This window comes from Silurus meridionalis, chromosome 17 (genome assembly GCF_014805685.1).
Source record: "Silurus meridionalis isolate SWU-2019-XX chromosome 17, ASM1480568v1, whole genome shotgun sequence".
In the NCBI taxonomy this organism is placed as follows: Eukaryota; Metazoa; Chordata; class Actinopteri; order Siluriformes; family Siluridae; genus Silurus; species Silurus meridionalis.
Window position 1 is genome coordinate 16,822,142 of NC_060900.1, and position 118,353 is coordinate 16,940,494.

At 36.4% G+C, this 118,353-nt stretch overlaps 10 protein-coding genes and 1 long non-coding RNA gene across 18 annotated transcripts; 5 read left to right on the forward strand and 6 right to left on the reverse strand.

Annotated features, from left to right (window-relative positions):
- The first annotated feature begins 11,244 nt into the window (after positions 1-11,244).
- LOC124399997 (matrix metalloproteinase-9-like) lies at positions 11,245-15,354 on the forward strand. The gene is made up of 13 exons (XM_046871436.1): positions 11,245-11,466; positions 11,597-11,835; positions 11,952-12,100; positions 12,302-12,430; positions 12,616-12,789; positions 12,883-13,056; positions 13,172-13,345; positions 13,456-13,611; positions 13,692-13,911; positions 14,122-14,261; positions 14,352-14,502; positions 14,623-14,726; positions 14,882-15,354. Exons 1-13 carry the CDS (start codon positions 11,332-11,334, stop codon positions 14,986-14,988), a joined length of 2,052 nt encoding a protein of 683 aa, XP_046727392.1. The 5' UTR covers positions 11,245-11,331; the 3' UTR covers positions 14,989-15,354.
- Positions 15,355-16,656: 1,302 nt separating this feature from the next.
- LOC124400240 (zinc finger protein 335-like) lies at positions 16,657-31,906 on the forward strand. Of its 5 annotated transcripts, none has more exons than XM_046871927.1 (28): positions 16,657-16,963; positions 18,504-18,702; positions 18,816-19,086; positions 19,217-19,294; positions 19,400-20,068; positions 20,351-20,491; positions 20,618-20,779; positions 21,120-21,381; positions 21,512-21,689; positions 21,885-21,997; positions 22,157-22,175; positions 22,313-22,450; positions 23,021-23,097; positions 23,237-23,397; positions 23,967-24,184; positions 24,676-24,775; positions 24,877-24,965; positions 25,100-25,392; positions 25,534-25,672; positions 25,858-26,064; positions 26,183-26,325; positions 26,757-26,896; positions 26,980-27,080; positions 27,166-27,252; positions 29,847-29,930; positions 30,114-30,179; positions 30,301-30,406; positions 31,312-31,906. In XM_046871927.1, exons 2-28 carry the CDS (start codon positions 18,511-18,513, stop codon positions 31,431-31,433), a joined length of 4,356 nt encoding a protein of 1,451 aa, XP_046727883.1. In that variant the 5' UTR covers positions 16,657-16,963; positions 18,504-18,510; the 3' UTR covers positions 31,434-31,906. The 5 variants fall into 5 exon arrangements, with proteins under 5 accessions (XP_046727883.1, XP_046727886.1, XP_046727887.1 ...); XM_046871930.1 differs by having other exon boundaries at positions 27,166-27,243; XM_046871931.1 differs by having other exon boundaries at positions 22,334-22,450.
- Positions 31,907-32,154: 248 nt separating this feature from the next.
- LOC124400289 lies at positions 32,155-33,719 on the forward strand. 2 transcript variants are annotated; one of them, XM_046872009.1, is made up of 6 exons: positions 32,155-32,345; positions 32,424-32,729; positions 32,923-33,025; positions 33,130-33,239; positions 33,317-33,360; positions 33,521-33,719. In XM_046872009.1, the coding sequence occupies exons 2-6, from the start codon at positions 32,654-32,656 to the stop codon at positions 33,683-33,685; spliced, it is 498 nt and encodes a 165-aa protein (XP_046727965.1). In that variant the 5' UTR covers positions 32,155-32,345; positions 32,424-32,653; the 3' UTR covers positions 33,686-33,719. The 2 variants fall into 2 exon arrangements, with proteins under 2 accessions (XP_046727965.1, XP_046727964.1); XM_046872008.1 differs by having other exon boundaries at positions 32,155-32,337.
- Positions 33,720-34,729: 1,010 nt separating this feature from the next.
- Positions 34,730-37,483, reverse strand: LOC124400454 (pepsin A-like). Its single transcript, XM_046872305.1, has 9 exons — positions 37,423-37,483; positions 37,020-37,161; positions 36,745-36,862; positions 36,501-36,619; positions 36,062-36,261; positions 35,626-35,739; positions 35,279-35,423; positions 35,090-35,188; positions 34,730-34,955 (listed from the first exon to the last, which is right to left on the reverse strand). Exons 1-9 carry the CDS (start codon positions 37,473-37,475, stop codon positions 34,812-34,814), a joined length of 1,134 nt encoding a protein of 377 aa, XP_046728261.1. The 5' UTR covers positions 37,476-37,483; the 3' UTR covers positions 34,730-34,811.
- A 3,723-nt stretch (positions 37,484-41,206) lies between these two features.
- Positions 41,207-44,194, reverse strand: LOC124400455 (pepsin A-like). The gene is made up of 9 exons (XM_046872307.1): positions 44,120-44,194; positions 43,776-43,917; positions 43,568-43,685; positions 43,248-43,366; positions 42,697-42,896; positions 42,441-42,554; positions 41,942-42,086; positions 41,731-41,829; positions 41,207-41,545 (listed from the first exon to the last, which is right to left on the reverse strand). Exons 1-9 carry the CDS (start codon positions 44,170-44,172, stop codon positions 41,420-41,422), a joined length of 1,116 nt encoding a protein of 371 aa, XP_046728263.1. The 5' UTR covers positions 44,173-44,194; the 3' UTR covers positions 41,207-41,419.
- A 1,660-nt stretch (positions 44,195-45,854) lies between these two features.
- prok1 (prokineticin 1) lies at positions 45,855-48,210 on the reverse strand. The gene is made up of 3 exons (XM_046871955.1): positions 47,949-48,210; positions 47,223-47,348; positions 45,855-46,466 (listed from the first exon to the last, which is right to left on the reverse strand). The coding sequence occupies exons 1-3, from the start codon at positions 48,018-48,020 to the stop codon at positions 46,347-46,349; spliced, it is 318 nt and encodes a 105-aa protein (XP_046727911.1). The 5' UTR covers positions 48,021-48,210; the 3' UTR covers positions 45,855-46,346.
- A 5,702-nt stretch (positions 48,211-53,912) lies between these two features.
- On the forward strand, positions 53,913-57,809 carry lamtor5 (late endosomal/lysosomal adaptor, MAPK and MTOR activator 5). Its single transcript, XM_046870383.1, has 4 exons — positions 53,913-54,069; positions 54,210-54,271; positions 56,147-56,264; positions 57,455-57,809. Exons 1-4 carry the CDS (start codon positions 54,035-54,037, stop codon positions 57,513-57,515), a joined length of 276 nt encoding a protein of 91 aa, XP_046726339.1. The 5' UTR covers positions 53,913-54,034; the 3' UTR covers positions 57,516-57,809.
- A 3,891-nt stretch (positions 57,810-61,700) lies between these two features.
- Positions 61,701-83,110, forward strand: slc16a4 (solute carrier family 16 member 4). Of its 3 annotated transcripts, none has more exons than XM_046872114.1 (10): positions 61,704-61,968; positions 66,700-66,826; positions 72,172-72,301; positions 72,471-72,603; positions 72,899-73,042; positions 73,266-73,427; positions 73,577-74,158; positions 78,313-78,524; positions 80,901-80,994; positions 82,651-83,110. In XM_046872114.1, the coding sequence occupies exons 1-10, from the start codon at positions 61,887-61,889 to the stop codon at positions 82,854-82,856; spliced, it is 1,872 nt and encodes a 623-aa protein (XP_046728070.1). In that variant the 5' UTR covers positions 61,704-61,886; the 3' UTR covers positions 82,857-83,110. The 3 variants fall into 3 exon arrangements, with proteins under 3 accessions (XP_046728072.1, XP_046728070.1, XP_046728071.1); XM_046872115.1 differs by lacking the exon at positions 61,704-61,968 and adding an exon at positions 66,116-66,339; XM_046872116.1 differs by lacking the exon at positions 66,700-66,826 and having other exon boundaries at positions 61,701-61,968.
- Positions 83,111-84,646: 1,536 nt separating this feature from the next.
- On the reverse strand, positions 84,647-86,128 carry LOC124400349. Its single transcript, XR_006928369.1, has 2 exons — positions 85,053-86,128; positions 84,647-84,973 (listed from the first exon to the last, which is right to left on the reverse strand). It is a non-coding gene; the product is annotated as an uncharacterized LOC124400349 (long non-coding RNA).
- Positions 86,129-89,576: 3,448 nt separating this feature from the next.
- On the reverse strand, positions 89,577-94,518 carry rbm15 (RNA binding motif protein 15). The gene has a single exon (XM_046871395.1). It carries the CDS (start codon positions 94,350-94,352, stop codon positions 91,782-91,784), a length of 2,571 nt encoding a protein of 856 aa, XP_046727351.1. The 5' UTR covers positions 94,353-94,518; the 3' UTR covers positions 89,577-91,781.
- A 2,657-nt stretch (positions 94,519-97,175) lies between these two features.
- On the reverse strand, positions 97,176-103,238 carry alx3 (ALX homeobox 3). Its single transcript, XM_046871709.1, has 4 exons — positions 102,545-103,238; positions 98,334-98,611; positions 97,969-98,094; positions 97,176-97,677 (listed from the first exon to the last, which is right to left on the reverse strand). Exons 1-4 carry the CDS (start codon positions 102,855-102,857, stop codon positions 97,327-97,329), a joined length of 1,068 nt encoding a protein of 355 aa, XP_046727665.1. The 5' UTR covers positions 102,858-103,238; the 3' UTR covers positions 97,176-97,326.
- Between the last annotated feature and the right edge of the window lie 15,115 nt (positions 103,239-118,353).

Consider the following 118,353-nt stretch of genomic DNA (forward strand, 5'->3'; position numbering starts at 1 on the left):
ACCAATTTAACCAATTGTAGTATCTGGCTGCAACATAACAAAATTGTAAAAAGAAAAGTGAACGGGCCCTGAATGCTTTCCGAATACACTATACACAGGAAAAATGTTTAATTTGTCCAGTAAATTTTTTTCCCCTTAAAAAAAAGGTAGAGTGGGAGCAAAATTATAGAGTAACTGTGACTCCTCCCCAAACTGGTCTTCAAGTTTAATTTATCCGCCATTACTGTAAGTCACTGCGCTGCTGCTTGTGGGATTAGAAGAGAAGGTGCGCTTCTGTTAGATGGCAAAGTAAATACATTTTTAAAGTCTTGGTGTTTATTAGAATAATATTCGCCTCTGTTTTGAGGTCAGATCATTTTGCTACGCTTTTGCTAAACTATTTTCACTAAACTATTGAGCCGAGCAGCTAGAGTTGAGGTACTTAACTCGGCAAAGAGTTAAATTAACGTTAGCCTTAATTGGTATGCTGGAGGCCATTTTGATTTACATTAGCCCTATTTGGACGCTAATTGTTTCTCACGGGAACGTAAGGTATTTTTCAACATTTACCAGGGCTATTCTGTAATTTTATTGACATCTGAATCCAGAATGATGTATCCTTCCACACAAAAGCTAGTTATTGGGCTTTTGTTCACTGACTTACAGAAATATTTCTGCAAGGGTTAGTGTTAGGGGCTAGAATATACATGGGGAGCTTACACTGATTTTGCTGACACACCCCTCAGCAAATGCTCTTGCTGCGGAACACCATATGCTAACGTTTGTGCTTCGTTTCACTGTAATTTGCATGCATTTTTGTTATGTGCACTTTTATAATAACTAAACTCCTCCGATAATAAATCGCCATCTGAATGCATGTTCTTTTCTTCATCCGACAAGTAAATGCTATTGCCTTGTGTTTAACTTTGTCTTTATGGTTTTTTCAGGATGCAAACCAACAACGTTGTCAGAGTGAAGTTCAAAGAGAGCAAGAAATCATTTTTTTCTTCAAAACCTTGTACATATCAAACGTTTTTGGAATGTGGTAAGAGATAAACTGTAACATTGTTAATATCATTAAACCTTTTCCCTTTGAAGATCATTTTTTAATAGTATAATAATTAGTGTATGTTTGTATCTTATGGGGTATAAAAATTACTATTTTTGTTCCTTTGGCTTTGCTGGCCTTTTCCAATTTGCCAACAGTTTGTAATTCATTTATCAAGAAATGTTATCTTCCTACAATGGATTTTAATGTCTTTGATGATTCGAAGACAAAGGTTGATAAGGAAGCTTTTGAATATCTGCTGACACAACCAGAGATTGGTGTCCTAGAAATTGTAATTCCAGGCAAAGCATGTCTTGATATTTAATTGTCTGACATGCTTATCAAGTTTTGTCTTTATTCTTAGCAACATTTACCAACTTACCAAATTATTTGCATAGGCTAATATGTCTATTGGACTAATTGTCAGTAGCTGTACAGCATGCACTCAAAGTAGTACGAACAGATAATCATACAATTGATATGGTTTATATTTAAGATTATTTAAGCTCAAGCTCATTAGGAGACACTAAGGGAACGTTAGAGTCTGATGACACAGCAATGTTGATAAGAAGTCCTCCTAAAATAATCGAGCCGAGAAACGTCATCTTACCCAAGTAAGGATCACCAATCTTGGCTCTGAATTACATCTTTATAGGATGACTTAAATATTAAATATATTTGGAACTGTATATATTTGTCAGTTGTTAATTTCTCATCTCTCCCTGATATAACATTATTCCCTCCTGCAGATGATCGAATATATCCTAAAGAGCCGCTCTGGATGCGAGGAGCTTATAAACGAATGCGCTCGCACTAAAAGTCTTGACATGACAAGGTGAAAATCTTGGTAGCACATTTGACAAATTAACATGGGTTGGTTGTTCACACAGTACTTTCCAGATTGTTTATGTTTGTTTATGTTTGTGTTTGTGTGTAGAACAAGCCCTTCCTTACACTTGAAGGAACAATATGCAAAGGTATGGACTTCTATTTGGTGATGCAACCTATGCAAAGTTGTTGGAGAAGTGGTCTACCAACATAAATCCAAAGGTTATTGCAAAAAGACTTCATAACTCTTCATAATTCTTCTTCATCTTCTTTCATATTATCACTATCACTTCTTATTTATTATTTCAGTATTATTGTTTTTATTATGTTTTTTTCTTTTTTCACGATCACAAATGAATTAAGTGTAAGTGTCATATTTTTTAAAGAGGAGCTTGCAAAATAAAATTGTGAGATATGAGTATACAGTTTGGTGATGATTTTATTTTCAGACTGAAAAATAGGTTTTTCATTTTAGTGATTTTTGAAAGTAAAACATGAATGGTGTAATTCAGGGTACCTCTGGATAGAGTTAGTTCTTCTTTATAGTTCACTTATAATTGGTGATAAACAAATCTGGAGGGAAAGGAGATTGTTGCAAAGTAAATTTGAAGTTCCTCTGAACTGAGTTAAAAAGTAGCAGAGACAATTTATTGAAGCTCTAACTGAGTAAAAAAGTACAAGAGTTAATTTAAAAAAAGCACTAAATAGAGTCACAAATAACAAGAAAGAGTAAAATATTAACACTAAATTGAGCATAATTAACTCTTGAAAAATTACTATCAAAAGAGTAACTTTTACTCTTTTTAGAGAGGGGCTTAGCATAGATCTGGCATAGAGTAAAATTTTGTTCAATTTGAGTAAATTTTATTGTGGCAAATACTCTGTGTATTTATAATCTACTGCATATAAGCAAGCAGATGTCCAGGCTTTGATCCTTCAAGCTCCATCAAGCGACCACCAGTGCACAAGTCAGTGCATCTTCCAAATAATCTTTACCGTAGACTAGAGAAAACCTATACTCTCTCCTCCCATCTGGAGTTTTGACCATCGACCACAGACAATTGACCACCTACATTACAATAGAATACAGGCCACAAAAACTAAACTAGAATTAATATTTGTGACTGGTGTCAACTCCAAAATTTTAACCCTCATTTCACAAATAGATTAAGATATACTTCAAGTACTAACTTGTGGTTCCTGTTACTGACCATTCTCTCACTTTTGAGGGGACCTTCACCTTCATGTTGAATACTCAAATTAGTCTATGGATATCTTATGAACCTTGCTGGAGTCTCTTGTAAAGGATCTAATAGCAAATGCAACAATGAACATTATATTTCTTCATCATAGAAATCAGTATTATTCTACTGCATCCTAAGCCTATGAATGCTACCTAATGGCTTGTTTTTGCATAGCCTGATAAAACACATCATATGTAAAATCAGTGTCTTATTCTAAAAGCACCTACTTAGTCAAGCCAAAGGGTGAAAATATTGTTTTCCAAATACCTATATGGGACTCATGTGCCAACCACGATACCTCTGCACAAAGACACAGAGAAAGTACAACCTGCTTCAAATCCTCAGTAACTGGACAATTTAGTAGTCTCCATGTTCACATAAACCCAATATTCAGTAGGTAATATCCCTCAGTCATCACTCAGAAGAAAAACCTGCTGAACTACTGAGCAAGTTAGGATCACTATGTTGTGCTTTATTAAGAGCACTGTGGTTAACATATGACTTACATATGACTCTGTTTCTGTAGTCACAGATACAGCATCATTTTACTCACCACTGATATAATACATACATGGCTTTTTGCTGGGTAATTTCCCAGAAGGTTAGACAAAAGATGTGTTAAAAGTACTGTGACTAATTTGGATGCTGGAAACCGATTGTAGAAGGGAATGCTGAAATATTTTCTACCGAACACCCTTAAGCAAGGCAGGAGTTTTAAAGAGCTAATCTCAGGGAGTCTCAAAGCATATAAAGCATTAAAGATTGCACAGGCAAATGGTCCTCAATATGTTCACTCAAATTACCCCTTCTCCCATAGAGACTTTAGACACAAGCCTTATACAAGATAGTAGTTTCCCCATTAAAATCTGAAAAGGTCATCTCTGTCCAAATAAGCTGAAATGCATTATTAGTATTAGTATACTAATTAGTATAGTATTAGTATAAGAGCGAAGGAAGGTGCTCACAGGTGGACTATAATGTATGTAGGAGATGCAATGTGCTGAAAGTTAGAGCAAAAAAGGTGGAAATGGAAAGGTGTTGACAGATTGTTTAACAGGATTTTGGAAGGTGAGAGGATGCCTGACGAATGGAGAAGGAGTGTGCTGGTACCGATCTTTAGGAATAAGGGAGATGTGCAGACCTGCAGTAACTACAGGGGAATAAAGTTGATCAGTCACACCATGAATTTATGGGAAAGAGTAGTGGAAGCCAGGCTGAGAGAAGAGGTGACCATCTGTGAGCAACAGTATGGTTTCATGCTGAGGAAGGGCAATACGGATGCACTATTTGCTATGAGAATGTTGATAGGCAAGTATAGATAAAGTCAGAAGGAGTTGCATTGTGTGTTTGTGAATTTAGAGAAAGCATACGACAGGGTGCTGAGAGAGGATTTGTGGTATTGTATTAGGAAGTCAGGTGTGTCAGAGAAGTATGTGAGGGTGGTGCAGGACAGTGTGACAGCAGTCAAGTGTGCAGTAGGAACGACAGACTGGTTCAATAGGGAGGTTGCATTGCATCAAGGATTGGCTCTGAGCTCTTTCCTGTTTGTTTTGGTGATGGCCAGGTTGATGGACTAGGTCAGACAGGAGTCTCTGTAGACTATGATGTTTGCGGATGATATTGTGATTTGTGGTGAGAGTAGGGAACAGGTTGAGAATAGTTTGGAGAGGCGGAAGTACACATTGGAGAGACGGGGTGTATAAAAGTCAGTTGCAGGGAGAAGAGGTGGTGAAGATGGATGAGTGTAAGCACCTGGGGTCAACAGTGCAAAGTTATGGAAAGTGTGTTAGAGAAGTGAAGAAAACAGTGCAGGCAGGGTGGAGAAAAGTGGCAGGAGTGATTTGTGATAGAAGGGTATCTGCAAGAGTGAAAGGGAAAGTTTATAAGATGGTGGTAAGACCTGCTATGTTATATGGTTTAGAAACAATAGTACTTACAAAAAGACAGAAGGCAAAGCTAGAGGTGGCAGAGCTAAAGATGCTGATATTTTCTTCGGGAGTGACAAGGTCATTTTGTAGACAAAGGGAGAGGGGCCCAATTGAGATGGTTTGGACATGTGCACTAGAGTGACATTGAGGTATATCGGTAAAAGAATACTAAGGATGGAGCCGCCAAACAGAAGGAAGTCCAAAGAGAAGGAGAGAAGGTTTCCCTTAGGTTTAGCCACATGGCCCAAAGTTTTTGAGGTATATAAATTTACCATAAGATAAACATAAATAATAGAGAGTTTGAGGCCAATGGGACGCACTTTAACCCTGGCCCAAAGCTGAAAGGTAGCATTTTGGAAGACCTAGCCCAAAATACACAAAATATTCTAAAGACTACTAGTGTAAAGAGCTTTCAGCAGCTTTAACTAGGGCCCATCCTTGTTTGGGGAAACGGTTTCAAGAAAGGATTTTGGGGATGGAAGGTTCCGTTTTGGGGACAGAGGGTTGCGTTAGGAAGAGCATCCAGCCCAAAAACCAGTGCCAAATCAAACATGCGGATCATGAATACAGATGATCCGCTGTGGCGACCCCTAATGGGAGAAGCTGAAAGAAAGTTTATACCTATGCAGCAAAGCTGAATTTTCAGAATCATTATTTTAGTCTTCATGTCACTTGATCCTTCAGAAATCATTCTAATATGCTGATTTATGTTCAAAGTTGGAAATAGTTGTGCTGCTTAATATTTTCTGGACCTGTGAAAGTAAAAAAAGTAAAAGTGAAAAAACTAAAAGTAAAAAAAAACAGTGTTTATTCAAAGAAGAAATTTTGTGTTAAACTATACGCTACAAAAGTTTGTGGTCAGTCATTTTTTTCTGTCTTTCTTTTCTTTTCTTTTTTTCTTTTAGAAATTAAAGCAATAGTTCACCAAAAAATGAAAATTTTGTAATGAATTACTCGGCCTAAAGTCGCTCCAAATTCGTAACACCTTTGTTCATCTTTGGAACACAAATTAAGCATTTTTCTACCAATATATACCCCATGTCCCTCCTCTGCACATGTCTCTCAATTGGGCCTCTCTCATTTTGTCTCCAAAATGTCCTACATGCACTGCCCCTATAAATTATTATGCTTTTGCTTAAAGTAAAAAACTCATGACATCCCACTCCATATTTACAGGGTCAGATTTGAACATCTTGATTAATTACAACTAAATAGACTGAATACTTTTCCCACAAGAGTTGTTACTACATATTATTTTTCTAATTACAGTTTTCCCTAATTGATGTTCTATTCGTTTTTTTTGCATGTCAAATCAAGGAAAACGTTACGTTACTCAATTTAAAAAAAAAACAACACAGGGCTTAACCAAAGTGTTCTATATTTCCATTGATGATGCAGAACATGACATCGCAACCACAGTCATGGGGATTTACACAATCCGGAGAGGAGATTCTACAGGACCAGATGATGTATGAGTTTCTGTAAAATGTAGGTGTAGGAGTTTCTATAAAAAACTCAAAGTTGTACTTGAGGTTGTCAGGAAAACTTAAGTAAATGCCCCCGATGTTGTCAAAGATTTGAGCAACCTGGACTGTGTGATCTTGGCATTCGTCATGCTGTTCGGTCTCAATTATGCTCTTGACTTAAGTTTTCCTGACAAAAGTACACCTTTGAGGTTTTTACAGAAACTCATAATGAACATGGATGGATGGACACAAGTTGAATGCAAAGATCCAGCATCTTAAAATTAAGCTATTTGCGTGAGATTATTTTTGGGGACACACTATGTTGTGAATTGCTTTTGATTTTTACATCAACATAAATAAATTACCACTTGGCTTATGGATGGTTTATAATAGCTCTATTATACATTATTTTTGTACTATACTTTATAATACATTGCATACTGATGCCTTTATTCTTGATTTTTTTTTCTTTTTGGGGTCACAGTTAGAAGGATTTCTGCCTAATAATTTATTTTCCAGTTAAATGTTTAATTTGTTTAACAAGAATAAAGAATTTCTTTTCATGAACATATCAATTTCATTTAAACTATATTTGATCAAATTTAGTTGGCCCAACCCAATTACATTTCATTGCATGAATTTGTTTCTTATGAGTTGGGGCTACACATATTTATTGGATGGAAATCCTGCCCTTAATTAAATTGAATATCAATAATGTTTCTAGTGTATTGAGAAAGGGCATTAGCATTCTTCTTAATTTTTCCAGACTTAGGTATTTTTATTTCACAATTTAAACAAGAGAGCTGGGCCACCCAAAGCTGCTCTGTTGCTCCCAACTTTGTTGTAGTAAGTTGGCTTGAAGAATTTTTTTCAGTATAGACATTGCACTTATGACCTAAAAGGTATTCACACAACTTTTCTGTAACAGCCCACTTCAGTGCCAAAAACTGTAACTTCATTGAGCTAAAGTTAAGCATGTTACTTTCAGGTGGGCAAAGATCACAGCTAGAATAGGCTATTGGCCTGATCTTGCCCTCCTGCTCTTGTGATAACATTGCCACCAGCCCACAATCGCTAGCATTAGCTTCCAAAATGAAAGCCAAAGAAAAGTTGGCATAAGCCAAGATGGGAGCAGTAGTAAGTTTGGCCTTTAAGTCCTCAAAACTTTGTTCACAAGTTTCTGTCCCAACAACATCCAAGCTCTGACCAAACCCATTCTGGGACTTTATGCCAGACAACTCTACCCTTTTGTGGCTCACAGGGCCAGGTCCACCGTATGGCTAAGCTTTTGCATCTGGCCGCTCATGATGTCTCCCACATCCAGCACTCGCAGCAGGTTGGCTTGGTATGCCTGTAACACCGCCATGGTGTGCAGACATCCAGCGGCCTGACCTGCCGAGGCGTAAGCCTTCTCCACCAGCGCTGACTTAGTACGCAGAGGCTTGGTGGGTAGTGTCGGGATGCCACACCTAGGGAGAGATAGCCTGCTAGCATCTCTTCAACCCATAGCATGACTCCATAGCCATGATCCCTAAGCCCCATGACATTGGAGAACACCGCGTTTTTGGGGCTAAAGTGGTGGGCCAAGAAGGGACTTGGACACCTCGGTGTGCAGGTCAGGGAAAAAAGACCCCAATGTGGAGGCTCAGATGCCGGGAGCAAAAAAGCGGTCATCAAGCTTGTTGGATGAAGGAGATTTACGCTCATCGGCTGGGCAAGACATATCCAGCTTCTCCACGGCATGTGTCACAACCTCCAGGAGCTCCTCGCTTTCAGGTTCACAAGGAGCAACGCAGCTCGAGTTCCTGAAAGGGAACTCAAAAGCCTCAGTTTGGTGCTAAATAGAGTTAGAGGAAGTTAAAGAGAAACCAGACACTTCAATAGCCCTCACTTCCACTATTCCATTCAGCAAACTAACCACATCAACATTGTTCAGCTGTCCCAAATGGGTATGATGACAGAGCAAAACATCAACAGCGCCAACGTTAACAATAGGATCATACACTGTCCCTCTAGATATCAAATCAAAGAGGTAGATGCTAAACGTTCAACCGGAAGACCAGAAGCAATAGGCTAAAAAAGAGTTGACCCACCAGAGGAACAGGTTGCTACCACGAATTGTGTTACACCCCTTGGAATGCGCTGAGCCCTTTCCTCTGAAACGTTACAGAACCAGAAGCTTTAGTGACAACAGGCAATTCAAACAAGGCTGAGCTATGTTGACCAAAAAAAAAGCTTATAACATTTACTAATCACATTCATGCCAAGAACACCAGGAACACCTGCACCTCCAGGAGGATTCCTTATTAAAAATATGCTACAGCCAGGTATAATCCTTTCACAGAGAGAGAGACATCTAGCTCCAGGTATCCCAAGTAGGAAATGGCTAGACCATTAGCAGCCATAAGCTGAAGCCACTGACAGGACTGCAAACGGGTGTTCGAGGAAAAAGCTTTAGCAAACAGTGGACACCATAGACCCACTATTCAGCAATATCCACCAATAAGAACATCAACATGGGGACTATTAGAGATTCAATCAGTCATCCTGACCATGCTACCTGAAGCAGTGGGGCCAGTAAAAGCCCCATCCAAACTGTGACTCTGCGGTTTGGTGGGTACTACTTTTCCGACCCCTCTTGAGAATTAAAGGGCCTTACTGGAGGGTGAGAAGGTAGAGAGGAAGCTGCAGAGTGAGAACAAAGATAATGTGGGACACGTACACCATCACATTCCCTAGCAAAAATGACCAGGGTGCTGACACCACCTACAAATAACTGATCCATCATAAGTTTGTCTACTACGACTTTTAATGGCGCAGAAGTAAGGATATACTACTGGTTAATTTATTAAGTTGATCTTGTTGTTGCTTTAAAAGATCTTTAAGCTCCCCTAGATTAGACCTCTGAACACTGTATTGACTGTATAGGACTGTAGAAAGGACATTACTCATAATCTTACATTTCAAGACTATATATAATCACACTCTTGATATCACCCAAATGAGGATGGGTTCCACTTTTGAGTCTGGTTCCTCTCAAGGTTTCTTCCTCATAACATCTAAGGGAGTTTTTCCTTGCCAAATTCACCATGGCTTGTTTATCAGGGATACATACACATTGTTCACCATAACTGTTAAATTCTGTAAAGCTGCTTTGAGATATTTTCTGTTATGAAAGGGGCTATAGAAATAAACTTGACTTGACCTCTGAACACCATTGCTAGGAAAATGATTAGTAGATCATAAGTTGATGGAACAGAATTATTAGGCCCTCATACACTTTCAGGCATGTCATCCTATTCCTATCTAATGGTGTTCCCACTTACACCAAATAAAGTGGCCTTGGGATGACAGCAAACTAATTGCTTCAACTCTCTACAAAGAAAGCAATCTGAAATGTGTTCAACAAACTGATCACGTACCAATACCTCAGCATTTTACATTTCTGTAGGTGCAGCCCTCTTCGCCCTATCCATAAGGTGAATCAAAGCTAAGGAAAACTTATGGAGACTGTCTTACTCCTGCTGTTTCCTAGAAAGAAAAAAGGAAATACTGAAGACAAATGATGGGCTTGCAACCCATTCATTAATCCCCACACACGAACTGCCACAGAACATTGGACACTTCCTATCCTGGTGGACAAGAACAAGTCTCTCTTTATAGATACTGTGGTACCTTCAGCAGCCATAGTAGAAGACTATGAAGGCTATAGCAATGTCAGAAGAAAAGAGATGTGGCTTGTTCTTGGCAAAGGCGCTCATTATCAGCTCTCAATTACCGTATCTTGCAGCTGTTCCTCCTCCATAACTGCTGCACACAAAAAAGCAGGCGGTAACAGTGGTTTAATGACATCCCAATTTCAGTAATTAGTTCAGTGTAATTATGACCACTGCTAAAGATAAACTGATGAATCATGAATTTGTATCGTTCTGCATCAATTCCAACTTCCACATCTCAACATGTTGCAACATTCCTTAGAACAAAAACAGTAAAATGAGTAAAATGTGCCTGCATGGGAAATTTGTTCTCTGGAAAAATATTTAAATGTGGTCTAAAATTAAAACAAATATTACAGAATAATTTAATTATATGAATAATTGATTATTTAATAAATAATTATTTTACAAATACTGTACATAATGTTGCATTCACAGGGACCTTTAAGAATAAAATAAGTAATGACAGAGAAGTATTAGTTCACTCAATATAGGATGCTACTATAGTAACATCTAAGATGGTTGCTAATGTGTTGTAGTTTTGTAATTTATTTTAAATAACAGGCTGGACACCTTTGTGGCTCGTATTTAAAGATGCCTCAAACTGTTTCTTTTATTAGGTCCATTTGATGCCACAGGTCATTATTCATCAATATATTGAATAAATCTGATTAAAATATTCGTTATTATTGTGATTAAGAATGTGTTTACATAATAAATATGGAGCTATATTTAGAAGAATATATATATATATATATATATATATATATATATATATATATATATATATATATATATATATATATATATATATATATATATATATATATATATATATATATATATATATATATATATATATATATAAGAAAAGAAAAGGGAAATAAACACTATATGTTCTGTAGAGTGGGCGGTTGGTAGTTGAGTGGGCGGGTGGATGAAGCAAGCGTCAGAATGAGGATAAAGTTGAGTAATCTCTCATCTCTCATCAGGACTATAAATACTGGTTGTAGAACTTTAATAAAGAAGGAAGACTAAAGAAGACTCAACAGCTACAGAGACTTTAAGAGATTTCAGACAGCTGTGCTCAATTTTGCAAATCAGTGGCTGAAAGCTCTCACCATGAGAATAGGCATCTTAGCATTTATGGTTCTTGGCACCTGCACTTTAAGTGCATGGTGCCACCCAATTAAACCCAAGTTTGTGGTCTTCCCTGGGGATGTACTCAAAAACATGACAGACACAGATTTGGCTCAGGTGAGTTTTTTTTTTCTTCCTACTTTATATGAAGGTTTATACAAGTGTATAAAGCACATTGCTTGAGAAAATTACACATGTATTTAAGTGACTTGACTGATTGCCTTATGCTGTTTTTTTTTGTCTCCAGAGCTACCTGAAGCGATTTGGGTATATGGATATACTGAATAAGAGTGGACACCAGGGATTAGTGTCTACTTCCAAAGCTCTGAAGAGGCTGCAGAATCAGTTGGGTCTTAAAGAGACTGGCCATCTGGATCAATCCACAATCGAGGCCATGAAAAAGCCACGTTGTGGTGTTCCAGACGTCCGCAACTATCAGACATTTGAAGGAGACCTGAAGTGGGATCACAATGACGTTACATACAGGTAACTATGAAATATGTAAGCTCTAATCGATGTGAGGGACCGCTACAGTTAAAGGGATTTTGTGAAAAGCTACCAAGTGAAATACTAATTACAATTTCTAATAATATTTTTTATAGGATTCTGAACTACTCACCAGACTTAGACGCCTCTATTATTGACGATGCTTTTGCCCGAGCCTTCAGTGTGTGGAGTGATGTCACACCTCTAACTTTCACACGTCTCTATGATGGCACTGCTGACATTATGATCTCATTTGGGAAAAAGAGTGAGTTTTAATAATAAGATCAGACTTTTCTATTAGCTACCTAAGAAAAAGCACAAATACAGTCAATTCTCAGTTGTTTATGGTTTACAGTTGTTTCAGTACTTTACTAAATTGTCAATGCAGTCTTTACCATCATACAACTGTGCAACACAAAGGCCTAAAAAAAAGTGAAATAATTTAAACAGCATATATTTTTTTTAGATCATGGAGATCCCTACCCATTTGATGGGAAAGATGGCCTGCTGGCACATGCCTATCCACCTGGTGAAGAGATAAAGGGAGATGCTCACTTTGATGATGATGAATTCTGGACCCTTGGCAATGGACCAGGTGAATTTTTTTTAATTGCCACACGTGATCAATTTAATAGCAGTGATGTTGCAGAAATACTCAAAAATAGAAATAACTCCCTCTAGAGGACTGTTTATATACTAACTAAGCATACTCGATAAAAATTATCGGTGAGTCACAATTTCATGTAAGCATGAATGTGTTGGGGGTTTTTTTTCCTTTAGAAATCAAGACCTACTTTGGCAATGCAGAAGGTGCCATGTGTCATTTCCCTTTCCGGTTTAAAGGGAAGTCGTATTCCACTTGCACCACTGTAGGTCGCGATGATGGCCTGCCATGGTGTGCAACAACTGCTGATTATGGCAAAGATGGAAAATATGGTATCTGCCCTAGCGAGCGTAAGTTCTCCATCATCTATTACAAGACATAAGCTTCATTTCAGGGTATTTGAGATGATAACTTGCTGAGTTTTTTTCTCTCTTTCTTTACAGTTCTTTTTACATATGGAGGAAATGGAGATGGTGAAGAATGTGTCTTTCCATTTGTGTTTGAGGGGAAAACATATACCAGCTGTACCACTGAAGGACGTAACGATGGGTATCGTTGGTGCGCCACTACAGCCAGCTTTGACCAGGACAAGAAATATGGATTCTGTCCTAACAGAGGTAAGAGCCTGTAATGAACCATTTGGCATAGAGAATAGATATATTAGGTGTCAGATTTACTTAATGACATAAATGACAGCAAATTAAAGGTCTATGTATAAATTTGGGCCAACAGATACTGCTGTGATGGGTGGAAACTCTGAGGGGGAGCCATGTCACTTTCCTTTCAGGTTCCTGGGGAAAACCTACAGTTCCTGCACAAGTGTAGGCCGCAGTGATGGAAAACTGTGGTGTGCCACAACCAGCAGCTATGACAAGGATAATAAATGGGGCTTTTGCCCAGATAAGGGTAATTATCTTAGCTTTTAGCATTTTCATGCCAGTGTGCCTAATGATATGGATCTCATTGACGACAGTTAACACATATATATACAGCACATAATTCTGCTTCTTCTGCAGGTTACAGTCTGTTTCTGGTGGCAGCTCATGAGTTTGGACATGCCCTTGGTCTTGAACATTCCAACATCCAGGATGCTTTGATGTACCCAATGTACAAATATATAGCTGACTTTTCTCTACACCAGGATGACATTGAAGGCATCCAGTATCTCTATGGTATGCAGATGAGCCCAGTCATTAAATAATCATACAAATTTTGTGATGAACAAGACTGTTCCTGTCTTTTGCATTTGCAGGACCCAAAAATGGCCCAGAACCTACCCCACCCAAATCATCAACCACTACATCTACTCAAAAACCCAAATCCACTACAACACCACCAAAGACTACTTCTGCCAGTTTTACAATAACTTCATCTGTGTCTATGCCTGGAAAACCCTCAGTTGATCCTTGCGAGGTGGATAAATTTGATGCAATCACAGAGATCCAGGGAAAGCTTCATTTCTTTAAAGATGGGTAAGAACTGATAGCTGGAATGCAACAGTATGACCTAGGCCCTATTTTCACCCAGATTATGTAAAATTGATTTTATGGCCAAAATTTAAGTTGGAGCTGCTTGAGTAACGATGCAATCAATATGTTGATTCAAGTACTAAATCATTATGAGTATAGACCATAATTAAAATCGGTGGTAGCTGTGAAACTTTAGTTTTTCATTACTATTAGGTACTACTGGAAGTCCTCAAGTGGTGGCAACAAGCATCACCCAGTTTCTTTCAATGTCTCGAAGAGATGGCCTACCCTGCCAACTAAACTTGACACTGTTTTTGAGGATCCTCTTACTAAAAAGATTTACTTCTTTGCAGGTAAAACAAAAAAGAGATAACTTACTGGAATTGGTAATTTCCAGTTTATAATTTATTAGACTGACGTCTGATATTCTCCATTTGTTTCAGGCACTCGGTTTTGGATGTTTACTGGACAGAAAGTAATGGGACCACGCAGAATTGAGAAACTTGGCTTGCCTTTTAGCTTGAAGAAGGTTGAAGGAGCATTGCAAAGGGAAAAAGGCAAAGTGCTGCTTTTTAGTGGGGAGGATTATTGGAGGTGAATATATATCAAAAATACTCCCACTTAATAAAAAAAAAATAACATGCTTACAGTTTATATATACTATAAGATATTGAACAAATATCTACAGTTTTTGGTCTTTGCTAATTTTCTTAGGCTGGATCTAAAGGCTCAGAGGATAGATGAAGGATACCCCCGCCACACTGAAACTGACTTTGCTGGTGTCCCAATAGATGCTCACGATGTGTTCCTTTATAAGCGTAAGTTACATTGGTTGGCAATCAAATATTCAAAATATATTCACAACAATTTTAAATATCAAATTTCAATTAAGTTTAAAATTGTTCAAGAAGACACTATAGTCAGATTTCAAAGATTTAATAAAAAATACCACTATTTATTTGTTTCATTTCAGGACACTATTATTTCTGTCGAGATATCTTCTACTGGAGAATGACCACCAAACAAAAAGTTAATAAAGTTGGATATGTCTTTGAACTTCTAAATTGTCCCAATGTCTGAATAGTTTTTCATCGGACTGAAGTATTTTAAGAAAAGCACATCAGATGAAATGCAAATTTCATATGTGTTTTTAAAAAGAATTTACAGTGTTAATGAAAAGAAAGAAGTTTTCAAATAAGAATTGACAATTTTTATATATTTTATATATATTTAATTTTATATTACAAATATATACCCACAGCAAATGGTGAATTAATAAATATATTGTTTGTTAAAATACATGTTATCTTCTCTTTGTATTAAAGCTAAGTTTGCACAGTGAATGTTTATATCAATTGTCTGATTTATTATAAATAAAACCATTTTGTTAAATACATTATGAAATGCATTTAAAGTATGATTGTTTTTTCTTTTCTTTATCACTAATGTTAAATCAATCACAGATGTTAGCAAAAGAAATTGTTATAATTTTTTTTTTCTTTTGTCTTCTGGAAAATGCTACATTTCTTTTATAGAAATAAAGAAAACTAAATAATTTACACGGATCGGTTTTACACCCCCCTGCCTCCTGTATCATGTTGCCTTTTTGAAAATCAATGTTTGCACCTTTCGTAATAGATTACGAGCCAGTCGATGGTGACGATATGGATCTCAAAATGAGATCGAATATGATAATTTTCTTAAGAAGAATTAATGGTTTGACTGTTCAGGACAATCGAGGGATCGTAAAGCATAAAAAACAGTTGCCCATCTTAAAGGTAACAGCAAATAAGAATTAACTATCAAGTGTATGTGAACTTCTGAACTTCATGTAAACTCAGCTTTTGTCTTGTGTACCTGATGTTAAAAAAAAAATTTAAAAAAAGCTATGTGAAATAGCAGATGCATGGCAGCACTACTACTTTTTTAAAGAAATGTTTAAGTATCGCTCCTATTTATTTTAACTATTAACTATTTACAGATAAGTTACAAATTCTTCAAGTTTCCTAACACATTAAAAACCCCGTGGCTGTAATAGAAATATATATATATATATATATATATATATATATATATATATATATATATATATATATATATATATATATATACACAGTACAGACCAAAAGTTTGGACACACCTGCTCATTCAAAGAGTTTTCTTTATTTTCATGACTATGAAAATTGTAGAGTCACCCTGAAGGCATCAAAACTATGAATTAACACGTGGAATTATATACATAACAAAAAAGTGTGAAACAACTGAAAATATGTCATATTCTAGGTTCTTCAAAGTAGCCACCTTTTGCTTTGATTACTGCTTTGCACACTCTTGGCATTCTCTTGATGCCTACTTTGAAGAACCTACAATATCAATATAATTCCACGTGTTAATTCATAGTTTTGATGCCTTCAGTGTGACTCTACAATTTTCATAGTCATGAAAATAAAGAAAACTCTTTGAATGAGCAGGTGTGTCCAAACTTTTGGTCTGTACTGTATATATAATATATATAAACTTTTGGTCTGTACTGTATATATAATATATATAAACTTTTGGTCTGTACTGTATATATATATATATATATATATATATATATATATATATATATATATATATATATAATTGTGCACTTTGGTGTTAATGAAAATGTAAGTAAATGTGTACTTAAGGGGTCTTTACTGTTAAGTGACCCGTACAAATGGTTTAAGAGACTCTGCTCTATTCCAGTACATTGATAACTGAGGAAAAGTCAGAAACCATTTTGAAATCTGACAATAAGCTACTTTTTTTTTTCCAAAAAAATGGCAGCGCGCTATTATACTGCATATCTGTGCAATCGAAGTCTGAATGATATTTTCTTAAGTTTAATTTGAAATAAGGAGACACAGAGAGGAGCTTGAGCTCTCAGATAAATAGGATCCGGTCAGCTGGAACAGGAAGCGAGGAAATACTGATGGCGCCCGACTAGAAAGCGGTAGCGAGGATCGCGTCCATCGGCTTATTTATTTAAGAGCATCGGCGACTACGAACACAAAAAAGAAGCGCATTCATGGTAAGTAAAATGTCTGGCGTCCGAAGTTTGTCGCCGTGTTTACGCTTCGTTTTCATTCAGGGGGAGAATTCGGACGGTCTGTGTCGCATGTAGGCCCTCGAGGTCCCTGAGCAGCTTCTCACACTGCCTGAGTGGAAAAGAACGAGGCTCTAAAATGGCGCCGTGCTGCAGGCAAGACGAAGGGCAGCTTTTCCCCCCATTTAAAACCAGTACGCTGCAACGAGTGGGCGCAGTTTGGCCTGAATTGTACACCCTTATATGGTTTATGAATTAATAAAGCTATTCTTTTAAATCATATTAGGAGTTACTTATATTTTCCCTCACGTTTAGGAATGCTAAATACAAATATGGCCTTCTAGTCCTTGAATATTGAGTCGTTTTAGCTGAACGAAACGCTCTCCCTGTGTGTTGTGCTTCTGTCACTAATGCGAAGATGATATTGCGATTTAAATCACGTATCTGAGGGTTAACATATATTTTCGACATGGGATTAAATTAAAACGCAAAATGAAATAAACACGGATAAAGTGTTTGCGGTGCATAATCGTAGCCAGTTAGCATGAATTCATGATATACTGTGTGAAGGGGTTTGTGTTTGTTATGTTGGACTCTGGTAAAGTTGGACTCCATCAAGCAATTTAAAGCAGACAAACATACATTTATCCAGTCGTTCCTTGCTAGTTGATTTAGTAGTTTTAACTTCGTGTCCATACGAAGAGGGAAATCAGAGGGAAACGACAGTTTTCTTTTTTTCCTTCGAAAGTCCCCATAAGCAGAATTCAACCTTTTCTCACACGTTTTATTTTAATAAATGAAGGTTTCATTTGACCCTTTTCTCTCCTTTAGCTTTATCTGAGTTTAGGAATTGTTTAGAAATACTCCATATTTTAAATTCACATTATCTGGTATAGTTTTTAACTTAAAGAGCTTAAACTTAAACGAAAAATAACTATGTGAGGTCTCAATATTGCATTAGGTTATCCAATATATATTTTTGGTGGAACATGATTTCTGTGCATGTTTTCCCTGTGTCTATGGTTCGCTTCGACGGTTCTACGTGATAGTAAGCAGATTGGTTACTATAAACCATTTCTAGATGTGAATGTGTCTGCACACTGCCCTTTCATTGACTTCGGTGTCCCAATCCAGGGAATACATGGGCCTCTATTCAAGTGTTCCTGGGATATTACCACAGTGCATATCCTGGGATATACACTGTGACCCTGACCAAGATAAAATGTTTACTGTAGATGGAAGAAATTATATTTTTCCCCAATAAAAAAAATAAACAAAAAGAGTATTTAAATGTAGGTAAAAGTCACCAACCTATCAATCATTTAAACTTGTCATATACTCTGAATTATATTTTATAAGCTATTGCAAATACTAGATAAATCTTTACTAACCATCATTTGCTACTGATCCAGGTAGCTATGAAGCCGAAGCAATGCTCACAAAACCTACAGTTTCACACATACACATGATCTGTTATAGGCATAAGCTCATAGTCAGACACAACTACATGCAATTTCTCCTCCAGAGCAGAGATGGATTCAGAGGACATGGAAGTGGAGAGCAGCAGCGATGTGGGGCATTCAGGGATGGAGGAGCCATCCGAGAGTGGCATGGCAATGGAGTCCTCCGAAGCGATGTCTGCAGACAGTAGTGACACAGCCACACTGCCAGCCCTCGCACCTGAGTCTGACTGCCATGTTGGACAGAGTTCTGAGGGCCTTGTGGTAGGAAGAGTTGTCAGTTAATTCGAAAATGTATAGTGTTTAAGGTCATTTGGTTATATACATGAATAAATTTTTTGTGGTTTCTTATTCTCCCTGGTTTGTTGTTGTGATAGGTGTTTATCCCAGAGACAAGCTCCAGTACAGACGTACGTGGTGTTCATCTCCCAGACTCCTCCTCTGTCGCACAGTCCACCAGTGTCTCCAGCGTGTCCACAGTCACCCAGTCAGTGTTGGTGTCCGAGTCACCACAGGTCCTCGTGCACTCCAGTGCTGTATCTGAAGGAGGGATGATGGTGTCTGACTCAACAGCTTCCACCTCTTCCGACCTAGGCTCTGCTATTGACAAAATAATCGAGTCCACCATTGGGCCTGATATAATGAATGGTGGGAAAATACTTGTCTATCATATTATATTAACTGTTCACTAGAGCGCAATATTAAGCTTCTCTGTTTAAAACGAAAGCAAATATGTTTTCCAAGTTATTTCATGTTTTTTTATTTTTCTGTTCTACAGGTTGTATTGCAGTAACAAGTGCAGACGACGACAGTGCAGAGACCACTCAGTATCTGATTCTGCAAGGACCTGATGATGGTGAGCACATAAAAAAAAAAAAAAATCATTATAAGGCTCTGTTTAGCATTACCTGTTTTTTTTGTTAACCTCAACCTTTGTCAAAATATCATTTTCTCTCTGTAGGAGCTCCCATGGTAGCACAGATGTCTTCCTCTGCACTATGTAGCCGCCTTACTATTGACACCTTATCAGATGGGCCAACTTCCACCTGCTTAGATCAGGCCGACTTATCAGAGAGTCTGCAGCCAGACCAGCCAGGCCACTCAGACTACATTGAACATGAGGATGGCAGCAGCAGCAGCAGCAGCATTAGTCAGCCTGATCCAGATCAGACGGGTGATCCAGGTCAGTCCCAGTTTGAAGACTATGGTGTGGACGAGTCTGAGGAAGCGCTTAGAGGCTATGTTGCCGAGTGCAGCAATGCAGTTGAATGTAGCGACAGCAGCAGTGTGGATGATGGCACTGTGCGGCACTCCTTGGCTGACACAGCAGGCTCTCATCTACAAGAGCAGATGGAATGCAGTGATAGCCAAGCCGGGCCATACATCAGCAGCAGTGGTACTTACGCAACCCTTCCAGAGCCTGAGGCAGCACCCAGGGAGGACGATGGTGTTGTGGCGGAGTCTGGAGTGGCGGCAGGGCCAGGGGACAGGGCTCCTGACCTGGCTGAGCTTGAAGAAATGATGGAGGTGGTCATTGTGCAACAGTTTAAGTGCAAGATGTGTCCATATAAGAGTGTTTCTAAAGACACTCTCATCAATCATATGAGAGACCGGCACTTTAAACCTAAAGGTGAGGATACATTTTTTTTTTGCATTTACATTTTTACATTTGCATTTTTTTAAACTATATGGCTTCTTTGTTAAGCATGACACAAAGAACCGGTTTCCCTTTGTTGAAAAAAATTATGTTAAAATATGAAAAAAATCGAAGCATGATTTAGAAATTTGAACGGAATGCTGAAAGGGACGAAAAAAAAACATAAGAAGCGCATGGAAAGTTTGTTAGTTGAAATTACTCTCGGTTGCAATCGTTAAAATGTCTTTATAAGTTTTTGTAATGTTTGCCACAAAGGAAATCCTCCTAAAAAACGAGGACGTGGAAGACCAAGAAAATCTGAGACGCTGGCACAACAAGGGGGACAGATGAAGAAAGAGCTGCCAGAGGAAGATGAAGATGACATCGTAGATGCTGGTGCCATTGATGATCCTGAAGGTAAATTCTTTTTTTTTTCCCTTTCTTATTGATATTGTATGGGTGCAAAGCACTATATTTGGTTAAATGTATTTATCCTAAGTGATACCCCTCCCAACCCTCTCCACCCCACACACACACACACAGAGGACAGTGACTATAACCCAGCGAATGATCAGCTGAGAAGCAGGCCGACCACACACAGACCGTCATCTGCCTCTTGCTCTTCATCTTTCTCCTTTAACTCAAAGCGACCTCGCAGGATGGTGGGCCCGCCACGTAAATTTCTCTTCCCCCAAAGTTACACAGGTCAGTGACTAACAAACCAACATTACAAAACGGTAGTGATTTTGTGTGCTCCTCTGTATTACATGTATTATTTATTAGAACCAAAACTTTAAAAAGCTGTTTGTTAGTTGTTCATTATATAACAACATGTACATGTAAGAGCGTTTTCCTCATCATGGCCATGCACCATAGAAAAAGGCCCAATAAATAAGTGGATTCATTACATAAATTGCAAAACATTTTTTTTTTTTAAAGGGTCACATGTTAGAGACCATTGACTTAAGCTTAATATGTACTCCTTACTATCACATTTTTTTTAATGGGTTTTTGTAGTAAAAAAAAAACCGAATCTATTTTACAGCAACAGCAGCATCAGGACCTCAGACAAGCACTTCAATGGACTCCCAAGCTCCTGAAGAGGCCAGTTCCTCTGGGCTGGAGAATGGAGCTTCCTCTGTATCTAATGGTTGTGCTGTAGAGCAAGGTGTCAGCCAATCAGATTCAGAGAACAAAGATCCCTCATCAAATAATTGCCCTGATGATGATGAGTTTTTCCCACGGAAGCGGGGACGACCATCAAGGCGTTTTCTTCGCAAGAAATATAAAAAATATATTAACAGAAAGTAGGTTTCCTCTAATGTATCTTTCATTCATCATTTACCAAGTGTAAACGTGCATATACAGTTCATTCATCAGCCAGAACATGACATACTATCACTTGTGACAATGTTTTCATCATTTTTGTATGTTTAGCAAGTACTACAAATCCCTCAAGCCTCTGCTGAGACCTCACAACTGCTGGATCTGTGGGTCACGCTTTCTGTCTCAAGAGGATCTCCGATTTCATGTGGATTCACACGAGGGAAACGATCCAGAACGCTTTAAGTGCCAGCAGTGCAGTTACCGGTGTAAACGTTGGTCTTCACTTAAGGTAAGCTGGTAAAATTGTTTAGTCTTTTTTTTTTCTTTCTCTCAGCTAAATAAGAAAAGCTGAAAAGTACCTGTCAGGTATAGGTTAGGTATTGTTTCCTAAGGTAAAACTGAATGAGGTTATCTGACAGATTTTTAGCCTTCACAAAGAGCTGTAACTTGGTTATTTTACCATCGTTCTTTCCATGTATTGCAGGAGCATATGTTCAACCACCAAGGTACCAAACCTTTTAAGTGTGACGTCTGTGATTATTCAAGTGTCTACAAGAAGGACGTTGTCCGACATTCTGCAGTTCACAACAAAGAGAAGTAAGGTTTTCAAGTAACATTAAAATGCAGATGAACAGACAGTTGTGGTTTCAGAAGTATTATTGTAGTGTACTGATATCTGATTTAAAGATTTTAGTAATTATTTATTTGTTTTGAAATGATGATTATTATAACATGTCCTTTTTTTTCTCTGCACAGGAGTAAGAAGACAGGCCTGGTAAGAATGACCATTTGTTGAGTTGATATTTGCTGCTCAGTGTGAGATTTCATTATTATTTTATGTTCAAAGTACATACAATTATATATACATTTACATACATCTGAAGCCACTATTAGTTTTTAATACGATGGCAGTCTTTTGATGGTTCTCCCCAGACCCCAAAGGTGTCTGAGTTCCCCTGTCCAGTCTGCCATCGTGTTTACCCAATGCAGAAACGTCTCACACAGCACATGAAGACACACAGCTCAGAGAAACCGCACATGTGTGACAAGGTATAAACATAAGCAAAAATGTGTGACATTTAAATATTATCTTTGAGAGTACAAGAATTGGTGAGTGTGTGAGATCACTTTGGAGTGCACTAAGATATGTGTACTTCATTTCCCTTTGTGTAACAGAAAATGTACTTTGGGAAATTTTGGAAACTCTTATCTGATTAAAAATAAATGAGAGCTCTAAATGGGATTTGAGACCAAAAGAATAAATATGAGACAATGGACCAGAACCCATTTCATTTGCAAATTGGAAATTAGAACATTGCAGACCGTACCACTAGTAATAAAGTAAATAATTATAATTTGGTTGCACATGCCTTGCACAATCATCAAAAAATCTAGTAAAGGAAACAATTTAGAACAATGGTGTACATCCAATCCAGACTGCTGCAGAATGTAAACCTCTGCACTCACAGAAGTTTTTTACTTTAATTTGCCACTGGTCCATAGAACAACCTGGAAATGTAAGGAAATTACTAATGCAGCATTTTCATTTATATAAACTATGACGTGTCATCAACCTCGCAGTTTCTGACTGAAATTACGTTTATTCTGTGCACTTTGCAGTGTGGAAAATCTTTCAAGAAACGATATACTTTCAAAATGCATCTTCTCACACATATCCAAAACTGTGGAAACAGCTTGTAAGTAGCCATTCAAGTGTTTTTTTTTCTTTACTCCTGAATCTTCATACTTCAGACTGCAGTCTGCTTTAATCTGAAGCTTTTTATAATGTAAACTATAGTAAAATAAATATATTTTGTTGTGTGTTTTTAACATCAGGTTTAAATGCGAGTTTTGTGAAGTCACTTGTAACGATAAGAAGCAACTTTTAAACCACCAGCTGTCTCACACCAATGACAAACCTTTCAAATGTGACTACTGCAAGTACTCCACTAGCAAAGAGGACTTCCTGGTGTCTCACATTGCTATCAAACACACTGGTGAGTGAGATCTACACTGAATATTAATTAGGTATGGAAAGGGTAAACTGGACTCTGGAATTAGCCTTCTCTTTTTGTGGGCGAGTGTGAGGTACAAGATAAGAGATAAAAAAAAAACCTGTATACTGTCTTAACAGTGTGTGTTCTAGCCAACGAGTGATCTTATTTTTACGCGGTATTTGCATCCTTAGAATAGCAAACTGCATTGGTTGATCTAAATACTTCTATAAACTCATTTATACAGTAGAGAAGTAGTGAGCAATTCGAGCAGGAAGGAGGTTCTTTGAATTTAATGTTCAAATTTAGGAGTTCAGACACTTGTATTGAGTAGCAGTCAAATGCAGCGTGTTTCGCTTGCTAGCTAATTTCAGCACAAATAGTCTGTAGCCACTGTAATGCATATACGATAGCTCAAACTAAAATTATATTTAGAATTTTCAGTTTACCCAAAGCGTAGTTAATGAACCAAGATATCAGTCCACGATTGGTCTAAAGGTAAAATGTCTAACAATTAGTGATTTCTGGCAAAAATCTAAGGTCACATCTATTGATTTCTATGTGATCTGCAGGAGAGAAGCCATTCTGCTGTGACATGTGCCACTTCATGACCAAGCACAAGAAGAACCTGCGGTTACACATGCAGTGCCGTCACCCTGAGGCCTTTGAAAAGTGGTGTGAGTCCAATCCCGAAGAGCCAGAGAGGAGACGCAGGAAGCCCTTCTTCACACTGCAGCAGATAGAGGCTCTCAAACAACAGCACGAGAGCCAGACACTAGGGAGCACCATTGTGAGTCCCCAGATCAACTCTGAGTGGTTAAAGTAGAGAAATGGAGTCTGAGTACTCTGCTTGTTTTATTTAATATATTTTAATTTAACAAAATAAGTAAGTTTTGGTGGTGTGATGGTGGTGTTTGTGCTAACACTGTATTTAAGTGTTTTCTAATAAGAGCATGTCCTAAAGTGTTCTAGCTATACCACAGTTGGCAACACTAACAATGTTTTAATCTCTTTAAAAAACACTTCACCATATTAACAATAACACTATTTTGAAATCTGTTTGTGAGCATCTGCAATAAACAAATCCTGTATGGTGGTTCTATAAAAATGACTGACAGTCTAAAGTACTGTCTGGACTATTCTGATAATCAACATTTTATGACACTTTTACTGAACATTTTATTGAACTGCACTGTGCTATAATAATACAATAAAAAATATATATTTTCTAGTAGTATGTTTTTGAAGTATTCACCACTCTGCCTAATTATTGTTGCTCAGGTAACCGTAAATCCTTTAACCCTTCAAACCATGGAGGCAATGGGGAATGCATCAGTATCACAGGATGAACTGGGAAACACCACTATCATTTACGAACAAGGTCTAAATAGCACCTGCTGTTCCACAACTTTCATTACTCCATACTGTAAATGTACCATAATTGCATTGATGAGTCATTTTCTATTATTTTAAACATTGTAGGTCAGTCGTCAGATCTGTCTGCACAGAACGCACTGGACCTGCTCCTAAACATGAGCAATGCACGAGAGTTAGTTGGAAACTCTCTCCAGGTACCGCAATTTTGGAGTTTGATTTGTATTTTTCATTTTTAATGTAAAAAGTAATTACATGTTTTAGAATCTTTGAGAGATTCAAATAGGCCTTTACAGCTTCTTTGTTTCATTTTTATTCATTCTCTTTTCAGGTCGCGGTGCTGAAATCAGATGGCAAGACACTCGAGGCCGGCTCTTGGGTGGAAGCGGAGTCAGCAGGTCAAGACTCATCCCTGCAGCCACAGAATGTGGTGACCTATCACGTGTCAGAGAATGGGGAGACCCTCGTGCAGGAGGCGCTGACTCAGGAGGAAGCGCTGACTCAGGAGGAGGCAGCAGAAGGTGAACAGGAGTTTGCACAGATTGCCATCAGCGCCTACGAAACTGCCAGAGAATTTAGTGTTGTGGAACAGGCTTCTGAGGAGATTCACACTACTGCTTATAGGTATTAATGATTTTGCACTGCCAGCATCACCCACATTAAAGAAAGTCATTTATTCAATGTTATCACATAGTTGAAAATGACCCCTGTGTACATTATGACTTTTGATTATTTCTAAGCTTGTTTTTGTGTGTGTGGCTGCAGTGCAGAGGAGAGCTCAGCTGATGATCAAACCATGGAGGTAAACAACGAGTCGGTGTCTCTCTCAACACCATTGAAAGAACACAAAGAGAAGTTCTACCTGAGCTCCAGTTTGACTGATGGTGTGCTTCAGCAAGTGGAGGTAAGCATTACAGCTTGTTTGTGTTTTTTTTTTTTTTTTTTATATGTCTAAATGAAGGTTATTCTGCAAGCCTTAGTTGAAAAGTAAATGCAAGTACTATACTGATGTGTTTATGATATACTTTTATGAAGCATGTTTGTGCAGTCGGTGGTCTATGCCTAAATGTGCGCAATTCTCTTCTATAGCTGAGCAGTGAAGCCCCAGGCTCTCCATCCCAGAGTTCATCTTCCCAGCCCCAGCAGCTCAACACCAAACGCTTCTGCTGTCGGGTCTGCATGGAGACTTTTCACGGCCGCTCCGACATGGAAAACCACAAGAGGGCGCACCTGGACCCCAACACTTTCAAATGTCCAGACTGTGAATTCACCTCTACATCATGGCCAGAGGTTAAGGTAGACAGTGCTCTTAAACAACTTAAACTGAAACATTAATGTTTTTATAAGTGTAGAAGAGAACAAACAAGGTTGATCCTTTATTACCACAAACATAATAATTTTTTTTTATTTCTAGACTCATATGTCAATGCACGCCTACCTTCGTCCTCACAAATGCACCAATTGCAGCTTTGCCTCTAAAAACAAGAAGGACCTGCGACGCCATATGATGACACACACCAATGAGAAGCCTTTCTCGTGTGAAGTCTGTGGACAGAGGTGAGAAACAGGATCTTACTGTGACACAAAGTTGATTTTTTTTGTTAAGTAGATTTCCTCTGGGTTTTCTGTCTTTTTCTCTCCTACCAAACCCTGCTTCTGGATTATTTGTGTGTGTGATTTGTGATCTACAATAACCAGCTGTCCCATCCAAAGTGCATTTTTGTCTTACAATAATGCATTGCTGTTTCCAGAATAGGCTCCAGGCCCAAAGTGACTACTAAAGATAAATGAAATATATATAAAATAAATGACTAAAGGTTCATCCTTTTAAAGTTTTCCTCCTTACACAAGGAGCAATGTTTATCCAGGGACAGCTCAAAATTTCTTAAAACCATTACTTTGTCTGCTTATGACCTGAGCTATACCACTCTATAAGAAACTGCAAATACAAAAAAATTCTTAAAAACTTACGTGTGTGTTTGGCTCAGGTTTAACCGGAATGGCCATCTGAAGTTCCACATGGAGAGGCTGCACACGCAAGACCCTCCGCCTCGCAAGCCTAGATCTAGCAGCTCCCAACAGACTATTATAGTGAACAGTGATGAGGAGGCCTTGGCTACACTACAGAGTAAGTTCATATGATAAATCTGGTCATAGTCTTGTCATTAGGTTTATTTATTTATTTATTTTAAATATGTTTTTGTGTGAAAGCATTGCAGGCAGGTCAGACTGTGATTAGTCCAGAGCAGTTGCAGCAGGCCTTAGGACAGGAGCATATAATAGTGGCCCAGGAACAACCTCTCTCTGACCAGGTACTGGCCTATATTTATTACTAATCCACTCATGGTGTTTGTTATGGGAAGAAATATTCATTTTTATCAATTATTTTCTTGTCAGGAGGATGCTACATACATTCAGCAGATAACTACAGTTGATGGCCAGACAGTGCAACACTTAATGACAGCAGATAATCAGGTGACAGAGGTGACTTTTTTTCATTAATGTATATCGATACAGTTTATGATGTATCCTGTACCCCTGGGGGATTGCTACCAGACCTTATGAAAAGAATATGGACAATATTATTATATCAGGTCTTTGGCATACTTATCAAAAAAAGGTTTGTATTGTTATACAGCCCCCGATCTACAATTGGGATGCTGTGTAAAAAAGTAAATACAAACAAAAAGCAATGATTGCCGAATCTCAAAAGTCCATATTTTATTCACAGTAGAACATATAAGCAAACATATAAGATGCTTAAACAGTAATAATATTATTAATAATTCATTATCGTATTTTTCGGACTATAAGCCTCTATTTTTTTTCCCCACGTTTTGAACCGTGGCTTAAACAACGAAGCCGCTTATTTATGAAATTTTCCTGTGTTTTTCCCGGTTTCACAAACTTCAAGCCAAAAAACTAAACCCCATAACATTAGACCAATTAAATTTCTGATCGGAAATGAAAAAACGCACCTCACCTGTGTTCTGAGCTGCACGGCATCGGGAAAAAAAAGATTTTTTTTTTAAATGCACGACGATGGCAAAAGATAAACTCTCGAGAGAAATAGTTGTGAAAGGAAGGAGGAAGACAGTGAACAATGACTTTCTTGGTTGGCTACTGTTTAGATACAAGCCATTGTAATGCGTTGAGTCTGGGTGAAGGGAGAGCTCGCTAACTCCAGTTGCAACAGAAATCATATAAGCACAGACAGGTTTCCAAAACTCATGCTTTTTTATTTTTCTTGGCAACAGTGTTACGGGTTAGTTAAAGAAACTTCGGTCTTGCACACATGCAGTAATAGCGGAAAAATGCGGCGGCAGCCTATTCCCCAAATACCGCTATGCTCCTAAAGGAAGCGCAACATATTTCACCTTTTACATTGTGTAACAGACACTGTCTTTCATTAAAGCCTGTGTAAAGTTCATTAGTTTCAATGTAGACACTGCGGCTTATAGACAGGTGCGGCTTATTTATGTTCAAAATAAAAATCTTTGTCAAATTCAGTGGGTGCGGCTTATATATGGGTGCGCTTTATAGTCCGGAAATTACGGTATATGCTAAAGTTATTGGCCACAACACATCTCAAAAAAGTTAAGATGGGGCAGTGAAAGAATGGAAAAGAAAGTGTTGCAAAAATTTTCCTTTGGCTGTTTCTTTTTAGTATGTAATTATGTTAATTGGCAAAAGTTCACAGAAGTTAAGATGGGCAGGGTTTCACCAATCTGTGAAAAAAAATGTCTACAAATTGTGGAACAATATATTACCATTGAAATTGTGGAACATATCAAAAGATTCAGCGAATCTAGAGAAATCTCTGTAAGGGACAAGGGCCTCCGGTTGCGCCGCGTTAAAAACAGCCATGATTCTGTAATGGAAATTACTGCATAGGTACAAACACCTTCAGAAATAATTGTCTGTGAACACTTTTTCATCCACAAATGCAGGGTAAAACTCTACCATGCAAAGAAGAAGCCATATGTGAACATGATCCAGAAACACTGCTGTCTTCTCTGGGCCAAAGTGTAATTTAATGTCCTATATGTTCTTTTTTGGATTCCGTGGATTCCATATCCTCCACACTAAAGAGGAGAGGCACATTCCGTCTTGTTATCAGCGATCAGTTGAAAAACCTGTGTCTGTACAGGGTGCATTAGTGCTTATAGAGAAGGCAGCTTTCACATTTCGAAAGGCACCATCAATGCTGAAAGGTATATACAGGTTTTATAGCAACATATGCTTTCATCCAGACAAGGTCTTTTTTATGGAACACTTTGCATATTTTAGCAAGACATTGCTGGATCGTATAATGCATCTATCACAACAGTATGTCTTCGTAGTAGAAGAGTCCAGGTGCTAAACTGACCTTCCTGCAGTCCAGACCTTCCTCCAATTGATAACATTTGGCACATAATTATAAAAACAAAGAGAACCCAGGAATGTTGATTAGCTAAAATCCTGTATCAGACACGAATAGGACAACATTCCTCTCGTAAAACTACAACAACTGGTCACCTCATTTCCCGAATGTATACAGACTGTTCTTACCTTTTTTTTTTCCCCTTAAAATGATACAGTTCATTAGTTTAAACATTTTCTATGTTTTCTATGTTCTATTGTGAATAAAATCTGGGTTTATGAGATTTTTACATCATTGCATTCTGTTTTTATTAACATTTTTGAAACTAAAGTTTTTTATACCCAAGACATCATGAATGTCAGAAGACTGTATTAGGTAAAATGTCACTTAAAAATCATCATAAAACAGTGACTATTTTCATGAGCAGTGCCTTTTTATTCCCATGAAGGCCTTTTTTTTTTATCATGTGGGTGACGCATAATACTTAAAATAATCTCTGATTCAATGACTATTTAAAAAATGAGGAAATTGCCATTATTGGTAATGGGGAAAAAAAAAAGGAAAAGATTTAAACTGAATGGAAAATTGGAGAATATGGGAATCATGTTGTTTTTTAGGTGTATAACATATGTTGAATCTACACAATTTTTAAACATCATGTGTCTTAATGGCTGCTTTATGTAAGTAATATTATTCTCTTCTCTCTATCTTTCAGGTTCAATACATAATCTCACAAGACAGTGTTCAGCACTTGATCCCACAGGAATATGTCGTCGTATCCAATGGCAACCACATTCAGGTCAGCATGCATTTTATTATAGGTCTCAATACAACCATACCTTCAGTTATGCTCCTAAATCTGCTAAATTTATATACTGCAGTGACAATCAATGAAATGTGTAAAATAAATAAAATAATAAAAATAATAAAAAAGATTAGTTGTACTGGATTAGTTGTAAAAAATGTCTTTTTCATTCCTCAGATGGAGGATGGCCAGATTGCTCATATCCAGTATGAACATGATGGGACACTCCTACAGGAACAGCAGGTGTGAAACAAAATCAACATCGGCACACTTTTGTTACAGACTGTAATTGTAAATTTATGGTAAAGATTTAATGGAAGTATCTGTGCACCTCATGTGCTGTCTTGTAAATATGTGTAAGCAGATTGCTGTGACACACAATGGACAAATCCAGTACTTCCCTATCAGCACTGAGCAACAAATAGTGAGCCCTGAGGATCTGGAAGCTGCCGCCCACTCCGCTGTCACCGGTATGACCTTTTTCTACCTGCTTTCATTGTTTAAGTAAAATCATTTCAAATTCATGGGGGTAAATCCCTATGTTCGAACCAACACACTTTACTACTGCGCAGAGCAGATTCTGTAGGCTAATGTCAGAATGCCACTGAAAAGAATACTGATGAAAAATATTGAATTGTTATATCTTTGGACCCATGGACCTCCTATACCTGTACAATATCCATTATCACATTAGCACAGATTAAAAGTAAAAAACATGATCTTATTATGTTTTAAAATCTAAATATTAGACATAGTTAAATGGGTACAAAAATATTTTGCCTATTTACTATAGTCATAAAGCTTGAACTGAACACATGAAGACAACAGGACTCGGTATCAGTACAAATCCTCAGAGGAAACTTGTTTTTGAACTAATTTATATAATCAATTTTATATAATCAATAGATTATTCATTACATTTAATACAAATACTATTTGCATAGTTACTAAAACTGTACAGGGAACACACGTTTACAAATGATGAAGTAATAAAGAAAGTCACAGACCTGGATATTAAACTTTGTTTTTATTTCAGGTGCACACATGCACATTCCTTAAAAACAGAATCCTGCTCGCTACTTCAATAGCATAGAAATGTTTCGACACCACTGCCCTTTTTATTTGAAGGTATCAAGATTCAGTAGTATCTTATGTTAAAATCGACCTCTATTTAAAAACAATAAACTATTGCTTGGCTCCCAAGGAAATTGTAAATAAGACACTTTAAGACAAATAAGCCACTTTATAATCATTTCTACTTTTTTTTTTCTACAAAGAGGGAATATGAAATGGTACAGAATGTCATGAAAGTGGCTTTCTAAAAGCAGAACAGACCTGGTGGTGATTAAAATAAAGAGTGTCTTTCTGTTTCTAGCTGTAGCGGATGCAGCCATGGCCCAAGCTCAGACTGTGTACACAGAGGCCACACCTGAACAGCTGGAGCAGATGCAGCAGCAGGGCATCCAATATGATGTCATCACCTTTGCAGGGGAATAAAGACTTTTGCAGTGCCTTGGAGCACAACGTAACAACTTAGTTACTTTACATAAAGGAAAGGCAGTGTGCAAACCAATATTTTGTGGTTTTTGTATATTATGTAAAATACAATTATAGAAAGATACAGAATTACGAAAATACAATAGTGGAAACTAAAAGCAAATCATGGCATAATTATTTAAAATGATTTATCTTGCTGTGCGGTCACTATTCTGCTTTGTAAAAAAAAAACAAAAAAACATATGAAGTTAGGTATTTATGATTTGCTTGGTATGTGGAATAAGAGGATAATGACTACTGGTGGTACTGCATATGTACTTTGGAAGTCTGGTCTAGGTCTATGTTTCTCTTAAACAATGTTCTGAAATAGTAGCCTTTATTTCCTGTTTCAATTATGTTTTTTATGTATATTGTTTCCATTTAGGGTTTTTGCTTTGACATTAATAAAGCCAATACCACATAAATCAAATCTACTTTATTTGTATGAGTATCTATGAAATTGTTGCTATTCGTGTTTTTCTGACTTAATGTGCTAATGTTATTCTTATTGGTATGTTAGTTATGTGTCATTCTTCTTATATATAACAAGTTCTACAGGACTGCAGTTTTACAGTGTTTGCATTCTGAAAAGTTGGAAATAATTATGCAAGACTGTTTTTATAAGTGATTCTTCAATGCATAATACTATATAGGTCAAAGTGTGTTACCCAAGAGATTGCCAGAGGTTGAAAAATAGATTATGATGAAAGTGATTTTTTTTTTCTTCTCAAACCTATTCAACACCATAAATGCAGTTCCTCATTTCAGTGACTATGCAAAATCATCCTGGCTTTCTGAGGAAGCCTGTGAGAGTGTGGAGTTGACATGAAGCTTTTCTACTTTTTCCTGTTTTGTTTCACAATCGGTGAGAAGGTGCCTTTTGTTTTATTTTAAAAGAACAAATTTATTTACAAAAATCAAACCTGATGTCTACAATGTCTGCTTCTTTAGGTATAAATCCAACAGAAGGACAACTACATCAGGAGTCTGGAGGAATACTTTTAAGATTTGTGTTTCATCCAAATTACAATAACTATGAGAAATCCTGTTGTAAGTTCAGCAACCAAAGGTGCCTAGCATTTGTGACTAGCAAGGGGTTTGTTTCTAATGCTTACAAAGGAAGAATAGAAACCTATCAGTACTCTGGAATTTTTGATGTACAAATTTGGAATCTGCGTAAAATGGATGCTGGGATTTACAGCTGTTTTGTGGTCCAAACACCTGCCATCCACATGATTTTTCAAGTCGATATCACGGGTAAGGCGTTATTTACTTGATTTAAATCAGATGATCTGTGGCAATTTGTTGCATAGTTATTTAATAACTATTTCTTTCTAAGAAATTGGCTACAATAGGATGTTTGCAGTTAAAATGGAACAAAACATTTTGTATTTTGCGTTGAATGCTATAGAACTATTACCTTTGTTATTTTTCTTGCACAATGATGTAGAGAGTAAGCCTGTACTGAACCCAACACTAGCCTTGCCAAAATCCACTACCTCACCAGTCCGCTCAGCACACCAACTTTTAGAGAAACACCCGGAGGAATCTAGGTAAGCTCAAACACAACTTATTAATATTCATAGCATATGGATGTGTAAATCATGTGGCATCATTCAACTCTAGTTTTACTTTTCCGTTCTTGTTTGCCATTCAGCAACAAATGGAGCTCGAAATTCACACTGGGGGCCATTTCTTGTGTTGTGGTAATCATTCTCATTCTGTTCATCACACTGACTGTGTTCTACTACAAAAAGAAATCAAAAGGTAAAGATGAAGATCCAATCACTTTACAGATAGTCAGGAATTCGTATTTCTTAACACAGTGTTTTCTATGATTTCAGATAAATGTGGTTCAAACGTCCCTAGTTTACCCAACATCACACAAGTAAGACCTGACTCATCTAATTGACTCATCCTCACATGCCTAGGACAAATGCAGTGTATTTTAAACACCAGTATATATCACTCACATGACTACAAATTGTGAAACTTCATTATGGGTTATTTGTAAAAGTTCTGATTTTCCTGCCTTTGCCATTTTGCAGCACCCACCACAAGAGCTCGTCTACACCACAGTGGACTTCAAGTGCCATCACAAAACTTCTAACATATATGAGAACCTGAACATCCACAACTCAAGCTCTGATTCAGACAATGCAGTAAAAACACAGGACAGTGTAGAGTACGCTACAATATCAAGAGTTTTATGATCAGCGTAAAACATAATCAATACGTTTTAAAGTGGTTAATAAATATATTAAATATATTAACTAAATATATGAATATATAATAAACATATTATATTAATAAATATATTAACTAGAAAAATACTAGGAGGAAAAATAAATAATAATATATATATATATATATATATATATATATATATATATATATATATATATATATATATATATACACACAAGTGAATACTAGAAAAATACTAGGAGGAAAAATAAATAATAATATATATATATATATATATATATATATATATATATATATATATATATATATATATATATATATATATAAATATATATTTATTTATTTATAATTATTATTTATTTTTTCCTCCTAGTATTTTTCTAGTATTCACTTGTGTGTATGTGCGTTGCAATTTTTGCTTTTGCTCAAATTAAGTTTGATGATTTCTTAATATTTAATAAGTGCCCCCTTTTTTGCTCCAATAACGATCTAGTGACACCTGAATACATGCTTAAAGTTACAAATTTGCTTACAGTTGTTTAGGAAATTAGAAATAGTGCAGAATAGTGAATATTAAAATTATTAAATAATTTAATAAAATGTGCTTCCTTTGCTTAAAAAAAAATCTAATTCTAAAATCTGTTTAGTTCCAATTTTTGACAATCCCAGATTTTTTTTTTTTTATGTGGTCTCAGTCTTTTGTACCTTACTGTGTATGATCAATAAAGATAATATTATTCAAGAACAGGCACTTTTTTTCACTTTTAAACAAAGAAGGATAATAAACATGATAATGTGTCATGCTGGCAATTCAAGTAGCTAATCCAGTGTGGTAAAAAAGACATTTTTTCTCTCAGCTTCCTGCAAATTCATAATATGATATACTATACTGTACATCTTGACCTTAAAATGGACATTTTTTTACTCAATTCACCTGACCCTTATCTGCAGATGGATCCAGTTATTATCAATCTGCCTTGTCAATAAAATAATAAAGCAGTAACACAAACAGGTTGATTTGTAATGATAATATTTTTTATTTAATCGAGTATCACTTTAGTTAGGCTTTTGCATGTTTTCACATAAGACACACATACAGGTTTGTTATTGAATCCACAGTGTCGTTAGTTTTTAAGACAGTGAAGCCAGGCCAACAGTGTTATTTGCCCTGTTAAAGATGGTGTACCAATTTCTGATGAAAACATCACCCAAAATCCAGGAGAAGCTGCTTCCAAAGTCGCCACCTGAGAAACCTGTCATGCAGCCACTGTTGCCCTAGAAATAAAATAAAGTGGTTGAATTACTTATCTACATATTCATATATCTTTGTGTTCTGACTAAATTGGTAAAACACTTTTTGTACAGTTTCTCACACAGAGTATTTAAGTCAAAAAAAGAGGTGTACAGACCTGACTGACAAAGGAGGATGGAGGGAGGGAGAAGGCATAGCCATTCAAGGTGAAGGTAACTGAAGGCATGCTCTGGATACTGTTGCAGCTCACAACTGACTGCATTTAAAAAATGTAAATCGGTATTGTCAATAAATGCTGATTTTTTTTTTTTATTAGTTAGTATAGTTATACTGTACATCCACTCACATCTCCATATTGGTCTGTCTGGGCACCAAGATAGGCATTCAGGTTGCTAACATCACTGCTTGGTCCAATGATAAAGGAAGTTCCGGTATCGACAATAGCTTGACAACCACCATTACAAGCAACAACCTGTCCATTAATGGTAATGCTGCAAAAGACCAGTGCAACTTACTGATGATTTATTTTGTTGTGATTTAACAAAAGTTTTAATCAAAACCAAAATAAGCACAGGTAGTGTAGAGTAAAAATGAGAAGAACTGCACTGCCAAAGTACCAGACCTTGCAGGCTAAAGGACTTTATGGAAATATTATTTAAAATGAATCTAGGATTATAGCATGCTGCTATTTACCTGTCCATAGTGACCTGGTAGTAGCTCTCAGAGGAAAGAGGGATCCAGTAGATGCTGCCAGTGTAGTAGGAGGGGTCAATCTCTCCCAGTAACAACATGCTGCCCTGTTGCTCGCTACAATGTTGACACAGACCCAGTTCACGTTCTCAAAACAAACTTAGCCGTGCTTAAAACAACATAATTTTTTACAATTTGGTAGAAGTTTCAAAGAACTTTTCAAATGTTTTAAGGCTTTTACATTCACATTTACATTTGCGGCATTTAGCAGACGCCCTTGTCCAGAGCGACGTACAAAAGTTCTTTGAGTCTCTAGCACTGGTACGCTAGATTACTTAAGATAAATCAGACTACAACTTTTGATTTTTAACAAACAAACTTGGAAAGTGCTAATTTAGGAAGAGTTTTTTTTTTTTTTCAGGAAGAAGCTTTAGCATACTTGCTGCTTAGGTAGACTGAGAAGACGTCTTCGGCAACCAAGTTCTGACTCATCATGTTGTCAAAGACAGGAGTGGCACTATCAGAGGAAATGGCTTGGTAGGCCAGACCCATAATTCCATCCCATGTCATGGTCCCCATGAAGGGTGCTTCAGTCTCACTCAATCCAAAGATCTGATTTTGCACTGCTATTCCACCAACCTACAGCACAAAAGCTAAGGAGTCACTCACTGGTAACATAGCATTCTGTTATGGAGCATTGACTATAAGGAATTAGCCATTCTTGAAATGTTATTTAGTTTAATGTTCAGAAAGAGTTGAAAAGCAGGTAAAGAATGATAAACAATTCAATAAAAATTTCCGTATGATTTTTTTTTTTAAATGTTGTAAATAAATAAATAAATGTATAATATATATTAGAAAGAAACGGTTCTAACTACCGTCACAGTGTCATATCCCATGTAACCGGTCATGCTGCCTGTGCCATATTGAACAGAAATAGACTCATTGGTGCTCTGGAAAGTGCTGGACTGCTGTGGGTTGAACATATTGTGGCCCTCTAAAGAAAGAAAAAGGTGCAAGCTCTAGTTCTACACATTATGGACATGCATTTAATCTGACTCTATTAAGTAAGATGGATTTCATGAAGGGATTTTTAGATATTCTACAGTTTATAATACTCACGACAGGATTGGCTTGAACAATAGACAGATGGCACCCACAGATTAGACGAGCCAGTGTCCATAAGAATATTGAAGGACTGAGGAGGCGTTCCAATGCTGATCACACCATAGTAGCAAAGCTAAAAGGAACAAGAATAGAGGTATATCAAAGCATCTGTTTTTAGCGGATGTTGTATGAAATATATTTCATACGTAAAAGAAAAAGTATATTAATTTACAATATGCATATAAAATGTACTGTAAATCCTAATTAAAATGCGGGTCTGGTTAACATACATCAGCATCGTTGGTCATGGACTCCTGACCAGTCTGAACAAACTTAATCCAGGGGACATAAGGATTTTCCTTTCTGTATTCCTCCCATAGACCTTTCTCCTGCAGTCTCTGACGTGCAGTTTTGCCCTTGATCAGTGGCACCCTGTAACATAAATTATTATAAGATTAATCAGTTAAATATCAATTACTAAGCATAGTTAACAAAAGATAAGTGCTGCATTCATATATAATATCAATGCATGAGTAAAATGCATTATTGTCCTCATTAGTGACATATAAATGTAAAATTTAAGTGTCTTGTTATTTTAAATTATAGCACTAAATTCTGTCCTGACATTTATGTATAATACTTAATAAAAAAATACTAATACTAAATACTAATAAAAAAAAGGTCAAGTCTTACCGAATGCACTGTGAGAGTGCCACACACACACACAGGATCAGAAACTGTTTCATTTTTTCACTGAAGCCGGATGAAGTAAAACACAGAGAGAGCCCCAATGCTTTATATACAGCCTCTTTCCTTTACTTTTCCATATCAGACTGATAAAAGAATGATTAGGTGGGAATATCTTGGTGTATATCACTGGAAATGTTTTCATATGTGGGTTTTTTTTTTTCAGATTTTTTTTGGCTGTATCTTGAAACATCAAACCTTTTTTTCGTCAAGGTTACTGGCTCCTCTCCTAACTGTGGTAACTGAATACATAAAGATATAGATAAAAATAATGAAATATATCAAATGTTGATAACAGGTTTATATCTATATTTAGAAGCTATACAGCTAATAAAAATATTACAACAATTCAGAGGTATACATAAATACATTACCGTAACAATTGGTCTAGTAAAATGTGTTATATTTTAGATATTTATTACATACATGCTGATTATGTCAAAAAATTTGATTAATTAAACAATAAAGAATATTATATCTGCGTGTGGGGCAGTCGAGATATTAGATTCAAAATCTAATCTCTTTTAAACAATGATGTCTGGCCCAAAGTTTGTGTGATATTTTGTGTTATCGCAATTTTTTTCCATGCAAACACTGTGCCATGTTTGGATACCTGTGACTTTCTGTTCCAGACACAGATGAATTGTTTATAGTAATTCTGATAAGTAAGAGAATTATTCCATTGGAACTAAACTTAAAATATCCACCATCATTCCTTCAACTTCCAAAACTAAAGAAAATAATGATGTACACTTTTAATAGATACAAATTTATATAATAATTATAAACATAAAAAAATCGATTTGTTAATATGGGGAAAACCAAGAGAACTTATAGGCACTAAAAACAACGTTAGTGGGCCTTGGAGTCTATTCTACAAGCCTCTAAAAAAATGTAATAAACGGAAGAACACTTTTCTTCCGAAATATAATTCCCCAGTTATTAAAATATTGGTAGTGGAGAACGCTGTTTAACATGTCTGTCAAAAATGTCCTATAGGTGTTAATTTACTTAATTTTGATACTCATCACACCATTTAGTGAGCCCTGGTGCCCTGTGTATGATAGCATTATCATTTTGGAAGACAGTAAAATGAGTCCACTCACCTACCTGTCAAGAATATTGTAAAAGAAGCCTTGAATGACCATATGATACCCAAAACACACACACACATCTCTGTAGAACTCCACAATAAACATTTGCTTTCTATTTGTCTTTGTGATGAGAGGTTTATGTAATTCAGCCTGTAATATTATCTCTCTTCAATACAGTGTCACATGGAAACAACATTTCCCGCAGCTCCAGTACATCACATGCCTCAACATCACCCAGTGTGCAGTTTCACACTGAGGAGCAATAGAAGTACAGATCCCACTTCATGTGGAGTTTGGACATTGGACCTCCTTGAGTGTTTAAAGGCACTGGCATGGAGAAGCTGGTGTTGGATCTATGATGTTCGCAAATGTTGAGGTATTTATGAGTTGCTCGATAGCTCCTAGTTTTATAACCACAAATGATTGTAATAGACTGTAGAAAGAACATTACTCTGAATCTTATACTCCAGTGCTCATGTTAGTTCTCACTCTCCAGTGTTCTGTATTGTTTAAAGATTTATAATCACACTCTCGATGTCACCCAAATGAGGATGGGTTCCCCTTTTGAGTCTGGTTCCTCTCAAGGTTACTTCCTCATAACATCTAAGGGAGTTTTTCCTTGCCACAGTCGGGCATGGCTGCTCATCAGGGATAAATGCACACCATTCACCTTAACTTCTAAAATTCTTTAAAGCTGCTTTGAGACAATGTCTGTTTTGAAAAGCGCTATAGAAATAATCTTGACTTGACTTGACTTGACTTGACTTGACTTGACTTGACTAGTACATTTTTAACAAATCCCTCACAAAAGGTACACCAGAAAAATGGAACATACGTAACAAAGGTTGCATATGTGAACAAGGTCTGATCTTTGATAGATAAAATACATATAAAAAGCAGTGTGTTTCCAGTCCAAAGAAAATGTCTCTGTATGGTTTCATTCAAATTAAAAAGTAATTGCTTGAAATGCGAGTTAATCAATCCAAATGGGTTTGAAACATTTTTTTATTTTATTTCTGGTGATAAATAAGCACATACAGCTTTACTGTTTTTTGGGGACCTTTTAATAGCATTGGGGACCTTTTCAATAGCATAGAATAGAACAATTCAATAGCAATAGCTTTGTCCTGCTGTACAGTCTACATCTCTGTGGCTGCATCCATTCTGAAGGCTATATGCAGGTTATTTTCTTTTCTATTTTTCTGAACTTCTTGCTTACAACTTTTTTCCAGGTTTTGTATGGTTCGTTCATTCCTCCTGGCTGTCATCTGTGTCTCACTATGGGCTTGGGATTGAGTCCTTAAACAAATCTCTCATAGCAGTGTTTACAAGACATTTCTGCTACCCAATTTATCTTTTTAAAAACCACATTTTTCTTTATTTAGCCACATTTGCCACTGTTCCATGTGTGATGACAGAAAACACGTAATACTGTTTGTTTGTTTGTTTGATTTGGTTGCTTGGTGTAATCGAGAGCTGGGAAATGTTCCCACTCACTTGGTTAACAAATTACACAGACAGCGTACCTTTATAGTTTACATCTTGGAAGGGTGCAGCAAGTGTCCAATTGCAACACTAAAAAATTTGATAAAGCCCCAGTAATTATACAAACTTATTTTTATCCTTAACTCCAATTTTTTTTTTTTTGGAAAGTACAATTGGATTAGTGGTGTATTTAGAGGGTCATCGCAAATCAGGGTTGAAAACGAATACAGATAGAGAAGATGATGTGCAGGAGTTAGCTTCGATCGTACACCAATTAATATCTGAGAAATTACACCATATACATATATTTTCTGGATATTAGCTGCCCAGTAATAGAAATGAAAATTTGGAAGGGCAAGACCCCCATCCTGTTTAGTCCTTAAAGAATTAACCTTGTAATTCGTGGGGGTTTCCCAGCCCAGACATATGAGGATGTATTGGCATCCAATTTCCTAAAAAAAGATTTGGGGAGAAAAATGGGAACTGTCTGAAGCAGAAAAAGCATACGTGGTAGGATATTCATTCTAATTTAATCAATCCTGCCTACTAACTATAATGGAAGATTATTCCAATGTTGAAGATCAACTTTAATACGGTCCACTAATTTTGTACAATTTTCTTTATGCAATTACTTTTTATTTCTAATTTTATCCAATTTATGTCCTACGGACCAAGCAAACCTTCCCCAAAGCCCTCTGTGTGTGTATTTAGTCTGCCATGCATTATGCACAGCAAGGAAAGTCTACAAAGTGCATGGAACAAATAGAAACTCATAGGATTGTAGTCATGGAAATTATTATAAAATGTCATTTAGATTTATCTAATAAACTACATTTATTTGTATTTGAAATCATATAGCACTGTTTCACATTGTGTCTGTATGGGCAAATGCTTTGCGCATACTTTTAGTAACATGATTCAAACATGACTGTAAGTATATAAGTATATAAATATTTAGTACTTGAATAGTGTATTTGTTGTATTATGTATTGCCGTATTATAATGTTGTAAATTTGTATTATAATGTATACGTAATACATTTAGGTACATTTAATGTTCTGGATGTTTTATAATGAATTAAAAACAGACATGCACATTTTAACATATGTTCTTGGAATTCTGTATTTTATTTATTGTAGCATAGCCAAACATATTTTTTAAAATATTAACAGTTTTCTTACAGTCCTGTGTACATGCAAAAAAACACATGATCTACTTTGATTATATTTATAATTAAATGAAATACAGTGAAAGCCTATAAGCAATTAAACATTTCTATGCAACAATATATGCTTAACTGTTTTTACATTTCAAGTCTATTTGTCAATAAGTCAAACAGAAGTTGAAACATGACATGTTCTCTCTTAAGCAAGCCGAGCCAGACCAACACTGTTGGTCTGCCTATTAAAGATGGTGTAGTAGTTTCGGATGAAAACGTCACCCAGAATCCACAGGGAATCACCACTGCCACTCAAACCAACATTGCAATCCTAAAAGAGGGGGAAATTATATAGCAAATATGCCATGATTGGATTTGCATTCTTCTCGCATGTATTTTGGATCTGTGATTTATTTAATTCAATAAAATACTATTTCGAGTTAAAAAATTGTCCAACCATAACATTTAAAAAAATATGGATATGATTGCATGGAAGACAAGTTTGTCTAGGCTTACCTGTCGGACGTAGCTTGAAGCAGAAATAGTGAAGGTGTAGCCATTAAGAGTGAAAGTAATTGAAGGCATGTTTGGGATGTTGTTACAGTTCACAGAAGCCTAAAAGAAATGTGTGACAATGTTTCATTTTGTATATTGTAACGGTGTATTTACTCTTAAGGCAGAATTATACATTTGGCAAAGCTTTCATTACAATTAAACAGTAACTCACCTCTCCATATTGATCTACAGTGGCACCCACCCAGGAGTTAATATTGTTGATGTCTGCGGTTGGGCCAACGATAAAGGAAGTGCCAGTGTCAATAATAGCCTGGCATCCTCCAGAGCAGGCAACAACCTGACCATTGATAGTAACACTGCAAAGCATCAAAAACAACTGTTGTATGTGAAACACAAGGATAAGTGTAGGTTTAGAGATACTTATTTGCATTTGAATAGACTGCAACCTTTGTTATTAAGAAGGTGAAGTCTGTGCATTACTGCTCACTTAGTATTTATAATGTATAAATACAATAAAAGACAAACTGAATATTCTTGCAAGAAAAAGTTCTTAAAACAAGAACTTTAAGAAAATATTATTTATCCCAGCCACACCAGTAACTCTGACAAACCACACCACAGTGTAAATGCTGATATAAATAAATGATAGAATTTTGTAGACATTAAATGATTGGTCATGGTTCATTGATATGAATCTATAGCTTGCCCACCTCTCCATGGTGACCTGGTAATAGCTCTCAGAGGACAGAGGAATCCAGTAAATGTTTCCAGTGTAGTAGGAGGCATCAATCTCACCGAATAGGACCTCGCTGCCCTGTTGACTGCTGTAGGGTTTGGTTGAGGTAAACTGTCATTTTCAGACTTAAACTATAACAATGCAATGTTTTATGTCTGAAACTCAAACAACCCACATTACAAACCCTATTGCTTATTTAGTTGAAAAATTTGGAGACAAAAGAGACATACTTGCTGCTTAAGTAGACTGAGATCACATCCTGGGAGACTAAATTCTGACTCATCATGCTGTCAAAGACAGGAGTGGCCCCCTCAGCAGCAATGGATTGGTAGGCCAAACCCAGGATGCCATCTGCAGTCATGCTGGCCATGAAGGGAGCCTCAGACTCACTCAGTCCGAAGATCTGATTTTGCACTGCGATTCCACCAACCTTTAACACAAAAGCGTAGTAGTCATTCATTTATTTACAAGAGCTCATTCTGCTTATTAGTACCTAATATCTTTTCAACTACAGAAACTATCTGGATTTTAATTCATGTTAATGTCAAATGACAGTAAATACTTTATTTTAATGAATAACATTAGATTCAAAAGCATACACTAAGAAGGACAACTAATGCATTAAGTAACTGAATCTATGAAGTGCAAGGCTTAAACTTAGCATGGTTTAGTTGACAAAAAGTTGGATTCTTTTCCGTTTTCACCTCTGGACATGTCTTATGAACTGGCCTGTAAATAACTTCAGATCAATTAGATAAAATCAATAAGAGAGTCTGAATACCGTAACAGTGTCATAGCCCAAGTATCCGGTCATGCTGCCTGTGCCATACTGAATTGACAGAGCTTGGTTCCTGGTCTGGAAAGTGCTGGACTGTGTTGGGTTGAATTTATTGTGGTTCTCTAAGTGACAGAGATATCTGTTAGTGCTGTGAAAGTGCTGAGCTTACTGTGTGTTTGGTTATATAACCGAGTGTTCCAGTATTTCTATGAACTTATGGTTAAATAATTTGAGAATGTTTAGTACCTTTTACTTTTTGTTTTCCCTTTATTAAGCACCCATATGGCTTGTATTCATTGAGAGTCAACTCCAGTGATACTTACGGCAAGCCTGGCTTGAGCAATAGACAGAAGGCACCCACAGGTTGGCGGAGCCAGAATCAAAAATCACTTGGAAGGACTGAGGAGGAGTGCCAATGGAAATCACACCGTAATATGAGAGCTGAAATAGAGAGGAACAAGAATTGATGCACAACCTGAAAAGCCAGCATACTGCTCTTTGGACAAACTCTATATGTTTTGGTTAACTTACATCAGCATCATTGGTCATGGGCTCATTACCAATCTGTTGAAACTTGATCAATGGTTGGTAGGGATATAGCTTCCTGTACTCTTCCCACAGGCCTTGCTCTTGCAGTCTCTCACGTGCAGTCTTACCCTTAATTAGAGGCACCCTGACCGAACAGTTGCAGTGTTATTTCTAGTGCTCAAGATGTTTTCAACATTAATAACAAAACACAACTACCTTGTTACATAATACACAACAGGAATGAAAAGATATTTTAAATAACTAACTAAATAAATAACACTCATATCTATGTCTATTCCAGTAGCTACATCTGAAATGTTGTTTTAATCAAGATAGTTGGTGCTTACCTGATGCACTCTGCAAATGCCACTAAGGCACACAAGGCTACGATCAGCTTCATTGTCTTAATAGTGACTACAAGCTTTCACTCAAGCACATACTGCACATGCAGAGACTTCAGTCTTTATATACAGTCATATCATTTTTCTTATCATATACTTTTTATTTTATCAACCAGACGTTAAAACACATTCTGCCTAGAAAACCCCTTTGTCATTGACATAATTTCCTAGAAGTTTTTTATTATCTTATTATCTTGAATTTACAAACCTAACACCATACACTGATTTTTTTTTCCATGCTTTCTGAATATTCAAATATACATTCTTCTATCTATGTCTGATAAGTGTAATGAATGGTATCTAATGTTAATAATAGCACTTAAAGAATTTCCTAGGTCCATCATTCTAATATTATTATATTATTACAGATTTTTCATATTAAAAATGATCTTATTAAAAAAGAAAAATTATATATAAATATATAATAATATATAAATTATAAAATTGTGTGTGTGTGTGTGTGTGTGTGTGTGTGTGTGTGTGTGTGTGTGTGTGTGTGTGTGTGAATCATTTAAAATTGAGAAACTTAGATAAAATGAATTAATAAAAAATACAATTATTTAGTAATTGTTTAAGCAGGTTCAGTAGTACAAATAAAACATTTATAGATTTCAAACATAATGACAGCAAAATTATTCAACAAAAAAACCCACAACAGATGCCTGACTGTGAAGTTTTTCAGAATTATTTGTTTCATAATTTTATCATTGTTGTCACTAAGCAAGGACAATAATTTAAGAATAATATTATTAAGAATAATATTGATTAAATGGCAATTTAATTGAAAACAAATTATTTATGACCTATTGCCTATTTTCATTTCTTGTGAAAAGAAATAAAAAGAAATCATTTATTATGAGATACGTCATTGCTAAATAGTGAAGTTTAATACAATCCTTGCAGAAAAGGTTGAGCAGAAAATAAAAGAGCATATAGGGAGAAATTTATAGATTTTGCATTTATATCATCAATATTTTAATGTCTGTAAAGCTGCTTTCTGTCCTACAATCACTGTCTATTGTGTCTATTGTTAAAAGAACTACACAAGTAAAACTGAAGTAGTTGTATTGTAATTAAATCACCATACACAAACTGTCATTATATTTATACTTTATATAAATAAGAGAAACATATACTAATGTTATTTATTACATTTTAAACCCTTTCCACTGATTATATTGTTTATCTACTGCAAACATATAGAATGCCTACTGTTATGCCTCACTTGTGGTGGAGGACTTATCCAAAGTCAAATGGGACTTTATTATCTGCTAATCAAAATGAACTTAACTTCAAGGACAGAAAGAATTCACAGCAAAACAATTTGCAAATCCATTGTTTATTTCTATGAATACATAATTAATTTCTTGTTTTTAACCATCAGGAGTGTTTACTCTACGATTGGGCTGTTTTTCCCTTTCTGTGCTTTCTGGATATGTATATTGCTCTATTTATTAATAATGACATTATTGTATTGACAATTGTAAATACAATATATATACTGTATATATATTACATATAAATATTATTGTATTGACAATTATTAAATTATTATTGTCAATACAATAATGTATATATATATATATATATATATATATATATATATATATATATATATATATATATATATATATATATATATATTCAGTATGTATAATAGTTCCAGTGCAGTGAAAATCACATATTTACATATCAGTGAATTTGAAAGTAAAAAAGGACACAGAACCTTATAATTCCAAGGTTTAATTCTTAATTGAGTGCTTTGACAGGATACAAATATTTACAACAATATTTAGGTTAATCGAACATCTGGATTCACATTTCAGTCAGAAAGCATTTGAATAACACAGAGCACACTTTTTATTGAGAAATATATTTATTTGAAAATGTGCTCTGGGTGCTGTTTGTTATGCAAACTCAGACTGGGTTTCACTGCACATGGCTTCATTAGATGCCAGTGTAAACACTGTATGACATTGTGTTTCTCAAACACTTAAGGGTTTAAACTGCTATTTTGGAAAAATGATAAGAATGTTTTGTGCAAAGTGCATGAATGGGACAAACAAAAATCAGTGACTGTGGCACTTACTATTATCCTATCATTTCTAATTCTCAAGTACTCATTTCTCCTAGAGCACAGCCCTCTGTTTTTCTTTGTCTATAATATAGGCATTTAAAAATCTATACTTTTGTAATCTTTGGTACACCGATATCTGCTGTCAGCAAATCTGGTGCACACAAAGAGAGGCAGACAGGGGCAGGTGTGATGTTGCCTCTTTCCAGGGAATGGTACCTGTGAAGAGAGAAATGTATGCTATTAATGTTTTTTTTTTTAAATCCTAAGTATGATTTTCTCCTTACATGTCGGATATGTGATCACTCAAATATTCATGAATATATTCTCCTTACATGTATGATATTTGATCCAGCTGCTTGTATATAATAAATATAAGTCCAGTATAATATGCAATGATATTTTTCTTATTTAGATTAAAACAGATTACCAGTACATTGCTGTTGAAAAATATCTAGACAACCAGAATGCAAAGATTTTGATCTTAATTTATTTTATTTTATTTTATTTTAGTTTCTTTATTTCCTGTGTCTCTGATTCCCAGCTTAGCCACAACGGCAACACTGTCACTTGATCAATGTGGTGAACACAGTGCATGATGTATAACACAGATCTCTCTCGCAGCACCCAGTACCACTATCAGCTATGTTTGTCAGTAACTGCATTACAAGATGCCCTTTGAGCAAGCACTGCAAGTGGTAGTCCAATAACCCACAAACCAGATGGCTGAGAGTGAGATTTTTGGCTTGACATATCATATTTATCTTATCTTTTCATGTTATTACTATAATCCTTTACTCTGACACAGCAGCCTATTTAAGTCATGTATATCTTTTTTACTATATGACATACGCTGACAGGTTCCACAGACATATTCCTTTATATAATTGACACTATCCACCACAACAACCCATTAGATGTAGACATGTCATATGGATGTACAATGCAGCGCAGCAAGTAAAAAATAATATCTACCTTGTGGCTAAATGGATGACACTCGTCTCCCTCAAACCCCTCCGGTGTGCACATTCGTAGGCCCCTCAGCCACAGACTGACCGCACAGCACATCCCTATGCCGCACTGGACATCCCTATCACACGCCTGCCAGACACGAACACAAACACATGTGCACACACACACACACACACACATGCACGCACACACACACACACCGTTAGCATTTACTCATATTCACAGCCATGCAACTGCATTTTTTAGTCAATACTGTATACAATACAATAATATATAAATACAAAAATACTTGACTTTTTAGTAACATTTGCTTATTAGTTGCAAGGTTCTGCACCTCAATCTCACATACCTGGTTCTGGTCATGTATTTTTTAGCATGCAGTAGCTTTTCTACCCATCATGTTCTAATCAATCTTGGATTCGTAATGAAATCAGTTTTAAACATTAAGTCTTTATATTAAGGTTTTGTGTGTTTTATTTTTGTAATGAGATATTTTGTTAGTATTGTTTAGAATTACATTGGTAAAATTCAGCCAATAATTACTAATACACTTTTAAAGTTATTGAAAACATAAAAAAATTAAAGTTTTACTCTTAATCTCTTACATTCAAGAAATTAGTAAAATCTAAATAAAATCTAGAATTAGTTTATTTAAATGTATACTGTATACTGTAATGACATTTACTTTCTCTCAATCAGTACATTGATAAAAACTCTAGCTGTTCTTACCCCAGTGATTACAGCACATCTTCCGCCACTCAGAGACACAAGAAGCACTGAGAATAAGACGAGCAGGCTCATAGCAGCAACAGCAAGTTTTATAGCACCCTATACACACCCTATAGTTCTATCTACTCCTCACTGCACTTAAACAAGGTTTACAAAGCTTCGTCTGAGTATAGAGATGCTGAGGCTCCTGCCTTCACCGTGTCTTCTTTGCCTTCTTTCCTTTTTCCTTTTTTTCCTCAGCTTCTTTGCTCATAGATGCTCCAATAAGTTCTACAATGATATTCAGTCTTTCCTCTCTCTCTTTATTTCCCTTCACCATGGTGCAGCCCCCTCCCCTATCTTCGTAGGATTTTCGTCATCTTGCTCTATATGACGCTGACCGGTCGATGGCGATGCTATTTAGTAAATGATCCTTTAAAATATATATATATATATATATATATATATATATATATATATATATATATATATATATATATTGCAATACTTGTACTTGTACCTTTTTATTTTTTATGATATCAGCATAATTGACCTTAAATTCTTATTCATTGTGATGATCAATTGTGAATTATTTACTATGAGGAATAACTGTGAAATCAAATATTTCAACTACAATATGTCACCATTTCAACATTAAAAAACTATCTATATGTCTTATATGGGACAATGTAAATAAATTATCTAATGTTTATATTATCTGGGCATTAAAATGTATTACATGTGTCTAAGAGACCACCACGGATTTATACTATTAGTACCATGGGTTTTTTGTACAGTATGTGTTTTATTTTTAAGTAAACATTTCTTCGTACATCACATCAAATCTTTGGAGATGAGTCATCAAGTGGAGTGGGCTAGAAAAACTTTTTTTCCGTTTACATGATAGGATTCAGCTTGCAGGTAGATCACAACAAATTAATCATTTGTCACTGCTTTTGGGAATCATTAGCCTTCAGTGACACACTGATATGATTCATTTTGTCGTTCACTGACATTCTAAATTCGCACAACGAATTTCCATCAGGATAAGACAGTTAGTTCAGACACTTTCTTGACCACTGGCAGTTTTTTGTGTGGACTTATATGCTTTCTGGACAGTAAAAATAGAATTAAATCCAGATTAATCATGAGAAATCACTGTCTATCCATCATCTTTTTTAAAACAGGGCTACAGGGTTCATTGGCTTGACGTCTAACAGCTGCCATGCTAAATGTTTCAATCCATTTCTCAGCCAATTAGGGCCATGATGGGCAATTTGGGGGGTTGCGCTTAGGTCAGACTGTGCACTTTGATTTCTGACACTGAACTGACTTAGGTCATGTTATATGATTGCTATATGCTTTCTTGTGAACTTTGTTGTAAAGATTAGCAGCAAAATGCTTCATAGAGGACACTATTTATTTGACATATACAACATTTATTAAATACTACATCAGAGAGATAGACAGACAAAATGAAGACAGGCTCACCAATGCTCTATTTCTGCTTAGTGTCCTATGCATTGTAAACTGTGAATCAAATTTGTGTACAATTTACATTAAGATGCATTCAGCCGAGTCGTCTGTAAAGTGTTATATGTTTATAGTAACTAATTGTAAAATATTGGTACTTTGTTCTTACAATAATGTATTGCAATATACTAGTATGCCTGGTAACATGCTGTAATTGTAAAATAAAATATAATCTACTACATTAGCCTGACTTTTTTAGTCAGGATACAACTGCGCAGTTGAAGGTTAAGGGTCTTCCCCAAGGACCAAACCATGACAGCTTGGTAGTGCATGATCCTCTGATATGCACTGGTGGACATATTTAAAGAAGGATTTTGTTTTTTCTGTACTTAAGATGAGTATTTTCATTTGGAGAAGTTTTAACTTCACTTTGACTTAATGTGTAATATCTTTACACATTAAAACAGACTTTTTACTCCCCAACATTTCAGAAAACCCTAACCCTAGATGAAAAAATAAATTGGGTTAAATGAGAACCTGTCACAACACCTTACAATTGTAAACACAAGGATCTCACAATAGGTTCCACTGAGTAAGCGTACGTGTCTGGATTAAGAGAAAACTCTTTCCTTAAAGAGCGATAATGTGCAAGAGAATGAAACATTGTATAATTAATTTAAATAGGTCTCATATATCAGTATCTTTGTGGTTTGACAAAGGTTAAGCAGAATTGTACTTTTACTTTTACTTTTACTATATTTAAGCAGAGTATTTGTACTTTTACACAAGTACACGAATGGTACTGTATCCATCAATGTTAATAAAGCACAAAGACAATATGCTACCAATCTTCTTAATTAATTAGCACTGATTCATTCTCATCTATCAAAAAAATGTACTTTCATTTCAAAAAGGAATTGCAGTGCTCTACCTAAAGGAATCTTAATATAAACTCAAAGAGGAATGGTGTTTACCTGACATAGTGGATAATTAAATGGCACACAAATAATACAATCATTTTTAGATGTCAACACTAAGAGAGCCTTAAAACTACCTTTAATTATTAATTGGCAATTTGCCCAATAGTTTTAAAATAATAAAGTAGCCTTTTAGTGAAAAACAAGATAATATTAATATAAGTATGTTGTGGAGATTCTGCTGCAAGATTTAATCTTAGATGTTTAAACTTCCCAGACAGAGTAGGAACCTCCTTCATCACATTTAAATAGATAAGATAGTCAAATAAACATCCTAGCTCTTAAACACCCTTCTTCAATTCACTTCAAACTCTAACAATGGCAACTTAAAATGGTAAAGCAACTTTAAATACCCTGGGGTGGAGCAGAGTGCTTATGTTCATGAAGGCTGCATTTTCATCTCGCTGGCATTTTGAATTAGAGCTGGATAAATTAGGCCTATCTGCTGTGAGAGCGATATGTGTGAGGTATGACAGCCCTGAAGGTTGTGTGTGTCTGTTAAATACTGATTTAGGGCCAGTAGGCGCCTGAAAGTGCCATAGGTTAGTCAGCATGGCATCAAGGAACTGCAGTTAGGAAGATGTATGCCTCTGATCTACTGGCCACATAATTAAATTGCACAGTTTTGCCTGGTCAGCACAGCAGTCTGGCCCTTATCCTGCAGAACAGAGCAGATCACTGACACCGAGCTGGCTCCTTAGCTATAAACCAAAGTACAGTTCCGATGAGTGATGGAAACTTGCTTAAAATAAGTTTTTTATACCACCAATGTTTCAGTTGGAAACTTATCTGGAAACACCACTGCAAAAGACAATGAAACTTACAGTTAACCATATAATAATATAACAAACTTCATTAGCCAAGGTGCATGCTTAAGCTTAATGAGCAAAGACCATAGAAAACAAACATGATCATTTATTATTAACCTCCTTGTCTTTTTATTATTATTATTTAATGGATGGATGGATGGATGGATGGATGGATGGATGGATGGATGGATGGATGGATGGATGGATGGATGGATGGATAGATAGATAGATAGATAGATAGATAGATAGATAGATAGATAGATAGATAGATAGATAGATAGATAGATAGATAGATAGATAGATAGATAGATAGATAGATCGATCCCAGTTCACACCTTTAGCTAACTTGAGATATTTCGATGTCTCATAACAGATACCACTAAGGATTAGAGCTAGCTTGGTTTCTCAGAGACACTTGAAGCCAATAATAAGTATACAGTAATCCCCTGTTTATTTTTTATTTATTTAAAAAAAAAAAATGAAAACCATTTTTCTTGATTTTATAATTATTCATTATATTTTTTGTTCATAAGTTTTATTATTTTAACATAGAAATCCATAAAAACAATTCCCTATAAGGTTTTTGGTCTATCGTGCAATCCGCGAAAAAACAAATGCATTGCAGTTCCGCGATAAACAGGGGGCCCGAGATTTGAACAGTGGTAAAGCAGGGGATTACTGTATAACAACAATTTATAACACAATATACAAGTTATAAACTTTAAGCAGATGGTTTGAAGCTGTCCTCCACTCCCTCTCCAGCTGCTGGTTACACGAGTTGTAGAGGGAAGCAGGTTTATTGAGTTTACCACCAGTGTGTAAAGCCTGAATGAATTACATTTCCATGAGCAAAAGATCCAAACATCCAATCAAAGAATCACCACTGTTTTCCAACCAACTTCAGATCACCATTGTTTCCCACTGACCAATTACTGATCATATTTGTTTTTGTATGATCAATCACACATATCAATTTATTATAGCAATGTTCACCACTGCTTCCTAATGTCCAATCACTGATCACCTTGTATCTCAATGACCATTGTTTACCTTTGTTTATCCCACTCTGTTTGTTTTTTCGTTACAAGCACTATTTTTTATCTATGTTACATTAAAAAGTAATAAAATGGATTTTTTGTTTTATTATTCACTACATTACATATACAGCTTTTGCCCTTATCCAGAGTGACTTACAGTTATCTCATTTATACAACTGAGCAGTTGAGGATTAAGAGCCTTGAAGGGGTTTGCAAAATACCAGCAGTGATATCGGGATTTGAACTCACAACCTTCTGATTAGACAATCTGATCTGACAACGGTTCTTGAAATTGCTGTAGCCTTTCAAGCTAATTGAGCTTGCGAGAAATGTTCAATGAAGCCCACATACACCAGTGCACACTTACCCTGGGATAAATGGCACTTATGCTCTGTTAAATGCAAAGCTACAAATAGTTGTGGCAAAGTCAAGGTTCAAATTTGAATTATTCATCTATTTACATGATACTTCTTTTTGTTGCACCACTAATTATAAAACAAATCTAGTTAAAATACTTTTGAGAGCTCGTGTAGAAATAGGTCAGAATGCTCTTTCTTGATTTATGCATAAAGTATTTCTATTGTAAAGTGACATAACATTTAGTTGCATATAAAAATATACCAAGATCTCCAAAAGACTTGCTGTTAATTTGTGAGGTGAAAATTATTATTAATTATTAGAAATAAGAATTTGAGATCCACACTGGGTTTAACACTGTGCTTTATATGCTTTATATTAGATATGTTTGAATGTTGTCAGGCATATATGAGACAAAAGTAAAATCAACCTACAACTGTGGTCTTTTTAATATACTGTATAAAAGTACAGAATGTGGTTTGATAAAGAGCTCCCACAGGCTGTCAAGAATGATGTCAAAGGCATTCCTGTCTTTTGAGAGCTGCTGTGCCCCTAAAAGGATCCATTTATAAAACACAAACACAAAGGAGTTTGACCATGGTTTTGTCACTGAGCAGAATAACAAGCAGTACAGATTTTTGATAAGAACATATAGCCTTTTAAGAGTGCATGTTGAGAGGACCTGATCTTTTCATAGTGCTATAGTCAGTGACCAGGTGTCATCTGATAGACTATCCACATTCAGTTGCCAGTTCCCCAGGGGTCACACTGAAAATAGTGAATAAAACGTGAATTTAGTTCTTTTAAACAGTATTGGCTTAACGGTTGGGGCTCTGGCCAGGTGATTGAAAACTTGTCCCATTGGGCCCTTGAGCATGGCTCTTAGCCTTCATCAACTCAATATCCTCCATTATAAATCCTTTTGTATAATTGCTTCGGCTAAATAAGTTGGATAATAAAACCCCAAACGTTTTTTATTGCCTTCGAAACTTGGCACCCAAATGAATTAAATCCAAGAATAAATAATATTTGGAAATATATATTGGCCCTGGTCTGTCTCTTAATAATAAAAAAAGTGCTTCGGTTGCTTTGTTGTTTACTGGCTTTGACAGAAGAAAGTTTTACAGACTCATACAAATGTAGTTATTATTTTTTTCCATGTATTACCAACTGGTATCATGAATTTCTGCAACAGTTGTTAAAATTGCTATCAAAACAAGGACAATATTTATTACTCTGAACACAACGCAAGCGTCGTAGAAAAATAAGTTAGTGTTATTACGCCGTAATTGCACTAGATGGCGCCGCTCGGTTGACGCGGCCTCAAAGAATCACGTGATTCAAGATCACCTGACTCTTATCCAGGAAGCCATTCAAGAGCGTTTATCCCTTAGCTGATTTATGCACTCTTCTTGAAGTTTATTTGTAAATAAACATTTGGTGTACTTGTTTCAATGGAGGCGACACTGGAGCAACACCTCGACGATACGTAAGCGTGTATTTTTGTCACCTGCGTTATTAAATGTGGATGTTATTTTCGTAATGCTTAATGGAGTAATGAAGTTGCTGTGGAAGGTTTGCTTTATTAAGCATCTATTTAAAAAAAAAAATCATTGTATTTTATCCTAGAATGAAAAACCCTGCGATTGTTGGAGTTTTGTGTACAGACGCCCAAGGTCACAATCTTGGATGTAAGTATTCATCACAAACATCATATCACAACAGTATAAATGTAGCAGGCTAAACTTAAATACTCGAGTCTAAACTGTCCAAACCTCTGGCACATACACTGGAAAACAATCAGTGGTGGGCCTTCAGTGCCAGTAAGGTCTTCTCTGCTGGCCTACACTCATCACTGACTTAATGTAATATCATTTTGTTCATGAATATGTATACAATTATTCCCAGTAGTCTATTCTATTAATTTCATAGCACTTCTCTTCCTGTTGATGCTACAATGACCATCTGTTCACCACATCTTATATAGCTGGTGTCAAAATCTGCCATGATTTCTTAAAAATGAACACTGTAAAGTTCATGCTGCTTAAAAGCTGTTGCTTAAACCAGTCAGATTTCGACTCGGCCGCTCCGAGGCCATCTAGCAGGCGTCCGATCACGTCAGCATTTTCATATCCTTTGATAGGATGGTCAGAGAACACACTATTTGGAGCTCGCAAACTGTAGTATACTGCACAAGCTCCATATATTCATGTGGATTTATTATCTGTTTTATCATTCCACGATGGCTGACAAAGGAGAGGAAATTGATTTGATCACAGATATACTTACAAGGACATTTACACGATGGAAAATCTGGACATCGTGAGGAAAGGTCAGCCGAAACAGTTTAAGAACCATTTATGTTCTTTCGTTTTCTTTCCTGTAGCATTTGCAAAAAACACACAAATTGCCTTCATTTTAAATCTCCTGAAAAACCATAATGCACAGAAGAGAATGCACAAAAATGCACACGATACCTGGCTGCAGTGAAAGAAGACTTGTTGAATTGTGCTTATTGGATTTCTTGCTTTTAGTAATTGCATTCAGCCCTGAGCTACTTGTCTATGATGCAACACTGTTCTACTCTGTTTCTGTATAATATTGATGATTTCTATAGCCATTATAATGATGGTATTAAGAGGTGGAATGGTTCAAGTAGTTCAAGTAAGACGCCACTGGTGCCACTGGTACATAAATAAACTGATTGATTCTCTTTCTCAGTAGCGTATCCTAGTGACAGACTGCATGATCATCATCAACATCTGCATTTAAATAGATTTTAGTTAGTATCAGTATGTTTTGCTATTAGTACTAGGGTTAGTGAACAAGCATATGGGGAAAACAACTATTTGCTGCTGTAGAAATACACTTATGAATTAAATATAATTCAGGGCACACACAGAACCCAATCATTGCTCTGGTTTCTATAACTGTGACATTATAATGATGATATTAGGAGTTGGGTTGATGATGATGATAGGAGTTTAGGTATGACACCACTGAAGGCCTAAGTGTGAAATGCATGACCTACCATTGGAAGCAATATAGTGACACTTACTACATCTGACCAGTGTGGGATGAAGTGCACTATTTCTTTATTTGAGTAAAATCCTCTGTTTAAATATTACTCCAGTAAAAGTTCTGCGTTTATACTTCTGCTTGTGTAAAACTACAAATGTTCCTAGTTATGTAACAAAAGTAAAAGTACTGATCTCTGAGTATAAAATGATGTAATTCGATATTCCATTCGTCTGTGCATTATACTTTTTTTGAATTGTTACAGACACACAATGAGAGTGCCCTTACTTAGTGAAAACTCTTTTCATTTAACACAATTGTTTTTCCTTTGCAGTACCGAGGAACAGCATTTTATTTATATTACAAATGTACAGAAATGAAATAACTATTATGCAATACACAATTACATGCGAAACATGGAATCTTTCTTTTAAGTAAAATACGAATGGATGGATGTAAGTACACCAAACAAGTTTCTAGTAGAAACAGAGTTGCTCTCGAATTCTACTCAGCAGTGTAGAATGACATGGAGTTTTGTGTTTCTGCAGGCCGTGGTTCCCTTTCTGATGAGCATGGTGGAGTTGTGTCTGTTCTGGCCAAACAGGCTGCCTCTCTAACCAAAGATCCAACAGACACCCCTACTGTGTGTCTTGAATCTGATTCAGGGTAAGATGCTAATTGTATACATAATATAACCAAAAATATGTGAACACCCTTAATTACTGAATTCATGTGTCTCAGCCAAAACCACTGCAGTTGATGGGTTCCACTGAAGAGCTCAGTCACTGAAAATGTGGCACCTTTGTAGTATGCATCCTTTGCCATAGGTCTGTTTGTGAGACTTTTATTCTGCCAGATCTGGTTAATAAAATAGAATCTAGAAGCAACAATAGCTCAGAAACGTACCCTTTTAAACAACACTTTTAAAAATCACCACTCCTTTATTTCAACACTTGCGTCACTTACTAGTTATAAAATAAAGCTGATCCTTAAGGCAGCATCAGCCCAAGAAGTGTGCATTAGGAGTTCCAGTGGCCTGTACAGAGCCCTGACCCCAATATCATGGAACATGATGAATTGGAATGTCAGTTGTGTTCCAGGTCCTTGGTTAGGGTCAGGGCTCTTCCACAGCAACATGGACTTAATTTTGTGCACTGGGACATTGTCATGCTGGAACAAGTTTGGGTTCTTTAGCATATAAAGGCATTCTAGGCAATTGTGTGCTTCAAACTTAAGCACGTGTTTGGGGAAAGAGCTGTATGGGTGTGAAGGTCAGGTTTCGGCCTTGTAGTGTAACATCTGAGACTCTGTAAATGCTAATCATTTTTATTTAGAACAATTTATCATATTGAAAGTAAAAAAAAATGTTGCTAAAAAAACACATTTTAGTGACTTTTTTTAAAATTAAAACACCGATAAACATAACCCTGCGCTTTGCCTGTACCTGTAATATATTCCTATAAAACTATATTTCAATAATCAATTTGAAAACGTGTGAATTTCTTCAGATGTACAGTACATATTTCTGTTGGCTGTAGTATCGGGTTCCATCATAAGAGTTTTCATCATGTTCTACTACAGATTCCACATTTGGATATAAAGAGACTGGCCCATGCTGTATATGCCAACTGTACTTGAATTGCATACATTGCTCCCATTTGGTAACTTGATATTAATGCATGTGGGAGTAACCACATGAGAGTTTGCTGATGTTCTGAAATCACAGTAGACATTAATATTAATATCATCTTTGAGTGACACCTCATGAGTGTGTCAGGTTTTTTCTTTATGATAATAAAATGACACTACTTGCTTGATTCACAGTAATAATACAATCATTGCATCTGTGTTTGCAGGAATGTGCTGGTGAGGACACACGGGACAATTACAGTAGCTGTGCACAAGATTGTGACATAGAGTCACTGGGTGCATGCTCCATCATCACACACACAAAGTTTCGTTTAATGTACAGAAACCTGGCTGAAATACATTGATACTTATTTGTTTTGGATTACAAAAGGACTCCTGTTCATCTGATAACTGTTATGCGTTGCCTTTTGCTTATAATGGCTCATATTCATAGCCTCTATTCACTGATCGAGTTTTTTTCTTGTTGTTTTACAACTTTATACAAATCAGTGCTTCCTGGTGTAACTCTACATTACAGATTTTGCCAATAAATTTTGCTGTGAATAAATTATTTAATACTCATTTGATGTCTGACGTCTTGTCATATTTAATACATGTATAATACTGTATATAGGTTTATTTAAAAAAAATCACTTTTTTTTTTCCTTTACTACTTTTGAGAAGTATGAAATTTGTGTGAGGGGAAGTGTAATATCTGAAAAAATAAAATAACAATTTGTTTTATTACAGTCCTCTTTGCCAACCAAAACACCTATGTCATAGATCCCTATATTTTCCATCACTTGAAAAATAGGTTGTCTTAAACAGATGCTTGTTTTAAGTTGTTTAACACATTTAGATCAGGAATTGAAATATGAAAATCTGATACAAGTTTCAAATTTCAATATTTTATTCACAATACAACATAGATGACATATCAAATGTTTAAACTGAACATTTTTAAGGGAAAAATAAGTTGATTTTAAATTTCATGGCATTAACACATCTCAAAAAAGTTGGGACAAGGCCATGTTTACCACTGTGTGGCATCCCCTCTTCCTTTTTATAACAGTCTTCAAACGTCTGGGGACTGAGGAGACAACTTGCTCAAGTTTAGGAATAGGAATGTTGTCCCATTCTTGTCTAATACAGGCTTCTAGTTGCTCAACTGTCTTAGGTCTTTTTTGTCGCATCTTCCTCTTTATGATGCACCAAATGTTTTCTATGGGTGAAAGATCTGGACTGCAGGTTGGCCATTTCAGTACCCAGATCCTTCTTCTACACAGCCATGATGTTGTAATTGATGCAGTGTGTGGTCTGGCATTGTCATGTTGGAAAATGCAAGGTCTTCCCTGAAAGAGACGATGTCTGGATGGGAGCATATGTTGTTCTAGAACTCGGATATACCTTTCAGCATTGATGGTGCCTTTCCAGATGTGTAAGCTGCCCATGCCACACGCACTAAAGCAACCCCATACCATCAGAGATGCAGGCTTCTGAACTGAGCGCTGATAACAACTTGGGTTGTCCTTATCCTCTATAGTCCGGATGACATGGCGTCCCAGTTTTCCAAAAAGAACTTCAAATTTTGATTCGTCTGACCACAGAACAGTTTTCCACTTTGCCACAGTCCATTTTAAATGAGCCTTGGCTCAGAGAAAACGCCTGCGCTTCTGGATCATGTTTGGATATGGCTTCTATTTTGACCTATAGAGTTTTAGCCGGTGAATGGCACGGTGGATTGTGTACAGTAGCATTCCTGTATGTGATGCAGTGCCGTCTAAGGGCCTGAAGATCACGGGCATCCAGTCTGGTTTTCCGTCCTTGACCCTTACGCACAGAGATTGTTCCAGATTCTCTGAATCTTTGGATGATATTATGCATCGTAGATGATGATAACTTCAAACTCTTTGCAATTTTTCTCTGAGAAACTCCTTTCTGATATTGCTCCACTATTTTTCACCGCAGCATTGAGGGAATTGGTGATTCTCTGCACATCTTGACTCCTGAGACACTCTGAGAGGCTCTTTTTATACCCAATCATGTTGCCAATTGACCTAATAAGTTGCAAATTGGTCCTCCAGCTGTTCCTTATATATACATTTAACTTTTCCAGCCTCTTATTGCTACCTGTCCCAACTTTTTTGGAATGTGTAGCTCTCATGAAATCCAAAATAAACCAATATTTGGCATGACATTTGGAAATGTCTCACTTTCAACATTTGATATGTTATCTATGTTCTATTGTGAATAAAATATAAGTTTATGAGACTTGTAAATTATTGCATTCCTTTTTTATTTACAATTTGTACAGTGTCCCAACTTTTTTGGAATCGGGTTTGTAGTACCAACATTATGACTTTGTTGCAAAGCTGTTGGCAATTACAGTATGGAGGCATTTACTGTAAAATGCAATGGGATATTACAGGTAAATTTTTGCTTTTTCTCTCCGTCATTCATTTTTAATACCTCAAGATTGCAAGGGTCTTTTTGAATGTTTTCAAAAATCTTTTAATTGTGTTTAGTTCAAGACCTTCTTGAGACATTATGACTTTAACTAACACAAGTTTTTTTCTTTTTTTCTTGTTTCTTTCATTTTTGTGTAATGCTCCAGTACTGTTTGCAAAGAAGCAGCACCAAATCATAAAACACTTCCTTCACTAAACATGGCAAGCAGAATTATTGTCAGATATTGTTGTTCAGTACTGATGCTCCAAAGAACTTCAGGAAGCTCCTTCACCTGCACAGTAATTGTGCCTTGTTGTAATTTTATATATATATATATATATATATATATATATATATATATATATATATATATATATATATATATATATATATATTAATTACGCTCATGTTTTCTGCAGGCTGAGATAATTTTTTATTTATTTTTTGCTCACCACAGTGGTAAACGGTGATTATCCTACCTGAAATACCACCTATTCTTCTAACTTTTTAGACAGAACTGTCATTCACCCTTTTTTTTTAATAAACGTAATAAATCAGCATTTTATGAAATATGCAAGCCTGCCTGGCACCAACAAACATGTCATGGGTAAAATCATAGAGATTTGGACATTCTGAAGTTTGATCTAAACATTAACTGGAGTTTTTGACCTGCATTTGCATGATTTTATGGGTTGTGTTGCTGCCAAATGATTTGATGGCTGGTTACCAGCATGAATGGGCAGGTGTTCGGGTTTTCCTATTAAAGTGGAGGTTGCAATGTCATGAGTTACCACATGGTTGCAGTAGCTGAAAGACATTTTGCTGAACAATAAAGGCAATAGATATAACCTCAGCAACTGTCCAGACTTTCCTCACAGAGAACACCAAGCATGTCTTTTTCATACAGCTGTAGTGAAACTGAACTCTACATTGTGAACACTGCTGTAGTAACACTGTTGTTTTATCTTAGGGGTGTGAAATGCAATTTTTAGTTAACTGCTCAACTGGACCATTAGCAATTTGTCCTCAGAAGCTACATGACTAAAGCACAGTAATGGATTTGCTGAAATTGGAATCAAGCGGATCATTGCCAAATGTTTACAGGCTTATTATCTGTTCATTAAACGGGAACTGTGTACACACCTTTATCTAAAAGAGCAATTAATCAATTTGACACTAAACAAATGCTTTCAGGTGAAAGAAAGCTAAAATGTACTGTATTAAAATTAAGCTTTTAGATATAAGTGCCAGAGAAGCCAGTAATGTACTAATGTACTGTAAGTATTCAGGATAGACTCAGTGAATCAAGAGCCTATTGAGGGAACTTTGGGCGTGAGGCAGGAATATACCCTGGATGAGATCCTAGTTCATTGGGGACACCATGCAAACACACTTTCACACCGAAATTTAGACAATTTATCTGAGCAAATTCCCCTACTACTATGTTTTTGGAAGGTGAACGGTTTTGGAAACGCACGCAGACACAGGGATCTGGAATCACACTGAAACATTTAATTAAACAAATTATGTATTTATTTATTTATTTTATGAAAATAAAACACACACACACACACACACACACACACACACACACACACACAAACATAAAGTATAGTCACGTGATGCCACATGTCTACTTGACCTCAAGGCATAACTTTACCCACGTGTGAATACACATATTTAAAAAACTCTCAGGTGGAATTTTTTTTATTATTATTTATTTATTTATTTATTTATTTATTTATTTATTTATTTTTATAAATGCTCATTCACATGAGTAAAGGGTAAGTGTAATACTTGATCCCAGAAGAGAGGTTTGCTCTAGGAGAAAGGTTTCTCAGAAGCTGAACCTCTGCCATATCCCGTGCCTCTCCATTTAACATGAGGAGGCCTGCACACTAAACTGGGGAGACCCTGGTTTTGCATATCCACAGCCGGCCTCCAGCACGAGGTTTCAACTCGAACCTTTCTGGTCAAGATTCCAGTCACGTGGTTCTCATCACGTGGTCCAGAGCTCCTGCGCTGGGAGACTTGGATCAGTGGAGTCGTTCTTCAGATTGTAAAACTTGTAAAACTGAGACTAACTCCTGGCTGAAAAAGAAGGCATTAAAAAAACAGCCATGGTCAGGCATTATATTGTTAATGCATATGACTGTTTAGCGTTCCCTGTGTGGAGGAGGTGTGTGGACGGACCGGAGAGCGCAGCTGTAGATGCTCAGGAGACCTGTTTTCAGCGCAGCTTTATCCTTTACCACTGACTGCATCAAGCCTTCATGCCCTTTCACACAGCAAGGTAACGCACTGCTGGTTTTACTTCTACTTATTCGTTGTCGATTAACCTTCATAAGAATTTAGTTTTGTTACTAAAGTTTAAAATGTAGCAAAGCGGATTATTAAATCGTAGGGGAATTTACTGTAATTCTCCAAAGCCAGGCGCTTCATGGTGTATTCAAGAGTACTAACCCAGTTATACTACAATAATGTGGGTTGCTAAAGAAACATTTGAATTCTACAATAAATAAATAATAAACACTATCAATAAAATATTTTCTTATAAATTATACGCACAGCGTTGCTTTGACCAAAACAGGCCCATATAAAATGACTTGACAAATTCCCAATAATTAATGCTATTCTACAGATATTTCCTGAATTAAACAAAGCAGCCAGCAATAATTATACGCGCCCTGCGACCGGTCACGTGACCGGCTAACGGGCTAAATAATGTCGTTTAAACTTTAAAGTGCAGCGGTTAATATACATTTGAGCAACAGAAGCTATAAAAGGTAGGTATAAAACACGAGCTTAAACAACACTTTTAAGAAGGGGATATTTGTATACAATAAAATATTATAAGAATATATATATAAAATTTTTTAAATAAAATGGATTAGTAATAAGTAAAAAGACGCGGTTTCTTTGTTGAACGCTAGATGTCGCCATCTTTAAAACACGCTGTCCTTTTTTTTTCTTGTTAAAACTTTAATTCTCTGTGTTGTTAGCATAAAAAAAACCGTTATATCCAGTCACATTTGCTGGAGACGTGTGACATTGTTTTTAACTTGCTGATCTATGTGAAGTTTGACCTTCAGTATCCCACATTTGCTTGCTAAATTACATTTACGGCATTTGGCGGGCTTCCTTATCCAGAGTAACTTACAACTAACCCTTGCTCATGGGTCTAGTAGTGGCAATTTGGTTGTACTGGGATTTGAACTATCTACTTTCAGTAGACTCCAGAAGTCCAACATCTTTACCACAGAGCTACCACTTCCATTACCACTAACCTGACTCAGATTGCAGCGATGAAATGACGAACTCTATCGAGTGAGCTTTTTCGCAAGGTCATTCCAAACTTAAAAGATAAAGAGGTTCACACCCATGACTGTCCAGTGTTGCTGTGATTACCAGGAAACTATTGGAAGAACAAGCGATTAAAAAGCACTGAAAAGATGCTTGTATTCTATACCTATTAATCACTTTTTGCACATTTGTCTGCTTTTCAGAGGATCATGTTTTCATATGCAGCACTTTAAAAACATTACACAAACATTGGCTAAGATCTCTTGTGCTTTCAAGTACTGTGCTACCAATGTTTATTTGCATTAGTGTGGACTTGCTGATGTATTTGCTAATGCCTTTTGGGCTAAAACCCAGCAACAACACAAACTTCTTCATACTGTCAAAATGCTAAAGCAACGAATACAACACAAAGTGCATCACAGAATATGCTTTCAAATAAATGTTTCCCTTTAGGAGCAGGAGTTATTATTGCTATCACGGCCATCATATTTGTCTCGGATCATTTACTTCTAATTATAGCAGTCACCTACACCGTGACCCCTACCAGGAAGGAAAATGAATGGATGAGACGCTCTCTACTTCTGCAATTGGAGAGCTCCTTTGAGAGTTTTAGTGTAAGATTTATGTTCCTGTGAATTTTCAGAAGTATTATACATTCCTTTGACTTTTTTATGTCTTTCTTAGAAAATGCACTCCATTTTAAATTTCCAAGAAAGACACACATGAAAAAAAAAAATCTAAAGAAACAACCCTCAGGGAAATCAGTATAACCTTTCATTGTACCAGAATGTATCCCTTTTCAGTCCTAGCATTGTAAAAACAATTTTTTATTATCACACAGTTTTTAAAAGAAAATCACTTTTTTTTAGATCAGACTCAATCTAGACAGTTAATTTAGTAAATAACGATTAAAGCTGTGAAGCTCATCTGTAAACAAATATCTACACTATCAGCTATCTTCACTCTAATGTTCTAATACATTGTTTTAGTTAATTATAAATTAGCATATTAAAATGTTAATTCGTCATTAGAAGGTTGAAGGTTGAATCCTGTTACAATTATATAATCAAAGCTGAAATATCATTGTGCTGTTTAAGGAAAATATTTGGGATACTTAAATATGGGTTTAATTATGCGCGAAAGTAAAACCTTCATTCCAAAACCTCTTGAGGTTTTTGGAGGAACAGAAGCTATTCAGTGTGAGAATTTGGCCAGAAACTGAAAATACAAAGGTGTACAAAGGTGGATTGCTACTTCTTTAATAGAACATAGCAAACCTGCTCTCTCAGGAAAAAAAAGAAAAATAAAGTCCTTGGTGCACAACTTTGCAGGAGGATAAATACAAAAGAGGCTCTGGTTTAAGAGACAGGCACCTCCTCAGCTAGCAGCTTTATTATATACTACACACAAAACCCAAGTGTCATCTTCATCAGTGGCAACTCTGGGATGCTGGATTTTCAGGCAATCTGGAAAAAGAGAAAAAGGTATATGTGGGACTGGCCAATAACATGAAAATGAATGGGTAAAAAGAATAAACTAGACAGAATATGATTGGGAAAAAGGGTCATGGACAGAAACAGTGTTTTTGTTTTGCAGAGAAGAACATTTGTAAGGCAGAAAACCAATGAAAAGATGTTGAAGGAGTTATCTGTCAAGCATGGTGGAGGAAATGTGATGGTCTGGTGGTGCTGACAGTCTGGCAGCTATCTGGTGCTGGTAAAATAGAATATTTGTACTGGGCAAATCTAACTTTGAAATAGGAAGAATAAAGGCCATGTACCCTGTGTACAGCACTTGATTGAAGCCAAATTTATCCTGCTACAGTAAAATTACCCAAAGCACTGATCCAAATTTTGCAAGGAATTTTTAGACAAGATGAATTAGCTGGAATCTTGCCTGTATTTGATTGCTTAGTGCAACAGTGGCAAGATCATGGATCTTAACCTTATTGGAAGGAATAAAGTGTCCGTCAACCAATCCAACTTGTGTGAAAGGCTTCTGATAAGACTAACTGCAAATTGAGGACTCTCAGGAATGAAAGCAAAGTTTAAGGCATGAAATTGTTATTTCAAGCAGAAATATTGAACTATTCAATATTGAAAAGTTATAAATTAGACCAGTGGGCTATTTTATTTATTTATTTATTTTTAAAAATCATATTCTGTATTGTTTTGGATTCCTGCTGCTCGGGTATCAATTAAACGTTTATGGTTTTATACATTGTGCCCAGAAAATTTTAAAACATATTATTTCAGATGGCTTTTAGTTCTCAGTGGTATGTGTCTGGCATAAAGCCAGTTTACATTCATAGCATATCCCCCAATCCATTACTCCAGACATGAACATAGTTATACATGGCATGTGAACAGACGAGATTGTTATCTGATCGCAGACACTTGTTTCTGTTCAAATACTTCTTATTCAAAGAAACTGCACTCTAGCCTGAGGGGCAGGAAGGCAGAGTTTTGGCATACTGCTGATACTGTGCACATTTATCTTCTCTCCATCTGGACAACTATTCCAATTCTTGTTTTCTTTTTTTCTGGTCTAAGCCATTTCAGCATGGCTTTGGGGTGAATATCATGTAGGAGTTTGTTGAAAGATTTATGATCAAACTCTTGATGTCACCCAGATGAGGATGGGTTCCCCTTTTGAGTCTGGTTCCTCTCAAGGTTTCTTCCTCATAACATCTAAGGGAGTTTTTCCTTGCCACAGTCGCCACGGCTTGCTCATCAGGGACAAATGCACACCATTCACCATCACTGTTGATTTGTGTAAAGCTGCTTTGAGACAATGTCTGTTGTGAAAAGCGCTATACAAATAAACTTGACTTGACTTGACTTGAGTTCAATTCTACATTCAAGATAATACTGATGGAAAGGTTTTCACTTCCTGTCCCCAAAATCAAAAAAATCATAAACCTAAAAAAAACACAACACAACACACAGGCATCAGTGCAGCAAAGAGATAAGAGAAGGCATCTCTCCTAACACTGTAGCACAACCTCCTGCTCCACCTCCTTCCTCCTTTGCCCCCTTGCTCTCTTCCCTCCCTCCCTCCCTACCTCCCTCCCTCCCTCTGGAAAGCCTTGATTTACCGCAGCATGGACATACAGTCTGCATTTCACTGCAGCACTGGGATGACTGCATGCTAGTGCAGTCTTGTTTTAGCCTTGCTCACTGCATATCAGCTATAATATTTGAATATGTAAACACATCAACTATATAGTGCTACAACAACAAAGGGGTAGATATAAAAGGAAGTTCAGAGTGCACCAATTTTTGAATTTATAAATTAAAAAATGCTCTTTGGTCATTTTAGCTAAGAGATTCGTACTGCAAGTGGATGGTCTAGAAAGTAGGTAAGCCATGATTTTGTTCTGATCCACATTGGCCTTACTGGAGGAAATTTGTTTTAATCACTGGCATCTAAGATTGTAATGGTTTTTATACAAGGAGGGATGAAAAACAGGTGAAAATCATCAAAAGCTAAAAAAAAATCATCAAATCAGGTTTTTTGCTGATTAGATACCTGTGACAGTCACTTTGTGTGTACAGAAATGACCCTTGTAAAGATTTTTCACAAAAATTCTTTTGAAACACACAAAGTTCACCTAACACCTATAGATTGTATAAGAATAATGAGACAGATTAAGCTTGTTCTTTCATTCATTCTTTCTTTTTTTTTTTTTTTTTTTTTTTTACCATTTTCTGTTGTTTAGGGAAAACAAGACTAAGGCGTTCCAGCCAAGATATTTTAAGGGATGACATTAAGAGAATAGGCTCCTTGAAGTTTCCTCATTTCTCCCACATCAAATCACCAAATATGCTGCCTAAAGAACACAACAGGTAAAGTTGCTAACACTGTACACACATATGTATATATGTGTGTGTATGTATGTGTGTGTGTGTACATATGTGTGTACATATGTGTGTACATATGTGTGTGTACATATTTGTCTTGGCTTAAAGACAGTCAAAGAGTTCAGTCATTTAGCAAGAGCAAAAAAAATGGTAACTGAGTGAACAATTATTGATTGTGCATGTTGCATTTACTTGATCTAAGAGTGCACTATGTGATATCAGAGTTTGATTTGTTAATAGGGCCTGTTTCAATATAGATCTTAATCAATTGTAAACAAAATTGTTCAGTTCTCTGGGTTAAGTCTATGAGATCATATAAGCAGTATTCAGTAGTTTACATTTAAATATACTTTTACAAATGCAAGTACTATGTGGTAGTTGAAGAAAATCTTGTAGTTTTAAAGTTATTGAGTGAAACCTGTAAGTGATTATCAGATGAAAGATTAATCTCAACTTTATTACATTAAAAATATAAAATAATAATAATAATAATAATAATAATAAAAAAATAAAAATAATTATTAATTTTATATATATATATATATATATATATATATATATATATTTATTTATTTATTTGTATTTTTTTTATAAATTATCATTATTTTTTTTTATATTTTTTATAAATTTCATTGCAAAAAAACGTATTTGTGTAATAGTAAATAGTAAAAAATATTATGTTATTATATAATACAATTCAATATTTTAACAAATCAAATAATCTGATAATTTACCTTAAGGTCATTAGTAGTATTTTATATTCAGTGTGATCTTTTTCCTGGGGGCCAATTTATTGCAGATAAAATGGGTGTAATATTTTCTTTCTGGTTCAAGTAAGGACCCATGACACAAACTTCATGGAACTTCTTTAGACAGTTACTGGAACATTCATACAATTATAGTATTTATGATATAGTATAGTAGTTGTAGCATAATATACATTTGTCAGTATTGCAATCTAAACAGCATTGTTTGGTAAGATTTTACCATTGGGGGCTGTGTATTTACAGCGAGTGGTTTAACAATGAGTGGTGCAAGCACAAGTCTTGAATAACTGTGCATTGCTAGTTGAGTTTGTGACTGTAAAATACCAGTGGTACAATTACCCCTTGCGTGTTATTGTGTTGTACATTCCACTTGGTGCTACTGCAAAGGAAGCTCTTAATAAAATCGAGCATTCAGTAATCTAAAGACAGTTAAAAAAAAAAAAAAATTAATTGTCAGTGGGGACTTTATATGAAGATTAAATGAGTGATGCCAGAATTTCAGTCATGTTGATTTTTTAACCTTTGTAACAAACACACTAAGCCTTGTTTACAAGTTTGTACACTTGCTTCAACTTGCCTGCACAGACCATCTTACTGTTATGCTAATTTCAGCATAAGTGATTCTAAAACATCTAAGAACCTGGTCTAAGGGAGCTGTCTCAGCAACCCAGGACTTTTTTAATCACACAGGCTTGGACATCATTCAGATATGCTGCTGGATAAAACTACACAAAAGATTTAATCTAATACGTGGCGTAAATTACTTTAACATTAGAAAGTGCATTGCTGATGTGACTTTTTAAGCTCAAAATCAATTGTACAAATAAGAAACCATGAATGACTGCAGTGTGTGCGCTACTGAACACCCCAGATAATAACTGCAATGATTCCCAAGCTATCAAAGAAGAAAAAGGCAACTATGCACAAAGAATCCAAAGTCACTTTTCTAAACGTAAAGCCTATTGGCTAAGTATCTAAGATGTCACAGATTAAAAAAATATATCACGTATCTATGATGGTGATGCTTCACTTCTGGATGAACTGAACAATTTACATGCAAAATTTTAAGCATAGAATAACATGTAAACAGGGAAGACCACCACTTGCCATCACAGACTCTGTCGAGTTGACGATTGGAAACTTGGTGGTTCTGACAACACACCTGGCTGGGTGCTTAGGAAGTGCTGAACAGCTGACATATGTTATAACAGACAAGTCATGAAACACATAAAGAGAAGTCTTCCTACTATACTCTACCCAGTCCAGCATGACTACCACCCTAGCCACTAGGCAGAGAACACTACATAAAAAAAAAAACCCAGTTACTTAATGTAAGGATGGTATTCATACATAAACTTCAGCCTTCAGCACAATCCCACAACAATTTATAAGCAACCTGAGCCTGGGCTTTAGGAGCAACTATAATGAGTCATTATGCAGGGAGGAGGTGCAGCATCTTACAGAACAATTCAGAGAAAATCTTATATTCTAATTTTAGTATTTTAGATAATGTTTTAATATCTCTCTCTGTGAAGTTTTAGCAACTACTTAAGTAATGTCTATATGAACATCATTTTATGACTTAAGTAATATTAGAAATATCCAGGTCCATGACATTCTCACAACTGATAGTCAGGGACATATACTGTACATGCCTATGTATCATCGAGTCCTAAAGAGCTCTATCATTAAAGAGCAATCCACAGACAGCACAAAAAGATTTCCATGAATATTGACATGATCTAGAATGAATTTGTTTTTAAACAGTGTTTAGAATTGAGTTTTCCTTTTTGTTCTCTGTTTTAATATAGTTACTCTTACCCAATTTCCATGCTTTTTGGTTTTAACAAACATATAACAGCTTGCAGTGCAGGGTGGCAGAGTGAAGATTACCACAAGCTTCCTGTGGTATACATGAAGGCATATATATATATATTTTATATACATATATTAACTGTTGCTTGTCCTGGGTCAAGGGACAGTGTAACACATTCAGTGGAAAGCATTATTCACATGCATGCGCTTGCAGATACCGATAATTGGCCGATGAGTGAATCTGTCTGTTGAGTCAAGTCACTGAACTGAACTCAACACACACACATGCGCACACACACACACACACACACACACACACACACACACACACACACACACACTTTGTGGCAGTCTTTGAGTAGAACATGTAAAAAAAAGAAAAAAACAACAATTTATTGCAACACAGTTACAATTCATTAATCTCTAATCCCCTAAGTAATTTTTGACAGATTTGGGCTAGGCCTTTAAGCTTTTCTTCTCAGTAGTTTTTGTTTACTGCATACTGGCAGTGAAAATTTAAGCTGAATTGAGTCTACAGCTTTGCCATTGCTAGTTAAAAAACAATGCAAGTATTAATGATACAAGAAGTTACAGTTACAATTCTTACAACTCTAAACAAAAGGACATTAGCTTTAAGATGCACTAACGAAATTCTGCCTGTTTAGAGAGAGAAATTAAACCTGTCTTTTCTTAATTTATGTGTTTTAAATAGCAGTTTAACACCTCTAACTATACAGGTTATTTTCCTAAGCACCATGCCTCATCCAGTATGGGCAAATTTGGGTCTTGTAAGCATCATGCCTGATTACCTGCTCCCATCCACTTGAGAGTAAAAAGCTCCTGCTCTTTCAGTGTTTTTTTTTCCTGGGGTCTTGAAGGATACCTTTTTTCTCACATCTTGAGCCTCTTTCTTATACTTAAGAAACAAAAAGACAATAAACTCAAAACGAAGACAGCATTAAAGTCTTTATTACCGCAATATGATCGTAAACTGTTAATCTTTCTGTCAAGACTGGAAAATAAATGTCCAAAATAAACATTGATAGAATAGTTTTAGGAAGGTTTATTGCTGAAATGTTGCAATTCACCCCATTAGTCCCTTTGCCTACTGACTTCCTTAGTGTTATGCAAATTCTATTATTTTACTCTTTTATGACCTGCTTTTCAGTCAAAGAAAAGTTCATTTACATTATTAAGTCACATTTACAGCTTGATATCCAAAAATCACAAAGTTATGAGGCAACTTAATAACTAAATATTTTGTAATTCCAATGGATTTATTAAAATTGTAAAGAAATTCTGTGAATATGCTTTCAGGATAATGTAGTAAACAGTTGGAATGTAATGTAAAATAATTAAATATAAATATTTTTTGCATACTGTTTGGTATTTGGTATTTTTAAACAATTGTATTGACTCATCACTGTGCATCCAGACTGCACATGATGCTTAACAATGTGAATATGTCAAAGCCAGGTTCATTTAACTCCTGCAAAAGATGCATTATTATTATTATTATGGTTAATAGCTTTAAAAGAAATATAAATGAAATGTGCACAGTTTCTAGAAAGTGCACAGAAGCATTCTTTTCTCATCTCAGCTTTTAACTTCCAAACATAAAGATGCTAAAGATTAATGGTGACCTAGTGCAATCTGAGAAGGACAAAGATTAAACATTGATGAGGACTGCACCAAGCAGCAGCCTCATAGCAGTAAACAGTGGAAAGTAGGAATATTGACTTGACATAGTCAGATATATGTTCAGTTTGTTAACATTTATGCCAACTAACATACACTACCAGTTAGAACATTGGACACACCTTTTCCTTTTGTGGGTTTTTATTATTTTTAACATTGTAAATTGATACTGAAGACATTTAAACTGAAAAGTGAATACGTATGGAATTATGTAATAAACAAAAAAGTGTAAAAAAAAAAGCCAGAATATATTTTTATATTTTACAAGAGCTACCTTGCACTTAGTGGGACCATGACTTTTTTTCAACTGAACAATGACCCCAGACACACCTCCAGGTTATGTAAGAACTATTTGACCAATAAGGAGAGTGATAGAGTGCTGGATCAAATAAGAATAGCTGCCACAATCACCTGACCGAATGAGATGGTTTTCTGACTGCCTGAGAGAATGCCAAAAGTGTGCAAAGCTATCATCAAAGCAAAAGGTGGCTACTTTAAATAATCAAAAGTATCAAATATATTCTGGGTTACTTAAGACATTTATGTTGACAAACCTAATTCAATATTTGTTCTGTCATAATTTACATTTCTTTAGGATTAGTATACAATGTTAAGAACAATTAAAATAAAGTAAAAACATTTAATTAGGTGTGTCCAAATTTGTTTTACTGGTTTTTAAACTGTGCATTCACTTTAATATTTGTAACATTCTGCACAATTTTTGTCAATGATTCGCATTTAACTGCATTTGACTGATTTTCTAAATTACATTCAATGATTTATGAAGGTGATTTAATGTTTAAACATTTGAGAATAATTTTTTAAGATAGCTTTACAATTTGGTTTTTTACATTTACATTGTTTTTTTTATTGGTATTGATTACATTCGAGGCTGTATTACATCAAGGCAGCTATGTTTAAACAAGCACAGAGCTCTTCACAGACATTCTGAACAGAAACTGTTGTTACTAGACACAAATGTAAAGTCATATGTCCAGTGATTGCTTATTACTCGATGTTAAATTTAAATGAGCATTACTGTATTTTCAGTGAGGGGAAAGCTGCTAAACTCATGCAGTATGAGAAGAAGGTCCAAGCTGCCAAGAAAGAAGAGAAGATGTGTTACGTGGAGCCACCAGATGGAGGATGGGGCTGGATGGTAGTTCTGCACTGCTTTCTGGTGTGTCTTCAACATCAGTACCTATGTCAAGACTGCTGTTCTTTTGCAACAACTTGCAGACTTGCGTGATGATCATTTGATGATCTTTGATCTCTAAGATTTAGAATTCTATTGATCTCTTAATACAGTAATGCTGACATTTTGACTGGTGCTGTTTGATGTCCACCAGGTGAACGTGCTGGTGATGGGGACCTTGAAGTCTTTTGGGATCTTCTTCGTTGTGCTGCAGGACGAGTTCGGTGGCTCGTCCGAGAGCATCAGCTGGATCGGCTCCATCATGTCCAGCATCAGACTCTCAGGAGGTAGACCTGCTGTCCCTATAACAACCATCCCTTACATGCGGCCAAACAGTTCCACCTATTTCTGTAGCACTCACTGCATCCAGGAACTCAGAGAAGAATATGAGGGTTGCATAGCCTTGAAAGAATGACAAGGTACAGTTCCTTGTGTAGATGTTGGAACTGAAAAGTCGCACCCCTGAAATGGCTTACCAACTGTAAATACGATGCTAGCAACCTGGATCTGTAGCGTGCATTTTCTTAATTTCTTTACCCTGTCTTTGCATACCTCCAAATAGTGTTGTCCCTGTACCATCAGGTCCTTTGGCTTCTGTAGCCTGTGCTAAGCTGGGGAACAGAATCACTTCCATCACAGGATCTATACTGGTTACTGCAGGCTTTCTTATCAGCATTTTTGCTAACAGTATCATCTACTTGTACATCAGCATGGGGCTGGTGGTGGGTGAGTTTTAGTTCTCTTGGCATAATTTTCTCTTGGCAAAAAATAAGTACAGCACAGCTGATGTTTGGAAAATGAGTATATGAACATATGTAAACATTACATAATTAGATGCTATTATACTAGATGATATTTTATTTTTAGTTGATTAGATAAATCACTTAGCTCTTTTATGTTTATAAAATAATATAAAAATGTAATCATGTCTTAAACACTTTTTCTTCAGGCCTTGGCTTTGCCCTGCTGTACCAAGCCTCATCTGTCGTGATAGCAACTTATTTCCGTAAGAGGTTAGCCACTGCGTACTCCATTGGTCGTTCTGGCATGGGCTTGACCTTTGCGCTGGCACCCTTCACACAGCTGCTTTTGGATCAGTATGCATGGCAAGGTAAATATATTTTTTATTTTAGAGAAGTCTTTGAAAAACTGTTTTGAGAAAAATTTCAACTCAAAACAGAAAAAACAGAAAGGCAGTAATAAATGGTCAACAACCTGTCACAGACCAAGATTATTGAACTCATCTGTTTGTCTGTGCAGGAGCTCTGTTGATTTTGGGTGGTCTGATGTTGAACCTGGTGGCTTCTGCAATGCTGCTGCGGCCCATCCAAATCCAGCCTGTTGCCTTTCCTCAGCCTTCTTCTCCCAGCCTCAGCAGAGATCTGCCGGCTTCTCTCACACAGACGGAGAAGAAACCACTTGAGAACGGTCAAAATGTGACTCCAGTCATGTCTAATGGCATCGCCAAAACAGAATCTCCTTCCTTTCACAGAGAAACACTTATCATTGAGAACATGTCTCTTGCACAGAGAAACTACCAAACTGTGGAGCTAACAAACCTGGTCCAGAATGGTGGCACTAAATTGGACAATTGCCCAGTAAAGGTTTGTCCACAGACAAATGGCAAATTGACTATGAATTCCTTTATACAGGAGAAGACTCCAACAAAAAAAGCCAAGGTCTTGGACTTCTCACTCTTGAAAAATCCTTTTTTTTGTATATATACTTGGTCACTTGTCTTCAGTCAGTTAGCCTACTTTATCCCCTACTTCCACTTGTCAGCAAGAGCCAGGACTTTGGGCATTGACCCCATGGATGCATCTTTTATCATATCTGTGGCAGGTGAGTATCAGAAAATTTATCCTGGTTCTCAGCCTCTTTGTAATTTTAGAATCGTGTTACCGGTATATCATTTGCTGCTGTAGGAATGATTTTTCCAGTCAGTCAATGGGGAAATTTAATAGATTTTCTTATTTTATGGCTGTCGTGGGGTAAGTCACAACATTTTATTGTGCAAGTGATGAGTCAAGTGTACAAACTGGGACAGCTACATAGGGGTCATCTGAAGGGCTAAATTTCATCTTTGGGGTGTAGTTAGAGTCATGTTTGTTACTATACTTTGCACTGAGCCATATTTGAATGTAGATGCAAAAAGCCTCCATGACAACATCGATACATTAAAAATTTGTAGGCTACTGCGTATCTGCAGGGTTATGGAATGAATCTTATATAGAAGATTAACTTTATTAAAGATTAACTTTATTAACTTTATTGGCCAGAGCTGTTAGGCTCAGAATGATCCCAATGATGAGACTACATCAGAAAGAAAACAATTGTGTCCAATATATGTTGTTTGTTATTTTAATTTGCACTGACACTGATTCTGCACTGAGTGACAAATTAAAAGAAAACAACACAATCTATACTAGTAAGGCACTGGCCAATCATCAGAGGTTCTCAAAGTCTCCAGAATTGTATGAATGAGCACACTACCACTGTTGATGTGATGAGGAATGGTATCTAATACATCTTTTTAAAAAAATGTCTTCAAGTGTTCAGTTGGGGAATATATATTTATTTGATCAGACATCATGCTGTGTGCATAGGAATCGCACCAGGATAGAAATGTTTGATCGTAAAATACATTTACCAGAAAGAATAACTTTAAATTTATTTGCAGCCACTTTCTCCTCATTAGTCCCAAACTATCCAACAATATACCCCCCACCTATAGGAAAGTACAGGTGCATCTCAATAAATTAGAATGTCATGGGAACGTTCATTTATTTCAGTAATTCAACTCAAACTGTGAAACTCGTATATAAAATCAATTCAGTGCACACAGACTGAAGTAGTTGAAGTCTTTGGTACTTTTAATTGTCATGATTTTGGCCCACATTTAACAAAAACCCACAAATTCACAATTCTTAAAAAAATAGAATATGTTTAAATTTAAATTAGACATGCCATCAGCTAATCAACTCAAAACACCTGCAAAGTTTCCCTGAGCCTTCAAAATGGTCTCTCAGTTTGGTTCACTAGGCTACACAATCATGGGGAGGACTGCTGATCAGACAGTTGTCCAGAAGACAGTTATTGACACCCTTCACAAGGAGGGTAAGCCACAAACATTCATTGCCAAAGAAGCTGCTGTTCACAGAGTGCTGTATCCAAGCATGTTAACAGAAAGTTTAGTGGAAGAAAAAAGTGTGGATGAAAAAGATGCACAACCAACCGAGAGAACCGCAGCTTTGAGAGGCTTGTCGAGCAAAATTGATTTAAGAATTTGGGTGAACATCACAAGGAATAGACTGAGGCTGGGGTCAAGGCATGAAAGCCACCACACACAGACGTGTCAAGGACGTGTCAAGGAATTTGGCAACAGTCGTATTTTAAACCACTCCTGAACCACAGACAACGTCAGAGGCGTCTTACCTGGGCTATAGAGAAGAAGAACTGGACTGTTGCCCAGTGGTCCAAAGTCCTCTTTTCAGATGAGAGCAAGTTTTATATTTCATTTGGAAACCAAGGTCCTAGATTCTTGGGAAAGGGTGAAGTCCAGTGTCAAGTTTCAACTGTCTGTGATGATTTGGGTGCAATGTCATCTGCTGGTGTTGGTCCACTGTGTTTTTCAAAAACCAATGTCACTGCACCCATTTACCAAGAAATTTTAGAGCACTTAATGCTTCATTCTGCTGACCAGCTTTTTAAAGATGCTGATTTAAATTTCCAGCAGGATTTGGCACCTGCCCACACCAAAAGTTGGTTAAATAGCCATGGTGTTGGTGTGCTTGACTTTCCAGCAAACTCACCAGACCTGAATTGTCAAGAGGAAAATGAGAAACAAGAGACCAAAAAATGCAGATGAGCTGAAGGCCACTGCCAAACAAACCTGGGCTTCCATACCCCCTCAGCAGTGCCACAGACTGATCACCTCCATGCCACACTGAATTGAGGCAGTAATTAAAGCAAAAGGAGCCCCTACCAAGTAGAGTACATATACAGTAAATTAACATACTTTCCAGAAGGTCAACAATTCACAAAAAAAATGTATTCAGTCTTTGTGGATTGAATTTATTTTATACACAAGTTTCACAATTTGAGTTGCATTACTGAAATAAATGAACTTTTCCATGACATTCTAATTTATTGAGAGGCACCTGTAATCAGTTATTTCTTTATTTTGTCACCAAAACAAATGCCAGATCATGTGAAGCTGCCAGATTTAGTGCCCAAAACACAGGTGAGAGAATATGTATGGTCATAAAAAAATACAAAGTGTACTTTCAAATATCTGAGTCAGACTGGGTTAAAAAAAATAAACAATGAATAGAGTCAAATATTGTCTTGACTGTCCATGTAACCAAAGCATCGAAACGGTTGCTTTAATAATTAAAAGTAAGCCAGTCTCATATAGATGAAATTCTCATAGCAAAGCTATTCAACCTTGATTCTGAGCTTTTTCATGTAGGACAGCCTGAGAGAGTGAGTGTGAGTTGGGGCACTAAAAGTATCTCCTCATCGTGGGCCACTTTGTGACACTGAGCCAGGGAAGTCGCTAAGCAACGCTAAGCAGGGCTTCCCAATTCCACAACTGCCTTTAAAGTGGCAGACATTGTACTGGGGAGCACTGGGGAATAATAGCAGGAGAGGAGCGTAGCCAAAACCACTTCTGCTCTTAATGAGTGGACTGGGAAATTGGGCATGCATTTGGTCTATCGTCCCCAGCATGAGTTTATTGTCCCTTTTTTTTATGTAGTAGGGACACTGCATTCCCTCATTTACAATGGTTGTTTAGGTAACTCGATGAAACACAAACACCCATGCTCTTGAATTGATCGCTGAATTGAGCCTACTGTATAATAGACCATTAATTGTGGGATAGCAGAGTGGTACGGGGATTTAAAATGTGATAAAAGGGATTTTACTTGGTTCCTTGCTATTGAAGTGTAATTTTCTAGTACATGATGAAGACAGCTGTGAGTTTCATTGGACCTGCTGTGCCTTAAACACACAAGCATATCCCCAAATGTCTCTGTGCTCAAGTAGGGGCACACCAGGATAAAGCCTGTGGTGGTGTGGTGTAGTGAGGACAGACAAACAATGTCCAGCTGTTTCCCTTCATGTCTGACCACGCAGAGAATATCACTGTGTGTGTTGAAATAGTGCCACTGCATTGAGTGGCCTACATTTTATAGTTAACCTTATTGACCTGCATGTCTATTCAGTACTGTTTGACAGGTTTTCCACATTCTTTTGGCCTAATAATAACTACTTAGGTTAAAGTTTGCATGTGTGGTTCGGTTTAAAATCATTGCATGTATTTTTTTTTTAAATAATGCTTTTTTATGCATTATTATTTTCACTAACTTCAAAAGATCTATAATGCAGTGCTCAAACTCATTTGCATCTAGTGTGCAGTGACTGATGTGATCAGTATCCTTGATCCATAATAATTTTGCAGCTTTATTGATCTCTGCAGTACAAAGACTTTTCCAGACCCAGTTGATTACGCTGCTGTAGCACAGACCCACAAACCATGTTACTAAAAACATATTTTATTTCAGTTCTTTTTATTTATTTATAACAAATTCAAGGATGTTGGGCCCTTCAAATGTGTAATGGCATGAATAATGACATAAAAGTAAATGTAGTACATAAATACACAGTAAGTTGTTTAACATACACACAGCCATCTAAAAATTAAAAAAGGCCAAATGACAGTTTTCAATGCATGTTAAATTTTTAACAGCTGACATACAATTTAAATCAAATAAATTACTAATACTGTTTAATAGTTTACTATTGATATTTAATAGTTTACTCTTTTTGTTTAAATCAAATAAAAAATAATACTGCTCAACATTACTGTCACTGTCATGGTTCATGTAGGTGACACCAGTAACACTGTTCTCGAACTCACACAACTAAATGTTACTGAAGTTGTTTGCAGATGCAGTGTGAGAATGTGATGATAGGGTTCTTGTTTCACACAGGTATAACAGAAACAGTGGCTCAGCTGGCCTCTGGCTGGGTGACAGACAGGAACCTTCTGCACAAATACCACTACCACAAGGCTTATCTGATTCTGTGTGGTATAGTGAACCTGCTCTCTCCTCTCGCCACCTCCTATATGCAGCTCATGATCTATGCTGTGTTCTTTGCCATCTTCTGTGGAGGATACATGGCTCTGCTCCTGCCAGTCCTGGTGAGTAGTAAACACTTAGAGATTAAACACTTTATTTTGCAGAGAGAGAACAGCTCACAGTACCTAATTCTATTAACCTACAGAATATAAGGTTTCTATTATAGTAATACTCTATTTTACAATTAAATAATGAGGAATTCATGAACTAATTAACTGATATGCTATTGATACCAATACTTATCTTAATATAGTGACCATGAAAACTAGGGTCAATTTTTACAGTTTAGCTTATTGCTTTTCAATGAAACTAGAGACATTCATTAGCTAAATATGTTAGTTATCTTGTTTCATCATAAGTGACTGATGGTACAGAACAACATACAGGGCAAGTGGTGTTTAAATAGCTAATGTTTTCCGTGGTGCTGGATGCTGCTGTAATGTGCTAGCAATAAGCATCTGTTGCTAAAATTTGGGTGGTATGTTTCATCAGGTGATGAAAGATGCAGTAGTAGCTCCTATTGATTTATTTTCTTTTTTCACAAAGCACAGTTTACAATCCGCTTACTTAACATATCTTGTATCACATCACCTGGTAGATCTTGGCCTTGCAGCAATTTAAAGAAGTACATGAAAGTAAATAAAATGAAAGAATAACAAATGCATGTAAAAATAAACAAATTGAATAAATAAATAAAAAACAGCCACTTGTAAATCTGGTGCAGATCTTCAGTAATCTATTATGCATTTAAGCTTTTGAATTGTTACTAAAGTTGATTCCATAAAATGGCTCTGAATGAAGAGCCTGCCCCTATTAAGGTTTTCTTTGTCTTAAAACTTACAGACCAGACAAAGCCAAGCAAACTAAGAGAGTATGGTGTGTGGAGGACAGTTACCAGCAAGTAGCTCAGATGTGGCTTGTATAGCTTTGTATGTCAATGAACAGTTATGAACATATTTAGCAGGAAGTCCATGATAGGGGTTTGGGTGACGTTATCTTGAAACCCCTTTGGCAACAGCATATAGGAAAAAAACTGCCACTTGTTTACAGACCCAATTATGTTTTATAATGATGTTCTGAAATGACATGGGGACTAGCTGAACTAGTTACTATGCATCAGACAAAGAGTATGTTTCTATGTTTATAGTGATCCTTATGCAAATGACAAAAGAGGTCCTGAACATGCCTGTTTAAAAGAAAAGATCAGGAACAATGACATTGCTATCTTTTTACTTTTCACTAAATAAGGGTTTATTTGTGACAGAAAAAAAAGGAAACTGTTTTCTCCTTTTCTTTGATGTTAAAACGTGTTTTGCTCATAAGAAAAAGTTTTGAACAGAGGGAAGTGTTTATATTTTGTGTGTGTGTGTGTATATATATATATATATATATATATATATATATATATATATATACAGTACAGACCAAAAGTTTATATATATTATATATACAGTACAGACCAAAAGTTTGGACACACCTGCTCATTCAAAAAGTTTTCTTTATTTTCATGACTATGAAAATTGTAGAGTCACACTGAAGGCATCAAAACTATGAATGAACACGTGAAATTATATACATAACGAAAAAGTGAACTGAAAATATGTGATATTGTAGGTTCTTCAAAGTAGGCATCAAGAGAATGCCAAGAGTGTGCAAAGCAGTAATCAAAGCAAAAGGTGGCTACTTTGAAGAACCACAATATGACATATTTTCAGTTGTTTCACACTTTTTTGTTATGTATATAATTCCTCATGTGTTAATTCATAGTTTTGATGCCTTCAGTGTGAATCTACAATTTTCATAGTCATGAAAATAAAGAAAACTCTTTGAATGAGAAGGTGTGTCCAAACTTTTGGTCTGTACTGTATATATAAAACAAATCAACCCAAACAATGATACACACATGTACAATACATTTAAATATGTAAAAGTTTCAAACAAAGGGAAAATGGGGAAAAAAAGGACAAAGGGAAAAAAGGAATATTGAAGTTTGATAATTGTTGTAGTGGTAATTCCTAGTTTTTGAACTTTGTGAACCTTGCATCACGACACTGTATGACATTTTATCTTATTGGACACAATCCAAACAGACCCACTGAAAAGAACATTTGGAACTAGAGACAGGAGACACATTAAAAGGAAAAATATTTTGCTTCTCTTAATCTGTGGTTATCTTCTAGCAGAGTTTCGCTCCATTTTTTCCCTAAAAAAGGGTGTGTGTATTTGACATTTTGAAAGAACGTTGTATATCTATTCAGTACAGTGTAGATAGTACAGATTCTGTATGGCACATTGAAGCTGTTCTGGCAGCTCTGGCTCACCTTGTTCCTAAGACACCCTATGTTGTTTTTTTATGTGTGTGTAAAATGCGATATGGGCCAGGTACTACCACTATGTTACATTTAAGTAACTATCCCCATTACACACTTCTCTTCCAGGTTGACTTGGTAGGATCAGAAAAACTGAACAACTCTATGGGCTTTTCTATGTTCTTTGTGGGACTCGGCTGTCTAACCGGTCCTCCACTGGCAGGTAGGTACTTTTTTTATAATTGTAGATAAAATAGTGAAAAATGTCTTAATTTCATTCAGAACAGTCAAAAATTTCATTTTATCAGACTTAGGAAGTACCACTTTAACACCTGACCTGTGCACACGTGTCATCTTTCTCAAAGGGGGAACAAATATATCTTCTTTTGCGACTGCTAGGCAGATCATGTCACTTCTCTTTATTTAGCAGCACGTTAACTTGCTCGGTTGCATGGCCTTCATGTTCGGTACATGTAGTCTTCAAACCTCCAGTCAGTGACCCACTTAACTGTGAAATAAATTGTGACCAGTTAAACATGTTAGAATGAGGAGAACCGGTTTGCAAATACAGGGATTTTTAATGCAACAAAACGAAATTTGACTTTGAAATTGGACATTTGATAGCTTGTGAACCATCATTTTATATAGTTCAATGTATGTAGGAGTGCAAAACATAAAATAAATCGAGAAAACTGTCTGTTTGTATGGCCATGATTTTCTCTTCGAACATGCATGGTACATGCCTTTACGGTCACCAGCAAAATTCTTAGAAATTGTACACACACCCCTAGACAGGCCCCTTTTCAGGAGGGGCTTGTATAGACCCTATTTGTAATGGGGGTATGTACACTCCTTTTGGGTAGGTGAAGTCTAAGATCTTAATGGGAGAACATTGTGTATGTAAGCGAAAGGTACTGTGAATAGTCACTGTGTACCAGCTGGTCATAAGGTTGCGTACTGTTCCTGATAGCACAGTCAAATCAGCGAAATCTTAAACATCATAGGTAGCTGTCTGTATGTCTGTTTGTTTTGCTTTGCTATTTAAATATTAGCTAGCTATCAAAATGTTAGTGTGCTACAGCTATCTACAAACAAATTGAAGAAAAAAGGCATATCGAGTGCTTGGTTTAGAAATATTAAGTTCAACACTAAAACGAAAATTACACCAGATAACATTCCCCCTATCACAATAAACAACAACATATCATGATAATAAAAAGAAGTAAATTGGTACCTTTTGCTTTTTTTCAAAGCGAGGATGATACAAATGTTTACCTTCATTTCATAATGATTGAACAAACTGAATATTTTGCTTACAGGAACTTAATATAGTTATAGTATATCGTATAATGTTGTTTTATTCATTACATTTTAATCACTCCACTTTTAAGTTCTCTATTTCTTAGGAAACACTGTGTTTTAAAAAAACACATACAGGTGGCTTTTTTTAATTATTATTTTTACTCTCAGTGGGATCGGCTGTGCTTTTGTGATTGGCTGTGGTTTAGGGCGGTATGCAGACATGCTGGGCCCCTCAATCAGTAATGATGGCAGCTTTCTCCTGCAGGCAGTGTACTCCTTGACCTTAGCCCTACATTCACACTAAACCAAACCCTGTACACCTGAGCCTCAACTAGGGAGCGCTGCCTCAGCTTGGCCAGTGTATCATATAGAATTACAATCACCATAACAGAAAGCAATTATTTGATGTCGCTGTATTATATTTTGATTTGCATGCCACTTTAGTGAGATTTTCTTTGTAATTAAATCTTGTTTTTTTTACTTTGTACATTAAACCTGGTTAAATATAGTCCTGCTCAAAGATGTTCTCCAAATATCCAGAACAGCAAATGTTTGACTCTTCACTCGTGTCTTTCAGGTTTTCTCTACGATTACACCCAAACCTACGACTGCTCCTTCTACTTAGCTGGTGCGTGTTACCTGCTCTCATCAGTCTCTCTTTTCCTGGAGCCACTCGCACAGCACTGGCAGACCAGAAAAAAGCAGCATGAGCTGCTCAATAAAGAGCTGGGGTGGAGCGCCGGCTGCTCCTGTCCAGCATCTCAGAGAAACGGGGTGGTATAGCTACACCACACAGCCATGGCACTCATTCTTTTCTTTTTTTTTTAACCTCCTTATGTGGACTTGAACTGAACCCTGCAGTAGAGCACAATAGCAACAGCCTTTGATGAAAGAAGGTTGAATGGCACAGAGTATGACCAGTGTTTGAAGTCACCATTGTGGATAACTTTTTTGTTCCAGAGATGATGTGGTCTCTGAATTCCAGTAAAGCAAAATGACTACATGAGATTACATAAATACAATAAGATTACATCTTATTACCACAAGTCAGTGTATGCTTCCTTACAGTAGCATGTGTATTACTGATCCGAGTATATAATATTTATATTATCAAAATATTGCCCTTGAAATGCCTAAATCTTAAATTTACTTGCAATTGCTATCTTTGCTATTACAGTGCTGGATTTTCCTCACAAGCAGCAATGCATTTATCGGTGTATTTTTATGTTCTACCATCAGAAAAGCTCCATTCAGCATTCTTACCAATTAGGCAAACTGGATTACTATTGGTACATTGGACCCAAGGTGTATGTAGGTCACTGTGTCTCTGGTTCTCGGATATAGATTTTTTGTTTTGTACAGTTGGTGGTCCCAAATTACAATGCAGTGCCAACTATTGACTAAGATGAAAAGAATTTCCAAAACAAAACAGCTTTAAACCGCTTTAAACATGAATGAAGTGAGAATATTTTGAGGGTTCAGTTTAAAATAAATAAATAAAATTAGGGCACTGTAGTTGAGGCTACACAATTGTTCAACATTTTGTTTTTGAAATCTGTAATTTGTAATGAAATAGCAGTTGTATATTGTTTTACACCAATAGTTGCCTTTTATCTACTTTATAACTGTATAAACTAATGAGATATGAGCCAAATATGCAAGAGAGACTATATATATATATATATATATATATATATATATATATATATATATATATATATATATATATAAATATATATGTTTTTGCATTTACCCTCAGGCTTGTGTAGAATTTCACTTTTTTCATTTATGTTTAAAATCAAAAGATTTGTTAGTGATTATTTAATGGTTGCTTCTTCGATGCCACTGTTTCTTTTGTCACAGAGTCCTCTAGTGGTGCAGACATTGTACTGCATTTACTGTAGAGTGCTAATTATATGTACTGTCTCGAGTATGCTGGAGTACAGTGGTGCTTGTTTTTATATATATATATATATATATATATATATATATATATATATATATATATATATATATATATATTCCCCACAATGATCAAAACGTGACAAAAGACTGAGGTGATAAGTTGCTTTTTAGGAGCACCAATTAAATGCACTCCTGTTGAATATGAGTTTTGTTCTGATTGTTAAGTAAATTGTAATGTTTTAGGCCATGTCTGAAGGAAGAGTTTTAAGTGCTGTAGGAAAGCACTGTTTATTTAATCACCCAAGGCCCTTTTTCTCACAGGGCCAGAGAAATTTATATTTAATGGCAAACTGTCTGTCAGTCACAGAATGCAGTTTAAGAACAAATCTAAATAAAAGGTAGAGTAAGAAACGTGTCCACTCAGTGTAGTCTTGCTACTCACTGTGTGTGGACATTTAGTCAATGTTTTATATGTGGATGTATTTTACTTTGTAAATTCTGGAAATGGTTACAGCAAGTTCTCAACTGTAAAGTTTTTCATAACTGAAATGAAAGCAAATGAAAAGTGTGTCTGAGTTTCATATAAACTTATTTAACATGCACTTTTCTGATAAGATTCTAGTATGAATTTGAGGGTTGGCTTTGTAGAAAGTAACAACACAAACCAGTAGGAAATCATTGCTTTTTTTATTGGGATTTCACATAAATATCTGCATTTAGAAATGGCAGAAGTTAAAAACATACTACTACCTTTTAACAAACTCTACAATTAATATTAGTAATTGCAAAAACAAACCTAGTAAAGTTTGTACTAAAGCACACACACACACACACACACACACACACACACACACACACACACACACACACACACACACAAACTAAAGCTCAACTACTTACGATGTGGATGCAATAATCGTAGCTCATGGTTCTTTATGGACTACGTGATGAACTGGAGCTGCACTGAACTTCACAATCCAATACCACCACTGGCACTGTTACAAAATAAATACATTAAAAATATATCTACAGCACAGACAGTGAAATAAAAAAAGGAAGAGGAAAGCTGATTACCCAGTGTGCTCATGCTCATGGAGACAAGCTGCTCACATCAGCCTTAGCAAGGATTCAGTGTAAACAATTACTGTGCAGTAGAACAATAGAAATATGTTAATAAACAATAATGCATCAAATTTACAGTCCACACTCGCATAGCTGCTTACTACAGTTTAAAATATTACAGTATATATCTTTCAGAATGTCTCTGCTTTCCTGAGATTTAAAATCTTTTTTTAATCTTTTGCTAAACTGATTAATACCCAAATTCCATCATACTGACATGAATGCCATACTGTCATCAGATCCATTATATCACACAAGTCAATACCCGCATACCATTAAGGAAGCACTGCAGATTTATCAATTCATATATTTCTAAGCAGATGTCAAATATAATGTCTAATTGGTAGATATACAAGCAAATTGAGGAACACAGAAAAACAGTTGCTGTGGGGGACATTTTGTTAGCATTGCTTGGCCCCATTTGCCGGCTCCAAGCTTCACTCGTGGTGTCCGGGTTTTTTTTTTTTTGGTCCTGTGCAACTTGATTCATGAAGGACTTCGATTCATAAAGGACTTTCAATCAGGTTAGTTGAATCAATAAAGAGAAAGACAATGCAGACTCCATGACCAGGGTTGGGAAATGTCCCAGCAAATTAACACAAAGTAATTCTGACAAACCAGCATTTCTGTCCTAACAGCAATATTCTCCAACAAGATGACTACTTCCCACAGCTCCCCACATGTACAGTACACAATGGCTCCAGTTTAGTGAGCACGTATATACAGTAAATCACAAGCTATGGCTTTCCATCTCCAGCTATAAACCATAGTGAACACCAGTAAGAGATTATGGACCACTGTTTAGACAATGTTCTCCAACATCATGACCACAACGCCAAAAGGGTAAATTCTTTTAGAAGAATGATGATCTTACCTCTATTGTGAATAACATTGAAGCTGCTTATGTGGCATCAATAGAAATTTTTTACTTTTAATAGATAGATATAGACCTTTTTAAATGTCACTCATCTCTGTGTTTGGTTGTGTGTGTGTATATATATATATATATATATTTCTGTATGAGTAAAGAAATATTTATACACATACATACACTACATACATACATACACTTTATATATATATATATATATATATATATATATATATATATAAAATGTGTATATATATGTGTATATATATATGTATATATATGTGTATATATATGTGTATATATATATATATATATATATATATATATATATATATATATATATATATATATATAGTGTGTATGTGTACAAATATTTCTTTACTCGTACAGAATTTTTTCCGTTACAGGGCTTTCAGTAATGCAATCCTTTTACAAGTTCCCTATTTAAACACATTTTAAGTGGAGAACTGCAAGTTTGTTTAGTCTCCGCCTCGAATTTTCAGCACACTTATTTCCAGTACGAGGTATAATTTAATAAGATTTGTTTTGCGCATGCATGAAAACGCTAAAGAATCTATAGTGCTAGCCGCTAGCATTCTTTAGCATTTTTTTTTTTTTTTTATGTCCAGCATCAAGAATTTCTCTTAAAAGGAGAAAATCCTAACAATTCTGCATATCGAGGGAGTGAATGAAGGAAGGATGGAAGGAATGAAGACATTTGTTAAAGTATGCTGAAATAAGAAGAACAGTTTTGATCATATCTTTAAAAAATTCAACACTATGTAAACACACACACACTTGCATACACATCTGTATTAACCAAATAGAGTCTGACAAATGTAAACTTAACTTTAATTTTCCCATGTATAAAATTTTATTCAATCAATTTAATTTGTGGCAATTTAATTGATTAGTCATTATAAGAAAAAAATGTATTGCATTATTTAGATTTATTCTATTTTAATTTTATAAAATAATTATTTAAACAGGCGTGTTTGATGTTCGCAAATGTTGATAATAAACTGCATTAACAAAAACGTCAAGCAATTTTGTTTTGCATTTATCCCCAATAACCATAATGAAATTGTAATGAACCAAGAATTTGTGCACTGTTACACGCATATATATATATATATATATATATATATATATATATATATATATATATATATATATATATATATATACACACACACACATACACACACATACACACACACACACACATATATACACACACACACACAGCAGCTATTAAACAGTTACAAAAGATAATATACTGTCAATAAATCATACCTTTAAAAACATTCTTCTTGCTGACTAATATTGTTCACATATTTCATTTATACTGTTTTATTACCTTCCAAGTTTAAAAAGACAATTGAAATCAGTTCTTCTGGTTTTCACATAAATGTACCAGGAAAGAAAGTATGTAGGTTTTACTGGTCTCCATAATAAACTGTGATTTGTATATTCTTCTATATATAGTATAGCTTGTCAGTGAATTACAGCTATTAATCTTATTCAGCATGCTATGGTTTTGCTTATACAAGATTAGATCTTTGGGAATAGTTGTCTCTCGCAAATTATTTTCAAATTTTCCTGTTCTAAAACAAATCATGGACAACTTAGCCTGTGCGGCGTAATGGAAACCATGAGGAGGTTTGAGAACCGCTGGTGGGTGAGATATAATGCGAATATAAAAAGGTCCATAACAAAGCACATCTGATTTGTTATTTTTAATATATTTCGTCATGGACGTGTCTGTGCACCAACAGCATGTCCACTTCTAAAACCTAATCCTACGCCTCATTTATCATTCAGAGAACAATCAAAGCCTTTCCACAGGCTAAATCTGTGCGGAAAAGTTCACACCAGATTATAGTGCGAACAGATTTAGCTGATGGGAATACTTTCGTTGTCTTTTTAAAATGCCATTTTAAAATCTGGATGAAGGCTATGGAGTTTTAAAGAACTGACCAGACACAAGCATTCATGTCAGTTATTTTAGAGATTTTATCGTGTGTGTGTGTGTGTGTGTATGTATATATTTATTTAGCAAGTCAGTGTGATACTATATATTTCTTATATATGTTTTCCCTCTTGGAATCAGTCAAACCTACCTGAAAACACAAATTGAGTTATTTCCCAGAGACTGTTATCTGAAAACAAATCAGTCTTGAAATAAAAAGCAGCTTTAAAAGTAATTGACCACAAAAATTCCCATATATCCAAGACTTACCTCCTCTAAAGCAGTTATTCCCCACATACTGGTGAAACATTGAGTTAATTTTTTGAAAAAAATATAAATTAAACCTGTCTGGAAAACCATTTTTTAAACTTACAGCTAAGAGTTAAGAAGTATAGAGAATACTATTTTGTTTCATTACTTATTACTGAACAGGCCATTAAACAAAGTTAAAATGTTAATATGCATATTGATGAAAATTAACATGTAAAACAACTTTAAAAAATACTTTCTCCTGTTGATAATGCAGCTACATGGGGTCATATAATCTGTAGTTCTAAACTGTTAGTTTAGTGCCAAAACATTTAAACCTTACATGAGTGTGTTACTCTGTCCTGCACTGATACTTACCTTCAGCAGCCAGGCTTTGAGAAACGGCCCTGGTATAACACACACTAGCCCTACTCACCACCGGACAGGCACTCACTGCTGGATGGCCTGATGGAGAGTTGATGAAGGTGAACACATCGGCTTACTAAGGAGGACGGGAGGTCTTTTTTTTTCTCTCCAGCTGAAGATTCTTGAAAGTGCCTCCTCCATGTGTTAACTCTTGTGCTCTTTGTTGTAAATCGCAGTCTAGTTGACAACACTTGTATTTGAGGTCAAATTAAGACTGGTGTAGATTTAATACTTCTGTCACGATTGCAAGTGGAGGAAGACAAATCTATCAGCCTTCCTTCAGGGCCTAGATGGGCTCTTTTACTTTCTATATTGCTCTCCTTTTTCTGATCATGGAAATCCTCTTCCTGTACTGATCTCAATGGTGTGGAAAAACAAAATCAAATGTGCAAAAAACAAAAGGATGGGGTAAACAAATGCCTGCTCCACCGAAACAGAAAGCATTCAAATTTGACCTTTAATTCGCAGGTGGTCTTGCTGCCAATGCAAAGCAGTTGGGTTACGGCAGACCTGATCTCTTCCAGCTGATGCAGGTAGGGAAGAACCTTGAAGGACACCAGTGGCAGTGCTGGAACAAAACCCGCATCTTATCTGAAGGTCTGTGCAATCAACATCTCCCCTCTGACTTTGGTCAGCAGCAGAGCCCAAGCCTGCTACAGAGAGCACAGTAGAAAAGGGCCCCTTATTTCTGCTTTCGCTTCCCTCAGGAATAAGGGGCAGGAGTGTGCAAAGGCTGTTAATTAGCAAAGCCGGGCAACTCCGGGACATACGGCTGGAAAACACCGACAACATGGTAATAAAACGCTCTCGCTCTTGGCTCTTAATGTCATCACCGATCCACATATGGGAAATTTTTTTTTCCTGAGCAGAAATGAGCAGCAACGATTCCATCGAAACACAACCGCAAAGCAGTGGGAGATGGTCTTCGATTCATTTCCAACGAATGAACATTTCTCCCTCAAATGAAACAATTTATTGATAGTAAGACAAAATCAAATAAGTGCCAGTGCACTTTTTGTGTATACGGACAGCTATTTCTTAGCTGTGCGAGATGTGAATGAGCGATTCCTCTTTTTTTTCCTTTCCTTCAAGAAACCAGGTAAACACACCACAAAGCAAGACGGTCATATTTCCGTTTAAATATGGGAAGTGTAAGCACAAAAACATTTACACACGTGTGAAGCTGCTCTCTCAGCGAGAATACACAATCACTAAACGGAAAGCTCTTGCCCCACTCTGTATCCAAAGGGCTCCTTTCATATTTCTCTCAATCATTTTGATTCCAGCCATGGGAAGTCCTCTGTTGCAAGTTCCTTTTTCATCCTGAGAGGTGGCTACTGAAAGTACAGTATTTCTTACTCTTCCATACATATAGAACAGCATAATTAGCTTAATTCACAAACCAATCTGTTTTAAAAATGCAATTTAGTGTGATTTTAAAATGATAGATGGCATAATACAGATGGAATTAACACAGTTGTTAATAATCAGATTCAATACACTGCAAAAAAAAAAAAATAACCTCCACATTGATAGTAATGCAAAAACATTCTGATTTGGGGGAAAATAGAAAAGTTATATGCTATATTTCCATAACAGACTATTCAAACATCTCTTTTTTATTTTCAACCTAAAACATACTTAATTTTTATGGCTGCACAATTCGGCATACTCCAACAAAACTTTGAATCTATTTTTTTTTTTTAATTACTCTTTAGTGGTTTGATCAGTACACGACCATGCACTGTGTGTTTCTGCACTCCAGTTATTGTACTGAAAAATATAAAACACTCTGAATCACCTCTAATTGCACAGCCCTGCTTCAAGTATGCCTTAAGCTGACAATTAACATGTTAATATATGCAGAATATAGATCATAGTTGATTTACATCACTATAGGCATTTATGTTTATCAAATTGGAAGGAACAGTTTTCCAGTCATATTTCGGTACCTGGACATCAATTTAACCATTCCTTTAATGTGGCATATAGAACAAAACTGATGCCAACGCTGACACAAATGAAAAAGCCACATGCATTACATATTGCTATTCTATCAAGTGTTCTTTGATTTTTGCACTGTGTTCTATGGGCAAGATTACATAAAAAAGAAAAAACAATAAAAGCATTGAAATCATTAGAAATGGGTGGCTGACTGCATTATCAATCCTGAACAGAAATTATTAGAAAAAAGCAAAGAAGCAAAAGTGAAAATGAAAATGTCTCAATAGAACTAGTTTCTCTGATGAACTTGTCAAATGCAAAAAGACAATTACAGGATGATATCTATATTATGAGCTACGTGCAATGGCCTGTGCAAATGGTGGCTCTGAAACACATTAGACTTAAAAGAAGACCAAAATAATCACTGATTCATATAAGATGCCTTGGGTATAATAAAATCTGAAGGAAAAAAAAAACAAAAACAAAACATCCATTTGTAGCCTCATTAGATGCTTGCCCGGTTACACACTGAAACACTTCAATACTAAAGTACACTTGTTTATACATTAGTTTATAATCTGCACACTTTTGAACTGTGAACTACCCCGTAACGGTTTCAAAACAGGACAACAGTCAACATGCAGTTTTAAGTGAGAAATACCTGGACTGCTTTAAAGTGAACTATAGAACTACACATCTAGGCCTATGTTACACTTCCTCATCATCATTAACTGATTGTTCCAAGCGTTAAACCACAATGACTCAATAATCTTTTTTTTTCTTTTTTAAATAAAAAATATATATAATATACCTACATAAACCAACATTCTTGTTAATATCCATATAGGGAACTGCTTACAATCTAATGGCTAAACAAACATGTAGAAGCAGTACAGTGTATAGTGTAACTTCAGTTTTCAAATTGTGTCTGCCTTTTATCTTTCACTCTTTCAAACAGTTGCACAGTATCACAATGATTTGGTTTAGAAACTCGCTTGCAATGGTGAGCAAATATTGCAATATGAAAACCAATTATGTTATATGAGACATGTTTTTTTTTTTTCATGCATTGCATTTGGCAGAACAGATGACACATACCCTTTCAATAACTGTTTAAACTATGCTGCACCAGGCTTAACAGAGCATGCAAATGAGACATTTCGGGGTTTTTTTTTTTTTTTTATAACAATGCTTTTTTTTTCCATTTGTGTTCTGATTGTTAGGATGCTCCCCGGACAATGATCATGACAAGATAGTCCTCTTCTGTTTTGGCAAGAGCTTTTGCAGAGGAATCTAAGAACTGCTGAGAGAAATCGCAGGGTGGGAACGCATGCAGCACCCCTGCGTTGTCCTTATCGCGAGTGCCCCCCACAGGTAAACTGATTACCCCAGCTGCTTGCTTTTGCTTCAGATACGAGACCAGGTTGCGCAGAGGACGCTGAGTCGAAGATGCTGGGTCTGTCGATGAGGAGAATGATGTGTCCTCTGAGCTGGTAGGAACTGCAAGGAGAATGGCATACCCGCCTGGGCCTGCCACTTTGATGCGGCGTGACACCTCATCCATCTTTGGCTGGTCGAGCCGAAGACGCTGTGTGATGCGGAGCTGCGTCACCTTCCCTCCCGTGCTGCCGTCGACCAAGAGGGTGTTGGCCACAGTCAAGTCACCATCCAGGATGTGCATGCTGGCTGGGAAGTTGCTATTCTTTAGGAGCAGCATCCCATTCCAAGCCATGCTCAGCTTTCCACCAGTGTCCTGCTTGGATGACTGACCACCCTTGAAGCTCCCTTCTCCTCGCTCTCTCTTTAATGGCCCTTTGCTTGCTTCATTTGCTTTGCGTTTTCTCTCTGATGGGCTTGTGCCAATGCTCGATTCAGACAAACTGCTGCTGCTCTTGAGGCGCTTTTCTCCAGGAGCCCTGTCTAGGCTGCTGCGCCTCTCTCTGGCTGGTGACGGCCTCTCTGCTCTCGTTGGCCGCTCAGAGTCGCTGAAGCGTCCTTCACGACTGCTATCTCCTGGGCTGCCCTCAGTGGACGGAGCTCGTCGACGCCGCACTGCCCATTCACTGCTGCTGTCGGGTGAACAGTCTAGGTGCCGTCCATCCTCTAAAAGGCGCCGTTTTCTAGCAGCATCTCTGCTCGGCAGCTCCCGCTCCAACGACCATGGCTCTCTGGGCCGCCGATCTCGTTCCAAGTGCTCCAGAGGTTCGAATGCAGGAGTTCTTACTCGTTCACGGATAGCAGGGGCTGGCCATTCTGCACCGGCATAAAGCTCCCGTTCTCTAAAATGCAGTGGCGGTGGAGTTCTTTCTCTGACCCTAATAGCTTCAGGGGTTGCACGGTGAACAAAGGACTCAGCCACGACCTCGTAGTGGGGAAGGGGAAGCGGCTGAAGAAACTGCGGTTGGTAGCGGTGCTCAGTGTCTGCAAAATCCACTCTGAGTCGTCTGTCTGGGCCTCCAAGGGGAAAACCACGCATGTGTGTGCAAGCTGCCTGAGCAGCATCCAAACTCTCATACTGAATGTAGGCCCATGTGTCCCCTTTTCTGTAATCTATAGTCCTAATAGTGCCAAAACGATCAAACTCCCTTGCTAACGCAGCCAGAGGAACCCAAGGTCCGAGGCCCCCCACCCAGAGGCGTGTTGTAGGGGTTGCTTTTCCGTAACCGATTTTAATAGCATTGCGGCCGACCACTTTTCCTGACATGCTGATCTTTGCTCTGTGGGCCATGTCCAAGTTCTCAAACTTAAGAAATCCATATGTGCTGTTTTGGCCACGGCTGGGTCTCTTGATGTCCACTTCAGTAATGACCCCAAAGCGGTCAAATGCCCGGCGCAGATCATTTTCAGTCACTGTGATATCCAAGTTTCCCAAAAACAATGTTCGGTTAGCTCTTTGGTCATCCTCGGGAGAAATAAAGTCCTCTTCGCGAAAAGCAGCAGCTCGTTCAGCAATGTAAGTGGGTCTTGCTCTAGCTTCATAAAAGGCAAACTCTCTTTCTCTTTCTAGCTCTCTTGGTAAGGGAGGTGGTGGGGGTGGAGGAAGTCGACCAAGTGCTAACTGCTGGAGCCTGTAGTCCCTATATCCGAGTCCAGTAGGGGACAGAGGCCTCTGGGTGTGCAAATGTCTGTGGCCAGCCACGGCAGAAAAGTGGTCTTTTTCCACGGGTGATCGACTTCTCCTCCTGTTTATGTATACCGCCTCGATTTTCAGAGGGCGGTCATAGAGCACCAGGCGACCTCGGGCGTGTTTCGCCGCCCTTGCATCGTCAGGCCTCCTGAAGTTCACAAAAGCGATCCTTTCCTCGTTAACGCGGCTAATTTTAACACTCACATCGCCGAATTTCTTGAACTCGTGGAACAAGCCGTCCTCGATCTCCTCGTCGCTCAACTGCGAGCCCAGTTCACTTATTTTTAGCGTCTTGTACTCACTCTCGTTGGCGGCGAGCTGGCTGCGCTGCTCTGAGCGCGAGTTGCTTCTCGCGGCGGCTTCGAGCGACAGGCTCGCGTTGTGGTTCTTGCTAGCGCTAACGACGGGGTTGGTGTAGCTGTGATTGTTTCCCGTGCGACTTGAAACATGCCCGTCAAAGTCCCGACTGTCCCTTTTGTCTCCGAGCAAACCCCTTCTCGCCGAACCTCCTTCGCTTTTGGAAGAGCTATTTCCATTGTTGCTTCCGCCAGAAATCGCCACAACCCCCATTTTCTTGCTGCTCGGGTGGCTTCCTCCCCTGTCTCGAACATCGTCCACGGCCCGCGAGCGTTTTTTCACCGGCGACCTTTCTTTTCCTTTCATGCTGGATATTTTGCGACTCTACGGCTTGTAACAAACAATTACGAAGCGTCCGCACTACCAAAACTCATTAATTCGAACGACAAAATACTGCAATTCGCTTAATATGATAGCTGCAAAACAACCACAGACGCCATCTTGTATAGACTACGGCGTTCCCTGCCCGACGAATTTGATTGGTTTGCTAAGATGACAGACTGGAATACTATTGGCTGAATCCCACATCAATCACCGAAGTCCCTACACGCCCGAATGACTTCTCCTCGCTTAGAGATGCTTCGTCCTCGTGGCATGCGGAAATAAAATCCTGAAAAGGATATTGGTGAATTTTTGCCATATTTACTATTGAAAAAATATGTGCATACGCTGCAAAATTAAACTATTAGTCATTATAATGTCACTTATTTATGTAAAAATATGGCAATCTTTTTATTTTATATCTAAAACCGGTGACCTTTACGTGAAGCAAGTCAGCATGTTTATCTTATGTCCATAAGATGTCGCCATCTGTATTATTATGTAAACATACAACCAACACACACACACACACACACACACACACACACACACACACACACATATATATATATATATATATATATATATATATATATATATATATATATATATATATATATATATATATATTATTGTTATTATTTATTTTTTTATTATTATTATATTTTCCTTGTTCATTAGCTCTTCTCAACACACTCTCCTCACGACCCTAATATAATATCCCACGGAAATGTTACTTTTCTCTTTATTTGTTTATTTGTTTATTTAGGCTTGTGAGGAGAGTGTGTTGAGAAGATGGAGGGAGTATTTTGAGCAGCTGATGAACAAGGAAAATGAGAGAGAGAGAGAGAAGGTTGGATGATGTGGAGATGGTGAAGCAGGAAGTGGATAGGATTAGTAAGGAGAAAGTGAGAGCAGCGATTAAGAGGATGAAGAGTGGAAAGTCGGTTGGATCAGATGACATACCGATAGAAGCGTGGAGATGTTTAGGAGAGATGGCAGTGGAGTTTTTAACAAGATTGTTCAAAATTTGTTTGGAAGGTAAGAAGATGCCTGAGGAATGGAGAAGGAGTGTGCTGGTACCGATCTTTAAGAATAAGGGAGATGTGCAGACCTGCAGTAACTACAGGGGAATAAAGTTGATCAGTCACAGCATGAAGTTATGGAAAAGAGTAGTGGAAGCCAGGCTGAGAGAAGAGGTGACCATCTGTGAGCAACAGTATGGTTTCATACTGAGGAAGAGCACCGCAGACGCAATATTTGCTTTGAGAATGTTGATGGAGAAGTATAGAGAAGGTCAGGAGTTGCATTGTGTGTTTGTGGATTTGTAGAAAGCATACGACCGGATGCAGAGAAAGCAGTTGTGGTGTTGTATGAGGGAGCCTGAAAGAATATTTATTTATTTATTTATTTATTATCAGTACACTAATTTAAGCAAGCCTGTGTAGCTGGAGCATGGCTTTGTCTCAAAGGACCAGGCTAAAATCCTCAACTAAAAGTTGTGGGTGTGGAGGGTCTCTCTCTTTCTCTCTCTCTCTCTCTCTCTCTCTCTCTCTCTCTCTCTCTCTCTCTCCCCTCTCTCTATCTTTCTCTTTCTTACTCAAATGCCTTTATTGGAAACACATGTCCTTTCTCTCTTTCTATAACATGATATGGCATGCCAGATTGTCACTTGTGGTCCAGCACTGATATGATGTTTAACATATAATGGAAAAAATGAAGCATTATTATTTTACTCAGATAATCAGAACATTGGTTTTGAACAGGTTAAAACTGTACAATGTTTTACTTTTTTTGTATTATGTTTTGTTATGTCCTAATCACCTAGTGCAAGACCAAATACATACTAGGCCACACTGCACTCTTGTTGATGGCTCTGCATGTCCTATGATTTAAATGCAATGGTTAAATTAAGAGTAATAACAGCCTGAAATCATGAAAGATTTCCAGTTTAGTTTTAGTTTAAATGTATGATCTATATATTCAGGGTTGAAAAAAAATTGAAAGTATATTTCTGGAAAGACCAGTATTAATAATTCATTGTGCAAATTGCAGGTTCTGCAGCACTGTGTCTAATTTCATTTATTTTGCTTTATGTTTTTTTAAATACATAGTGCATAACAATAGTGTTATTGTAGAAAGTTAGAAACATATCATTTTTGTAATCTTTCAGTTGACATCTGGTGGCAGAAAGTGAATGCCCTGAAGTGAATTACTGATATTAATTGTGCGATTATAAAGTTCAATACTATTTATAACTATTTATTACTATTTATAATCATTAAATGGGGAGGGTTGCGTTAGGATGGGCATCCAGTGTAAAAACGTGCCAAATCGAACATGCGGATCATGAATACGGATGATCCACTGTGTTGACCCCTAATAGAAAACCGAAAGAAAGAAAGTTTTATAATCATTTGACAGAAAAGCCATTTACTGAGTGCTAAAATTTGACTAAATATACAAGAATATTATAAACTCAGAATTATCTGTGTGCTGTGATTTAATGGAACAGGGGGAAAAAACCTTTGTAATTAGAAATGAACTTTAATGGCTGCACATCTGAAACATAAAAGCCACTTATTGACTGTCATACTACAAAAAAAATCAATATACACTGGAAATATATGATTAACTAATTTAAATAAAAATGCTATTATTTTCTTAGGACAGTGATGCTTATATCGTGAATACATTCTTTTAAATCTTTAACATTAAGGCAACCTTCTGCATGTATGTTTTCAAAAGACTGACAGCAACCAAATACATGCTCTTGTATGGACACAGAAACAGCATATACAGGTGGCATTTATTTTTGTTATTTTTATTACATCAACTGCAAATCTATGAAAGGATCAGGACCGAAACTGTTCCTCATGCATGATGGAAGATCTCGAATGTTTGGATTTCTGTGTGAATCCACTGATTATAAGTTGGATCAGTCCTACTTAACTACCAGTCACGTTGGCCAAGACAAGAGGCTGCCAGGGTCTTTGGTTTTCATGCGCAGTGCCACTAGGCCTGAAGGCTTGTAGTCAGACTCTGGGCTGGGCTCAAAGGAATGAGCCCCCAGACCTCCCTGGAAGCTGTGCAGAGAGTACAGGCCATTGATGCCTGGATGGTGTGGATGAGGATGATGTGGTGGGTGAGTTGGAGATGTAGACATTCCCATAAGCCCATGAGCATGGTGGTGTGCATGGGGATGAGGGTAAGGAGCCATACAGGAAGAAGGCATGCTGTCTGTGCCCAGGACGCAGCCCCCACTGGCCCCACCTGCACCTCCTCCTCCAGGCCACAGGTTTCCCTGCATCTATGAAGTGAAAGAGAGATGATAAATGTAAGAAATGTGCATGCAAAGGTGTTAAGCTGAGTCCGAACTGAGGTCAACTTAAGTCTAATGAATGCATAATGTGATCAGAGACAAGCATACACATGAATAGGCCAAATAATAAATAAATAAATAATGACAAATAATCTATAGACTATTTCTTAAATATTGTATAAGCTTTCTACTTATAATTATACATATAATCTTGTATGATCAGCAGCATGTACATTGGTGTAGCCTTCTTAACACATTAATGTTATAGCTTGTGCGTACCTGGTAGGTATTGGAGCGAGGGAGCAGGGAGATATCATATGTTGCGGCAAAGTGATTTCGCACTTCCTGCATTTTACCATAGCGCTCCCGCTTCCTCCATTTAGCTCGTCTATTTTGGAACCACACCTGACAAAAGATTATAGAAATACCTTTAGTCTGCAAAATCCCCAATTCTAAAATTGTTCAACTTTAAAACATTAGCAGCTCTATAAACATAAAATCCAATAGCAGTGATGATCCTGAACTTTTCACATAAAATAACGAGATTAATTTATTCTGACTCCAGTTACATCATTTGATTTTAAAGAATAAAATAAAAAAGTTTAGGGTTAGATCGATTTGTGTACCAAAGGCTTATAGAGTACCTGCACTCGTGCTTCAGTGAGCTCAGTTCTCAGAGCCAACTGCTCCCGTGCATACACATCTGGGTAGTGTGTCTTGTGAAAGACCTTCTCCAGTTCTTCCAGCTGAAAGGTACTAAATGTGGTTCGGTTTCTTCGTTTTTTGTTCTTGCCTGACAGGTTGATTGAGTCTGCAATGGAGTCCCCTTCGTTTAATCCATCTGAAGACTCTTTCAATTTGCCACAGCATTCAGAGTCCAAAACAGGATAAGCCAGAGTCTTAGGTAATGACTTCTCCCCCACTGAGGACCGAAGAGACAAGGAAAAACTTGGTTCTCTCAATGTTTTGCATATTTCGATCATAGAAAAGAAGAAAATAGTTGCAGGCTGCATTTTAAAGTTTATTGTAATGATGAATAATAAGAAAAATGTTTAGTGTAGTATAGTATTTATGGTGTACATACTCTATAATGTACTACTTCCTATAAGTAGTAAAGTATATCAGGATCGACTTGGATCCAGGCCTGGGAATACTGGGTGTGGGGTGGGAATACAGTTTGGATGGGACGCTATTCATACACACATTCACACCCTCATTTACACAAATGACATTTTACAGTGTCCAAGGCAACTAGCATGTTTTCACGAGGTGGCAAGTAACCAGACACACACAGCAACTCAGGATCAAACCAGGGCCTTAGATCTGGAGCTGTACTTTATTAAAGTATTGTGTAATATTTTATGGTATAATGTATTACTATATGGTATGGTATACTACTGCATTAATATCAATGAATAGTATAATAACAAAATGTATTATTATTGTCTTAATGTTAGCATTAGAAGGTAGTTTGGTCGAAGGTAATTTGTTAAGCTACTACTGTGGAAAATATTTAAATATGAACACTTATAAATAGAATGCAAACTGACTTTATTCAGCAGATGTCATCGAGTAAGCAGTGCTATGAATTTTGGCACAGACACTCACGAGAGAACTGAGAATGAATTATTTACAAAGATAAACAAGTGAATGTGGTTTTGCATTTGGTTCATATAAACACAGAACTAAAGGATTTGCACAACCATAAACATAAAAAAATGTTTACTACATAAAAAAGGAAAAATATCTGGGGTTTGTTTTTTATTTAGAGTGTCTAGTGCTTTGTGAGGGAAACAGTCTCCGAATGTGGAAAGATATCTGGGCTCATGTTCAAAAATGTTGTGTTCATAAGAAGACGATATATATTACTGCACTTGACAAAGATTTAAGTTGATAAAGGTTATGTTAGATATTCTTGGCAATGAGCATGATTACCATTAAAAGTACAATATGATAAAGTTTTATATGATATAAAAGTACATACACTGATATGTTATATTTATTAGCAATTCTGTTATTTAATGTACTTTTTGATAAAATGCTATCTGTATGTTTTCAGTTGTTGTACCTAAATAGGTAATAAAATTATTTATGACATGTAAAAAAAAAAAATGCTACATACAAAAAGTAAAATAAAAATTTCTTGTAAAAAAAAAAAAAAGAGTTTAATAAGCCTACCATGTTTGCTTTGGAGTAAAGGGGCTTTGGGGGAGTGTCTTTAACAGGACTTGGCGTTGCACATAAACACAGCCATGTATTTAGTCTCTAGAGGATGCATTTTCCAAAGTACTCATATAATCCACTAACAATTAACCAATGAATAAATTAAGATAACATTTTATTATCATTGTTTTCTGCACATATTGCAAGTATTTTATTAATATAAAGAAAGTTAAGCTAATGAAATGAATACGAGGTTGCAACCTTAGGTCTTGCATCGTCCATGAAAAGATCAAATGTAATACAAAATAAATGTCAAATCTTTTTTTTTTCAACTTGACACTAATTTGATTTAGCCACTAAGGTCACGACAAACATACATTTGCAAATAGGTCTTCATATTTATGCCAGGCAAAAGCAGGACTTGTTCATATATGGTTTTGTTTTTATAGAAGACAAGTAGCTTGTGTGTGTGTGTGTGTGTGTGTGTGTGTGTGTGTGTGTGTGTGTGTGTGTGTGTGTGTGTGTGTGTGTGTTTTTGTTGTTGTTGTTGTGGTCCTCTGGTTATCTCTTCTGGGAAAACTGTAAAATATTTAATTTAGAGCCAAGTATGTAATGAAATGTACCAAGTAATTTTTTTTAAGGAATCAAGGAAGCCTTATTTATTGAAAAAAATATTTTTGAAAAAAAAAACAAAAAAACGTGTTTTTCTATTTTCAAAAAATGCTAAATGTTTTTAACCATATTTATGCTTTCAAAACACTTCTTAATGCTTGTTTCAGACAAACAAATAGTTCCAGGCACATAAGTAATATATACATTTTTCAACCAATACATTTCATTTGCCTAAATGTCTTATATGTGAAAATACATCTAGTCAATAAAAACCACTGGCAATCGCAATCACTTGAAATGTCCAACAGTGTCATGTCCAGTGCATTTATTGGGCTTTGGGCTAAATGTCACATTAATGTTTGTTTCTCTTCTGCAGGTTTCTGTAAGCAAAATTTCTCACCAAAGTCTAAGTAATTGTAACTGACACTACATAAAAAGATTTGTATCCTGAAACTGTGAATAAACAACATCCATACCAAACACCAGATTCTGGTTTTTTTTCTTCTTTTTTTGTTTTTGTTGCATTAAACATAAATAATTATTATTCCCTGTGTACAAAAAAATGATTTGTGCTTGCTATGATTCAGGACTAAACAAAAATGTCTTCATACTGAATCTCTGATATCACTGTGTAGACTAAAACACACAGACACATTTAGTAGATTAAATGTAGAACATTTAATGGCCTAAATATTGTCCAAAACAGACATAGAATATTCCTCAATTAGGTAATACGAGTTGACAGAGCTCCCTAGCTTTAACACAATCCTACTGATAGTCATTTAAAACGACCGGAAGTCTCTGTTTGTGTTCAGAACATGTCTGGAGTGTCAGAGCTCATCAGGAAGGACATCGCAATAGTGTCCACAACTGGTTTAGAAATATACACAACAGCGAAAAACAATATTGCTCCGGTGTTACTGAATAATAATAATAATAATAATAATAATAATAATAGTAACAATAATAATAGTAATGATAATATTAAATAGTTATTAATAGTTTTACAAAGGTTTTCTTAAAACATTACAATTTCGCACATACAATGCGCATCTTGGTCCTGATCGCATTTTGCTGATTGATAACGATTTTGTAAATACAGGTGAAATAAATAATAAATATTCGCCTCATTCAAAACAACATATTATTATATTTATTAAAATTATTATGTATTTTGTTTTGTTGTTGTTGTTGTTATTGTTTGATCTTCTACTACCACTACTACAAATAATAATAATAATAATAATAATAATAATAATAATAATAAACACACTAATCATGGAAAATGACCAAAAACGTGTGGAAAAAACAATCAAAACATTTCAATTTTAAATAACCTTAACAATAAACGAGCTAAAAAAGGCTTAATGTCATTGCAAAAATAACTCCATGATTACTGTTAGCTTTAGTTTTAACTACTAGCGCTTTATTCATTTATTTTTTTTTGCAATGGCGATCAAAATCCTCGCTTATAGGTTTCAAACTCGCGTACTTCCAAAGGTTTTAGCGCATTTTTTAAAACATACATTCAGTGAAATCTCAAATTAGGGTTATAACGCAAAACAGGACAAATTATTAAAGCATATTTTGCATGCTAAACGAATCTTTTATTTATTGTTGTTGTAAGAGAAACAAACTATATTTATTTAAACATTATTACTTATTATTATTTCAACACTAATATTTTATAAAGCGGAACATCAGGAGGGTGCACAGTATTCTTTTTTTCTCAATAATGCGCATGTCAAAAGAATGATCAAATTGAAGTTCGTTCATGTTTTAGAGAATTATAATATATTTTTGCCATTTCTCATGAATGATTTGCATATCATATAATACCTTTTGTTTAGAGACTGGATTAGAGAATACATTAAAATAATATGTGTAAAGCAGAAATAGCTCTGGCAACCCTGAAACATAGGTATATCAGTGGCCATGATGATTATGATTGTCGGTTACTGTTATTGTTTTATTTGCTTGCTGAGTTTAATAAAGTTTATTAAATCGGTGTACTGTAACACAGGAGGTTACCGCTGTCTCGAGAAAGCAACATTTTCCGTCTCGAGCTTTACTCACTCACCAATGGAAGTGCTGTCGTAAAACGAGCTCTTCTCGGGTATGGACGCGGGTTTTTGGTCCGTCGCGGCGGTTTCTTGGAACTTGGCGTGTTTTCTGGGCGAGGAGCCGCCGAGGCTGTGCGTAAAGTCCGCAGCGTAGCGCGCGCCAAAGAAGTCCGCGCGCGCGCCGTGCCTCTGCGTCACGTGTGCGTGCGGCGACTTCTGCAGCTCGTCGCACTGGAAGAAGCGTGCGGAGTTGTGCTCCAGACCCGGAGATTGCTCCGGCGTCGTCCTGTGCGGCGGTGAAACGAAAGACAAACAGCTCTCGGTCTCCATTGCGGCCCTTCGATCGCGCGCGCTGGCTACCAGTAACAGCGCGAGCGTCTGTGCGCGCTCGACAGAGGGAGACGCTTTCGCCGCCGCCCCCCCTCCTGCAGCGTCTCCATTTTCAGGTGGGTGGGATTTCAGCGATCAGAAACAAAGAGCCGTGAAACGAGAAGCAAAGGGAGAGAGAATGCAGCGGTCTGATTCAATCTAGCAAGAATTCAATCACGTGGAGTTTCTGTCTGCCCAATGAACTGTTTGTCGAAAATGCTCAAGCAATAAGTTTCAAATGGTCCACCATGAGCATGATTTTATAGACAAGAAATCACACATATTTACTAACAAACATGGTTGCATGGAGGTAAACAGTGAGTGCCAGGCTCCGTGTTTCAAACTTGACCAGATATACTGGAAGTGCGTGTCAAAATCCCCCGTAAACAGACGAAATCCCGTCAGACCTCCAGGTGCGACAGACTTTACAAAACTAATGCGGTATAAAAAACTCATCAACTGATTGATTCAAAACGTATAATAAAACATTTAATATGAAATGCAAATTTTACATTTATGTAGTTTGATAATTTACAAATATATACATAACCTACAGAAACACAATTTATATCCAGACATATATAGAAATTACTATTTTCTAGAGAAAAAGAAGAGTTGTTGAGATTTTATTTTCTGTAAAATTGTAGGCCACTATCAGTTAATCAGCCGATTTACGAGGGCCTTGTGAGCATTCTACTACTAATACTATTATTATATTTACTACTACTACTACTAATAATAATAATAATAACAATAATAATAATAACCACAGCAATAATAATAATAATAATAATAATAATAATAATAATAATAATAGCAACGTGCCAAAAAAAAAAATTATTAATAATAGTAGTAGTAGTTTCTATTTTTTTTTTGTTTCATGTTGCATAGCATATTTATTTATAGTTTTCCTTCTAAATAAAACATATCCACAGTAACACGTCGCGCGCATGTTTAAGCATAACTGTTGGATCTGTCCAAACAAATAAAAGCTGTTGAATGTAAAACAGCAAAGTCCGTTTGTTTTCTTACTTTTGTGAACTGTAGGAGATGTTGACATACGGACTGACAAATTAATTTACTTCATATAAAAAGTCTAACAAAATCAGCGCTGACATCTTCTAGCCCAAATATACACCAGCTTGTTCAATATCCTAAAACATATCCAGTTTAAGAATATAAGCTATAGCCCAGATTGTTACGCATTAAATACAATATCAAAATTCAACTTTAAAAATAGGTATGTGCTGCCTTATTTAAAGTTCTATTTATCATTTATTATTAACACAAATATTACTGTACAAGAGTAAGATCACACGTGCGACATCATTAGCCTCAGGACTAAACTCTACTGAAACACAAACGTCTGGAGACTTTGGTTTCTTTAAATACTAAAAGGTTTGCAATCAATTACTGGGACATGAGGTTTTAGACCACGTCGAGCATTTTTTTGCGCATTGGGATTTCATTTCGTATAAAAAAATTTTTTCGAAATATTTTTGAATAGTGAAAACATAGAACTTAAATGTTCAATGTCTTAAATATTGAATATTCAATGCTTTGCATGGTTTCTAGCTCCATATTTAAATGTTATCACTTTTGTGATTATTGACCCTCTTTGCACAAAAGTTTAAAATTCCTCATACTTTATCTTTCCTATTGAAGCATGGGTTCAGAAGACGATGGATTTGATCTACATGGTTTTGAACGTGTGGATAAATGCCAGCTCGAGTACACACTGTCATTTACATAAAAAAAGTAACATTTCAAAGATTATTATTGTTCACTAAACATCTTGTCATTTTTTATAATAAGGATTGTTGGGCGGCTAGAAAGGGGTGCAAAACAAGCATTTTCACGAGCATTCATTGTTTATAGATAGATTGTACTAGTAATAGTTAGTATTAGTTAGTTAGTTAATAGTAAGTTAGCACAGTGCAGTGTGCGATTAACGAACAGAATGAGCTCAATTAAAATATTTGAACTAAATTTGCATTGCATTTGCATTTTTTATTTTTTTTTGCATAGAATAAAATCTTAAATCCAGCACAGAAATGCAAAAACACAGTCTCCAACACACACACACACACACACGCACACACGCACGCACGCACTCAGAGTTTGCTGTAAGTACCTTCTTCAAGAAACTCATGACTGTTGATTTTGACGTTGCTGTTACAATCTCTGCGAGCAATCTCCAAACACAGGGCACTTACACAGCTTTCGCTGGTTTGAAAACGCCTTATAATTTCGTTGGATACCTGGAAGGCCACACGGAGACCGACTGACGGACAAGTGTATAAACAGCAAAGCCATTTAGGCAAGCAGCGAGGAGAATAAGAGCCGGTTTATTCCGCACTGGATTCTTAAACTATTCCACAATGTCCCATGACGTCATTATAGTGGAATTTGTTTAATGCATGGATCCTGCAAATAACCTTCATATCGTAATTACAGCATTGCTGGCTGTCTTAAAAAACACCTTGGGTATAAAAAACGTGTTGAAAATAACGTGTGTGCATGCGTGTGTGCATAAAAAACTCACTGAACGGATAATATAACTGCAAATTAAATCGCGACATTCTATATATAAACTTAGCTATGTATATGTTCTTGAATTGCCTATGAATATAATAGTATAATATATTGAATGATAAATTAATCTGATCACGCCATTTTTAAGAATCGGGACATCCAAAAAATTAAATGAATGAGTGAAATAAATTATGATCAATGAAGGATTTCTTGAGGATCTGACCATTAGCCCAAATATGACAATAAAAGGGGAACTGTAGTTGAACGCAATGAATGATTTATAAGTCGATAAACAAATTCGGTTACCACTGACCCAGAAAACAAAGCACTGAAAGTGCAGATGTTAATTACTGGAGCTTGTGATTAGAGTGGAAACGACGTGAACGCGCACAGAGGATGCCAGAACGCGCGCTTCTCTCACCCAGCGCCCAGGCTGACTGCAATAGCAATAAAAACTCTAGCTGTTATAAAATGTTCTTGAAATGTAAAATATTTTGTCAATGCAAATGATATATATTTATAATTAGAGCTTGGGTGTTAAATGCAACACGACTGGCAGATCGTCTGGGTTTTTGGAACTAGTTTGTTTACAGTAAAACATTATTGCTAATTCTTAAGGATTTAAAATAATCGTGTGTGTGTGTGTGTGTGTGTGTGTGTGTGTGTGTGTGTGTGTGTGTGTGTGTGTGTGTGTGATCCGTGTATATGAACTTGCATTGTATTAATATCATTAGATACAATCCAGTTTTATTATTATACTCACCGCACGTCTCGCGCATATTTAAGTTTATAGTACACGGTTTATAGTGTTCCAGGTGTAGCTCATATATGTATCTAGTACTTCTCTATATTTGAGATCTCCGTGGGACGGAGGAGAAACTGCAAATTGCAAAAGAAAGTGAACAACATTACACTAACGGCCCCTGAAACACATTTAGACATTTAGACTCTTTCTTTATCATAGTTCTTTTTTCCTATATTAATTTAGATTGAACAGTGTTGGCACAGATAGCAGTATCTGTGTTTGAGTTGTATTTTAGCTTTTATAAATGTTTACATTGTTAAAGAAAGTTTTTAGGGACTATTTTGAGATTTAGTTAAGCATTAAGAGCTTGCATTATTCGATTACATCTTCTATTATTTCATTACCTTTAAAGGACTAAGGGAAAAGGCAAAGACTGTGTGCAACAATAAAAAAATAAACATACACAAAATACCTGTTTTATAGGCTAACTCTGGACTACTGAACAGTTTAAAAGCTTGAGTAATGCAAAATATCACAAAAATAATTATGAAAACAATTCTAAAATATGTGTTTGGTCCATGTAAATGATTTTGTCTCAGTGACTCAGATTTCACAAAAGTGCATTCCCAGTGAAACTTGGAATGTACTATGTTCAAAATCAAAACCCCAGAGGAGAAAATTAATTCCTGTGAACAGAACATGTAGACAGGGCACTAAAAGTTATTTGCCTGCTATTTTCTCTTTTACACTGACAGCACTGGCTCCCAAACAGCCATATGAAATGCCAAGTTAACTGAAATCAAAAGAACAGCTTCATCACCATGAACCTGACAGGGGGAAATGTGGCCTTTCTTTCCAAAAGAGGGTCACTTTCCATTTTCAGGCCAACTCTCCATTACAGAAATTCATGTAAGTGATTGAAGTTTAAATAAAGATTTTGAAATCAGTTCAAAAACACACTACACACTTTGTCCTATAAAGTTACCAGAACTGGTCTAATGAGTTAAAATATGTTCACAATATTTTAAATGACAAATAAATAAATACAAAAAGTTTTATGTTGATCAAAGACACAATTTATATGATTCATGTAAAAAAATGAATCATATTCATGTCAAATACGAATACAGGTCAGAAATTATAAAGTCTTTTTTCCTGAGTTATAAAACTCCCAGCAGCTTTGGATTTACTAGAAGTTTGACCCTCTCCCTCCTGGTCAACCTGACTTCTCGGCTGCTCTTGTTTCCTGAACCTGAGGCTGCTGAACCTGTCCCTGGCATGACCCTGTGCAGGAAATCAGTCCAGTCTGTGGTCCACAGTCTCAGACTCTGCCTCCCTCTTTGTGTTGTGCAGTGAGACTGCAGTTCCTGCTCAGCTCTGGGTGCAGAAATTAGAGTTAAAGGTGAGCCCTCTAAGCTCTTTAACTCTCAAGTTGCTATTGTTGGGTTAACCCTCCTTACATCCTCTCACTCTCCTTTCATTCTCTGTATCCGGTGATCTATTTTTCCATATCGCCCCGAAAAGCCCATTTAAGGCAAGAGACACCTGAGGCACAATTTAACACTGTGATATTTAAAGTTTTTACATACAGTGCTGAATGCTATTCAGCATTATTGCAGATTAAAGACTATGATACAGTTGTCTTTAACCTGGTCATAATACCTATCTCTTTTTTTATATGAATAGTCCTCTATGGGAAGACATTAGTAAAGGTAGGCTATAAAAGTTACAAATAGCTACTAAACAAACCCTAATAAATAATAATGTTTAATCGTCTGCTTATCTGCTCAGCGTGCAGTGTTAACCAATTGTTTTTCACCATTTCTCTGAACAATGAAACCACTGTGTGCTTCTAGCAAACTGATTTATGTACTCGCTGAACATATGTAGAGGTCTTTGTTCTATCAGCACTTCCAAATGGCGAGCTAACCTGAGGTTTGCATTAAAATGTGAAGGAGGAAAGGGAAGGGCAGTAATTCAATTACATGCCCTGAATGTAGAGAATTGATCCCATGCAAAAAAGGGGATGGTTCTTCCTCTGAAGGCTTTTCTCCTTCTCGCTCTCGCTGTCCGACATGCTGACCAGCTGAGGGTTTGACTGACAGCTGATCACCCCTGGGTCAGAAGACAGGACAGAAGCAGTCTGGGAAGCGATTTTATTCTGAGTTTGTTTCTGAGATCCTTGGGAGGTGGAATGTATATGTGTGCTTGTTTGTGTGGAAGGGGGATGTTGGGTGAACATAGGGTGACTGTCCTCTTTCTGACCCTATGCTTTGGCTACAGAAAGCTAAGTGGATCTCAGTCATATTATATAATAATATCAATAGGTCTACATTTTGAGCACATCACTTGCAATGATAAGTAAAGAGAGTTGCAGGTCTAAATTATTGAATATCACTATAGTTGCTGTATAATCTGTGCATGTTTCTCTGCCTCCTCTTAACCTTCCAAAATAGGGCAAAAGACTTAGAAACAGGATTTATCCATGCAGCCATCCATCATCAATTTATCTATCCATCCCTCTATCCATCTGCCCACTCACCCACCCAATTCATCTACCCATGGAATGTTTTACATACATACAGTACATACATAAATACATTCGCATATGCAAAACTGACTCAGTAATCAGTGACAGACCAAAGAAACCTAACTTATCTCCTTCCAGTCTGCACAAATACATAAACAGGCATCTCAGCAAAACCATCTGGGTATCAGTTGAACTGCTGTAGATGCACACCATTGCTAAAAATAAATAATCCCTAAATTTGTTTATAGTGGTTGGAGAATGAGTGGTGAAGCATCCCTGTGACCTGTGACCCTGATTAAATTTAAGGTGGTTTCACAATGACCATGAAGTTTCTAGTCTGGTGTGCGAATGCTAAGGCCATGGGATTTTCATTAGCTGCAGCCTCAGGCTGGAAACCTCTCCTTAGATACTGCTAACTGCTGGAGAGTTGGCTCCAGTACCTAGTTTGCATCTTTCCCCATTCTGGCCCTCCACACTAAAAATCCAGCCTCTTCCTCAACACCTCCACTAAACAGCACTTTATTACTAGATGAAATACACACACCAGAGCACTTTAGAATCATAAATATCTATTTTCATAAAACATAATACTTTACAATATATCCAATATAACTGTATATATACTTGCTCAATAATGAAGACATGTGTCGAGATCAACAGATGAATATGAAATCATAGACCAGAATGCATCTTGTTTCCTAATATTTACAGTTAGATACATTAAGCAACCATAGGGCAAATATAACAGGCCTTCAATGTGATCTAACCTGTATATACCAATTAGACATAGCATTAAAACCACATGCCCACTGTTGTGTAGGTCTCCTTTATACCATCAACACAGCTCTAACATGTCAATGCTTGGACTTTAGAAGACCTCTGAATGCATGCTGTGGTGTCTGGTATCAATTCATTAGCAGCAGATCATGACTGGTAAGGTGCAATGTGAGGCCTCTATTGATCAGGCTTGTTTGTCTCGCACATCCAACAGATGCTTGGTCAGATAGTATTCTGAAGAACTTGAAGGCCAAGTCAACACCTTTAACTGCCCTTTCTTCAGTGGGGCAGAGTTTATTGTCCAAGTTAAAGTGACCAATGCCAGTAAGCAATACTATTGCCATGAAGATATGTACTTGGTCTGCAATAATGTTTAAGTAGATGATATGTGTCATTTAACATGAATGGCAGGACCCAAGGTTTCCTAGCAAACCATTACATGGCCTTCATTTGTTTCCTAGTTTACATTGTGCATCCTGGTGCCAGGTAAATAAGGAACACGATGGCTCACTTCCCTTAACCACTTTTACTTTTAAGTCCTAATCACTGTATACCAGGAACACCCCACAATGCCTACCATTGTACTGACTTTTTACACATCATGACACATCAGTCATCAAGCCATAACAATCTGCCATGGTCAAAGTTGCTCAGTTCCTTACGCTTGCCCATTTTTTTCTGTTTACAGTACATCAGCCTCAAGAAATGGCAGTTCACTAGCTACATGATATATTGCACCTCTTGACAGAAGCCACTGTAGCAAGATGATCAATGTTAATCACTGCACCTGACAGTGGTTTAAATCCAGTCTCCAGATCTCCAGATCTCCAGTGACTTACAAATGTGCTTTGAACCACTTGCATTAGGATGTTTGTGTTTTATGTGTGCTGCTTGCCATTTTTTTTTCGATGATTGAGATCTTGTGATTCGGGTGTATTCCCACCTCACACCCATGGTTTCTGAGATCCACCACAACCATGAACTGGTATAAAGGTAAGGTAGTTTGCCACTTCCAGGTTCGGGTCCCAAGATTGATCCTGATGTTATTGTGTTTGTGGAGTTGTGCATATTACCCCTGTGTTTCTTCTGGACTTCTTTTCCTCCCCCTCTCCAAAAACCAGGTGAAATCTCCTATTTAGGGTCCACAGTTTCCAGATAGGAAATAGAACATAGATAAATGAACACTTTATTCTAGTCAGTGTGAGCATGGAGCCTATACTGAGAACATTGGACTGGAGGAAGGAATACACACAGGATGGGATGACTATTATTTGCAGGGCACAATGCAAACACATTTACACAATCATAAACTCACTGACACTTTAGGTGTAATTTTACAGCATTCAGTTCACCTACTAAGATTTTTAGGGGGTTAGAGAAAATGGAGCAAATGCAATTCAGGTTGATATGGGGAAAACATGCAAAACAGAAAGTCATACGATTCAGGATCAAACCAGGGCCACCAGATTACTAACACATTTTGCTTTAAATTTAATACTTGCTTTATTTGCTAGTTTTATGAGGAGGTTTGTCTGTACTATTATTATTATTATTATTATTATTATTATTATTATTATTATTATTATTATTATTATTATTATAAAAGAAAATGTTTTTTTTTTTTTAATTTATATATATATATATATATATATATATATATATATATATATATATATATATATATATATATATATATATAAAGAATTTCTTTCAGGATTTAAAAAAGTAAATTATTCTTGCTCTCTTTACTGTCTGTATATTTGCCATCTGCCTTCTGCTTGTCACTGCTTCACTACCCTCACTAACATCTGCCTTCAACTACCCTGAATAGTGTGATAAAACTCTGAGACGCAAGAACACCCTCAAGTAAAAAAAAAATTAAACTGATAATAATAAACTGATTCATTAATATCTTAATGTGTAAGAGAGAGGTCAAAATAGAAGTGCAGCAAGATGCATGGCAGCTGTGTAAGCCTTGCTGCCTAGGAACGGTGTGGGTCATCCTCAGTGGCCCTGGAGCCCATCCTCATCCTGAAAGCCTGAGGGCAGAGCTGCTCGGTTTGACCCCTCACAGAGCCACCCAGACACTTGCCATAATACAATCTTTCATATGTATCTGATGCAGAGATACCAGATTCATAAATCTGTGAACCTCAGGCGCAGGCTCACACACACACACACACACACACACACACACACACACACACACACACACACACACACACACACACTGAGTAAAACAGACATGATATATTAGTGACTGAATGTTTAAAAACAGAAAGTGAAAAATGCATTTCTCTGTGCATATGTAAAGAAAAAGAAGACATGGAAATTATATTGAATATAAACACACAATTAGATATTACATATATTATGCAATCATGCTATTTTATATTATATAATATATAATATATGCAAATGAATCCCAACCATTGTCCCCAACGCCAACCACTGATACAAAAATACAGATAACGATTGTAAACTGGCGTAACAGAGATGCCAGATCAGAAAACTTCACTGCCATCCTGTCTAAATCTGCCCATCTCTTTTTTTTTGTAAAAAGCAGTGGCTGACCTTAAGTTTCATACTGGTCGATCTAAAACATAAACTGTTTGGAAATAGTCAGCACTTAGAGATATTGGAAACAGATGCTGTTTCGAAATGCAACATCTCTCTCATGCTTTTTGATGGTTTTCTACACAGAGTTAAAAAATAAATATACAGCCATCACTGTATTAAATTCCCTTCGATTCTCTTAGCGTCAACTAATCTGTAAATACTTTCAGTATTTCCAGTCTAGGATATTCATGTGATACAGCAAGCAAAGTATCATCAGCCCAGTCTGAGGGGGTTCTTGGGCATAGCGGTATTGATAAGGTTGAGACTGCCAGCTAAGAGCATTTAGGAGATCTGCAGGCCTAGAGCACAGCAGAAAATCTAATTTATGGAAGCTCTGCAGCAGCAGGATTTGCACTTCCGAAGCAAGGATACTGTTACACCAAGCGGAACCTGGTCTGTGGCTCCAGTGTTTTGGAGTTCTGCAAGCAAGCAGAACGTACCTGAAAAGTCTTTGGAAAGGCTTGACACATTGATATGAATGCTTGAGCCTTAGGAATGCTTTTTTTTAATGTGCAAAAGACAACAGTGCTACAAACCCTGGGTGGATGGAGTACCTACATTTACTTAGTATAGATAATTTATCAAAATCTTACATTTTTATTATAATTATCCAGACTAAAAGGTACTCAAGTGTTTTTGATCAAATTAACATTATATTTTCATTTGCAAAATAACTTTTTATTAGTTTTTAATGCTTGCTACATTTTCTTATAATCAATGTAATATTAATATAAGATGAGTTTTGCTTTAAAGCAACTATAATGTTAAGTACATTTTGTAGCATGAGAAGCTCACAGTTAATTGCCATAATTCTTTTTCTGTATAAATGACAATAACTGTATAACAACTGAAATGTAAATAAAATGCTTGGGAGCCCATAGTCATCACAAGTATGCAATTTATAACAATTTGAAGGTGTAAATAAAATGTAAGCAATTAAAACAAGAGTTTCATGTAAAATTTAATAAAATTAGAGTACGCATTCGGTAAGTATTCGGTTTCATGCAAAGTTAAATATGCCAAAATAATATTAAGTAAAGTAAAGTTACTCAAGTGTTTTTTCACTCTGATCAGAAATAGTAATGATCAACTGAAACTGCCAAACCATTGAACTACTCATTGTATAAAAAGAAGGAAAACAGTGCAAGCAATTAGATCCACAGGAAAAAGTCACCCAACAGAGATCCTTAACCTCATGTTTCAACTGATTGGAATGTCTTGGCGCTGATGCAAAATCTGATATAACATTAATGAAAATAGTTTTATAGATCACATTACTTGCCTAGGTAGTGATTATATTTTTGTGAATTATCATTATCTGGCACTGAATGAAGTCATGTAGGCACACATTTAGAAGTTGTCCTTCATGGAGGACCACTGGCTATGACCTCTCGATGGCCAGCCACCCCCCAGACTGCAAGCGTCAGGTTCCAGCCTCCAAATGCTGTATCAGACCTGTGGGGTGGACACCCCCTAGTCTTCAATCCTCTCTCCCTCCTTTAACGCTCCCTCTCCCTAGTGCTTTGAAAAGCTCCCTGTGTCACCAGACTGATTAAAACAAACACAGGCCATATTTTGGTATCTAATCCAATTGTACTCTTTTTCCACAAGCTGGCCCTGGAGTGCAGAGTAGTGGTGTTTGGGACCCTGTATAGGCCCCCTCCATGGATGGGCTTCAATTTCAAACACTTTAGGACATCACACATGGAGGGCAAAGCGTAAATAAAGGTTTACTGCAAACTATAGAAAACATGCAGGTAGAAAGTAGCACCTTTATATATTATAGTTTGTATGACAATAGTAACATTAACAGTGACTTGTGTTGGCAGTACAAATCATATAGCTTTTTTTTAATGAAATACTCAGTGCACATTTGTATACATGAATGTGTATATATTTGTTGGTGTGTGGCAGTGAGCTAATATAAGGATGAAAGGCAGGGGTCTCTAAGGGGTGACCCCTGGATTTCTGGAATGGTAGTCTTGGGTGGGGGTAGATCCCTGGTTTTAGCACATGTTTATTGTTTTATTAGTAAGGGCATGTTGAGCTTGTGGAGTCAAGACCTTCACTAAGCAGTAAGTTTAATCACAGTCTTGTATTAAGTGTATTAACCCATACTGCAGCTGTACTGCAGCTTCCATCTTCCTATATTTACATCTTCGCTTCAGTGGACCTCTTTTTTATTTTAGTTTAAGTTATGACAAATTTTGTTACTAGGATAATCCCTTTACAAAAAAAAACATTCAAGAGAGTCACATTTAGTCAGAAACTTCAGATACTTAGAGAATTGTGTTTAATTGTGGATATTAACAGCATATCCAATAACAAATCCAGATATTTTACCTTTTTACTTTACATTTTGTGTAAGGAAAAAGTCTTTAAAATTTACCAATAAAAGCAATAAAAGTTGACAAAAGATGAAAGTATTGAAATCATTCTCATAGTTGGACCACAAAGTACAAAGCCAAACACATAAACAAAATACAGGGCATGTTGCAGACAAATTAAGAGTGGTGCTGGCATACATAGTCTACAGATAATATGGAGACTTTGGGGACACTTTGTACTGCTGGTCCCTTTTCCAATGCAACCTAGCACGAATGATTTGTTTAGTCTAGAATAAAAGTATCTATCTATCTATCTATCTATCTATCTATCTATCTATCTATCTATCTATCTATCTATCTATCTATCTATCTATCTATCTATCTATCTATCTATCTATCATCTATCTATCTATCTATAAAATGATTTTCATTATACATATACTCTACTTATTTGGTTTATCATTTATTACAAAAGAGAAGCAAGCAGTGCTGGGCAGGGACAAATTAAAAATACTGTGAGAGTGGTGAGAATTGTTATGTAACTGCAGAAAATGTGGGGAAAAGTCAGAAATGTCTCAGGTAACACTTAACACTGCATGCTGAGCATAATTGCAGGTTCTATACGTAAGGATAAAAATGCTATCTAGAAAGTGAAACTATAATAATTGGCAAATTTGGGATTTTACTATCATTCAAACAGTCTGTGGATTTGGCTCTATTTAGGTGGTTTACATTTAATGTATTTAAATTTAGGTGGTATGCTTTTAGTGTATAATGTTTCTTCTTGGATAATTACACCCAAACATGCAGCAGGGGCTAGGATTGTAGGGTTAAGTGTGAAGTGAGCAACTTGTAAATAATGTATTCATCAATAGCTAAGGAAGGGATAGGAGTTGGGGGGAGGGGGGTAATGTACAAGCACTTCACTTTCTAATTTGACAAATGTTTGACAACCTTAATCTAATAGACAGTCACACACACACACACACACACACACACACACACACACACACACACACACACACAGACCTGGCTGACGGTGTTCAGAGACTAATCCATGCAGAGCAGCTGTCAGACAGCCAAAATCCAAGCATTGTATACATTGACTAGACCCAAATTATAACATTATAAAGGGGCTTGCCTCAATTAACACTCACAATAAACAACCTTGTTATACAAAATGCACTGTAAGTATTAGTACCCTCTAGTGGAACTTGTGTTTTATTATATATAAAGAATTGTACGCTGTAGTAAAATCCTTACAGAGCATTACCACAGCATCTGGTGATGTCTATAGGTTCCAGATTTCAGGCAGTCATGAACTGCAAAGGATTTGTAACAAAGTACGATACTAAAAATGACAATTTATTTTATGATTCTAATAGTTGGTCCAATTACTTCAGGTCCTTTAATAAAAGTGGTATAATTCCTAAACCATTCATCAGATTTAGATGAGAATATTGTCCGGCTAAAACAAATGAGTTAAAAGGTCTATATTTTGTGCTAGACACCTAAATAACCATAACTATCTCATGTACCTGAATCTGCTCGATATACCTATAATACTAAAATACTGTTTTAAAATATCGTGTACATATGTTCTGTTCATTTGGTCTTGGTTGAGGTCAAAGGCTAAGGCTGTCATTCATTTAACATTCTCTAACACAGTCACAAACCTTCACTCAGTAAGACCCATGCGTATCCCAATAGCAAGCTGCCAAATATTTAAACACCCCTCACCTTTAACTCTCTATACAATCAAACATTATAAAACATGCAGTTTGACAGGTTGTTGATCATTGTTATTAGCACCTTTTAGGGAAGCATTCTGTGCTGTGGCTTGTTGAAAGCTAACTGACATAAAAAACAAGGTTAATTTGGAGTTTGAGGCCTAAAAATCTTAAAAGTCGAACAGTCTGGATTTAAAAAACTTACTACCACTTCTGAGTGATAATGAATCTTCTCTGAAACCCAGGAGCTGCTACTTCAAAAGCGAGACGAGCAACAGGCAGGAGATATATGTTTATCATCATTTTCTATAATGACCAGAAGAAGCTGACTGGGTGTTTAAGAACAGAAAACTGTATATCAGTTAAAAGACCACAGAGTTCTTTATGGTGCTTTATGGTGCTTTTCACTATGTGCAACACTGAGACAAAGGTCACTTATAACCTTAATGGTGCAATGTTGCTGGCTTTCATGAATACAGCAGACAAGGTATAATGTAAAAAAGATGCCGTTTCTCTATTCCTCCCTCTTCCCCCACCTTAAAAACCACCTCTAGAAATGTTCAGTGTTTACAATGTTTTGTCTATAGTATTACATATCCAGAATACAAACATCAGCTGACAGATGTTGAGCCAGGAGATCTGGATCCATGTGCTCAGCATTAATCATAAAACAACATGGGGTTTAAATGGATGTATGAGTTGTTTTGTTAAAATGCTAAATTAAACTGTCAGTGTATTTGATGAAACTCTTTGAACACATGCCAGGGGGTAATTCTGAGATGCAGAGCCTAAAGAAGACACTAGGGGATGTCTTAATTTGCTGGAGAGCAGAGTGAAATCAATAGCGCAATAAGGCAAGAAGGAAGAGAAGGTGGAGGAGGGATGATAAGTCACACTGCAATGTTGTGACACAATCATTTTTTCATGACTGAGAAGAGAGAGCGATAAATGGACGAAATAAAGAGAAATAAAAAATATATGGATTTGTGTGTACCTCTGTTTGTGTGTGTGTGTGTGTGTGTGTGTGTGTGTGTGTGTGTGTGTGTGTGTTTTGCTGCCTGTTATTTTTTCTGAAGTTTTTGGTGAGCCTTACCTTTGCTTAGAAGAAACAATACACATGACTTTGCAAAACACACCTTGAAGGACAAAATGATCCTGCATTACTGTCCCCAAGACCAACATAATGCTTAATTCTAGAGAAATGCAATTTAACATCTTCAAATTATGTTTCTATTTATCCTAAAACATTTTTTCAGTATGAATTTCAGTAACTATAGAGACAGTAACAGGAAAGAAATCTGAAAGAGGTGGGAAAAGAGTGAAAAAGAAAGGAATGTAATCAGGCATTTTAAAGGTTAAACTAAATAGTCATTAAATAGCCTGTTAATCAAAGGCACAAATTTATCTCCACAAAACCACAGTCTTGAAAAGCAGCCTTGCTTTCGCTGTATATTTACTGCAGTGGAAATTCCAAGCACAGAGTGAAGTGAGCGATGAAAACGTCTGTTCCCTTCTGTAGATGTTCTCAATCACTGATGTGACCTTTAAGGCTAAAACAAACAAACAAACAAACAGAAGGAGCACATGATTTAGAGGAATAATCCACAGACATGCACATCCAAAGGAGAACCTAATAGAGCTTGAAATTGCTATAATTATGCTGTTTGCTTAAAAACACGTTAAAGAGAGTGAGCACCCTCATTGTGAAAACCCTCGATTAAAGACATGTATAAGCTTTAATTTAATATAGAGACAGGTGTTTATTATGTAGTGTAGACAGCCTCTGTAGTGTTTTTCCCTTTCTGAACTCAGTACATCTGGAGGTCCCTAAAAATCTGGTCTGAATAGCAAATAAAAATGTGTAAATGAAAACTGTCACAAGAGGGCACTAAAACATCTATGAGTTTTAACTCATTGCTTTATCCAACCAACCTACATTAATAATGTCCAATTGTTCTTTAAAGCTCCCATATTAAAAAAATCATAAATAAATAAATGACAGCAGATTAGTTTAATAGTATGGAAGTGACCAAATGTCCACACAAGCTTAAGAATATCTGAAAACGTTGACTTTGTGTGGACACTCAGTCAGCTTTTACCTATATGATTAATACACCAATCACTCTTCTTCTGTCAGATAAATGTATATCCCCATGTTGCCTTAATTGAAATAGTTGCAGACAAGCTGAAAGAA

Excerpts from the sequence above, each read along its gene's own strand:
- LOC124400289 (XM_046872008.1), top strand. The coding sequence starts at position 32,298 with ATGAAGCTTTTCTACTTTTTCCTGTTTTGTTTCACAATCG. Across the intron at positions 33,026-33,129 it reads AAACACCCGGAGGAATCTAG|CAACAAATGGAGCTCGAAAT; the intron begins GTAAGCTCAAAC and ends TTTGCCATTCAG. Across the intron at positions 33,240-33,316 it reads CTACAAAAAGAAATCAAAAG|ATAAATGTGGTTCAAACGTC; the intron begins GTAAAGATGAAG and ends CTATGATTTCAG.
- LOC124400454 (XM_046872305.1), bottom strand. The coding sequence starts at position 37,475 with ATGAAACAGTTTCTGATCCTGTGTGTGTGTGTGGCACTCTCACAGTGC. Across the intron at positions 36,620-36,744 it reads TTGTTCAAGCCAATCCTGTC|AGGGCCACAATATGTTCAAC; the intron begins GTGAGTATTATA and ends TTCTTTCTTTAG. Across the intron at positions 35,740-36,061 it reads TCAGTCTACCTAAGCAGCAA|CGAGCAACAGGGCAGCATGT; the intron begins GTATGCTAAAGC and ends TCAACATTGTAG.
- LOC124399997 (XM_046871436.1), top strand. The coding sequence starts at position 11,332 with ATGAGAATAGGCATCTTAGCATTTATGGTTCTTGGCACCTGCACTTTA. Across the intron at positions 13,912-14,121 it reads CTTCATTTCTTTAAAGATGG|GTACTACTGGAAGTCCTCAA; the intron begins GTAAGAACTGAT and ends CATTACTATTAG. Across the intron at positions 14,503-14,622 it reads AGTGGGGAGGATTATTGGAG|GCTGGATCTAAAGGCTCAGA; the intron begins GTGAATATATAT and ends TAATTTTCTTAG.
- alx3 (XM_046871709.1), bottom strand. The coding sequence starts at position 102,857 with ATGGAGACCGAGAGCTGTTTGTCTTTCGTTTCACCGCCGCACAGGACG. Across the intron at positions 98,095-98,333 it reads TCACTGAAGCACGAGTGCAG|GTGTGGTTCCAAAATAGACG; the intron begins GTACTCTATAAG and ends ATCTTTTGTCAG. Across the intron at positions 97,678-97,968 it reads CTCGCTCCAATACCTACCAG|ATGCAGGGAAACCTGTGGCC; the intron begins GTACGCACAAGC and ends TTCACTTCATAG.
- lamtor5 (XM_046870383.1), top strand. The coding sequence starts at position 54,035 with ATGGAGGCGACACTGGAGCAACACCTCGACGATAC. Across the intron at positions 54,272-56,146 it reads CCAAGGTCACAATCTTGGAT|GCCGTGGTTCCCTTTCTGAT; the intron begins GTAAGTATTCAT and ends GTGTTTCTGCAG. Across the intron at positions 56,265-57,454 it reads TGTCTTGAATCTGATTCAGG|GAATGTGCTGGTGAGGACAC; the intron begins GTAAGATGCTAA and ends CTGTGTTTGCAG.
- slc16a4 (XM_046872114.1), top strand. The coding sequence starts at position 61,887 with ATGCTCAGGAGACCTGTTTTCAGCGCAGCTTTATCCTTTACCACTGAC. Across the intron at positions 73,043-73,265 it reads CAGCATGGGGCTGGTGGTGG|GCCTTGGCTTTGCCCTGCTG; the intron begins GTGAGTTTTAGT and ends CTTTTTCTTCAG. Across the intron at positions 78,525-80,900 it reads CTCTGCTCCTGCCAGTCCTG|GTTGACTTGGTAGGATCAGA; the intron begins GTGAGTAGTAAA and ends CTTCTCTTCCAG.
- prok1 (XM_046871955.1), bottom strand. The coding sequence starts at position 48,020 with ATGAGCCTGCTCGTCTTATTCTCAGTGCTTCTTGTGTCTCTGAGTGGC. Across the intron at positions 47,349-47,948 it reads GATGTGCTGTAATCACTGGG|GCGTGTGATAGGGATGTCCA; the intron begins GTAAGAACAGCT and ends CGTGTCTGGCAG. Across the intron at positions 46,467-47,222 it reads GTCATCCATTTAGCCACAAG|GTACCATTCCCTGGAAAGAG; the intron begins GTAGATATTATT and ends CTCTCTTCACAG.
- rbm15 (XM_046871395.1), bottom strand. The coding sequence starts at position 94,352 with ATGAAAGGAAAAGAAAGGTCGCCGGTGAAAAAACGCTCGCGGGCCGTG.
- LOC124400455 (XM_046872307.1), bottom strand. The coding sequence starts at position 44,172 with ATGAAGCTGATCGTAGCCTTGTGTGCCTTAGTGGCATTTGCAGAGTGC. Across the intron at positions 42,897-43,247 it reads TGGGCTATGACACTGTTACG|GTTGGTGGAATCGCAGTGCA; the intron begins GTATTCAGACTC and ends TTTGTGTTAAAG. Across the intron at positions 42,555-42,696 it reads TCAGTCTACTTAAGCAGCAA|CAGTCAACAGGGCAGCGAGG; the intron begins GTATGTCTCTTT and ends CAAACCCTACAG.
- LOC124400240 (XM_046871927.1), top strand. The coding sequence starts at position 18,511 with ATGGATTCAGAGGACATGGAAGTGGAGAGCAGCAGCGATGTGGGGCAT. Across the intron at positions 22,451-23,020 it reads AACCGCACATGTGTGACAAG|TGTGGAAAATCTTTCAAGAA; the intron begins GTATAAACATAA and ends TGCACTTTGCAG. Across the intron at positions 25,673-25,857 it reads GTGTGCTTCAGCAAGTGGAG|CTGAGCAGTGAAGCCCCAGG; the intron begins GTAAGCATTACA and ends TCTCTTCTATAG.